The 144,179-nt window shown below is 42.3% G+C and overlaps 2 protein-coding genes across 2 annotated transcripts; both read left to right on the forward strand.

Annotated features, from left to right (window-relative positions):
• The first annotated feature begins 17,148 nt into the window (after positions 1 to 17,148).
• Positions 17,149 to 100,528, forward strand: LOC126252465 (transcription factor SOX-8-like). The gene is made up of 5 exons (XM_049953361.1): positions 17,149 to 17,270; positions 54,688 to 54,775; positions 69,868 to 70,016; positions 76,257 to 76,367; positions 100,135 to 100,528. The coding sequence occupies exons 1-5, from the start codon at positions 17,164 to 17,166 to the stop codon at positions 100,526 to 100,528; spliced, it is 849 nt and encodes a 282-aa protein (XP_049809318.1). The 5' UTR covers positions 17,149 to 17,163.
• Positions 100,529 to 126,677: 26,149 nt separating this feature from the next.
• Positions 126,678 to 127,639, forward strand: LOC126252466 (piggyBac transposable element-derived protein 2-like). Its single transcript, XM_049953362.1, has 2 exons — positions 126,678 to 126,694; positions 126,868 to 127,639. Exons 1-2 carry the CDS (start codon positions 126,678 to 126,680, stop codon positions 127,637 to 127,639), a joined length of 789 nt encoding a protein of 262 aa, XP_049809319.1.
• The last annotated feature ends 16,540 nt before the right edge of the window (positions 127,640 to 144,179 follow it).

Here is a 144,179-nt window from a genome sequence, read left to right on the forward strand (position 1 = left end):
TCATCGACAATTTGCTTAATTGCATGTTGGTCCACATTTGGAACGTAATTCAGCAGCGATTGTGTTCATTATGGATTCAACAAGTCATTGGAAGGTTTCCTGGCACCAGATGTCTAGGAACAGGTTACACAAGTCTCGAGAATTACTGGGCGGTGTTTTCTGGACTTCAACGTGAGTTCAACATCACGCTCCTGCAAGCAATACTGTTGCTCTTGCGACAAGGAAAGTTATCCTGATAGATAACAAGCATGAAGACACACAAATGGTCAACAATAATATGGATGTAGTCCAAAAGTGTTCGGTGTCTTCGATTACTACCACGGGCACAGCTGAACGTAACCTTAGCATAAAACTGACTCCACAGGCTTGCGTCCGTGGTGCGGTACATATTTCAAGAAGCCTTTCAAACGGTTCAAATGGCTCTGAGAACTATGGGACTTAACTTCTGAGGTCATCAGTCACCTAGAACTTAGAACTACTTAAACCTAAATAACCTAAGGACATCACACACACCCATGCCCGAGGCAGGATTCGAACCTGCGACCGTAGCGGTCGCGCGGTTCCAGACTGTAGCGCCTAGAACCGCTCGGCCACCCCGGCCGGCAGAAGCCGTTCGCCTGGACGCGAACGATAATCGATTTGGGGTAACAATAAACGCGATTCATCCGACCAGACTTGCTCCACGGTCTAATCTAGGTGATTTCGAAACTACTGCAGTCATAACTGATGATTTCGTTGGCTCAATATGAGACAACACGTAGGGGTCATCTACTGTGCAGCCTTGTGATCAATAATATGCACTGCCGGCCGGGTTGGCCGAGCGGTTCTAGGCGCTACAGTCTGGAACCGCGCGATCGCTACGGTCGCAGGTTCGAATCCTGCCTAGGGCATGGATGTGTGTGATGTCCTTAGGTTGGTTAGGTTTAAGTAGTTCTAAGTTCTAGGGGACTGATGACCTCAGCAGTTAAGTCCCACAGCGCTCAGAGCCATTTGAACCGTTTTTGAACATTGTGCACTGAACGATGCACTCCAAAACACTTGGGCCTGCACCAACATTGTCACATATGGCCGCCTACCCTGCTTTACAGACCGGGCAAGACTGCCTCGTTCTGTGCTGAGGCATGGTGTGGTTTCACCGTCTTTCAACCAATTTCGACAGATGCTCACAACAGCAGCACGGGAAGAGCCCATCAACTTCGCCGTTTCCGAGACGCTCGTGCCAATGTGCTGGGGCATAACATTCAGTCCTTGTCACAGACGTCTGCGGTAGTGGATTTCCTAATTTTCATCCCTTATCGTCTCTATAACGATTCCCCTACCCGTTTCTTCTTCGCTTATATAGGTTTTTCCTCGAGAGATGCTCAATATCAGGGATACGATAGGAATGCTCATTTGAAGCAAAAAAACGTCACATGCATATACTACGCATATTCCGAGTGCTTTCCGAGACAGATCACGTTTAATGTACATTTGTTTTTGGGCTACTGGCTTGCGCGTTGTGTATTACCCTCACAACTTCTTTGACGTTTTGTTCTAGCCCAACCAACCTCTGCTTTCAACCTCTTTGCTCGATATGTTGAACGCGCAGTTGTCTGTTCTGTATTATGAGTGCTGTAGTGCAAGGGATTGAGAGCCTTCTAAGAGAAAGATCGGTTAACTCTGTTTGTACACGTTCTGGCTAAAATGTCATACATCTACACTAATGAAGAATATGCAGATATCGTGCGTATTTGCGGTTTCTACGATGGTAGCGCTCCTTCTGCTGTCGAAGAATACCGTCTGCGCTTTCCGACACGTCGAATTCCTACTACAATTTTCAGTACGTTCTTTAGAATGTATAGTTCAACAACCTGGGTAGGAACGACACATTGTTTAAATCATGCCACGTAGTTCTACTACCAGCGCAAGGGAACTTTCTACACGTATCGATGTCCCACGAACAAGTAAATGGAGAAAATAAAAATACATATTTTAAAATTGATACTTTGTAAAATGCATGTTGTAATGTTTACTAACTGTTGTATATGTGTAAACGTGACAGTGTACTGAATAACACAGGACACAAATAACAACGTACATTAAATGTGTTACATCCTGGAAACCATTCGGAATAAGGCATATGATCATAAAAAGCTTTTTGCTTCAAATGAGTGTCTCTGCCATACCCCTGAATATTGGCTGTTCCTCCTGGGACATAACATATACTTTCGCTAAAAGCGTCACGTACTCTCAACGACACCAGACGAGGAGTACTCAGAAAATAGCCCATAAACCATCGAAATTTTGTCTGTGGAGTGTCGGTGCACCCTGTGGAAGAAGGAAGTCAAGGACGTCGGAAGGTAGACGAATGCCAAGAGCTCAAGCACTGTGCCAAATTTTTAAGACTGGAAATTTCTGCTTCAAAATGGTTCAAATGGCTCTGTGCACTATGGGACTTACCATCTGAGGTCATCAGTCCCCTATAACTACTTAAACCTAACTAACCTAAGGTCATCACACACATCCACGCCCGAGGCAAGATTCGAACCTGCGATCGTAGCGGTCGCGCGGTTCCAGACTGAAGCGCCTAGAACCGCTCGTCCACTTCGTCCGGCCAAATTTCTGGTAAAATAAGGTTCTGTTGTTGAAAGAGAAGAAAGCGAGGAAATGAGATCGTATCGAATCATACACAGATCCTCAACTGGTCATTTAGTTTCTGAGGAATTAAAATTAAGATACTGAAGTATTTTCTGATATACATGTCATTCGGTCACAATATGAACCAAAGAAAAAGTCAAATAAACGGCGCACATTCTATGAAGGAGAGTATTGAGTAAAGCAGTATTCAGAAAGCTTTTTCGGGCAAATACACAATGGTAATAGAGCATCCAGTAAACGATCCAGAAAAATCATGCAACACAGAATTACGCCAATGCAGCACATGCAAGCACCAGTCTCACCAAAAATCCTAAACTATGTAGCCTGAAAATATCCATCTCATAATCACATTTACGTTCACAGCTACAGATGGAAATTCAGAGCAGCGAAGTGAACAGAATAAATGTTCGGCCAACAATGCGGCCCAACCGAACTCTAAGCCTTGACGCCAAGCAAAATGATTGGCCATCTAGATTCGACGTTCAAAACGCTGACTGAAGACGTACCTTATCAGTTAGCTGAGGATAAGGTTGGACAATTACACGAAAACATTGACTAGAGAGACGATAGAAATGCTTTCCATCTCTCTTACTAATGTATAACATAAAAGTCCTTTACGATAGACGGCTTTCCATTCATAAGTTTTTATGTTACTTCTCAATATAATTTCTATTGAGCTTAATACATTTTACTATCAAGACTGCAAGGCTTTTATTCTCCCAAGAAATACATTTATTTATGATTATCTATATTACTGAAAGTACCAACAACCTTCACATCGACAAAAAATATTCTCACTAGCACATTATTCGAGTTATCAAAAGACCAGATCTAAAGGATAGTTAGACGGCCAGCTAATGCACTTTTGCCTCTGCAGCAGCCTACTCGAGAGCAGACAACGTGCTGGGCAGGAACATTGCTATGCAAGCTAGTCATGATCACTCTGTGGTCATCGTATAACACTATTTGTTTATGGTACATCTATATTTTTTAATAATTTTTTGCTTTAAAATTTTCGCTTATTGGTACTATATTTTCTGTATATGTAAAGTAAAGTGTGCTAGACTGGAGGCTGAAGTTCTTTGTATTGTATATGAGTAATGTATGTAAAATACTATGTAAATTGTTTATTACGTTAAATAATTTTCTGATGACATATGTATTTCAAAATATTTGTGTGTATAAACTATTCATGTTGATGTAAATTTGACAACTGTAAAAAATGGTCACGCTTAGGGACAATGTAAGAAGTAGGTGTTATGTAAAAGCCGATGTGCTTTTGTTTGAAACGAAAGTGCCTCTGAGGAGTGGAAAAGGTGGGTGGCAAGGGCGAATTGGCGAGCTACCTAGAGCAAGAGCGGAAAACAAGTCACACAATCTGTAGGCAGCAGTGATTGAGGCTACTACACCCTTGTGGAGCAGGAGAAGCGTTTTCTGCAAATTTGCACAAAAATGCCTCAGATGAACGGCTTACGGTATAGCTGCGAGTTGTCGGGTTACTGTATGTGATATTGGACGACGCCAAGAAGAGAAATTGAGTCCATACAGCAAGATACTTGCAGACCGTACTGTGGGAGTATAGCCGCTATAATTGTTCGCCACTCTCGAGCCTACAGCCACTAGATAAGACTTATATTCTATTTTTGTACAGCGTGAACCATTAACTTTAACTGTGAGTAACCATTCTTGAACTTTAACAAAACTGGTTCACCCTGTTATATCATCCTAATCATACATTTATATAGGGTTCCTCCGTGGTGTTTGATTAATCCGGGTATCCTGTTTTACAGACTTATGAAATGCCGCGTTAACATAAAGAGGCACCATTCAAATCGTTTTTTGAGTAAATAATGAGATAGTTTTCTTAACTATTGCGAAGTATTATAGTAAAAGTTTGCGTACAGAAAATTCAATTAGAGTGAAGCAAAGTTACTAGAATCTATTAATGAATATACAGAGTTAGTTCAAAGAATAATGGGTTCTGAAAATAAATTACAGTAAGAAAGATGTTTTCTTGAAGTGAAATGTTCAGTATAAAAAGTGTGTGCTTTAGTATCTAAGTATTTTAGCATTTAAGTTTGTTGATTATGGAAAGTGCTTTTCTAAAGGTCCCCCATGGCAAAATTGTTTTAGCTTCCTTGAAGTCATCTACTGGGCTTTTTCTCTTTTAAAAACGTAATGTATAAGGATGTAGTAGTCAAAAATAAATTCCAGTGTCTGCACCAATATTGTTTACGTGGAGTAATATTTATTTGAAGAAGCAACTTAAAGAGTAGCAAGAAAGTAGGCAAAATTCGTACTTCTGCTTTTCCAATACTTCGCTGTTTCATTGCCTTCATAGGCTGGCGATCGTCAGTACATAAACCACTAAATGAACTTAGAACTGAGTTGTCCTAGCTTCAATATAAACTATTCATACTGTGTTTCTTTCTAACAGCTGGGTAAGATCTTAGGAAAAGAATTCAATAGTATGATTTACTTATCCATTAGACATAACACACCGTCAAATCCTGTAAAAAGGGTAAATCTATGGATTAGCCTTCACTATTAACAGGACTATCCTCCCATAGTGTATATTATTTGGAAAATAAACTATATTTAGTAAGAGGGTTATATTTGGCAACATAGAGACAGGGGTATCTGTTATTTAGGTAAAAGCATACTAAATTACAATAGTAGTGGTAGGGTTATAGGTGCAGCCAATTATCTGTCCGTGGCTCTCTTCATACCGGCCTCTCTCCGAAGGGATGAAATCCTCTGACCTGCCTGCAAAGAGAACACTGCTCATTAACACAAGGGCTTCCTTCTTCGCTGGGAAGATGCTCCAATCTGTGATTCCTATGGCAAATGACTCACTGTAAGCCACGTTTTGATGAAGTCCTTGTGTTAGGACGAGAGGACAGCGATGTTATAACTGGAGACCTGAGCTCTGTTTTAGCTAAAGATAAGATAAATGTTACAAAGCATTTAAAATTTCGTGCATTAAAGGCTGTGGTCGGAGGTTTTAGTGTGCTGCAGAGTGGCTGGTCATCCCTTCTTGTTAGTGATCAACTAGTCACGTACACCTAATATAGTATCCCAATCACTTCTTCATTGGATATGTCAAGCTAAACGTCTAAGAACTGACGTAGGGACACTTTTTTATTTAGTTTGTGTGTGTGTGTGTGTGTATGTGTGTGTGTATGTGTGTGTGAGTAGATGAGTAGATCTCAACAAAAGAACTTTAAAGAAATTATGTTTGATTTCAGTATAGTTTAATTTATACTGAGTCTAACGACACTGGTCTCCATATATTTCAGTGTGGCTACTAAAGATCTCGAGGTATGCGCCCAAACAATCCTGCTGTCGTCATCGTCGTCGTCGCGTCCGCAGCTCGTGTCCCGTGGTTAACATAGCTGCCTCTAGATCTTGCGGTCCTCAGTTCGATTCCGGACACAGTCGGAGGTTTTCTCCGCTCCGCACTGGATGATTGTGTTGTTCTTATTTCATCTTATCTTCATCGACGTGCAAGTCGCCGAAGTGGTCTCAAATAGAAAGACTTGCAACGTACGGTCGAACAACCGCACACTGTGTCTCCCGGTCAACAATACCATACGATCATTTCATTTCATCATCTTTACCATTTGCTTCAACTCAGTATGACAATGCAACAACAACATTGCATAATAAAGTCCAGTCATTGTTTTATGTTTTCCTAATAGCCAAAGACAACGACATCGAGAAAGTAAAATGGAGAAGAAGATGGAGAAAAAGTTAGTGTTATGCATTGCTAATACCAAGATGACTTAAATATCACATCTTCTATTGCAGTTGCGAAATAAAAATAGCTATTTGCTATGCAAAGAGGTGTACTGAACATCAGTAGCCGAAAAGCCGGTTAAGAAAACAGAGCGCGTGATATAGCTTCGCCCACTATATCACACATATCGCAACTGAGCCCATAAAGTATTGATGTTATCGAACATTTCATTGTTACACACACATATTACTTAAGTATTCGCTGCCTCTGCTGAGTTAAACTAATTGTTAATGGAAGATATCCGGCAAGGCTAATGACTGCGTTTATTTTAGGTGAAAATATGTTCGTAAGTTTTCGAATTGCGTGAAGACAAGAGAGTGATTTCCTGCAACCTGTCATAGCTTCTTCTTCGAAGTTTAGTTGTTCGTCCCATGTTATGTAGAGATCATTTAACATTTTTTGATAGGGTAACTGGATATCATCATGGTATATGAGAAAGAACTATTTTACAATAACTTTCGCTGATCAGTTTTCGGATGCGATATGAGGGTTGCCTTATTATTGGTTACGTGAATTTAATCGTGATCGTACAAACATCGTTCTGGGAGTTCAGTTAAAGAGTCCTTTGATGAAATGACCAATAAAATTGGCAGTCTTCTTAAAATTCACGTGATTTTTGAGATGAAAGGCAGCTCAAATGGAAGTGTAATCTTGAATAGAGTTCTGCGTACGAGAATGGAATTCTGCATATACACTCCTGGAAATTGAAATAAGAACACCGTGAATTCATTGTCCCAGGAAGGGGAAACTTTATTGACACATTCCTGGGGTCAGATACATCACATGATCACACTGACAGAACCACAGGCACATAGACACAGGCAACAGAGCATGCACAATGTCGGCACTAGTACAGTGTATATCCACCTTTCGCAGCAATGCAGGCTGCTATTCTCCCATGGAGACGATCGTAGAGATGCTGGATGTAGTCCTGTGGAACGGCTTGCCATGCCATTTCCACCTGGCGCCTCAGTTGGACCAGCGTTCGTGCTGGACGTGCAGACCGCGTGAGACGACGCTTCATCCAGTCCCAAACATGCTCAATGGGGGACAGATCCGGAGATCTTGCTGGTCAGGGTAGTTGACTTACACCTTCTAGAGCACGTTGGGTGGCACGGGATGCATGCGGACGTGCATTGTCCTGTTGGAACAGCAAGTTCCCTTGCCGGTCTAGGAATGGTAGAACGATGGGTTCGATGACGGTTTGGATGTACCGTGCACTATTCAGTGTCCCCTCGACGATCACCAGTGGTGTACGGCCAGTGTAGGAGATCGCTCCCCACACCATGATGCCGGGTGTTGGCCCTGTGTGCCTCGGTCGTATGCAGTCCTGATTGTGGCGCTCACCTGCACGGCGCCAAACACGCATACGACCATCATTGGTACCAAGGCAGAAGCGACTCTCATCGCTGAAGACGACACGTCTCCATTCGTCCCTCCATTCACGCCTGTCGCGACACCACTGGAGGCGGGCTGCACGATGTTGGGGCGTGAGCGGAAGACGGCCTAACGGTGTGCGGGACCGTAGCCCAGCTTCATGGAGACGGTTGCGAATGGTCCTCGCCGATACCCCAGGAGCAACAGTGTCCCTAATTTGCTGGGAAGTGGCGGTGCGGTCCCCTACGGCACTGCGTAGGATCCTACGGTCTTGGCGTGCATCCGTGCGTCGCTGCGGTCCGGTCCCAGGTCGACGGGCACGTGCACCTTCCGCCGACCACTGGCGACAACATCGATGTACTGTGGAGACCTCACGCCCCACGTGTTGAGCAATTCGGCGGTACGTCCACCTGGCCTCCCGCATGCCCACTATACGCCCTCGCTCAAAGTCCGTCAACTGCACATACAGTTCACGTCCACGCTGTCGCGGCATGCTACCAGTGTTAAAGACTGCGATGGAGCTCCGTATGCCACGGCAAACTGGCTGACACTGACGGCGGCGGTGCACAAATGCTGCGCAGCTAGCGCCATTCGACGGCCAACACCGCGGTTCCTGGTGTGTCCGCTGTGCCGTGCGTGTGATCATTGCTTGTACAGCCCTCTCGCAGTGTTCGGAGCAAGTATGGTGGGTCTGACACACCGGTGTCAATGTGTTCTTTTTTCCATTTCCAGGAGTGTAGAAAGGCTGATTGCGAAATTCCTGGCGCCTTTGTTGCCAGGAGGTCAGAAACACTCGTAGGAGGGTACTTTAAATAGTGTTTCGAAAATCTGAAGCGTAATACTGAAGGCACTAAAAAGAGCAGATTGTCGAAGATAAAAATGCATTAGTTTTTCTCCTATCCGAAAATCCATAATACTGCAAACTTTCTCAACTGGAGAGAGATCCAGCGACTTTGCTGACCAAGGTAGGGTTTGGCTAGCACGAAGGTAAGCAGTAGAAACTTTCGCCGTGTGCAGGCGGACATTATCTTACTGGAATGTAAGCCCAGGATGACTTGACATCAAGGGCAATAAAGCGGGGCGTAGAGTATAGGCGACGTACCGCTGAGCTGTAAGAGTGTCGCGGATGATAAACTAAGAGATCCTGCTATGTAAAGAGATGGCACCACAGGCAAGCAATCCTGGTTGTCGGGCCGTATGGCAGGGACAGTCAGTTTGGTATCCCACCGGTTTCTGGGGCGTCTCCTGACACATCTTCGAACTGGAATCTCACTGACTGGAGTAGAATTGTCTTCAGTGAAGGTTCTCGCTTCGAACTGAGCCACGATGACCAGTGAAGGCGTGTCTGGAGTGTATTACAAGCGTATACACAGCTATACAGTATTCTATAAATTTTCCGCCGAACTTACGGAGGAAGAAATGGAGTTTGATACCTAACCGTAAAAAGTGCTGGTCATGATGTGCTGGAATAGCGAATCACATCTGCAAAATTTCATGCCGTAAGATTATTTTGTGCTAACAATGCATGACTCCTTTCATTGGAAGTATCAGTTAATTGTCCTTATGTTCACAGTACGGGATAGACTTTGGCTCATAGGTAGGCTACAGGGAAACGGTTGCTACGCTATTCAAGTAACCAAGTCGATTGTAAATCATACCAAGCAAGCCAACACAGAATGTAAAATGTATGCAAAGACGAGCAATAACGTCTATTTGTGAAGAATAAATATTGCAGGTATGCTGAGCAATTCATCAAAAAGAGATTCTGTTCAATTTCCACAAACATTTTTAAAAAACTGTGAGAAATATTTCAAAATTTATAACAATAACTTAGGATACAGGACCATAAGGTTAGTAAAACTTCTTCCGGCATGAAGGTCTAGTTTCCGATTCATGAATGAAATGGGACGAAATTTTAAAAAGGAAAAATAGCTTTCACTGCGTACTTTCTAAAGCCTTACAGATACAGTTATGGACGTAACCTTGTCGATTTGTTGATCAAACATCGTCGGATGCAACATCTGTCGTCAGTCTTCAGTTAAACAGAGGAAATCGTGAGTGAAATATTTTGGCGTTGCATTTTTTTTTTTTTTTTTAGTATAGCTTACAATGCGCATTCGAAGTGGCGGATAGGAATAAGCAGAGTATTCATTCCAAGATCCTATTTTAAGCGACTCGAAGCCCTTGAATCCGATGAATCCTCTTCTTTTCATTGTGCTCCGTTATTAGAACGGAACACCATCGTAATTTTCAAATTATTCGTAGCAACACATTTTTGTAATGTGCAAGCACATTCATTAAGCAGAAATGATCGTGTTTTAAATAACTGTTTTTCTTGTTTTTTGAAGAGTAGTAAAATAGAATTTGAATTGTCTTTTTTACGCCGGCCGTGGTGGCCAAGCGGTTAAAGGCGCTACAGTCTGGAACCGCGCGACCGCTACGGTCGCAGGTTCGAATCCTGCCTCGGGCATGGATGTGTGTGATGTCCTTAGGTTAGTTAGGTTTAAGTAGTTCTAAGTTCTAGGGGACTGATGACCTTAGAAGTTAAGTCCCATAGTGCTCAGAGCCATTTGAACCATTTTGTCTTTTTTACAAATTATTTCAGAAGAACGTATTTCCCAGAACTGTTCGGCTTACTGCACTCAATTTTCAAGATTATGTCTCCTTGTTCGAAAGATACTTATGTCCCGTCGTCGTACGTCCATCGTAGATTTTCAGTTGGTGCAGACAGGCACGATTCTGAATTAGGTTCAGTTATTTAATTTGTTGTTGTAGGTCTTCGATGTGTCCCTGAGAAACTTAAGATAAGTTAGCTCTTGTCCTTTCTTTCTATCCATAGTGCAGGAAAATGTTTATTCAGATGACATCTGAACGCCACCAGCAATGAAGTGTTACCAGAAAAGATACTTAAGCAGCAAAGAAAACCTTGTAATTAAATCCAGTCTTAATATTAAGTTTTCCTCCTCCTACAACGTTAAAGCGAAACTTCTCAACTTAGCTACTGTTCTGCTAAAATATTTTGTTGACGGTCAGAGGATACTTCCAATAATATAACTGAAAAGGGAGTAACTTATCGAATCTTTCCAGATCAAGACGTATTCGGTTCGAGAGTTCTTCTTTCAACGATCCTCATTTAGCATCGCACTTCCATCCGAAAGTCTGATGTTTCCATTTTCCATGCAATGCGAAATTCTGCGCTCGATTCGCCCTCAATGTTCTCCACAAGACACATTATACTTGAGAAAAGTCTGTCTTGCCGTTTTTGAGAAAAATTCCAGTCGCGGTACATTAGAGGCACCCAGTATATTCCCTGGCAAATAGATCTTTTCTCTTCCAGTTCACTACACTTACAATTGTCCAATACCTGTTCACTTTTAGTAACAATGATAGGACGCCATGTTTTTGCTGGTGTTTTGAATGGTACCATATCTTTCTCAGCATCTAACTCAGAACATGTACCTAGCCACCATTGTTTGAATAATTAGCCTGAGCCCACATTCCCTCGAGCCGTGCCAAGTTCTTGACTTTTTCCTCTTTCTCTTGCTATTTCCTGCTTACTTGTTTCCTATTTGTCCCTTGTCTCCGTTATGCTCGAGCATTATTAGTTAGCCACACGGCCGTATTTCGATTCGAATTCTTTGGCATTCGCTGCCACTGCTCCGATTTATACGTCTCGCCTAAAGGCGTTCTTCTATCTCGAAATTAATGTTTATTCGGAGAAATAACTGGCCTGTCTACGAGGGAAAGAAAGCCGGTCTTCTTAAGCTCTAATGCATCAAGTTCAGAAGAGATAGTCCATTGTTAAAGCGTTGTGAACTCTCGTTGTACGCTCCATTGCCTTCGCTACAACCAAGAGCATTGTATCGGATGATACACTCGCCCTGAGTACCGTGAAGTGTTGGTTTGACGCGCTACTCCTTACCACTAACAATCCCGAAACCAATTAGTGTACATAGTGTCACGCCATCTTCTGCTCATTTGTTGTTTAATTCCTTAGATCATTCGTATTTGACACCGTATACTGTAGCCCCGAGTAGGCTACAACAATTACGCTGGCGCAATTTAATGTTGCCTCATGTTCCAGTGGCGGATAAGCTGCAGCTTCCATGACGAGGAAGGTACATTGTGCTTCTAGAATAGTCTATTCTTGTCTAACTAACTAAAACGTTGAAGCACGTATTAACGGTTAACTATAAGTGCGTTCTATACCATTTACTCTAAATATACTACTCTCCGAAAATTCAGTGAATCTGGTAGCATATTTAGAGCTGCAGTTTACCAGACTCCAGTGAACACTTCCTTTATAGCCCTTATTTTAAAATTTCTTTAAAATAAATCATTATTGGTCAGTATCAGGTGACTTGTTTGTTTTTCCTTTTGACTTTTTTCATAACTCTGAATGCTTTTACAACTTTACATTCTCCTGGTATCGTATTGCAACGACTTGTAACAAGAAGTCCACGGAATTTTTACCGGGAATATGAAATGTGGGCTCTCAGTCGCGGGCAAACGTATTGCGACTCTTTGTCACTGCGTGTGTGCTATTCTGCAAGTTGTGTTTTTCTGCGATAGGTGGCAACATCGATCTACATCATGACTTGCCTAATCATGGTCATTTCGTTATATATAACAATAAGTAGGGTGAAGTATTTAATTTTGAATATTCAAACTCACCTTAGGACATTCGCTTTCTCGAACCTCACATAACCTTCTCATTTATCTACACTTCTCACAATGTCTGCCTATCATACTCAGCTATGCCATTCATTTTCAATTCATTTTAAATCGATTATTGTTTCATCGTACATTTACGTTCTGTATAAGTATGGATAATCTTATTTCATTTATATTATAAATCTATAAGTTATTTATATTTATAACATGTAGGTAATTGCTATGTTACAAAATTCAGTTCTTATGTAATTGAATTTTAGCTCATAGCCTAACTTTTCTCACCCTGTGACACCTACTCACTCCGATTGCTTACGTTTATTTGAAATTAGTTCCTCTGTTTTCCACTATGCCACGATTTCACTGACAAATATAGTCTTTACTATGTGAGGTTTACAACTCACTTTACATACAAATAGTTTTCACACAGGAACTGCCGTTGATAATCAGATATTGTCTTATTGTCGTCTTGTACGTCCAAACTCTATCGTTTATTACTGAATTATTGACATTCAATTTAGTTCGTGGAAACAAATATTTGACAGGAATGGAGGGAGGGGCCCTGGTCTGGTTTCTAATTCCTTTTCGTTTAGACTGTTGCCCTTTTTCATAGAGTTTCATATTGTAGACCTACATAATCCAATCTTATAGTAGAATGCCTTGTAAAATGGGAAGCATCAAGAAATCAAAGAAATCAAGATTTTGGTGAAAGAAGGATATATTTTTTTTTTTTTTGAATTTTGAGAATTTAGCTGTAATGAAAGTCGTTAACAGGTGATAGAATTAGAACAGGTGATGTATTTTATAGAACAGAAGATATACAAAGTTTCAAATATCGTGATAAATTCGATTTGATTTAGTTTTCTGTAATACAACCTTTACAAATTCCTTAAAATCGAAGTTAACCTCAGTTCTAAGAAATGAGACTATAGTTCCGATATTATGAGGTACCTCTAGATCTGCTTCAAAACATTCCCATACTGTATAATATGAAAATTTTAGGAACTGAAGCAAAGGCAATGGCTGTCAGCTGAAATAAAATCTTTCAAGAGTAAAAGTTGCAATCAATAATAAAATAGTGGAACAAGCAAAAAGATTTACACATTTTAATAACTACATTTTGCAATTTCTAAACCAAATTGCCACAGACAAATAATTAACAAAGTATAAATAATTGGATGAAACATTAAACGGAATCTTTGGTTAAAAAGTGAGAAAAGAAACACAAATAACAGTTCACAATGTCATTTTAGAATATACTCTCCTCTATGGAATTTAATGTTGGAATCTTCAACGAAATGATAAAGCCAAACTGAATAACGCACGAAAGAGATTTTTGGTGTTCCCTGAGTGGTGTAACTTTGAGGGACAGAGTTCGAAATAAAAATAAAAGAAAAGAAAGACCCGCAGAAGAAAAGGTACGTAATTTACAGATAGACTGATCTAATTTTACTTGGATGCCATAGAGAAGTTTCCACATAAAGTGTTCCAATATAAACACGAAGGAAGAAGAGTCTTAAAAAGACTGTATTGTTGGTACAGCATAATCATAGAAAGTTGGATACCGAATACTCCTAAACTCTACTGATTTTAGAAACGAGTAAATTATCAGTATGGTTGTATAATGCATATAATATAAATAGTGTGGACACTAGTGACAAAAAAGGAAATAGAAGAAAGATTCGACCAATTAACAAAGAGGTCACTGCGGGAGAGTAATGACTCATTTTTTCTTCTCGTTCCTATTATTTCTCTCCAAGACTGGCAATGGCGGATCGTGTCACGGTTACTGAATGTACCTGCCTGAGAAGGTATTATTTTCCTCACAGTGCATTATGGCGTCTACATCTATACTCAAAATTTGGAACATTCAGATATAGTTTTTAGTTTCTGTTAATGCTTTATGTCTAGCTTTGATATTATTCTAATACTGAGAAGAAATGAATATACTACGATGATTTTTCAAGATTAAGGGGAAATCCGTTTACACAGAATCATTCATATATACACACATCAAAAAAACGTTTTGCATCACCCCAATTCCCAGAGCTCTTGAAGATAGACGTTGACTGTGGATAATGTATCACAGACACAGTCTCTTTGACTGTTCAGAGATGTCACTAAACCCTCCCAAAAATGTAAACAACCATGCATGAGCAGCGCCTATTAGACACAGGGACTCCGACAGCCGATCAGTTCCAGTCATTCCAGCGGGAAGGAGGTACACGTCCTGTGTTGTCTGTAGTTCAACCATGCCTAGCGGTCAATACCGCCGTTCCATCGAGTCCGCATTGTTACTTTGTGCCAGGAAGGGCTCTCAACAAAGGAAGTGTCCAGGCGTATCATAGTGAACCAAAGCGATGTTGTTCGGGCATGGAGGATATACAGAGAGACAGGAACTGTCGATGACGTGCCTCACTCAGGTCGGCCAAGGGCTACTACTGCAGTGGATGACCGTACCTACGGATTATGGTTCGGAGGAACCCTGACAGCAACGCCACCATGTTGAATAATGCTTTTCGTGCAGCCACAGGACGTCTAGTTGGGACTCAAACTGTGCGCAATAGGCTGCATGATGTGCAACTTCACTCCCTACGTCCATGACGAGGTCCATCTTTGCAACCACAACACCATGCATCGCGGTACAGATGGGCGCAGCAACATGCCGAATGGATCGCTCAGGATTGGCATCACGTTCTCTTCACTGATGAGTGACGCATATGATGCCTTCAACCAGACAATCGCCAGTGGCGTGTTTGGAGGCAATCCGGTCAGGCTGAACGCCTTAGACACAATGTCCAGGGAATACAGCAAGGTGGAAGTTCCCTGCTGTTTTGGGGTGGCACTATGTGGGGCCGACGTGACACCGCTGGCGGTCATGGAAGGCACCGTAACGGCTGTACGATACGTGACTGCCATCCTCCGACCGATAGTGCAACCATATCGGCAGCATATTGGCGAGGCACTCGTCTTCATAGACGACAATTCGCGCCTGCATCGTGCACATCTTGTGAACGACTTCCTTTATGATAACAACGCTCGACTAGAGTGGACAGAATGTTCTCCAGACATGAGCGCTATCGAATATGCCTGGGATAGTTTGAAAAGGGCTGTTTATGGACGACGTGACCCACCAACCTCTCTGAGGGATCTACGCCGAGTGGCCATTGAGGGTGGGACAATCTGAACCAATAGTGCCTTGATGGACTTGTGGATAGTACTCGTGTGCCACGACGAATACAGCCAAGCATCAATGCAAGAGGACATGCTACTGGGTATTAGAGGTACCGGTGTGTACAGCAATCTGGACCACCACCACTGAACATCTCGCTGTATGGTGGTACAACATGCAAAGTGTGGTTCTTATCAGCAGTAAAAAGGGCGGAAATGATGTTTATGTTTATCTGTATTCCAATCTTCTGTACAGGTGCCGGAACTCTCGGAACCGGGGTGATTCAAAACTTTTTTTTTTATGTGTGTGTTATTTCTCAAGCCAACATCCCTTTTCCTCAACAGATACTAATCGTATGGGGGTGAGTGAGGTATCGTAACGAAGGTTTTTAAACAGGTTTCTGACATCGCAAACTGATTTTGCGCTTTTACTTCCCATTTGTCTAACGTAAAGGAGACTTAACTGTCATAAGCAAAAGAGCATTATAGATGCCCAGCTTCACACCTATATTTTACAAAGCCAAGTTATTAATCTCGAGTAAGAGACTCTCTTTTCATATTATCTTATTACACACACTATTTTGTTTTAAAGTACTTATTAACCGGATTATTTTATACAACATTGTCATAGATTATACCGTGATCGCTGCTCTAGTTCTTATCTGTGCCTAACGTACAAGTTGACTTTTCTAAATAAATATTCTTTCCAAAACGATAAACATCCAGTAGAATTCTTACACTCATCAGACCTGTCGAGACTACCGCCACATAAACTTATACTTAAAGAACATACTATTGTCAATGTAGGTTAGTTCTTACAGAGAAGAAAACAGCAACCAGCCACGTTAATACTGCTATTTATTTAGGTAAATAGCGTCGTTACCGGTTTCGAACTGGAATGTTCATCATCAGACTGCTGTTCACATGATTTTCAAGATACACTTTACATTATCGTCCGTTTTCGATTTTTATTATTCCACTGTGGCGAAGCATTTTTGGTGTGTTGTTGCCGTCGTAAATTCCGCGCTATTTTGTTGCGAAGCTGCAGGATGTTCTCTCTTCAGTTCCACAACTTCCCTTTTCTGAACGACTCCACTTATTCCAAGTACTGTCGTTATTTAAGACTATAAAAGTATGCGAGTCTCGCGTGGGTCACCTGGTCAGTTCATAATTTTTTGAATAATGTTATCGAGAGTGGCTTTGTGATTGTATGTCTAAGAGACCCAATAAACTGTTATAATATCTAGATAATCTCCAAAAAGTATTTAAATTCTATGCAGAATCCTAATTTGAAAGCTACTAAGATAAGTGTAAAAGTGTCATCAACAGACCCAAAACTGAACTGTGTGGGATACTAATTGGCTCCCTTTCCTGACTTTTTTGAATAAGAAATTGTTTTTCGAGGAAATCGAGGTAACTGAGGGTGTGTTTGCTCAGGGTACGACTGGACACTACTACCCGTGACGCAGAAGTCGTCGGCGAAGAGAAAGCAGCACATCAAGCGGCCGATGAACGCGTTCATGGTGTGGGCGCAGGCCGCGAGGCGCAAGCTCGCCGACCAGTACCCGCAGCTGCACAACGCCGAGCTCAGCAAGACGCTGGGGAAGCTCTGGAGGTGGGTCCTCAGTTTCCTTCCCCTATATTCACATACATACGCCTAGTAGACGTAACGTAAGTAAAATTAGTTCCGTAGCGCAAAAGAAAGGTAAAGCCCACGAAGGGTCATCAGAACAGAACGACATTCATGTTACTTGTGATTATTACTGATACAAATTCCAACGAAAACCTATTTTTGTTAAGATGACTGACTTTAGAAAGTATGGAAGATAGAGACAATCCAATAGCTGATTATTCTTTCCCTATACATATTTTTTCGGCGATATGTCAAATCAAAAGGTATGTCCGGAAAGGCTCGGAATGAACTGTGCCTTGAAGGAGGTCTCGACTTTGTTGGAGACATCCACATCTATGCTCGCGTATCATGTCATTTCTGGAAGCCCTGAATCTACTCTGTAGGAATCAACATGGATTCCGGAAACAGCGATCGTGTGAGACCCAACTCGCTTTAATTGTTCATGAGACCCTGAAAATATTAGATACAGGCTCCCAGGTAGATGCCATTTTCATTGACTTCCGGAAGGCGTTCGATACAGTTCCGCACTGTCGCCTGATAAACAAAGTAAGAGCCTACGGAAAATCAGACCAGCTGTGTGACTGGATTGAAGAGTTTTTAGCAAACAGAACATAGCATGTTGTTCTCAATGGAGAGACGTCTACAGACGTTAAAGTAACCTCTGGCGCGCCACAGGGTAGTGTTATGGGACCATTGCTTTTCACAATATATATAAATGACCTAGTAGATAGTGTCGGAAGTTCCATGCGGCTTTTCGCGGATGATGCTGTAGTATACAGAGAAGTTGCAGCATTAGAAAATTGCAGCGAAATGCAGGAAGATCTGCAGCTGATAGGCACTTGGTGCAGGGAGTGGCAACTGACCCTTAACATAGACAAATGTAATGTATTGCGAATACATAGAAAGAAGGATCCTTTATTGTATGATTATATGATAGCGGAACAAACACTGGTAGCAGTTACTTCTGTAAAATATCTGGGAGTATGCGTGCGGAACGATTTGAAGTAGAATGATCATATAAAATCAATTGTTGGTAAGGCGGGTGCCAGGTTCAGATTCATTGGGAGAGTCCTTAGAAAATGTAGTCCATCAACAAAGGAGGTGGCTGCAAAACACTCGTTCGACCTATACTTGAGTATTGCTCATCAGTGTGGGATCCGTACCAAATCAGGTTGACAGAGGAGATAGAGAAGATCCAAAGAAGAGCGACCCGTTTCGTCACAGGGTTTTTTGGTAAGCGTGATAGCGTTACGGAGATGTTTAGCAAACTCAAGTGGCAGACTCTGCAAGAGAGGCGCTCTGCATCGCGGTGTAGCTTGATGTCCAGGTTTCGAGAGAGTGCGTTTCTGGATGAGGTATCGAATATATTGCTTCCCCCTACTTATATCTCATTAGGAGTTTACGAATGCAAAATTAGAGAGATTCGAGCGCGCACGGAGGCTTTCCGGCAGTCGTTCTTCCTGCGAACCATACGCAACTGGAACAGGAAAGGGAGGTAATGACAGTGGCACGTAAAGTGCCCTCCACCACACACCGTTGGGTGGCTTACGGAGTATAAATGTAGATGTAGATCCCTAATAAATATGCAAACTGTTGGTCAAAGTCCATGACAGGGAGCTAATTTTATTGTACGATATGTGACGGATATTTGTAGTTCCATTCGCATTTGAAATTTTTGAAGAATTATTCCGCATATATGTGTACAATCTCTTATTACCGTTATATTATCCTTACGATGCGTGTGGCAACGCGAATAACCGAGATGGTTCCTTGGGAATGAACACAGTAAATCTACTTCCCCCTCTCCTTCCTACTCATAGGTGTCTGAAGATTATGCGTAGTTGCCATCCATAAAATACGTTCTTGACATTTTCTGAGTATGTTTCGCCGGTTTCTTTCTTTGATCGTTTGTCAAACAGGAGTTATCAGCATTTTTAATACTCTCTCCTCAGATCAACAAGCCTGCGACCAATCGCGCCTCCATTCTTTACACGGGCTCGACGTTTGTTATTAGTTTGACCTGATACAGAGAACCCACATACTTAACAGCATACCCATTAAAAACATGCAGTAAACAATGTATTTTGAAGGCAAACTGCAGTTTCTCCGTATTCCTGGAAATTAATTTAAGCCTGTCGTACGCTTCGCCAAGTCCTAACCATACGAGATCAGTCCTAATCTTCACACAAAAATGGTTCAAATGGCTCTGAGCACTATGGGACTCAACTTCTGTGGTTATTAGTCCCCTAGAACTTAGAACTACTTAAACCTAACTAACCTAAGGACATCACACACATCCATGCCCGAGGCAGGATTCGAACCTGCGACCGTAGCAGTCGCACGGTTCCGGACTGCGCGCCTAGAACCGCGAGACCACCGCGGCCGGCAATCTTCACACAACTACCCCCAAGTAATTGTATATTAATTACAACCTTGAACTGTGTTTTCCAAAGTGTATTCATGAACGTGTTTCGGACTTCTTTTATATGATGAGGGTAATTGTCCCAATGCAGTCAATGTTTCCGTCATTTACGATTGCGACTCGAAGGTGGATGTATTCATCCGAGCGTAGTTTCTTCTGATTCAGTCTTATGTAAAGCATATGTTCTTCTTATACTTTTGCATACATATCTACCAGGAATAGTTGCAATAAACGGTGAGTGTTGAGAATGTGACAGCATGTTTCATTGTCTCTGATCATTAAACGGTAATCATAGAACTCCTTGGAATTGACTTTTTTGTTTGTTTCTATGCCCGATTCAAAAGTGGATTTGTTTTACATTAGAATGATATCCGTCCTCTCCGCGCAGAATATTAATGGATATTGGAGGTCATCATATAAACGGTGCGTCTCTGCAATGCGTTGTTATATGGCGACTTCGCCTATCTGAGGTGCATTAAATCGGCGTTCGTGTTCTCCATGTGTTCTTTTGTAGGCTCTAAATATAACTTTATAATCCTCAGAAATAATTCGATCATGTGCTGCTTTGAATATGTGAATCAGTTGATTGTAATTCGTGCAAGATCCTCTATACGTCTCGGTCTACTTCTCGTCTCAGTCCAACGATATTTGTACATCGTTGATCAGTTTCTGTTTTTCCATTTCTGATGAAATATACTTCCACAAATTTATAGTCTTCGTTGGATAGTGCTAGTAATGCGCCCATGTTGTGATAGATTTATCCTAGGATGGAATAAACATAATCGATTTCATCTCCGTTGGTGCTGATGGAAGTGATACCGAAAGAAGTCATTTGGAAGCCGGCGTTGTACGCTTTTATACTTTGAAAAAAGTATTTTGATTCTCCCAATCATGCAATGTAAAAATTCCTGTGGGAGTGCTTCCAGTGATGGTAATCGAATTTTTCCACTCATGCAACAGAATCCTGGTGTTTCTCTACTGAATTTTATCGCATTGCAAAACTGGCAGATGTTATCCATTTTTCCGATTACGACATGTTTATGTTTGTTGTATTCTTTCGTCGGGTTGTAATGGAATGCTTCATTTGTTAGGTTGTACTGTTTTACTTGTCCTCGTCCGTGCTTCTCGTAGGCTGATATTTTCATGGCTGGCTTGACTTCGCAGTCTTCTGTTATAAAACTGTGTCGCAATTCTTGATTCTTCGGTTTCTCTGATTCTGTTTGTGCTTATTGTAGTTCGCTGAGAACTTAAAATGTTTCGCGCTTTACGTCTTTTTCGTTTTCTCGTTGTTCTTTTTGTTTTCGCCGTTTTGCTTCAGAACTGTTAAGATCTCCTCCTCTTTTACTTTTGGGTATTGTCTGAAATATAAACCGAATCAACTTTTTACTAAAAAATACATTAAGTACACTTTACACACTTTTCACGCTTTATTTTCGATTTATATTCAATCACTTATCACTTTGACTACTCACACTTCCCTGTTTTTACTCACTCACCGCAATACTTTTTCGGTTTCTCTCTTCCTCACGCCGGCCGCCGTGGACGAGCGGTTCTAAGAGCTTCAGTCAAGAACCGCGCTGCTGCTACGGCCGCAGGTTCGAATCCTGCCCCGGGCATGGATGTGTGTGATGTCCTTAGGTTAGTCAGGTTTAACTAGTTCTGAGTCTAGGGGACTGATGACCTCAGATATTAAGTCCCATAGTGGTTAGAGCCATTTGAACCATTTGAACCCTTAGTCACTGATAAGAAACTGACGTTCGAACCCACGACGTATCTTGCTTTATATACCCCTATCAATGGGTAGCCCCGTCAGTTGCGAATTCCAGAATGTACCAAAAAGGCTTCGAATGGTCCACAATGTTCCAGATCATTCCACAACATTCGAGAGTCTTCTAGAATTTTCCACTGTGATCTGGGATGTTCCCGAACATTCTGGAATGTTGTGGAATGCTCTCGAATGTTCTAGAAATTTCTTCCCAACCCTCATATTTTCAAAAGCACGCCCTTTAGGTAAAAATGGGAACCTTCATCAAGGATGTAGGGCAGAGGGTTACCACAACATATAACTCGCTTGATGACACTGGGACTTGTTTCTGAGTTTAAGCGGCATGCACCTTGCACACTTACTTCAATAATATATATATTATTTACAGAGCTTTCTAGAAGTAAAAGTCTGGAAAGTGTTCCAACATGTTCCTACATGAAAGAATAGCTGACGAAAAAACCCCGTATAAAATTTAAATTCTCTGATTTTATCCTCGTGGTCATATGGGTATCTGTATACGTGGGAGGAATTAATATGTAGCGCCACTCTTCTTCGTACATATGCTGTCGGAATTTCAACGGTATATCTCTGTCTGTTAGCCAACGGCATTGTCGCAGTGGCAACACCGATTCCCGTCTGCTATCGAAGTTAAGCTCTGTCGAGCTTGGCTAGCACTTGGATGGGCCATCGTCCTGGTCTGCCGAATGCTGTTGCAAAGCGTGCTGCGCTCATTCCTTGTGAGGGCAATTGAGGAGCTACTTGACTGAGAAGTAGCGGCACCGATCACGCAAACTGACAACGCCTGGGAGAGCGGTGTGCTTTCCACATGCCCTCTGTATCCGCATCCGGTGACGCATAAGGCTGAGGATGACACGGCGGCCAGTCGGTACCTTCGGGCCTTCAAGGCCTGTTCGGACGATGTTGGTTTGTTCGTTTCGTTTATCTCATTGTTGCGAAGCTCCTCTCATCTAGAATTTGCGACTGGAGTTTGCTGACCACTTTTAGACGCTCGGAATTGTTACTTCTACATGTTTTAGAGTTACCAGTCAATGCGAGGAAGAATTACAGGATCTGTTGGATGAAATAAAATCTAATGAGTACAGAATATGGACTGAGAGTAAACCGGAAAAAGACAAAAGTAATAAGAAGCGGAACTGAGAATAGCGAGAAACTTAATATCAAAATTTGTCAACACAAAGTATAAACGAAGTTCAGCAGTTGTCCTACGTTAGAAGCAAAATTACCCATGACGAACCAACCAAGGAAGACATAAAAAGCAGATTAGCACATGCAAGGACAGCATTCCTGGCCAATAGAAGTGAAACATAAGCCATAATCTAAGGAAGAAATTTCTGGGAATGTACTTCTGGAGCACAGCATTCTATAGCAGTGAAACATGGGATGTGACAAAAACGGAACAGAAGAAAACGAAAGCATTTGAAATGTGGTGCTACAGACGAATTTTTAGGAGGTTCTTCGCATAATCGGCGAAGAAAGGAACATAGGGAAAATATTGACAAGAAGTAGGGAGAGGTGTCAGAAAAAGTTTTACGACTACAGGGAGCCGTGGAGCGTAAAAACTATTGTGGAAGACAGAAATTTAAATACGTCCAATAAATAATTGAAGGTGTAATGTGCAAGTGCTGCTCTGAGATGAAAAGGTTAGCACGGGAGGGGGATTCGTGACGGATCCCATCAGACCAGTCAGAAAACATATGACTCGATAAAAAATTATTGTTTCCAGTGATTAACCACTGACATAAAAATATTGAGCAGTACTGGATATCTTCGCCTAATTACGCGCAATACGTAACATTTATTTAGGGTCAGGAGCAGCTGACAGTTCCTCCACCAACAATCGATCCGCCACTGGTCGTCCTGCATTTCGCTACAGACTTCTTCCTATAGAAAACAGCATCGTCCGCGAGCAGCCTCGTGGAACTTTCCAAACTTACATTGTAAACAGTAACGGATCTACAACAGTGCCTTGCCGTATTCCCAGTGGAGTATATTAGGTAAACTTGACGAACACTGCGTGTTACAGCATCTTATTAAAAAAGTTGATCTCTTTAAGATCTACGTTAGCATAATTTATTCAGTGGTTGACGTATCTTGGTAAGCCACTGCAGCCAATGGCTGCATGTATTTATAATTATTTGCCATTCATTAAACTGGGAAATACCGACAGACTCTTAGTTTAATTTCTGTGTTTATATCACAAACAGGTGAGTGAACTACTTGTTACACAATTCGCTTCATATTCCCGCGCTCCCAAGGAGATCTCTCTGACTTTTTATGCAGCTCTTTTTAATTATTGTAGACGATGCCTAAAACGACTAGTGTCTAAATTATAATACTCTTCGACAAGGCAAGCTAAAATCGCAGCTAGTGTTCATAGCTGAAAAGCAGAGGTAGACAGATAGCAGCAGCGTAGACTCAGGTATTCTGCTGTCAAGCGCTACATGTCAGGTGACAAATGTCGATCAGAACTTTGTTTTATACTACTCCTCACGGACTGTCACTTTTAAACCATTTATTAACAGTACGATGTGTACAAAACTACTGGTCGTCTGAATAGCCAGTGGTGGTTTGAATTCTAATGCATTTTCCACCAAAATGTGACCTACTTTGGCAACTAAAATTCACACTTCATCAGTCGCTTAACGTGGTAGCTTCTAACACGGAATCTCAAGATAGAATTAATTATTCTGAGAGTCTCTACGCTAACGTGTAGTTCTGTACGGCAACAGCTGTGAAGTTAACATATCACAAGTATTTCGTAATTGTCTTTGTACTATCACAACAGTGTCTGCGGGCCCCGCAAACTTAAGCTCTTTCTAGATGGGGAAGATAATCGAGTCCTTTCTTTTTTATCTCCTCCATCCTTCCGTAACTGTCACAACACTGGATCAGTGTTAACATTTTGCATGTACCTCCGATTATCTTCGTCTTCAACGGAGTTACTCTTCTGCCCTTTTCATTGCTTTTTTTCCCTTTCGCCGTAAGCCCTCACAGGCTAGACTTTCCAGAACTATCTACCTTCTTACATGTGTTTCATGATCTTTTTCTTCCGAAATAGGAAGTCCATCATTACACTGCCGGCCAGATATCTATTTACCTTACTCTCGCTTGCCCCTTCTTCTGGAGGAGCACAATTTTTAAAAAATAATTCCATTCCTTCTTGGCGTAGTCGTACAGCAGCCTTATTGTTGCTACTGTAAAAAGCAGTCGTACGTTGTACAAAGTTCGTTATTAATTCAAGAACGACACGTTTCTCCCGGTTTGAGCATCATTAGGTTACCTGAAAATATAAGTGTAGGACCACGTTACAATTAATCCAGAGCAGCGCAGAACAAGACCTCGAGCACGAACTCTAAACATAGCCACACGTTAGAATGGCGCCGGAAGCCCGTCCATATTCACATAGTTCACACATGAGGATGATAGGAGTTTAAGAAAATTTAAATAGTAGTGGACAAATTGAGGAATAAATAAAAAATAACAGGGCATATGACAATGCACATAGTGCAGGACGCGCTAGATCGAAAACTGTGTACAGAGATATAGAAAACCCTTATACTCAAATGCAGTGTAAAAGAATAATGGAGTAAAATAAGTGGAGCAATAAAATAGAGATTAGACTACAAATATAAGGTTAAAAGATAACAATGTTAACTCAGTATTCTCTTTGGAATCCTATCATATCGCATCTTCTCCAGATGACTTAATCAATATTTCTTTCTGCAGTTTCATAAACTTAAACATATCTCTTTTAGAAGTCCCCGTAAATTCTTGATAACATTGTATTGTCCAAACATCGTGCTCTCTCAAAGGACAACTCGATTTTCGCAGGACTGAAGACAAGCAACAGCGCCCGTCTGCGAAGACATTTACGTTCATTAATTATATCTTCTTGCATTACAACGTAACAGCGTCTATCACGTTGAGATGAACTGGGCTTTACTAAACCCAGCGCACTCTACTCCTAAGTACGTACATACGGAATACGTAAACAACACTTCTCCTGCCACTTTCGCAAAAGTGCTTAACGATACTGGTGTGCAGCAGGAAACTGTTTACTAGCTGAGAGATGACCGAAACGGAAAGAGCAGCGAAACAGGTGTGTGATTTCAGTGCAGAGTGCGATCCGTCTTAATTAGCTGTCGAGTCCGGTCAGACAGTTTGTTTTAGTCGGCTAACTTATTCCCGGAGCCGCCGCCGATATACCTCCCGTTCAGTTCATCTCCGGGAAATAGTTTCTGGAAAGGAACGTCACAAACAGAGCCTGGGAAAACAAACACGGCCGCTATCGGGGATTTTAGAGCGTTTTATTCGGCGCCGACCGGGGCAGTGGCGTTTAAGAGACAGTTAAGCTGAGGCGGCGCGTGTTGTTTTTACTGGTGCAACATCAAAAGGCGTCGCTGCTGCCGGCGCTGTTTGTTTGGGACGCCACGCGCATGCGCGGGCCGCTCCTGTTTACTCGGAGCCAATTCCAGGGGACGCGGCAGGCGTCGCTCAAACACTGGACGGGCGCGAGCTATACCAGGCGCCACGTGTTGCAGAACGCGTGTAATGCACCAGCCGCCGCTGCATAGCTGTGTGTCTCAATACAATGACAGAGATCAAACAGCACGAGTTCATACATGTTCATTTTTCCAGTTTGCCGGGGCCAGCATCCATATCGCCGCAAATTTTGGATTTTTCTCGTACACGCCCGTCCCAGATGTTCGCCGAAGATATCGAAATCCCGTTCCCTAAAGGGGACTGTCTTTTGTCGACAAAGCTGACGAAGAGATTCATACCGGCGGCGGTGGCCGAGCGGTTCTAGGCGCTACAGTCCGGAACCGCGCGACCGCTACGGTCGCAGGTTTGAATCCTGCCTTGGGCATGTATGTGTGTGATGTCCTTAGGTTAGTTAGGTTTAAGTAGTTCTTAGTTCTAGGGGACTGATGACCTCAGATGTTAAGTCCCAAAGTGCTCAGAGCCATTTGAACCATCTGAACCAAGTAGAGTGATTGGTTTGCCTACGAAACACTTTACTATTAAACCGAGACAGCAGTTTTTGGTGGACGTACTAGCCTTTCAGGTAAGATTCCATGGTCTTTATATTTAGTAGAGAGTAGAGTGGTGTAACGCACGGTAATTCAATTTCGGAAGCAGCGAAAATGTCGCAACTGTGATGTTGTGTTGTTATGCTATGTTATGTTAACCGGGGACGTAGAAACGACGGAGAGGCTCCGTCCCCGCCGCAGCCGCAGTGGTCCGCAACCCCACGACGACTACCGCAGTCCACTTCACCCCTAAAAAAAAACAGTTCAAATGGCTCTGAGCACTATGGGACTTAACTTCTGAGGTCATCACTCCCCTAGAACTTAGAACTACCTAAACCTAACTAACCTAAGGACATCACACATATCCATGCCTGAGGCAGGATTCGAACCTGCGACCATAGCGGTCGCTCGATTCCAGACTGAAGCGCCTAGAACCGCTCGGCCACATCGGACGGCACTTCACCCCTCCGCCGCCCCACACCGAACCCAGGGTTATTGTGCGGTTCGGGCCCCGGTAGAACCCCCAGGGAACGTCTCACACCAGGCGAGTGTAACCCCTATGTATGCGTGGTACAGGAATGGTGGTGTACACTTACGTGGACAACTTGTTTGCGCAGCAGTCGCAGGTATTGTGTAGCTGAGGCGGAATAAGGGAACCAGCCCGCATTTGCCGAGGCAAATGGAAAACCACCTAAAAACCATTCACGGACTGGTTTTCGACCGCACGGTCAGCCGGGGGCTCGCAATTGTGATAGGCAAATCGATACATGTAAAGAAGTTATCTGGACTGGCAGACACAGGTACAACATTTCCGCTGCATCCGAAATTCAATTATTGTACGATACTCGACTCCATCAGTGAGCTACCAATTTATGTTTTGTATCTTCTAACGGTATGCTGCGTTTGAGTGTCGCTGCGATTGCAGCGTGTACCTCGACTCCAGACAAAAAAATAAATTAAATAACTTTACTTTGTTGAGCTTCATGACTACCCTCGTTCACCTGCAGCCCACTTACAATGTGATTCAAAACATTTCCCAATCACAAATTTCTATAGAATGGTGGAAATAAGTTAGAAGAAGGGACTTGTACTTCAGGAATTTTCTTTAAAAACAACTCATGTTATTTGAAATCCCGATAGTTGTAAAGTAGGAAGAAATTTTTCGTAACATAACCATTGAAAATTGTACTTTAACTTTCGTAATAGTATAAATTTCGATAAAACAAGGCAGCTACTAGCTTCAGTGGTGTCTATTCTCGCCGTAAAAGTGTAATTAAACGTTTCTAAATTAGAATTTTTTATTAGTTCACAGGCCAAAATTTTCTGTGCTTTAAACTTTTAAAAAACTAGCCAACAATCTTGGTACCGCGAATACTCTAAAAACAAAGAAACTACCAATTCTTTCTTCAGTCATTATATCCCTAAATCAGTGCATAAACAGCGGCAAACCGTACAAAACGTTTCCTGTCGTTTTTGTTTATATGCAGCGCTCCCTTGACATACTTGATACGTTCTCCTTTCGAAACTGACCATGTGTGGGAAATGTGGAGATGTTGCAGGGTAGCTAGGAGGCAGATATTTTGCCAATCTTACATGAAATATTTTCACGGGGGATGGGGAGAGGGCCGGCCGCTGTGGCCGAGCGCCTCTAGACTCTTCATTCTGGAATCGCGCGACTGTTACGGTCGCAGGTTCGAATCCTGCCTCGGACATGGACGTGTGTGATGTCCTTAGGTTAGTTAGGTTTAAGTAGTTCTAAGTTCTAGGGGACTGATGACCTCAGATGTTAAGTCCCATAGTGCTCATAGCCATTTTATGGGTAGAGATGGTGGGAGGGAGGGGGGGGGGGCCTCACAGTGGGGAGAACGTTGGGAAAACAGAAGAGCCTCTCTCCGGGAACTGCAGAGTACGGAGTAGGGGCTTTTTGATTGAGGAACAAGACGGTAATATCTGTGCCTTTCAGGCACAGCTGGAGGGAGCAAGCAATTGATCAGGATCACAGGAGGTAGACGGGAGGACGGCGATTGGGAACTACCTGTTGGCAGAAAGACTGGCAGAAAGAGAAGATGAACTGATGGTTTCATTATCAACACTAAAAATATGTATCCTCCACAGGCAGAGTAAGAGGAGAAAAGCCTCAGGCAGGACTAGGAGCAGGAAACGTGCAGTAAACTTCAGTTCAGTCGTTCTCGGGGAGCGTAGGATTGTGCTAGGAGTTGGAGAAGAAAGTGCTGCTGCTAGGTAGTAGCCAAGGGGGAGGTGTAGGCCCTCAGTTACAGGAAAGTTTAGGGGCTGCGTACCAGGCCAAATGCAAGGTTAAGTCAAGCGATAGAGGTGTTATGGTCTTTATGTAAGGTTTTCTCAAAAGAGGACCATGTAGCGGTAGTGGGTGGGGCGAGAAACAGTTTGGATAGGGATGGGGCATATGACACAGGTGGTGAGCTGGATAAGGTAACGTCCCTGATTCGCGGCACTAATGTACGCTTTGTTGAGCTGTTCCAGCATCACCATCGGCCACGCTTTAATGCATCTGTGAGGCGGATTAATGTGAGGCTAGAGACGACACTACTGCAGCCGACTTTGCACATGTTATTCCAGTGCCCGTCGTGACTATCAATAGATGGTGTTTCACTAGGCATGGCCTACACCTAAACAGAACTGGTAGGTAAAGATGAGAGTACAGCGGGAGGATCTTGGGCCACATGTGGTCAGATACTGTTGTCATGTGTAGGAGAAGTAGGTTTTTTAGGATGATTCGAAACGACAGGGAAACGACAGGTTCCCCTGACTAAAGAGTATCTCCAGTAGTTTAAAAATTCTGAAACTATCACTCATAAGATTGATTCTAACATCCCAAATAACACACATACTACATTTCATAAATAAAAAGAAACCACTGGGGAAAATATCATGGGACATTTCACAGACTTAACAATCATTCATCAAATCATGCTATCAATAAAAAATAAAACACAACAAACTGAAGTTCAGCTCCAGTTTTTGAACTGCACTGTAGTTTGTGTCACTGAGCACTGGTGTAGAGACGCAGAAATCCAACATGTAGTATTATCACTGCATGACTCTTATTGTAGGACGACTTCAAAGGGCAGAGGATCATGCATTTATATCAGCAAAGGAATGCAGTTCAAATCAAGACGTCACCTTAGCACAATAAGTGAAGAGAAATACTTCGAAATGTCAGCTGTTGCATTGACAGGGTTCGATAACGCCAAGAAATGGGTCATTTTGTGTGTATATCGACCTCTCACTGGTAGTGTGGACAAGATTTTCAACAAATTGACAAAAGTTCTACATAAAATTTCAGATGTGTGGAGACATAAACATAAACAAAATTATCAAAATTATGCTAGTAGGACCCTCATAAATTACATTCAGAGTTTTGGCAAGTCCTAGGTCGATAGTGTCACAAGGGTTACTACAGTGACTGCATCACTAACTGAAAATGTGGCCACAAATATGGAGAGGAAAAATATGTGGTGTAACTGTAGAAGATCTCGGACTACCAGACTATTTCTGCCAAATAATAACAGTGAAATAGAGTATGCAAAATTCACTAAATAGCAAGCTTACAAAAGATATTTATCAGAAAACAAGACACATGATTTCTCAAAAGAACTAGAAAACCAAAGCTGGGCTGAAGTGTATAGAGAAACCAATGTAAATGTGAAATTCTCTAAATTATCAACATAATTTAACTTGAAATTTCAAAAAGTACCCACATCAGTATCAACGCCTTACAAAAACATGTGGATTAGAGCAGATGTTAAGAAGTCCTCGTAAACCGGTAAGTACCACAGTTCCATGAAAGAGAGACACAATGAGCCAGAGTTCTTAAATTTCTATTGTAGGTAAAAAAATTTACAGGAAGGAACTGATAGCTGCAAAAAGTCATTTAAAGACAAAATAATATACAGTGCATATAATAAAAGCAAAGCGGTCTGAAATGTCATAAAAAAAGAACAGGGAAAGACAAATGAATGTATAACAACACACTGATGAGACAGGGGATGAAACAGTAAATGATCCACACAACCAAGCACTATGTGAACTAGCATTTTTCAAGTATTGCAGGGAAGTAACTGCAAAAATTTCCGAAAACAAATATGACACCTGTAAATAATTATGCACTAAGTACAGTGATGTTGCTACCAGTTACAGAGCATGAAGTCAGTAAAACCGTACAAAAACTAAAAAAATAAAAAGTCAGTGGGCTTAGATGAATCACCGATGTGTGTACTGAAACAATGCATAGAAAGCTCCATTAATAACCATAATAAACGTTTCCTTTATATCATGGAAATTTCCAGAGTGTTTAAAACGGGCAAGAGTTGTACCTCAGCTGAAGAAAAGTAATAAAGAAGACATCGAAAATTACCAGCCCATTCACCTGCTGTCCGTTATGAAAGACAGGTTAATGAGTTTCCTGAATAAATAAAACCTTTTACATGAACTATCGATTATTTTCCACACAGTTCGCACTTGGTCCCATCTGATTTTCATCTGTTTTCAAAAATTAAAGAATACTTTCGAGTATAGCGATGAAGCGGTGCAAGCAGAGGTTAGTTTGTGGCTCCGCCAACAAAGTCAAACGCGCTATAGTCACGACACCAACAAACTGGCCCCTCATTGGGAGAAATATGTCCGCCACAGGGGTGATTATGTTGAGAAATTAATATGCAGATGGGAAGAAGAAAGATGTAGAGTGCTAATAAAGTTTGTATTACTCAAAAAGTTTTGAGACTTTTCACATAAAAAATTCGGGGCACTGCTTTTCACCACGCACTCGTAAAATAATTATTATAAATGTGTTGCTGTCGTTATCAGTGTTATAAGTTTACCCAATACTTTCGGCTCGAGATACAAAATGCAACTGACTAGCCGTTGACAAGACTTATACTCCCATCTTCTTTCACTTTTTCTCAAAAGGAAATGTTCGCAATGGAGTGTGATGTGTTTTCCAAGTCCAACGACAGTAAAAGATGGAGCAGACACCAGACTCACATCGGGAGTAGCAGGATTCAGTTTTAGATTTATATCTCCGTCTTCTTCTTAAGTTGCCAATCCTAAGATTGATTTGCAGCAGCTCTCCATTCAGTGCGATTGTCGGCCAGCCTCTTCAATTCCGTGAAACTTCCGCATCCTAGGTCCTGCATTATCTGGCTTATGTACTTTCTTCTAGGTCTGCCTCTTGCCCTTTTGCCCTCCACAAGACCTTCCGTTATAGTGTGGAGAAGACTTTCATGTCTCAGAATGTGTCCCATCCATATATCTCTCCTCTTCTTGACCGTCTTCCAAAGAACTGGAACTTCCTCCGCTCTCTGCAGGACTTCTTCATTTGTCATCCTGGCCGTCCATGGAATTTTTAACATCCTTCGCAGACACCACATTTCGAATCCTTCAATCCTTCTTCTTTCGTCCTCTCCAAGTGTCCAGGTTTCGCTGCCGTAGAGAAGCACACTCCCAACAAAGGTCTTTATTAACCGCTTCCTTAACGACAGACTTATCATATTTGATGTGAGGAGTCCTTTCCTTTTATAGAATGCAGTCTTTGCCTGATTTATTCTACTTATTACATCTTTCCTTCTACGACCATCTGATGTTATTCTGCTTCCCAAGTAGACAAAGTCTTGTATTTCTTTCAGCTTCTCTCCATTCAGCCTTATATTCGTAATTGCTTGATTATTTTGTTTGCTTGCAACTAAGATTTTTGTTTTTGACTTATTAATTTTCATGTTGTACCGTGTAGCAACAGTGTTTTCCATTTCCTCCAACACTACTTGTAATTCTTCCTCATTTTCCGCTAGGACAGCAATGTCATCCGCAAAACGCAGCATATCAACTATTTTTCCCTGGATCCTGATTCCATTAGCTTGTCCTAACTTTTCTCTGACCTCGTCCATTGCTTTCTGTATGTACATATTAAAGAGGACAGGGGAGAGTGCACATCCCTGTCTCACACCCTGTTTAATTTTTGCTTGTTGTTGATGTTCCCCACATCTCACTATTGCCACCTCTTCTTTGTATATGTTCCATATCGTTCTCCTGTCCTTGTACTTAGCTCCAGTTTCCCTCAATGTCTGGAATAGTTTTTTCCATTCAACCTTATCAAAGGCCTTTTCGAGGTCAACAAATGCTATGTAGGTGTCCTTTCCTTTTTCCATTCTTTTTTCTATTATGAGCCTTAGGGCCATAATGGCTTCTCGCGTACCTCTCCCTCTTCTAAAGCCAAACTGGTCTTCTGTGAGCATGCATTCCACGTTCCCTTCAATTCTTCTGAGGAGGATGGTCGTCAAAATTTTTGATGCATGTGATGTTAGGCTGAGGGTTCTGTATTGTGCACACGATTTTGCTGGCATTTTCTTTGGTAATGGAACAATAATACACTTTTTGAAGTCCTCAGGCAGCTCTCCAGTATCATATATTTGGCAGAATAATTTTTACAATTTATCTTTTATTTCTGTTCCAGCTGCTTTGATGATTTCTGCAGGCAATGAGTCAATTCCTGGTGCTTTTCCGTGCTTAAGTGCCTGTATTGCCTGATCAAATTCAGACCTTAGTATGCTGTCTCCTAGTTCATCTTTATCTACTTCGTCCTCACTTTCAATCATGTCATCTTGTACGTTGCCTCCATATAATTTCTCTAGGTATTCCTTCCACGTAAGTGCTATATCTTCATGATTATACACCATCTTATTATCCTCTCTTATTAGGGCATTACATCTAATCCTTTGTCCTCCTGAGAAGAAGCGTTTCACTGTTTTGTATGCTAATTCAAGGTTCCCTTTCTTCAGAAGGTCTTCAACTTCTTTGCGTCTGTCTTCAAGGAATCTTTCTTTTACTTGCTTCAACTTCCTGTTGATTTTGTTCCTAAGCACTCGGTATGCCGTTTTCCCTTCTTCCGTTTCATTATTTTTGAGCTTCCTTCTTTCCTCAAACATAAGTATTATTGCATCAGTTATCCACTCCTTCCTCTTTTCAGGTTTTTGTTTTCCAATTATCTCTTCAGCTGCTTTTATTAGGCCATCTCTCATATTTTCCCAATGTTGTTCTACATTCTCTATAGGATGCTGTTGAATTAGATCCTTAGCCCTTTCTTGGAACTCCTTCTGCGTCTCACGGTTTCCAAGCTTCCCTATATCCAGTTTTCCATTTCCTATTTTCTTCCTTATGCATTTGAACTTGAGTCGGCATTCCGCAACAACCATGTTGTGATCACTCACAATATCTGGGCTTGCGTATGCTCTAGAGTCTTTTAGTTGATTTCTAAATCTATTTTTGACTAGAATGTAATCAATTTGGTATCGTTCTCTATCCCCTGGTGACTTCCAGGTGTATCTTCTACGGGGGTGATGTTGAAACCACGTGTTCGATATTATCAGTTGATTCCTGTTACAAAATTCTATAAGTCGGTCTCCTCTATCATTCCTTTTACCAAGGCCGTAGCGTCCAACAGCTGGCTGTACCTCTTTATCTCCTACTATTGCGTTCCAGTCTCCCATGATTATTAAATTTGTTTCTCCTTTGATTCCTCTCAAGCCTCCATTTAACTCTTCATATACAGCTTCAACTTCCTCATCCTCCTGGTTTGTGGTAGGCATATAGACCTGTATCACAACCGTCTCTGTAGGTTTGGTATCCAGACTGACAAGTATTATCCTTCCTCCATATTGTATATATCCCTTCACTCTCTGCCCCAATTTTCGACTCATAACTACTCCAACCCCACCTGCTCCAGGTCTATCTTCTATCGTTCCTGTGTGAATTATCCTGTACTCATAACTCCAGAAATCTCCGCAGTTAGGCCATCTCATTTCAGACACTCCTAGTATATCCAACTTCATTTTCTTCATTTCTTGCTTAAGGTTTTCGAGCTTCCCCATCTGCAGTAAGGTGCGGACGTTCCATGTTCCAATTCTACTATAGCTCTTTTTATTTCCTTTCTTCCTATGAACTGTTGAAACGAGATCTCTGGTAGTCCCCTCCCGGAGATCCGAATGAGGGGCTATTACTCCGGATTGCATTTTTACTAGAGCTTGTTTCATATTCATATTCATATTATGGCTGCTGATACTTGAGAAATCTAATTAGATCTTTAATGAAGTGGTTTCTCCTTGCCTTCTTCATTCTATGCCGTTGGCCATCATGTGGCTCTTCCGCCTTTAGGGACAGTTTCCCATCCCAAGGACAAGAGAGTGCCCTGCCTCTACCTGCTCATCCGCCCTCCTAGGAGGCCGTTTCGCTTGGTAGAGGGTGTCTCCTTATTCCGGGAGATACTCGGTCGCCATATCCTAGTTAGTGGTAACAGGGTGTACCGTGCAGCAATCCTTGGCTGCAACTCGTGAAGGTGAGGTTGGCATTTGTATGGAGAGGCTGTTTGAGACGCATCACATACCTTACACTCCGTATCTTTACTGAATCACTTCAAATGACGAAAACCGCAACACCTGCGTCAAAATTATAGACTCATCTTCAGGTAACCAATTGTTGTCCCGAAGAAGATATAAAATAGTAATTAGAACCATCTTAAAACAGGAACTACCGAATTAATATAACTTTCATTAGCAAAGGCGGTATATGCACCTTTTAATACACAATGTCCACAAAATCTTCGTAAGGTAAATAACAGAAGTGCCCTATTTTCCTACACGAAACTGGCTCCACGATCGTCATCAATAAAATAGCCACTGGAAGATAGGGGACTTCTGTTATTTATTCTTAGCTCACTTGCCTCACTTACCTCACTTGCTAACCAATACTCGTATTAATTTATTAATTCTAGTTTCTCTTTTAACATCTAATCAAGATTTTTCAATCTTCTTTAGATCAGCAGGTTGTATCTGAAGATTTGATTAGAATTTCGTTAAACAAGTCGTGGTTAATAAATCATTATGAGGCACCTGTTGCGGTTTTCCTCATTTGGAATGTATCATCATAGCTGCGGTTGCCCCTCATACCAAGTGATTTGTAATTTTGTGAGTTAGTTACGGCAAATGCTAGTAGCATTTCTTTAACTGTCCAATCTCGACTTGGCTCTTTTGTGTATAAGACGTTAAGCTGAAGTATTCTAGCCATCAAATCGAGTACTTCTTTACGTCTAGAAATATACAGGAGAAAAGTGTTAACGGATAGAACAGTGATATGAAAAGTGTCCGCGTCTTATTAACTACATATTATTTCTAAGGAGAGAAATGTATAGAGAACAGTAGGAATGAAGGTGACTTTATTGAAACGTACAAACATTAGCTTCAAGCAGTAAAAGGAAGGAAGGAAGAAAGTGAAATGTCGGGCCTTCGTTAGAAACAAGAAAAACGCAAATTTTGCCGTCGTCAGTTCTCAATTTAGGGCAACGAATTATCGTGAAAAAGGTTATTCTCTGTCGTTGTAGACGATGTCAAAATTTACGAATAACATTCACAATGAAAACCGGTACTATGGTGTTTTGTGTAATTATAAAAATTCTGAAAGGCAGAGAACCATCGTTACACTCAATATGAAACACGCCGAGGGCTACGTATCTGTAATCGTTACAGATGAACGAGGGAACGCTGTCATGTAACTTCCTTTAGAGACAGTTAGGTGAATTAATTGAGGTGATAACAGTGATCGGCACAACTGACTCATATTCGACAGGAGCTGGATTCAGATCTCCGTCATATCATTGCAATATCGATTAAAGTGAATTCTGGGTGGTTTCTTTGAAAAGAACGCTGCTGTTCTCTGTTCTCATCCATCTCCTATCTGAGCTTGTGCTTCGTCTTTACCGATCTTGCCTTCGATGGAACTTTAAATTCTGAGTTTCCTTTCTTCATGCTCAGACCGATTTAGGGAAACTGCAGAAAACCCAAGTCTGGCTAGTCAAACGAAGTTTTGAAAGATTCAAAATTTTGGAACAGACAATAACACTGACTGTATGGAGTTTTAGCAGCAAAATATGTTATTTAGTATACTCGTAATATTTGGTTCTACACCGACGAAACTGTGTCTTATGTTGTGTTCCAGTGCCAAAACTCGTAGAAAATTATAAGCGTCAGAGATGTTACAAAGGAAGACGTCTCCACTAAAATACTCGTTTTTTCCGTCTTTCACACCTCAGGTTAATGAACACATAAAAAGTATGATTTCAGGATAACATTACTATCTTATCTAATAAATTTTATGGATTCGAGTTTTGCTTTGGGATAGATGTGGCCTTTACGTGTACATTCACTTTATGGAGAAAAAATTGTGTATCAGATTCACCAAGAGCTGCTGATGAAAGAAATCTTTTTCACGACTGGTTTTGATTATCTGTTAATCAAGAGCCATCATAAAATTATTTTCAGTAGCCTTTTTGGCTAGAGTGTACGTAGTTGCATTAACAATAGCGAATTGTACTTATTTTATTGTTGACTGTACATTGCATTATACCACTGACTGCAGTGAACCATGATCATTTTTATTTTGTTTGACGCCACAGTCAGAACGTCGTCTTACAGGCTGAATGATGATGATCAGATGATCGAAACCGGTAGTTAATGATCTCTCGGCAACTCAGGAACAAGACCCTCTTCTTTTTTTTTTAACCTACGAGCTGTGGGGCATTATCTGCACAATACATATTTATTGTGTGATAAATATACGTATATCAGAATATAATTCTACGTTGGCCTCTAATTTCACCAAAAATATAGAAAAAATGAAAATCAATAAAAAAATATTATAGAAAAAGTGACATTTATTGAAAATATTCTTCTTTATTTCTTGTCCTTTTGTCCCACATCGCCGGCCGGTGTGGCCGAGCGGTTCTAGGCGCTACAGTCTGAACCTGCGCGACCGCTACGGTCGCAGGTTCGAATCCTGCCTCGGGCATGGATGTGTGTGATGTCCTTAGGTTAGTTAGGTTTAAGTAGTTCTAAGTTCTAGGGGACTGATGACCTTTGAAGTTAAGTCCCATAGTGCTCAGAGACATTTGAACCATTTTTGAACCTTTTTTTTGTCCCATATCGGCGCAAGGTCAGCATAGTTATTTAGGGATTTGGCATGGTCTGTCGCCACCCCAGTACCTCAACTGAATATGTGTACCTCAACTGCCTGTGTGCAGTGTTATTCACGTGAAAGTGAGCGAAAGTTTTGTAAATGTTTGCGAATCGTGTCACTGAAGCGGGACTTGGTTCAAAAATGGTTCAAATGGTTCCGAGCACTATGCGACTTAACTTCTGAGGTCATCAGTCGCCTAGAACTTAGAACCAATTAGACCTAACTAACCTAAAGACATCACACACGTCCATGCCCGAGGCAGGATTCGAACCGGCGACCGTAGCGGGACTTGGCTACCAACCTGACATTCATCTGCTGAAATGTGAGAAACCGCCTAACAACCACACCCAGGATGGCCGGTACATCTTCCCTCATCGTTAATCAACTGAGCAGATTCGATTCGGGGCCGGCGCATTTCTGCGTCCCAGAAGCGACGCTTTAACATGCACGGCTATCTAGGAGGGTGAAATGAACAACATTCTTGTTCGGAAATAGAATATGTACGCTTAGTATAAGTAAATACGTTCATCATAGGTGTTGTGCATTTTTGTCAAGGTAATTAAATAAAAAATTGAGATAAAAAATGATGGAAGTACTTGGAGGTTGTGTATGAAAGGGTTTGATATAGTATTCTATAAAATACTTTTTGTGCTGATTTATTTTTATTATTTTTATGTCTGTTTATGTTTTCTTTCTTTACCTCGTATATCCCATATACTGTTAAGTAACCAAGTACTGTACAGCCTTCGACTTGGACTTAGGAACAGTATAATTATAATATTTATGCCTCGGTTCTCCGTAGACAGAGCTCTTACTTATTTACTTTTTTTACCTACCAAGGACACTGGACTCGCATTCGGGAGGACGACGGTTCAATCCCGCGGCCGGCCATCCTAATTTAGGTTTTCCGTGATTTCCCTAAATCGCTCCAGGCAAATGCTGGGATGGTTCCTTTGAAAGGGCACGGCCGACTTCCTTCCCCATCCTTCCCTAATCCGATGAGACCGATGACCTCGCTGTCTGGTCTCCTTCCCCATCCTTCCCTAATCCGATGAGACCGATGACCTCGCTGTCTGGTCTCCTTCCCCAAACAACCCAACCCAACCCAACCTACCAGGTTGGCCACACAAACCGCAGCTTCGCAAGTCAGTCTCCTCCATCTTCTTCGGCCCTTGTACTCTTTGTATTCATATACTCTCTGATCCTGCCGATCCACCTCTGTCATGGTCTTTCCCTCAGCCTCTCGCGAGGCCCACGAGAAACAAAGACTACAGCGCGTATGTCACATCACGTTGACACTACAGATCTTGTGAGTGCCAGCAGCCATCCCTGATGAGGAACAAGTAACTACTTCAGACGAGTTTAATAACTATTAACTGCGCTTTTAAATGCATGTAAGCTCTCGACAGTACACGAAAATGTTAAGACCTTTAGTGGGTAACTTTTCATTGAGATTGACTTCCCGTGGTCCCTGCACAGAGTCGAGGGTTCGTGAAAAATGGCGGACAAAGTTACTAGTGTGACGTAACAAGTTCGTTGCCCTACCCGTGTTTCTCAAGGGCCCCAGTCTGTTGCCTCTGACGTCATCCTCGTCACCTGCCTGGTGATCTGGCGTTCTCGACGTATTGCGTGCCCATACCAGTTCAGTCTCCTCCTTTTAATCACAGCCACAATGTCCAGCAATTTGTACAACTTTTGCAATTTTTCCTTTTCCTCCAGTCGTTTCCACTCTTCACAGGTCCACAAATCAGAACAACATTCTAGAGTGTCAGGAGTTTTCTCTGTGTCTTTTGTGTCAGAGTTCAGGTCTCTGCTCGGTGTAGGACGACAGATTGTATTACTGCCCTGTAAATCCTAGTCTTCATGGATATCAATAGGAGCCGGGACCTCAGCAGCTTTCCGACAGCAAATCTGGATCTTTTCACTGCCAGGATTATCGCCATTATTTCTTGATCTATCTCACTATGTTCTGGGGGTGTAAAATATTGTTCCATTAATAATACACAGAAGACACAAAACTAACTTTTAAATAACCATATGACTCGTTTAGTATCCTTTGAGCATACTATTGTTCCGAGTATGCACTGGGGTACATTTTCTTGGACATAATAACAGTACATACACCAAATTATATTAATATTAATCACGCTACATATAAAGGCAGGTATCAAATTTTTGGAGACCTGATTGCAGAAAGCGTCTTTCTGTTCGTTGTGACGAACTGGAACTAACATCTCCTGTATCGAAGTAGTCAAAGGAAGTCTAGACAGTAATGTCAATCTTTGCACCACTTTATCTTAAGTGGTAAAATCTATTTAATATTATATATCGATAAGAGTTGTTGCACCGTTGGAAACAGAAGAGAAAAACAGCCCCTTCAAGCGGAATCTGTGTAATACTTCTTCATTGCAAATATTTGTTTTAACTCAGCAATACCAATATTTAGCTTCGCACGCAGTTACTTGGTCGTAATTCAACGGCGGGAACAGCTAAGCCGATTAGACGATCTTGGTTTCGTAGGTACTGATGCAGGCTCTTGCTGACGTGACGTTGCTATCACATCAGTTTTCAGTACTGCAGGAAAGCAGCACTAGAACATGCATCTGCTCTCTTAAATTTCAAGAATCTCTGGTAGATGACAGTCGATATAATTTCTTCCTCATTAACAAGCTCAAGAAAGAACGAAGATGGCATAAATCTCTATAAAAATAAATCTTCAGTCCGATGGTGAGCCACATGCCAGTAAGGTGGACAGCTGTTGATTCGAAGAACATTGTCAGCGGGTAGCCTTAAGGATGCCTGATGTAACGTCGATTGTATTAGGTTTGGTCAGATACGCAGCTGATCAACAACAGGAACGCCAAATTACTCTCTTCAAAGCCAACAGACCATGCGTCAGCAATGCTGTAAGCAGGGAGAAAGAGATTTACGAAATCAGTAAACTAGAAACTTTGTAGGAGGGAATCCGCTAGTCTCCCCGCCAAACTAATTATTGTGCTACCCTTACAATCTCGGCAGTAACAAAAAGGGACACAAGAAGAAATACCTCTCGATAGAATGGCTCTCATGTTCCACTGGAGCATGAATGGCATCCGGATTCATGTGAGGTAGCTAAGATTATTTGCACGGGACAAGTCGATATGCTTGTTCGTAGAAGAGCTGCATCAAACAGTCTGACACCCTAGGTTAAAATTTATGACCTTTACAGAAAGACCCATGCCTTCTGAACAAGAGGCAAATAAGCACCAGCTCGTACTCCAGAGACGATCTCCACCACACACCTTTCAATACGTATCCAACTCTCTCCTAAGTGAAAAAGGTTCGACGATTTGCCCTCAGTTAATCACTTCTCTGTTTGGATATACATAGATCATCGAGCTATTCTCTAGAGTAGGCATGGACAACCTTTAGTGCCCTGCGAGCCTGATTTACATCTTGCTTATATTTACTAACAATTAATCTGTAAAACCGTCATCTCTGTCTCTTTGAACAAACTAATCTCCAAAACTACGAAACGAAATTTCATGGGGATTTCATGAGTAACTTGAGGCTTTCTTTCATCAAAATCGGACCAAGGGAAAAAAGATGTCATAATTTAAAGTTTTATTTATACTAATATTTTAAATGCAAAAATATCTCTGTCTGTTACGTTTTTACAATTAAACTGCTGAACTGATGTGGATGAAATATGGTTTGGAGATTGAAGCTTAAGGAAGAAGATAGTCAGAAAGCATACTTGACCTCTTAGCAACAAACAATCCTGGAAAAATAGGGATTAGCGACCACACGGCAGTTGCTGCTAGGCTGAATACCGTAAGACCCACACCGATCAAAAAGAAACGCAAAATACATATATTTAAAATAGCTGATAATAAAGCTCTTAACGCCTTTTTAAGAGACAATCTCCACTCCTGATCTGATCACCTAAGCGTAGAAAATATGTGGAATGATTTCAAGGAGATAGTATCGACAAAAATTGAGAGATACATACCACATAAATTAATGAGTGATGGTACTAATCACACACGATACACAAAACGAGTCAGATCGCTGTTGCAGAAGAAACGAAAAAAGCATGCCAAATTTAAAAGAAAGCAAAATCCCCAACATTGGCAAAGTTTTGCAGAAGTTCGAAATATAGCGCATGCTTCAATGCGACAAGCTTTTAATAACTTCCATAACCAAACTGTCTCGGAATCTGGCAGAAAATCCAAAGATATTCTGATCATACTCGTATACAGGGTGTTACAAAAAGGTACGGCCAAACTTTCAGGAAACATTCCTCACACACAAATAAAGAGAAGATGTTATGTGGACATGTGTACGGAAACGCTTAATTTCCATGTTAGAGCTCATTTTAGTTTCGTCAGTATGTACTGTACTTCCTCGATTCACCGCCATGATTTCATACGGGATACTATACCTGTGCTGCTAGAACATGTGCCTTTACAAGTACGACACAACATGTGGTTCATGCACTATGGAGCTCCTGCACATTTCAGTCGAAGTGTTCGTACGCTTCTCAACAACAGATTCGGTGACCGATGGATTGATAGAGGCGGACCAATCCCATGGCCTCCACGCTCACCTGACCTCAACCCTCTTGACTTTCATTTATGGGGGCATTTGAAAGCTCTTGTCTACGCAACCCCGGTACCAAATGTAGAGACTCTTCGTGCTCGTATTGTGGACGGCTGTGATACAATACGCCATTCTCCAGGGCTCCATCAGCGCATCAGGGATTCCATGCGACGGAGGGTGGATGCATGTATCCTCGCTAGCGGAGGACATTTTGAACATTTCCTGTAACGAAGTGTTTGAAGTCACGCTGGTACGTTCTGTTGCTGTGTGTTTCCATTCCATGATTAATGTGATTTGAAGAGAAGTAATAAAATGAGCTCTAACATGGAAAGTAAGCGTTTCCGGACACATGTCCACGTAACATATTTTCGTTCTTTGTGTGTGAGGAATGTTTCCTGAAAGTTTGGCCGTACCTTTTTGTAACACCCTGTATAAAGCACACCATTGGCAAGACGCAATCAATACCTTCACTGCACGATAACAACGCTGAAGTTACTGGTGACAGTACCACTAAAGCAGAGTTATTAAACACCCTTTTCCGAAGCTCCTTCACCAAAGAAGACGACGTAAATATTCCTGAATCCCTATCAAGAACACCTGCGAAGATGAGAAACATAGAAGTAGATATCATCGGTGTAGCAAAGCAGCTTAAATCACTTAATAAAGGCGAGGTCTCCGATCCACTTTGTATACCAGTCAGGTTCCTTTCAGAGTATGCTGATGCACTAGCTCCATATTTAGCAATTATATACAAACGCTCGCTCATAGAAAGTTCCGTATCTAAAGACTGGAAAATTGCTAAAGTCACACCAATACCCAAAATGGGAAATAGGAGTAATCCGCTGAATTACAGGCCCATATTACAGGCCCGTATCACTGACGTCGAATTGCAGTACGGTTTTGCAACATATACTGTTATAGAACATTATGAATTACCACGAAGAAAACGATTTATTGACACATAGTCAGCACGGATTCAGGAAACATCGTTCTTGTGGATCACAACTAGCTCTTTATACTCATGAGGTAATGAGTGCTATCGATAGGGTATGTTAAATTGATTCTTTTTTTTATTATTTCCAGAAAGCTTTCGACACCGTTCCTCACAAGCGTCTTTTAACCAAACTGCGTGCCAATGGAATATCGCCTCAGTTGTGCGCCTGGATTCGTGATTTCCTGTTAGAAAGGTCACAGTTCTTAGTAATAGACGGAAAGGCATCGAGTAAAACAGAAGTAATATCAGCGCGTTCCCCAAGGAAGTGTTATAGGCCCTCGATTGCTCATGATCTATATTAACGACATAGGAGACAATCTGAGTATCTCTTTTAGATTATTTGCAGATGATGCTGTCATTTACCGTCTTGTAAAGTCATCAGATGACAAAAACGAATTGCAAAATGATTTAGATAAGTTATTGACATGAGTACTAAAAGAAATTCGCAAAATTTCGATTACGAGTTAAGTCACACAAATCTGAAGGCTGTAAATTCAACTAAATACTTAGGGATTACAATTACAAATAACATAAATTGGGGCGATCACAGATAATGTTGTGGGTAGAGCAAATCAAAGATTGCGATTCATTGGCGGAACACTTATAAGGTGCAACAGAACTACTAAAGAGACTGCTTGCACTGCACTTGTCCGCCCTGTTCTGGAGTATTGCTGTGCGGTGTGGGATCCGCATCAGGGGAGACTGACGGATGACATCGAAAGAGTCCAAAGATGGGCGGCTCGTTTTGTATTATCGCGAAATAGGCGAGATAGTGACACAGACATGATACGTGAATTACAGTGGCACTCATTAAAACAAAAGGCGTTTTTCGTAGCAACGGGATCTGCTCATGAAATTGCAATCACCAGTTTTCTCCTCCGATTGCGAAAACATTCTGTTGGCACCCACCGACATAGGGAGAAATGATCATCACGGTAAAATAAGAGAAATCAGGGATCGCACAGAAAAATGTAAGTGCTCGTTTTTCCCGCGCGCCTTTCGCTAGTGGAACGGTAGAGAGACAGCTTGAAGGAGGTTTATTGAACCCTCTGCCAGGCACTTTATTGTGAATAGCAGAGTAATCACGTAGATGTAGAAATCAAAAGAAATCGATCCCTAAGAAGGTGAAGTAGGTAATAGAACATCCTTTTTATATCAGTGAACGTAAACCGTGTTGAAAAGTTATTAAATTTGTTGGATAACACACAAGTTGTACAATAGTTACTTCAGAAGCACAATGTGCGGATGTGGGATCCTGCCCACGCCGTTCTGACTGCTCTGTTCAGTAGCGACGATGCGCGTGCTTCTGTATCGTTTCTTGGGACGGCTTGGTAGGGGGAAGGGTGTGACGCACCTCAAGCTGTGTTTAACCGAACAGATAGACACGTCAGGCAGCTGACATTACTGCACGTACAACAGCGCACTTACTCGCCATCACTCATCATATCAAAACTACTGATATCCGAATACAGCCACGGGCAACAACTAGTACATTCTAAGCCTATGGGCCACTTCATCACATGACTCGACAACAGTGCTCCTAGCGCATAAAGTCAAAACTATATACAAGGTGTTCGGGAATTCCCGTTACAAACTTCTGGGACTTGTAGAGGTGGGTGAGTACATAATATTTTGAATAGAAACCCATTTCTGGAAACGTATCGTTTCCTTTCTATGATGGTTTCAATTCAGATGTGTGACGTGTCCAGGTCTGCTGAGGGAAAGAGAAAATTCTCAGAGCTTCTTGACCTCATATACAGTAGGACAGACAGGATGACTTCTGGAAATGTGGTTTCACTTCTCACGTGCGGTTCGGAGTCATCCCAATAGACGAAATGTTGAAAGATGGGTAGGCCGAGGTGGTCCAACCACATGCTGACGCAGTCAACAGATTTAAATACTATGGATTCTTGTGGGATCACATGCAAAGTTTATTTTACAAGTCTCCTGTAGAGTGAGAGGAAGATCTGCTGGCACGAGTTGTGTCGCTGCACCAGAAATTGAAGACACCAGGTTGGATGGAGAGTGTGTACCAGAACATGCTTCGTAGATAGAATGCCTGTATTACACGTCGGTGGTCGCCACATTAAGCTACTACTGTAATGCATCGCTACTGTTCTGTGCGTACAGTATGCTTGGTTCTTTTTTTGTTTTAGAATAATGTAAAAACCTAATGTTTAAGTGTGGAAGTTTCTTGTATATTTAAACTGCTGTTCGTGAGTGTCAAGTTAGTATCTAAGAAATGCGTAAAACTTTTTTTTTATATATCGCAATATGTAAAGATCAATGCATGACAATACAACTGTGTGGAAATTTATTTTTGAACGGAAATATGTGGAGCTCATGCCACACGGTGCGAAATTCAGGCTAGCCAGTACATCAAACAACTGCAAAACAAAGAACTCAGTTTGAATATTGTTAATCTTTATCTTTAGTCTTGCAAATAATCACTGTACCATAATTGTTGTTATAATTACACAGCAAATGAACATAAAAATAAATGCATCTGACTTTTTGATATAACTGCTTGAAAATTCAAAAGATAGCACTTTACTGAAATCTTTTATCAGTGTTAAGCCTCTGAACTGATACTGATATTATTTTCATAAATAAACTCTGACAATCACTGTGCCCTTCAGTGGACATGAATTCTGATGGCAATTAAATGTATTGGCCCACCTGTGCACACTGTACGCTCATCTGCTCTGCGACTTCTATCAGGAATAATAATGTGACTGTCAAACATCAAATTTCATTTGTTGTACCTGCGATCTGCAACGTAAGACGGTTATCTTACAAATTTTCATAAAAGCTTGTCGTACACGGGGAACTAATCTTAGCTACTGATAAGTGAGAAGAAAGATCTCAAGTTTAACTGTGCTCCATTAAGCCATAATAACAGTGCGCCTTTTCAAAAAGTTCTCACATCTAGACAGGTTGGTAAGATATTTCTTAATAACTCTATGTGTAACTGCCCCCCCCCCCCCACTTGATACTTGTTTCAACTATAAGACAAGACCTTATACTGCATTACAAATTTTCTAAAGCAAACTTCAACCATATACAATGTTCTAACAATGATAAGCTTCACAGTTACAAATGTGAAAAAACACTGGATTATCTTAAAAGTTGGCTTTTATCATTCTTCCATTAATATAATCTCATTTGCTCAATATCTTTCGTCAAAACATATTGCAAAACCTTTTCTAAATAATGCCGTCTCCACTACACAGCAGTCAAGTTCCATCCTTTTTAAATGAAGTACATTCCCAGACTGTCCACCACACTCTGCTATTGCTTATGCTCTTCACGAGTATGTTGCCGGATACGATCGTCTTCACTACACGATATTTCGGCGGTCCATCTGGCCGCCATCTTCAGGTGCGATCAGTGGGTACACCTATGGAATCAGACACACTGCTGTTGCTACTCTCTGACAAAGCAAAGTTAATCTCTTTGACCAACATCTCTGGTCTCGAAGACAGTCGTATAAGGAGTACGATTATATCGAGTTTACAGAGGTTGAGTACATTTATCAAATTCGCGCATATTTATGGCCAAAACATCGTAAAAATTGTCATCGTAAAAAGGGCAGAGCCCTTTCAATTGTTAATACAGATAAATGTGCTTAAGTGATAAATGGATGCTTCGTTATATTTCCTCTCGAATTGTTACCTAATATTGTACCACGTCACATATAATTCAGCTCCTCATGCAGAAATGGATGAATTAATCATCTGAATTGGAACCGTCGTAAAATGAAAATAATATGTTTGAGGACATTGGTTCCTGTTTCAAATATTATGTGCTCACTCTCCTCTACAAGCCCTAGAAGTCTGTAACGGAATTTCCGAACACACAGTATGAAGAACATGGTACAAAACAAAAAAGTATCATATACTGTACATTCACAAAAAAGGGATATTTATGGCACAACGTCCTGATATGAATGACACCTCTTTCACGACACACCGTGCCAACAAATTACGCTTTAAGACACGCGTTTTTGTGAGTACATACATTTCATGTTCACCCCATCTCCAAGTGTTTACACTTATTTACCCGTCGTGACCATTGTTTCTTTAATTTTGATATTTTTCGAGAGCGTGCTGAAAACTAATGCCTCCGATTCTTTTATATGATAACACTTAAAGCTTTGAAAATAAAATAATCCTTATTAACAATCTGCATCTTTATTCTTCATGTTTACATATTTATTTCTCAACATTTTCACCCTGGTGACGAATTCATTTCTCCCAACGAGAGATCAGTTTGATGATACCGTCATTGTAGAACGTTTTGACTCTGTTGACGGAGCTAGACCTTCACCTCTCCATGCATTCCTTCATCACTATCAAAGTGAAGTCCTCGCAGGTGTTCTTTAAGTTTTGGAAACAGATGAAAATCTGACGGGGCCAAGTCGGAATTGTATGATAGATGGTCGATGCCAGTGAACCGAAGAAGTCGTATTGTTACAGATGTCGCAGCGTTCATGTGTGGTTTGGGATTGTCATGCTGAAAGAGAGGGTGCTCCGTGTGAGGACGAACTCTTCGAATTCCGAACTCGATTGCAGCACGCTGCTTTTCACGCACCGACACAGCTTTGTTACACGCGCTATGTAACATCATACAATTCGCAGCCCTCTACTGGCAGGGGGCTGCAAACATGCTGAGATGATGAATAAGAAGTAGAATGTTAATACCGTTTGTTTTATTTAAGATGCTTTAAGAGTTTTCACATAAGAAATTCGGAGGCATTACTTTTCAGCGAGCCCTCAAGCAATAACCGTCTTAAAAACTTCCGCTGCAAAATTCTGCAACGCTGTTAGTAAAGAAACAATGTTAACGAAACTTAAATAAATGTAAACATCTGAAGATGGGAAGCCAAGCATCTTTAAATATTATCATGGAAAAATAAAAGCCTGTAATAACAAATGTTTGCAGACGACTCATTATAAATCACCTGTTCTTCCAACAGTTGCATTGTTATAATAAGTTCACAGCGGACAAGAGTTGTTTACTAATGTTAATACGAGAAGGAATGGAAAAACGAAATATGGCTGTGAGATAGCCAGTTCCAGTCGACAAGTAATTATAAGTACAGTAATTTTGCCATTTTTGGTCACAGGCAGGTCATTCGGGAGTTTGTGGAGACAAACAAAATTTGAAACACTGTTAGCAAGAATTTTTTGAATACTAATCCAAAAATAATTCTGATGAATGATCGCATATGCAGTGGCGGTTTCTGTAGCACTAATGAAGCCATTATGAGTTTAGCATATATCTGCTGCATTATACAGAAGTCAAGCTGCAAAAATGCGAACAACAGAACGGCGAATTGTCAAACCGGTAATGCTCGCCCCCCACGTGCTCGCTACGCATTGGTATGGCTGATAATATTTTGTCTGGCATCAATACTGTTCGTTAATATTTCTAGTATTGACAATTCGATAACGCTGACTCTCAGACGGTCATTTTATTGACGCATTGGCAGTAATATTCAACATGTGAGGGCCCCTTAACTTCCGTGTGACATTTCTACCATACTTCCCTCAGCGGAGCTGTTTCCCCCACTCTCGGTAAGCGCATAAGTACAAGGGCCTTAACTTCACACTCAGACTGGAAACGTCTTTGCGCATGGACGAAGTAAGCAAAACTTTTCATTCGTCTGCGGCGTTGAGTTGTAAACCCGAGGCGAGCCAAACGTCGATGGAAACATCGGAAAAGGCGAACAGGGAGGAGTGCAATGCGCGCTCCTGTCTCTCTTCCACGAATATTTTCCGCGGCCAGTTGGGAAATTTTGTAGTGATAAATAATTGGTTAGACAAATAACTTAATAATGTTACCTCTGTAGAACACTCTGGAACTGATTATGTTGACCTTTATCACAAACACTAGAATCATTTTAATTTAAAAATTTTAATGTGGACATTCCTCCACCTGTTGTGGTCAGGGTCATATCCATATTACTGAACTTATTTGTGGTGGTTTATCTGAGCAACATCTACTGATCCTAAGAAAGCCATCTTCTCAGTAACAGTTATGACATACTTGTTCAAAATGTATTGCTAAACTGCAGGCAGCTGATATCAATGTGTCATGACGACGGCGAACAAATCGTCGCCAATGTGAATGACTGGTGACCAATGCTAAATAGAAACATACAAATCTCTTCTTTGCATATACAGCAGGTTCGTCAGTGAAGTCGATATGGAACTGGCTGCATGGTCTGGGTCTACAACGACTAACATAATTAGAAGTCGTTGGTAAAAAATAATATATTTTACTTAACTGGTGGCACAGGAGTCTTCATGGTCAAGAGGAATATAATTATAAACAGAGAGCTATAGAGGCATCACATAGGCCGTACTTTAACTAAGCGCCTTGTTAGAGGTTGCTTTCTATTAGCTGAAGGTTATTCTGCTTTCATATTTGCCGTCCCGAGCAAGAGTGGCCGAGCGCACGCTAGAGACTTGTAAGCCGCGGAGCGGCGCTAGTCTCAACTCGCAGGTCCAGTGATACTAATACGGACCGCGGTCGATAACTGCAATCCCTAACAAGTGTGGTATCGAACGTTGATACCATACGTTGTATTAATACCCTTAATGCTATCTGCTCATCTTCATCTTAGGTCTGCCTGTCACCTTCTTTACTACATCCTATATTGACTATATTTAGTTACCTGATTTAACTATCTTTTTCTCCAAACGCATTTGCTTTGCTGTCTAAGTTACTGTATTCAGTATACTGGCTACGGTATTGGTTTCGTAACATAATTTTACTCATTAAATATCTCTATAAATATATTGTCAGTGGCTGTTTTTGAGCAATTAGCTACTCTAGTTGAGACGTTTACGGTAGGAATTAAGTTGAATGCCTATGTTACAACATGCAGTAAATTCCTACCGGAATAATTTTTAGAAAAATTTATATCAAAATCACTATCGATCACTACATTAAATGGGTCAATGGAGCCTCAAGGTGATTTACAAACAGATTAAAATTACCTGAGGGTTCTGGGTATACACTTACTACCATAAAGAATTTGTCACCCAATTCTGCTTCTGTCACGCATATTTCCATATGCTGCCACAATCAAAATTTATGAATGCCTTTGTTCTTAAATTTATTACTTTTTCTGGGGCATCTGGCAACGCCTCCTTTCTCCATTTCTGCTCTACAAAACTGGAGAAAGAAGGCGATGCCATATACCTCAGAATAAGTCATAAATTTCTGCTCTATAGAAATATGATGCTAACCTAATTCCTGTAACGTTCAGAGAGGCAGATTATGTCAACTCAGTTTGAATACGCCAGTTCGCGAATGCAAAGCAGTAGTTCGTTAATGCCACTTCGAATATTCCGAATCAATACAGATAACTGGCATTTCTCACTGACTGAGGTATTAGTGGATGGAAATGAAATTCCTAATGATTGCGGAAACATCTGTTTGTAGCGATGCAGTTTCTGGGACATGCTGTTTAGTTTCTTTCCCCAACTGAAGATTTGCTTGAATCCTAACCTCTCTGAATATTTGGTTTCTTTCTGTCCCCATAGCCCAAAAAAAAAAAAAAAAAAAAAAAAAGTAGCTGCTCCGACACCTGTAGCCACTGGGATTTTACCACTTATGACAGGGTCATCATCCCTCCCTTACGTTTTCGCTCCTAGAGCAGTCAGTTTACCCTTCCCCTTCCCGATGAACTGAAGTATAGCACTGTGCGGCTGGTCCCGGCGGAGGTTCGAGCTCTCCCTCGGGCATGGGTGTGTGTGTTTGTCCTTAGGATAATTTAGGTTAAGTAGTGCGTAAGTTTAGGGACTGATGACCTTAGCAGTTAAGTCCCATAAGATTTCACACACATTTGAACATTTTTGAAGTATAGCCCCATTTACCGACAGAACTGACAGGAATCGCACCAGCATGTGACCCTTCGCTGACATTCTGACAGAAGAGTTCAAATGAGGTCACTAATGTTGGTTCAGAACAGACACAAATTCAACAACTGTATGTCTCAAATGCTGATACTATCTTTAACAGGTCACCCTCTTATATTGTACGCATGATCTCTGTCAGTAGTACTGCTCGCGCCATCCGTTGTAACCACGGTGTCTTCTTTGGCGAAATGTTTACACAGTTTAAATTCTCTATCGCCTGTCCTAGAGCAGAACTAGGTTTAAAAGTATTGGTGACCTGATATTCTGATCCTAGTTCATCCTCTAAATGCTGGCCAACTCCTCTAGCGTGAGAATTGCCTAACAACAAAACTTTCTTTCTCTTTTCTGCCTTCCTTATATCCTTCTTTGTGTCCTCTCTACACCCAAACCACCTTTAGACTCATTCGTCTCTGACAGAAGCAGCAGATCAAATGTACTTTCTCACGTTGCCTGCAAAGCTGCCAGAGGAAATCCTATAACTATTCCTTCTATTATTTGTTCCCACTTCTCATTTCTTTCTTTGCCCTTCTCCTTCTTCAACTAGTCCAGACCTTTCAGAGTCTTTTCTAACGCGTCCTGAATGGCAGAAATTTTTCCCCCTTTTCCACTATCTTCCTGTCTCCAGTATTTATCTTGTAAAGCCACTGAAGACCTTCATTAACTTTCCCAGTTCCCACGATGCAACAGTCACTCAGATGGAAGAAAATGCTATAGAATTTATCACGCCATACGCTGGAACTCCTGCGCCAACTTAGGCACTTTTGATTCATGGTAATACAATTATTCGGTAAGAAGAAGTTGAATAAATTACCAAGAAACAATAAAAAAGGATGATAAAAATCTGGACTATATGCAACTGTATGTAAACAAACCACTTGAGCAAGTAGTCTGAACCAGAGTAATTGAAATTTACACTATTTTCCGGAAAAGTGAACTAAGTAACGAAGGGGTATACTTTAATTAAATTGCTGCAAATAACAAAAAAAGACAAGTAAGCGAGACTGTCTATATTTATTGCACCGAAACAAACAAAAATAAGACTACAAGGTATCAAAAAAAAATTTCAAATGTGTGTGAAATATTATGGGACTTAACTGCTAAGGTCATCAGTCCCTAAGCTTACACACCACTTAACCTAAATTATCCTAAGGACACACACAACCATGCCCGAGGGAGGACTCGAACCTCCGCCGGGACCACCCGCACAGTCCATGACTGCAGCGCCCTAGACCGCTCCGCTAATCCCGCGCGGCTACAAGGTAATATTATGATCTTTTCGTCCTTTCTGGAATAATATGTAAATAAAAGTGAAACCTTTAATAGGGCTCTTAATACATCCACTAATACACACAGCTAGATGTGTTCCGTTGACTGACTCCAGTTGTGACTCACTGATATTATGTCCCAGGATACAACGTTTTTTCGTTTAGTGAGTTGCAATTCCACATTTCTGAAAATTTAAAACAAGTTTCCAGTCTTTTCACCGCTTTGAAGTCTTACCAAATTCTGATTGAATATTTTTGCAGTATCTGCAGTATTACAGGAAATTACATCATCTGCAAAAGGTGTGAGGTCACTGTTAATGTTTTCTGCAAGGTCATTAATATACAACATGAACAACTATACCCAGATGTCAGCCATTTAATAACATTATTGTTTCAATGAAACAGTTTCTATATTTCCTGTATAAGAATGATCCAATCTAATGCAATAGGCTCGCCTAGAGCACAGGATATACGACTGTACAGCTGAGAGACACTGCGCCAACTGTGGTAGTGGTAAGTTCCCATGGGACCAAACTGCTGAGGTCATCGGTCCCTAGGCTTACACATTACTTAATCTAACTTAATCTAAATTACGCTAAGGACAACAACACACCGATTCCCGAGCGAGGACTCGAATATCCGACGGGGGAAGGCGTGCGAACCGTGGCAAGGCGCCTAAGACCGCGTGGCTACCCCGCGCGGCTGCGCCAACTGTGAGATACCTTACTGTATGGCACCGCCTCAGAGCTAGTAAAATTCAAAGAGTGCTCGGTAAACCCTTGGTAATTAACTGGCCTTCACAGCCAGAGCTCATTGTATCCCATGATCCGTACGACTTTAACATTTAATGACAATTTGTAGCATGTGTTGTAATAAACTGGTGACACCTATAATCATACGATATTCGTTGTTTGGTGTTGCAAGACCTCTGTCCTCGATAAAACTCTTACAAGACTAGAATCAGACGCCACATAATAGCAACAAGGTTCTAGAACTAATAATATGCTAATTATTTAATAATTTTCCTCGAAATTACCAGTGTTATGCTACAATGCAACAAAATTGGAAACCTCGCTACTGAAGCAGCCCTTGACGATGTACAGGATGCCGCATGTTCTACACATCACACTACCGGTGACCAAACCCACGCATTCACACTGTCCAGTTACATTAATGTGACCAACTGTCAAGTCTGAGTAACCACCTCTTCAGCATGGACTTCTGCGAGACGTGCAAGAAGAGACTCATGTGGTTCTGGAAAATATTAAGAGGGATGTGGAGCCATGCCGACTCCAGTGAGCATCCTCCAGTCGAGGAGTTACGGCACGAGCAGCCCGGTCGAGGTGGTCCCATAGAGTCCTGATTAGGTTTTAATCCGGGGAGTTTGATGGCCAAGGGAGTAGAGTAAACTCATCTTGGTGCTATTCTAACCACGCATGTGATCTGCAATACGTTGCGTTGTCCTCCTGGTAGATGCCAGTGTGACGAGGAAAAACAAACTTCATGCAGGGGTGGATATGGCATACTTGTGTTGATCAATTGTGCCTTCCAGAAAGACGAGATCGCCCAGGGAATGCCACTAAAACATTTCCCAGACCATAACGGGCTTGGACCCTTCCGACGATTGTTACAGGGTGTTTGCTTTCAGGAGTTTCACGCCGATGTAACATCTGACCGATGGAACTTAAAACTTGATTCATCAGAAAAGGCCACCTGATGCCATTCGGACTTCCTGTTGAGGTGCTGGCGTGCGAATTCCAGCCTTCGTCGCCTACGAGCAGCAGTCAGCTGGAGAGACGCATACGCTGCAACGATAGTTGCAAGGGTTGAGGATACACTATTAGTAGCCCCGTGGTTCATGTGGGCGGTCTGTTACTCAACAGTTGCACGTCTATTCGCCCGACTCATCTCTGCAGTCATCGTCCATCCCTGACATCTGTGGCCAGTGATGCACCATAGTTGCCTTTGTGCCGGTTTAGGATAGCGTTGTTCTGCCATGCGTGGTATACTTTAACAAGGCGAAAACGCGAATACTTTACAAGCTTAGCCATTCGGAAACGCTACCACCCTTGGCCCGAGAGTCAATGACCATGCTCTTTTGGGCATCGGGTAAATATATCCGTTTCTGCATCACGACAACAAGTGCATCGCTTTCCACGTCCCCCCGACACGCTTTATAGACCCTCCACTGCATGTGTTGCCATATGCCGTCTGATTATCGCACGTTGACGTCGAACACAGGCCGTGATCACCCTTGATGTGATTGGACCGTGTAATACCTAAGGGATGGTTATGAATATGTACAGTGTGCTTGTCTTTGTGTGTAGTTAACCGTGTTCCTCCTGTGCCGCAGGATTCTGAGTGAGGAGGAGAAACAGCCGTTCATCGAGGAGGCAGAGAGGCTCCGAAACGCCCACAAGAAGGACCACCCCGAGTACAAGGTGAGCGCCAGCAGCTACTCACTCTTCTGTGAGTCGCGTCCATCATTAGTCCTTATCTCTTCATACTAGCTAAGTGTCGTCCGAAGTGAAAGTTGTGGTTGGCTGCAGTATGGAAAGTAGTGGAGGAAGTGAGGTGAGTGTTTCCGACGCCCTCAGAGGCTGCAGTCCTTAGGCCCTAGCATGCAGGATAACGCTAAAGCGGCGAAGCTCAGCTCTTTGTGGTTAATCATCCGCTGTAAAAGGAATGGATGCCGTATCGTGTCCATCGATTAAAAGAAAAATTAAGAAAGTCTTTTTTTCATAGTGAATAACATGAACAGCGTTCCAAAGGATTGGAAAAGGGCACAGGTCATCCCCGTTTTCAAGAAGGGACGTCGAACAGATGTGTACAACTATCGACCTATATCTCTAACGTCGATCAGTTGTAGAATTTTGGAACACGTACTATGTTGGAGTATAATGACTTTTCTGGAGACTAGAAATCTACTCTGTAGGAACCAGCGTGGGTTTCGAAAAAGACGGTCGTGTGAAACCTAGCTCGCGCTATTCGTCCACGAGACTCAGAGGGCCATAGACATGGGTTCACAGGTAGATGCCGTGTTTCTTGACTTCCGCAAGGCTTTAGATACAGTTCCCCACAGTCTTTTAATGAACAAAGTAAGAGCATATGGACTATCAGACCAATTGTGTGATTGGATTGAAGAGTTCCTAGATAACAGAACGCAGCATGTCATTCTCAATGGAGAGAAGTCTTCCGAAGTAAGAGTGATTTCAGGTGTGCCGCAGGGGAGTGTCATAGGACCGTTGCTATTCACAATATACATAAATGACCTTGTGGATGACGTCGGAAGTTCACTGAGGCTTTTTGCAGGTGATACTGTGTGTATCGAGAGGTTGTAACAATGGAAAATTGTACTGAAATGCAGGAGGATCTGCAGCGAATTGACGCATGGTGCAGGGAATGGCAATTGAATCTCAATGTAGACAAGTGTAATTTGCTGCGAATACATAGAAACATAGATCCCTTATCATTTAGCTACAAAATAGCAGGTCAGCAACTGGAAGCAGTTAATTCCATAAATTATCTGGGAGTACGTATTAGGAGTGATTTAAAATTGAGTGATCATATAAAGTTGATCGTCGGTAAAGCAGATGCCAGACTGAGATTCATTGGAAGAATCCTAAGGAAATGCAATCCGACAACAAAGGAAGTAGGTTACAGTACGCTTGTTCGCCCACTGCTTGAATACTGCTCAGCAGTGTGGGATCCGTACCAGACAGGGTTGATAGAAGAGATAGAGAAGATCCAACGTAGAGCAGCGCGCTTCGTTACAAGATCATTTAGTAATCGCGAAAGCGTTACGGAGATGATAGATAAACTCCAATGGAAGACTCTGCAGGAGAGACGCTCAGTAGCTCGGTACGGGCTTTTGTTAAAGTTTCGAGAACATACCTTCACCGAAGAGTCAAGCAGTATATTGCTCCCTCCTACGTATATCTCGCGAAGAGACCATGAGGATAAAATCAGAGAGATTAGAACCCACACAAAAGCATACCGACAATCCTTCTTTCCACGAACAGTACAAGACTGGAATAGAAGGGAGAACTGATAGAGGTACTCAAGGTATCCTCCGCCACACACCGTCAGGTGGCTTGCGGAGTATGGATGTAGATGTAGATGTAGAACATTCTTAAACCCGACGATTGCTGTCTTTGTAACAAAGGTCAATAACGACTAGTGTGTTACCAAATTTGCTTAGTAGTTGCTACAAGAGATATTAGAAACATCAACGTGTGAAGTCCCACAATTTGTACGAATACGCGTCTTCTACTTTCGCTACTTGAGCCATTGTAAACGGAAAGCTATTTATCGTACGGGGACCAAACTTTAAAGGACTGTGTGCTGTAGGATTTGCGTTGTTAGTAGAGCTAAGTGTTCTGGCTTGGTGACGGGCGCCGGTACTGGTACGGTGGGGTATAGTTGAAGCACAAGTGTCATTGTGCAATGCAGTTACAGACGGTCGGCCTGGATCTGGACAAGTTGAGCGGGGCCTTAAATATGTAAAGCTTTTTTATCAAATGACTCTGAGCACTACGGGACTTAACATCTGAGGTCATCAGTCCCCTAGAACTTAGAACTACTTAAACCGAACTAACCTAAGGACGTCACACACATCCATGCCCGAGGCCGGATTCGAACCTGCCACCGTAGCGGTCGCGCGGTTTCAGACTGAAGCGCCTAGAACCACTCGGCCACACCGGCCGGCGCTGTTTTATCAAAACAACGGCAATAGTTCTACTGTTCTTCGCGGGCATCGAAGATTTAAAGAAATACTGAGAGATCTCTTTCTACACTGGGGTTGAAGAACATGATTCGAAAATTCGAAATATCTGTAGTTTTGGAAATGTCTCCTGCGAGAAGTCAACGGCCAACTGTGCCACAGATAGTTGAAGAAGTTACTGTTGCCACGGATGAGAAAGCTGGACGCAATGTGCGATCATCAAGCAGTGCACGAACTGTGTCACGTCTGATGAACATTCAATCGTCCACCGTTCGAAAACTGCTGCAACCAACAACTGTGAAATGATATCAGTAGTGCTGTTCCAGACTGTCGTGCAGATGGTCGTTACATTGAGCAACGTTTGTAACCTGGAACGTAAACATGGGACGCAATTAAGAAATGTTGTCCTCTCATATGAAAATTAAAATGTTTCTTTTCGTGGTTTACTCGTTGTTTTTCTTCCGCATGTCCTTAAAAAGTTTTCCATAAAATTTCATTGTCACTCTATCACTCATTTTCATGGGGCCCTCTCCTGCAGCTAAAGATTAATTATAAAAACCCTGTAGAAGCAAAGGGAAAAGGATGATGAAAAATGAAAACTCCTAAAATATGTGTAGAGCTCTATGACAGGAGAGTAACCGCGATGATTCAAACCACCGAGCCGTGTACTAGTTTAAACAACGTAATGAGCGTAAAAATAGTGGTTCAGTAATAATCCATACGACTTTCTGTAAGAGCGATCTTGGATTTCAGGAGTCGTACTCAGACAGTACATTCTAGACGTTGCAGAACAGAGTCGACGAACGTAAGTCGCATATCGACTATTTTTATACAAGGAACCGTTATGAACTTGCAGGGGATTGGAGGCTCCTTCCAAAGAATTGCCAGGCTCGTTGTAGGTGATGTGTAGCTGTTCATCAGGGTTGGAGTCGGTCCTCCATGGAAAATACACATGCTCATCGAACGTGTTCTAAATGGCAGCAGCATTCACCGCTTACCAGGAAGGGTTAACAGAACAGATGGAGTAACAAGATCCAGCGAAGAGCGGCACTGATTTAATTATGTAGGCTTCAGCAGCTTCTTTCAGTCTCATAAAATTCTCATGTGAGCACTGTCACGTCATCATATAAAATACTAAAAACGCTAAAAAACATTTTATAAGATGACACGGCAGTATACCCAAAAGAATTTTATCGTCACGAGAGCGCGTCCTCAGCTCGTGATCTAGTAGCTAGCGTTGCTGCCTCTGGATCACGGGGTCCCGGGTTCGCTTTCCGACAGTGTTGGGAATTTTCTGTGTTCGGGGACTGGGTATTTGTACTCGTCATTTCATCATAATCATCATCATTTTTGACTGTGGCTGGATTGGACTGTGTAAAAAAATTGGAGTGTATAAAAATTGGGACTTTGTACGTGTACTGATGACCGCGCAGTTGAGCACCCCACAAACCAAACAACATCATCATCATCGTCGCGGGAGCGCATAGCAGCGCGAGAGCGTTACGGAGTTGCGCAGTAAAGCCACTGACAGGCACTACAAAAGAAGTGTGCCATATCATATAGAGATGTTGTTGTTGTGGTCTTCAGTCCTGAGACTGGTTTGATGCAGCTCTCCATGCTACTCTATCCTGTGCAAGCTTCTTCATCTCCCAGTACCTACTGCAACCTACATCCTTCTGAATCGGTTTAGTGTAGTCATCTCTTGGTCTCCCTCTACCATTTTTACCCTCCAGGCTGCCCTCCAATACTAAATTGGTGATCCCTTGATGCCTCAGAATGTGTCCTACCAACTGATCCCTTCTTCTAGTCACGTTGAGCCACAAACTCCTCTTCTCCCCAATCCTATTCAATACCTCCTCATTAGTTATGTGATCTACCCATCTAATCTTCAGCATTCTTCTGTAGCACCATATTTCGAAAGCTTCTATTCTCTTCTTGTCCAAACTATTTATCGTCCGTGTTTCACGTCCATACATGGCTACACCTCAAACAAATACTTTCAGAAACGACTTCCTGACACTTAAATCTATACCCGATGTTAACAAATTTCTCTTCTTCAGAAACGTTTCCTTGCCATTGCCAGTCTACATTTTATATCCTCTCTACCACGACTATCATCAGCTATTGTGCTCCCCAATAGCAAAACTCCTTTACTACTTTAAGTGTCTCATTTCCTAATCTAATTCCCTCAGCATTACCCGACTTAATTCGACTACATTCCATTATCCTCGTTTTGCTTTTGTTGATGTTCGTCCTATATCCTCCTTTCAAGACACTATCCATTCCGTTCAACTGCTCTTCCAAGTCCTTTGCTGTCTCTGGCAGAATTACAATGTCATCGGCGAACCTCACCGTTTTTATTTCTTCTCCCTGGATTTTAATACCTACTCTGAATTTTTCTTTTGTTTCCTTCACTGCTTGCTCAATATACAGATTGAATAACATCGGGGAGGGGCTACAACCCTGTCTCACTTTCTTCCGAACCACTGCTTCTCTTTCATGTCCTTCCACTCTTATAAGTGCCATCTGGTTTCTGTACAAATTGTAAATAGCCTTTCGCTCCTGCTACCTTCAGCATTTGAAAGAGAGTATTCCAGTCAACATTGTCAAAAGCTTTCTCTAAGTCTACAAATGCTAGAAACGTAAGTTTGCCTTTCCTTAGTCTAGCTTCTAAGATAAGTCGTAGGGTCAGTACTGCCTCACGTGTTCCAATATTTCTACGGAATCCAAACTGATCTTCCCCGAGGTCGGCTTCTACCAGTTTTTCCATTCGTCTGTAAATAATTGGCGTTAGTATTTTACAGCTGTGACTTATTAAACTGATAGTTCGGTAATTTTCACATCTGTCAACACCTGCTTTCTTTGGGATTGGAATTATTATATTCTTATTGAAGTCTGAGGGTATTTCGCCTGTCTCATACATCTTGCTCACCAGATAGTAGAGTTTTGTCAGGACTGGCTCTCACAAGGCTGTCAGTAGTTCTAATGGAATAGAGATGTACAGTTGAAAATTCGTTAGCGTAAGTTCCAAGAAGAGTCGCGCTACATATCACGTCATCGCAAGTACGTTTCACAAAATGAACTCGATGATAAAATAAGAGACACTGGGACGCATATGGACAGTCGTTCTTCGCACTCGCGATTTGGAAATGGAACAGAGGAGAGGAGGAAATGAGTGTGGTAAGCGAAGCACCCACCATCACACGTCGTAAGATGGCTTGAGGAGTATATATGTAAACACAGATTCATGACTGGATTGCTTCATAAGCAGGCATTGCTGACTGCATTGCGAAGGGCTACAATTTTTACACGTTGAGTGTCAGGTTGAGTTACCAGGAAAGGTTTCCTAGAAAATGGTGTACGAAAAAGGATGCCATCGGCACACATTCACTTGAAAATCATTCGTCTGCAGCCCGCCCCGAAGTTGTAAGCAAAAGAAATTACTGGAATGATACGTAGCGTTTTCTTGTGATGAGAGAACATCTGCCTTATTATCATTTATTGTTGTTTGCGAGTGCAGTGTCAAAAAGGAGAGCGGAAGCTATTGTAGTGTGCGAAGCAAAGACGTGCGAGAGCAACAGAGGATATCTCGTGTGTCACATCATAGCCTGTTATGACCATACACTCCTTGCACATCGTCCTAACCATCTATTTGCGTTCCTGCTATGCCAGGAAGATATAGTGTTCCAAGTGTGCCGGCATGACAACACTTGTGTCCAATCCTCTCTCGTTACCCAGCACGTTCTCATTCTGGCCAACACTTTCACCAGACCTGCCTCCCGTTGAGCACGTGTGAGATAAGATGGAAGAGCTTATCTTCCAGTCTTCATTAACGGCAATATCTCTTGGCCCGTTTGTGACAATAGATGAGTAACGTGGAATCCCAAGATGACATCGGTCGCCTTTAGGGCCGTCTAAATGTAGGAATGCATAAGGACACTGGGCAAATAATTAATCATCCCTAGGAGATATCACGCCAATAGCTTGCAAAGCCGCCTCTAGCCATGGTAATGGTCTCATTTCGGCGAAGAAGTAATACCATAATTTTCTACAGGTAAGCCACATCCAGGTGCAACGCCCCGTTGGTAATTAAACACCGTAGAGTTACCGAACTGCAGTGATGTTGTTTGCTACGTTTCATCCACTGTCCCAGAGAGTCCCAGAAAATTTCTATGGCTTTAAGAGGTTCCTCAAATCAGGAACGCATGCATGCAGCCCCGTGAAGACGGTTGTTGTCATATTGAAAGACGAGGGTAGAAGAAAGGGCGACACCTGGTTACCGAGAATGATGAAATAAGCATCCTGGTTCATGTTCATAATAACCTGAATGAGTCCGACCAAGTCATGGTGCGAATTACAGCACCAGACACCAAAGAACCGCCTCCAGCTTGAAATACACGCTCCACGCACTGCAGTTTATATGCCTCACTGGGTCGTTAGTGAATTCGACGCCTTGCGTCATTCGGAAAAACTGGGAGAATCGCGACTCATCGGACCATACTAGATGCCTTCTATCACCTGCAGTCCACTTTCTGTGCTGTTTGGCTCTTGTAGGACGGTGATTAATACTTTGATGGGTTTAGTAGTTAGTTAAGGCTATAATCAATAAGAACATTTTCCCATAGGTGAACGAGGCTGTTTTTATGACCATATAAAGAGTGACACATGAAGAATCAAGCTCACGTTAGTCTGTTGTTGTTGTGGTCTGCAGTCCTGAGAATGGTTTGATGCAGCTCTCCATGCTAATCTACCCTGTGCAAGCTCCTTCATCTCCCAGTACCTACTGCAAACGACATCCTTCTGAATCTGCTTAGTGTATTCATCTCTTGGTCTCCCTCTACGATTTTTACCCTCCGCGCTGCCCTCCAATACTAAATTGGTGGTCCCTTGATGCCTCAGAATGTGTCCTACCAACTGATCCCTTCTTCTAGTCACGTTGCGCCACAAACTCCTCTTCTCCCCAATCCTATTCAATACCTCCTCATTAGTTATGTGATCTACCCACCTAATCTTCAACATTTTTCTGTAGCACCACATTTCGAAAGCTTCTATTCTCTTCTTGTCCAAACTATTTATTGTCCATGTTTCACTTCCATACATGGCTACACTCCATACAAATACTTTCAGAAACGACTTCCTGACACTTAAATCTATACCCGATGTTAACAAATTTCTCTTCTTCAGAAACGCTTTCCTTGCCATTGCCAGTCTACATTTTATATCCTCTCTACTTTGACCATCAACAGTTATTTTGCTCCCCAAATAGCAAAACTCCTTTACTACTTGAAGTGTCTCATTTCATAATCTAATTCCCTCAGCATCACCCGACTTAATTCGACTACATTCCATTATCCTCGTTTTACTTTTGTTGATGTTCATCTTATATCCTCCTTTCAAGACACTGTCCATTCCGTTCAACTGCTCTTCCAAGTCCTTTGCTGTCTCTGACAGAATTACAATGTCATCGGCGAACCTCAAAGTTTTTATTTCTTCTCCCTGGATTTTAATACCTACTCTGAATTTTTCTTTTGTTTCCTTTACTGCTTGCCCAATATACAGATTGAATAACATCGGGGAGAGGCTACAACCCTGTCTCACTCCATTCCGAACCACTGCTTCCCTTTCATGCCCCTCGACTCTTATAACTGCCATCTGGTTTCTGTAGAAATTGTAAATAGCCTTTCGCTCCCTGTATTTTACCCGGCCACCTTTAGAATTTGAAAGAGAGTATTCCAGTCAACTTTGTGAAAAGCTTTCTCTAAGTCTACAAATGCTAGAAACGTACGTTTGCCCTTCCCTAATCTTTCTTCTAAGATAAGTCGTAAGATCAGTATTGCCTCACGTGTTCCAACATTTCTACGGAATCCAAACTGGTCTTCCCCGAGGTCGGCTTCTACCAGTTTTTCAATTCGTCTGTAAATAATTCGCGTTAGTATTTTGCAGCTGTGACTTATTAAACTGATAGTTCGGTAATTTTCACATCTGTCAACACCTGCTTTCTTTGGGATTGGAATTATTATATTCTTCTTGATGTCTGAGGGTATTTCGCCTGTCTCGTACATCTTGCTCACCAGATGGTAGAGTTTGTCAGGACTGGCTCTCCCAAGGCTGTCAGTAGTTCTAATGGAATGTTGTCTACTCCCGGGCCTTGTTTCAACTCAGGTCTTTCAGTGCTCTGTCAAACTCTTCACGCAGTATCGTATCTCCCATTTCATCTACATCCTCTTCCATTTCCATAATGTTGTCCTCAAGTACATCGCCCTTGTATAGACCCTCTATATACTCCTTCCACCTTTCTGCTTTCCCCTCTTTGCTTAGAACTGGGTTGCCATCTGAGCTCTTGATATTCATACAAGTGGCTCTCAGTTTTCCAAAGGTCTCTTTAATTTTCCTGTAGGCTGTATCTATCTTAGCCCTAGTGAGACAAGCCTCTACATCCTTACATTTGTCCTCTAGCCATGCCTGCTTAGCCATTTTGCACTTCCTGTCGATCTCATTTTTGAGACGTTTGAATTCCTTTTTGCCTGCTTCATTTACTGCACTTTTATATTTTCTCCTTTCATCAATTAAATTCAATATTTCTTCTGTTATCCAAGGATTTCTACTAGCCCTCGTCATTTTTCCTACTTGATCCTCTGCTGCCTTCACTACTTCATCCCTCAGAGCTACCCATTCGTCTTCTACTGTATTTCTTTCCCCCATTCCTGTCAATTGTTCCCTTACGCTGTCCATGAAACTCTGTACAACCTCTGGTTTAGTCAGTTTATCCAGGTCCCACGTCCTTAAATTCCCACCTTTTTGCAATTTCTTCAGTTTTAATCTACAGTTCATAAGTCAGGTCAGAGTCCACATCTGCCCCTGGAACCTGGTTCCTAAATCTCTGTCTTACCATTATATAATCTATCTGATACCTTTTAGTATCTCCAGGATTCTTCCATGTATACAACCTTCTTTTATGATTCTTGAACCAAGTGTTAGCTATGATTAAGTTATGCTCTGTGTAAAACTCTACCAGACGGCTTCCTCTTTCATTTCTTAGCCCCAATCCATATTCACCTACTATGTTTCCTTCTCTCCCTTTTCCTACTGTCGAATTCCAGTCACCCATGACTATTAAATTTTCGTCTCCCTTCACTACCTGAATTATTTCTTTTATCTCATCATACATTTCTTCAATTTCTTCGTCACCTGCAGAGCTAGTTGGCATATAAACTTGTACTACTGTAGTAGACATGGGCTTCGTGTCTATCTTGGCCACTATAATTCGTTCACTATGCTGTTTGTAGTAGCTTACCCGCACTCCTATTTTTTTATTCATTATTAAACCTACTCCTGCATTACCCCTATTTGACTTTGTATTTATAACCCTGTATTCGCCTGACCAAAAGTCTTGTTCCTCCTGCCACCGAACTTCACTAATCCCACTATATCTAACTTTAACCTAACCATTTCCCTTTTTAAATTTTCTAACGTACCTGCCCGATTAAGGGATCTGACATTCCACACTCCGATCCGTAGAATGCCAGTTTTCTTTCTCCTGATAACGACGTCCTCTTGAGTAGTCCCCGCCCGGAGATCCGAATGGGGGACTATTTTACCTCCGGAATATTTTACCCAAGAGGACGCCATCATCATTTAACCATACAGTAAAGCTGCATGCCCTCGCGAAAAATTACGGCTGTAGTTTCCCCTTGCTTTCAGCCGTTCGCAGTACCACAACAGCAAGGCCGTTTTGGTTAGTGTTATAAGGCCAGATGAGTCAATCATCCAGACTGTTGCCCCTACAACTACTGAAAAGGCTGCTGCCCCTCTTCAGGAACCACACGTTTGTCTGGCCTCTCTACAGATACCCCTCCGTTGTGGTTGCATCTACTGTACGGCTACCTGTATCGTTGAGGCACGCAAGCCTCCCCACCAGCGGCAAGGTCCATGGTTCATGGAGGGAGACACGTTAGTCTACAACTGGTAAATCCGGGGTAGATAGATAGATACCAGTCACTTTCGTTCTCTGCAAAACTCCGTACGAGGAACAATATTATACAAGAGCTATGTAGCACCACATGGGACTCATCGGTATCTACTTTACGAAGAAAGCCTGGGAAGTTACTGCGACTGCGGATCTCGAGAAATTCCGATTTATGTCTAAAAAACCGACTGGCTTTGACCTCCTAATAAAATCCTAGGTAATTCTAAATCTAATTAGAACCCACGATTGCAAATGAGGGTATTCCATATTCGAATGAAAACCAAACACATCTCCAAAGTGCGACTGTGGAGAAGAAAGGCAAACAATCCAACAATTAGTGCAGATATGTCAATTAAGAACCAACACGGGACAATTCGAAGACTTCCTGAATACGACTGATAGCTCAGTAAACTGTGTTTGTAAAGTAGATGTTTTGTTATGAATGTTATTCTAAGTTTATGTTAGTTAATGTGGTGTGTAATGCTGCTATACGATGACTACACTGGTGTGCCAAACTTAAGTACGAAAGTAACTTTCGCGTGAAATGTCACAGCCAGAGAACATGGTTAGATCAAACTTTGACGACACATACCAAGAATTGCTACGGTATAGTACAGAAAATAACTGAATAATTAGCAAGAACCGAACATAAATTACACTCTTATCCAAAGACAATAATTACACTAAAGTCACCGCGATTCATGATGGCCCTTCCACATTACAAACGATGGGACATGGTCGTGTGTGCCTCGGGCATGGATGTGCGTGATGTCCTTAGGTTAGTTAGTTTTCAGTAGTTCTAAGTTCTAGGGGGCTGATGACCTCAGAAGTTAAGTCCCATAGTGCTCAGAGTCATTTGAGCCATTTTGACACGGTTGTTAATAGGGTGTGTAATCACGATGGACGGCAGTGCATGCTCTGCCATGTGCTCCCATGCTGGACACTTGATGGTAGGCGGTTCCATTTCTCCACCACGTCCGTTGACAACCTGCTGGATGGTCTTTGGTGCATGTGGACGTGCTGCATATCCCACACGTGCAGAATTTAAGTCAGGGGGACTGGCAGCACATTCCCCAAATATCCACTCATTCCAAGACCTTCTCCATCTGTGCTGTTCGATGCTGTTGCGCATTGTCATCCATAAAAATAATGATGACGTTGACCGGTGATGTAGCATGTTCAATGATTTGGAAGTCAGTACGCCCATGCAACGTTATGCCACCTAACACCATAAGATCTGGGCCCCAAAAACGATCGTGTTCGACAGTGTTCCTGGGTGCATTACATGTCCCCACCTCATACCATATGAAGGTACGTCAAGCACTGTGGACATATCCGCTTTGGTGGTTCAGGTGTGGGGACGCATAATGTCGCTTAGACGCACTGACCTCCAAGTCTTCATTCTTCTGCCCCTTGTGCGTCTTTTCTGGGGTGTATTCCACCATAACTTCATTTTCAGGGTTCGATGGCTTTGTTGTCGCTCTTCTGTCTATCTGTCTGTTAATAGAGCCTTTCTTAGCAATCATATACAACCGCGCACTTGACGAAAGGTCTGTTCCTAAAGACTGAGAAGTAGCATAGGTCGCACTAATATTCAAGAAAGGAAACAGGAGTAACCCATTGAATTACAGACCATATCACTGACCTCAATTTGCAGTAGGATTTTGGAGCATATACACTGTACTCGGACATTATGAATCGCCTTGAAGAAAATGACTTATTGATACATAACCAACACGGATTAAGAAAATATCGTTCTTTATTCCCATGAAGTAATGAGTGCTGTTGATAAGCGATCTCAGATCGATTCCATATTCCTAGATTTCCAGAAGGCTTTTGATACCGTTCCTCACAAGCGACTATTAATGAAATTGCGTGCATATGGAGTATCGTCTCAGTTGTGTGACTGGATTCGTGATTTCCTCTCAGAGAGGTCACAGTTCGTAATGATAGACGGTAAATCATCGAGTAGACCAGAAGTGATATCTGGCGTTCCGCAAGGTAGTGTCGTAGGCCCTGTGCTGTTCTGATTTACGTAAATGATCTAGGTGATAATCTGAGCAGCCTCCTTAGATGGTTTGCAGATGAAGCTGTAATTTACCGTCTAGTAAAATCATCAGACGATCAATTCCAATTAAAAAATGATCTAGAGAGAATTTCTATATGGTTCGAAAAGTAGCAATTGGCACTGAACAAAGAAAAGTGCGAGGTCATCCACATGGCTACTAAAAAAATCCGATAAATTTTGGGTATACGATAAATCGCACAAATCTAAGGGCTGTCACTTCGACTAAATACCTAGGAATTACAATTACGAGAAACTTAAACTGGACAAACCACGTAGATGCGGTCTAAGGCTCTGCAGTCATGGACTGTGCGGCTGGTCCCGACGGAGGTTCGAGTCCTCCCTCGGGCATGGGTGTGTGTGTTTGTCCTTAGGATAATTTAGGTTAAGTAGTGTGTAAGCTTAGGGACTGATGACCTTAGCAGTTAAGTCCCATAAGATTTCACACACATTTGAACATTTGAACACCACATAGATAATATTGTGGGGAAGGCGAAACAAAGACTTTGCTTCGTTGGCAGAACACTTAGAAGATGAGACAAACCCACTAAAGAGACCCTACATTACACTTGTCCGTCCTCTGCTGGAATATTGTTGTGCGGTGTGGGATCCTAACCAGGTAGGATTAACGGAGGACATCGAAAAAGTGCAAAGAAGCGCAGCTCGTTTCGTGTTATCGCGCAATAGGGGTGAGAGTGTCGTTGATATGCTGATATTACACGCGAGCTTGGGGGGCAGTCACTGAAACAAAGGTGGTTTCTTTGCGGCGAGATCTATTTACGAAATTTCAATCACCAACTTTCTCTTACGAATTTGAAAATATTTTGTTGACACCCACCTACGTAGGGAGAAATGATCATCATAATAAAATAAGAGAAATCAGAGCTCGAACGGAAAGATTTAGGTGTTCCTTTTTCCCGCGCGCCATTCGAGAGTAGAATGGTAGGGGGGTAGTATGCAAATGGTTCGATGAACCCTCTGCTAGGGAGTTAGTGTGAATTGCAGAGTAACCACGTAGATGTAGATGTAGATGTAGATGTAAGAACCCTTTTCCCCAGGAACGACTAGACATATCAAGTACCCATTAATGTCACCTTTTAAGGTCTATAGTCCCTTAGCTGTGTAACAGTTTTAAGCTCCTAAGTTAACGCATCCAAAAGATATGCCCATTTATGTCACATATTTTGATCCTTCGAAACGCACTTATCAAAACCTACAGCGTACTCGTTGACTTAGAATCATGAAATTTGACAAGAAGCAAGGCTTCACAGTACAAGTAAAGGAAAAAATCCCGAAAATATTTAATTTCTAATGTTATAACAAGAAAAAATATTTGTTTTCAAATCTCAGATTACAACATTCTCAAAGTCTTGGAATCCCTGGGATCGACATCTTACCAATATAAACTTCGATAACAGGGAAAAATCGTCAATATGCTGGATTCCTAGAAATTGGAAATTGGTGATAAGTTTGTATGGGACCAAACTGCTGAAGTCATCGGTCGCTAGGCACTACTTACTACTTAATCTAACTAACTTAGACCGTGGACAACACACCTATGCCTGAGGGAGGACTCGAACCTCCGACGGCGTGTGGATTCCTGGAGTGAACGAACTGTCTGTATACACAATTAAGTTTGTACGGGAACCTCAGGGCGCGAATCCTCCTCGCACGTTGCCAGTTATTATGGGCGACAATGCACAACTGCATTGAATAGAGCAGGTAAAGAATATCTTGGGACGGGAGGATATTCGTCTAATGGACTGATGTGCCCTATCCATCGACTTAAATCCCGTCAAGTATGTGTGGTATGCATTGGGGAGACGTACTGAAGTAAGTATATATGCACCATCCACCGTCCGGCAGTTGTCATCTGCGCTGGTGGAGGAATAGAACAACCTACCACGGGAACTCCTTACCAACCCAACCCTGATGCCAGGCCGGCCGGTGTGGCCGTGCGGTTCTAGGCGCTTCAGTCTGGAACCGCGTGACCGCTACGGTCGCAGGTTCGAATCCTGCCTCGGGCATGGATGTGTGTGATGTCCTTAGGTTGGTTATGTTTAAGTAGTTCTAAGTTCTAGGGGACTGATGACCTCAAATGTTTAGTCCCATAGTGCTCAGAGCCATTTTTTGAACCTGAGGCGCCGGCCGCGGTGGTCTCGCGGTTCTAGGCGCTCAGTCCGGAACCGCGCGACTGCTACGGTCGCAGGTTCGAATCCTGCCTCGGGCATGGATGTGTGTGATGTCCTTAGGTTAGTTAGGTTTAAGTAGTTCTAAGTTCTAGGGGACTGATGACTACAGATGTTAAGTCCCATAGTGCTCAGAGCCATTTGAACCATTTTGAACCTGAGGCCAGTGTGGCAACCCCTTGAAGAGCAGGCACTGCCTTCCGTCGTGATCACACACAACTATAAACAGTCACATCTCACCGTTTGTAATGTTCACGGGATAAGTATGAATTGCGGTGACTTCAGTTTAATTATTGCTGTTCATTAGAAGTGTCATTTCTGTTCGTGTCATCTGCGTCTTTCTTTCAGTTACCTTCTATACTATAATGTAGCTGTTCTTTCTTTGCATAGTCCAATTTTCATCGAGCTGTGTTACTTGGCAGTGATACACCATGCAGAAGTTACTTTCGTCCTTACGTTTTTCACACGAGTGTAAATCTGCAAATGCCAAGAGAATGAAGTAGTGTCAAACTCATTTTTAGCTAGCCGTAATTATTAGTGCGTAGTTGTACAGTCAGCAACAGGAGATGAGTGAGTGACTGTGTGCGCAGTACCAGCCGCGCCGCCGCAAGCCGCCCAAGACGTCGGCCGCGATGGGGGTGGGCGTGGGCGTGGCGGCCGTGTCCCCAGGCAGCGACGCCGATCTGCCCTCCACCTCCGGCGTCAGCTCCACCTCTCCGGACATCGGACGCTGCCACAGGTACGCAGTGTCTGCATCTTGATAACAGTTGAGTTGCTGGTAGCCAAATAGCGAACGTTATTCATATTTTTAAAATCCTTTTTCTCTTTCGTTTTGGACAACCAGGGACCACTTAGCTCTTTCAGTTTCTTCGCGTTTTAATATGTTTTTCATTTCGGATGACACAGCCACAAATTTACTGAATAAAAATTCCATTTTCCTTCCCTGTTGTTATAACATCACTGTTACAGCGGATGGAGAAACACATGTAAACAAAAAATACGAGTGCAGCACACTACCATTCCTAATGCGGTGCAGCAAAGCCGTTAGTGTTCAAACTAGCTTCCAGTCACCTCGTAATGGATAAATAAGGTGATGTATTGTTTTCCAGGGAATCTTCTACCATTCTTCCAGCAAAATAGTGGCAGATCCGCATATCGTTGATGGAGGTGGATAGCGATCACGGACCCTCTATCCAAAGTAGGCCACAAAGGCTAATTAACACTGATATCTGCTGGCTGTGCCGGCCGGTGTGGCCTAGCGGTTCCAGGCGCTTCAGTCTGGAACCGCGCGACCGCTGCGGTCGCAGGTTCGAATCCTGCACCGAGCATGGGTGTGTGTGATGTCCTTAGGTTAGTTAGGTTTAAGTAGTTCTAAGTTCTAGGGGACTGATGACCTCAGATGTTGAGTCCCATAGTGCTCAGAGCCATTTGAACCATCTGCTGGCTGTGGTGCCCAGGGAAGATGCGACTATGTGTCATCGTGTTTCGAAACTAGTCCTGGACGATACGAGTTGTGTGAACAGGGGCCCTGCCGTCTTGGAACACAGTCTCACCATAAGGGAACAAACATTGTACTACGGGATGGACTTGATCAGTCAAAACTGTCACATGAAACTTGGCAGTAATGCGACCTAGGAGAGTAACTATGGCACGCCTGCATAGATCATCATCTAACCCCCGCCACGCTTCACTCTTGTGAGACAAACTCGGCCAGAAGTTGGAAACAACGTGAAACAAGACTCATTCGACCAAATGACTTTCTTCCATTGCTCCATTGTCCAACTTTGTGGCTTTGGCACCCCATTTTCCTGTTACGGGAATCTGTATCACTGTATAAGGTTTTGGAGTCCAGCTAGCACTGCAATTCCCTGCCTATACAGCTCCCTTCGTGTCACTTTGATGCCGACATGATTCGCGAGTGCGACGTTCAGATTTGCAGTGACTTTTGAAGCTGTCGCCCTCTTGTTTTTCGTCAATGTCCTCTTCAATAACCGTCCGTCAAGGTCACTCTTTCTTTCGTCACCTTTGTGGTTTAGCGGATGACGTTTTCTCGCTCTCCCTATATGCGATATAAATCTTCGATCGATATCTCTTGAAACATCACACATTTCCGCTACCTTTGGTTCGATAGCATCCACGATACGAGCACAAACAATTTGCTCACGTTCGAATTCACTTAGCTCCGACATAATGCACTTACAATCACACAGAACTGTTTTCTGGCCACGCCTGATACTTGCACGGTCAGACAGAACAGCACAACCTGCAGCCGTGTCTTGCATATTTTTGTGTAACCTCTGTATTTACACCACCGTCAGCTAATTTCAGCTCTTAACTCTTGCAAATGACTAACAGCCAAAATCAGCTTATCGTGGTGTAAGCAACAGTGATATTTACAGGCAGGGTTTAAAATGGAATTGTTCTTTCTTGTCATTTGCTCTTTATTTATCGTCCAATGTTCTTTAATCTTTACACCACATCTCTTTCTTCGTTCGTCAAACGACTTTATACATGTTCTCTTACTCCTTCTGCATTGGAATAATCTGATATTTAACGTTTTCCTCAAAACGCTATTTCTTTTTGCTAATTCCTCTGATTTTATGTTGTTTATTTCTAAATCTTATTAACTTCTCGGCTTCAGCTTCCTGTTAATTTGTTTTCCCAGCTATACTTGAAAAGTTGTAACCTATTGTCATTCATCCTGTATAAATGTTCAACAGGAACATCATTCTTCTTTTACTTAGTGTTTCCGCTGTTATTTCTATATTCTTGTATATATCACCATTGCTTCTTAGTCACTTCCAGGCTTGTACCCTTCATATTGGACCTAAAATTTTCCTCATGATTCTTTATCTTGTTTAAATTGTAACTGAGTGCTACAGACTCACTGCCGTAGACGGCGTTCTGGTTTCCTTACAGTATGGAAATTAACAATTCTAGCATTTCTTGACATTATATTTTTTATTTGCAATTTTCTTGCCATCCCATATGCCTTTTCATTTTGTGAAACCTTTAATTCAAGGCAAGTTTTTCTAACCTATGTTCTCAAATTATCTCTCCTAGATACCTGCACTTCTTGATCTTTTCTGTTTGACCAATGACTGTAAAAATTTTGGTGGATTTTTCATGTTAGCGATAAGTTTGCTTTTTCTTCGCAGATTCTTAAACCTTCTCCAGTGATTGTCTGTGCCAACTTTGATACTTGTGTCAGTGATATATTTTGCAGAATACGCCGTACACAAAAAGTATTGCAGGAAAGTAAAAAAAGTCATTATTTGTTGCAGAGCACTAATACGTAGCCTTCATTTGATCACTATCAGGATTCTCTCGTTGCGCCGACTTCAATTTTTTTTTTTGAAGTATTTAATTTTGCTGAGTCTGTTGTTACGCGCTTTAGACTATACCTTACTAGCAAACCTGACAATACTTCGAAAATGATAACTGGAACTGGAAATACATCCGAAATTCCTTCCTCACCCCTCCTTGCCCATCTCCGCATCCCCCTCCGCCCTCTCTGCCCTCCTCTTCTGCCCTCCCCCCCCCCTCCTCTGACCTTGAGCCTTGTTTATTGTTGTTGCAAACGAAAACTTGACTGGGAATTGAAGTCGCGTGGAATGAATGGAGAAATCGGTTGGGATCATTAGTATACAGGGTAAAGGAGACACCTATCCAACTGGTGGATTTCCAATGACAGTATTTCGTAGAGCTATTGAGGGAAGGAATCGGCGGGGACCACCACAGATATCATATATGTAACAGATCGTGAATGACGTTGGATGAAACACATACGTGGAAATGAAGAGGAAGGCAGACAGAAGAGAGAAATGGAGCTCTGCTGCAAACCAACCTCAGGGTTGAACACTAAAAGAAAGGAAGAAGCATTTCGCATAGATGTAATCTGCGTATGTGGAGGATTATAAAATTTTGGACAATTCAGATTTCGTAGTAGTATTTTAATCATAACCCGATAAGCCATTAACAAAACTTTCCTGTTTTCTGTAAAGACGATGGCGAGGAAGAAAACAAAGGGCAAATTGTTGTGTGTACAATTTTTCTTTAAAATTATATACAAGGAGTAACAGGTATAAGTGCACACATTTTTATGTGTGGTACCTTAATGTGTACACGCCTCAGTGTGTTAGTCTTATCTGCATCGTTCGGTCTTCCCACAAACATGTCACAAACTTTACTACCTGGGTCAGGGATTTTCTCTGCCTCGTGATGGCTGGGTGTTGTGTGCTGTCCTTAGGTTAGTTAGGTTTAAGTAGTTCTAAGTTCTAGGGGACTTATGACCACAGCAGTTGAGTCCCATAGTGCTCAGAGCCATTTGAACCATTTTTTACTACCTGGTATTTTCTACACAGTTGTAACTGCACCTGTAAATGGTATACACCTGTCAGTTAGACTAACCCGTTTTGCATCCACGCGTCCACACTACCCGACGAAAGTAAGCATTAATGGCTTGCTTGTGCCAGTCATATATGGAAGTACTAACCAACCTAAAAATATACTAGTATCTATGGCTAACTCCTACCAATAGAAATGTCTGCACTTACTCCCATTACACCCTGTATAAGGAGAAAGAATAAATATGGGAGAAATAATTTGTCTAATAGTTTACATTCCCTGCCCCCGCAATTAAAACTGACTGCGACAAGTAAAACAGAACTGTACATTTTTACAGCACAGCACTGTATTTTCGTTCTATTCAGTTTTAAAGGAAAATCTGTACTTTGTCATTTAAAAAAATATAGAGCCTATGTCTGCCTGAATGTTTATTAGTGTACTGTGTAAAAATTTTAAGTGAATTGTTCAAGATCTTTCCGGTATTTTTACCAACAACATTTCCCCTTTGCATGTTACTTATATTAAAAATATAGAGCCTATGTCCATCCGAATGTTTATTAGATCATGCAAATCGGTCAAGAACTTTGCGAGATTTTTGGTAACAACGCTAAACAACGACCTGTCTTTATATACTAGTGTAGTTATATGTGCTCTGAGAAATGATCTATATACAATTAAGTGCACTTCTTCCTAATACACTGTCAGACTCCAGCACCTTATTAAACTATCAGCAAAAGTTTGTACTTTTTCCCCCAGCCTCATAACTACGACACATTCCATGCAATTGGTTCATATACCATTCTGATTATTTCAATTCGGAGTAACTGAGATGATTGAATTCTCAGTTGGGAGAGCGACTGCATCGAACTCCTCCTCAAGAGAGACCACTTACATTCATTAGAGAATGATACATGTAAGTTCCTTACCTAACTAATTTCTTTGGCCAATATAACTGATATTTGTATAGACAATTAATCTCGCCTAAAACGCATGTGGGCAAATCGTTTCATCTGGGCAAATCATTTTCAGCCTAATCACACACTTCAAAAATATGTTATAAAATTACACATACTTTTGTAAAGAGCTGTGCTTGACGTAAATGGAGTTTACTCAACTAGGTCGCAACATGTTTTGGAGGCTATATTGAGCTCGTCTACAGTCTTACAATAGGCAGTACAGTTCCACAATTTCGTAGGTGGACGAAATCTGTCAAGTAAGTCAGCAGATATTCGTAAAAATTAAGAGCTACTGCAGAGTGAGTAAGGTGGAAATTATGTTATCTGGTGAGAAAGAGCTGTGAAATTATAATGATGGACTTAGTATGGTGTTTCCCACAGCTTTTTGAGGAAGGTGAAGCGATGAAGGAGAGAACAGGATAGATACGAGAATTGGCCACTGCATAAAAAATTAAACGGGATCAAGCCTAAACTGCACAAGCGAAGTAAATATTTGGATCGGATCTGATGATACTTTGGTTTTTGTAGAACGATGATCTTTTTACTATAAGTGATCCTTCAGTAGCCTGAAACTTTAATAGAAGTTAATTCGATATTAAACAATTATTACCTGATAAATAACGGGCAGACCTGGAACTTACACAGGTAATTTCTTTATACTTTAAAATTGTGATAACTTTACTTTTTCTCTGTTTTTGTTGTTGTTGTTGTTGTTGTATTCAGGTTTGTTTGATGCAGCACTCCATTCTCTGTAATCTATCATTTGAGCTTCTCTTTATTTCTGCATAGTCACTGCAAGCTACATTCGTTTGGCCGTGCTTACTCCTGTCAAGCCTTAGTCTGAACTTTGAATCGTCCGTGTTTCACTTCGGTACAACACTGAGGACACGTATCTTCAGAACAGCCTTCCTAACACTTAAATTTATCTTAGATTATAATAAATTATCTTTCTTCGGAAATTCTTTTTCGTGCTATTGCCAGTATGCATTTTACATGCTCTTACTTCGGCCATAATGTTATTTTGCTGATCAAATAATTAAACCCATCTACTACATTTAATGTCTGATATCCTAATTCAAGTCCTCCAGAATTGCCTGATTTAATCTGACTACATTCCTTTACTGTTGTTTTACTTTTGTTATTTATCTTATAACCTAATTTGAAGATATAATCCATTCCTTTTCACTGGTCTTTCATGTAATTATCCGTCTCAGACAGAATTACGATGTTTTCGGCAAAGCTCAGAGTTTTTATTTATTTTCTCTAACCCTTAATTCCCTATCCAAATTTTTCCTTGATTTATTTTACTGCTTGCTATTATTATTATTATTTTATTGTGAACTGCTAGAGTTTCTTAGCTCGGATATAAAAGCAGGACACATTTGCGTTTGTGGAGATATATAATTTTCCTTCTGTCTCGTTGATCACTAAGATTTTAAACCAAATATTCCACTAATAATAACGTCACATCGCATGTCGACTAGAGAGATGATTGCAGCTGGTGCAGTGACGACAGAGGTTCTTTTTATTTTTGGTACTGGTAGCGAACTCGTTGCAGCCGTGAGTGGCTTGTGTGTCTGGTACTAGCAGAAGCGCTGTTACGGACCTTCGGCCTCCCCCGTTTTTCTTGAGAGAGAACAGTGCAGTTGCTGACTATCCGTACCACGTTGTTGCAGCCGTATGAAGGCGGAACCAGACTGCAGCTTCGCCAAGCTGTTCGAGCGGGACCTGGATGGGCCTCGCCCAGTGGAGGACCTGCCGCTGGCGCACAAGCCTGCCTACTCCTGGTGAGTCCTGCACACAATCTACACTGCTGCCCATTAAACTTGCTACACCACTAAGATGACGTGCTACAGACGCGAAATTTAACCGACAGGAAGAAGATGCTGTGATATGCAAATGATTAGCTTTTCAGAGCATTCACACAAGGTTGGCGCCGGTGGTGACCCCTACAACGTGCTGACATGAGGAAAGTGTCCAACCGATTTCTCATGCACAAACAGCAGTAGACCGGTGTTGCCTGGTGAAACGTTGTTGGGATGCCTCGTGTAAGGAGGAGAAATGAGTACCAACACGTTTCCGATTTTGATAAAAGTCGAATTGTAGCCTATCGCGATTGCGGTTTATCGTATCGCGACATTGTTGCTCGCGTTGGTCGACATCCAGTGACTGTTAGCAGAAAATGGATTCGGTGGGTTCAGGACGGTAATACGGAACGCCGTGCTGGATCCCAACGGCCTCGTATCACTAGCAGTCGAGATGACGGGCATCTTATCCCCATGGCTGTAACGGATCGTGCAGCCACGTTTCTATCCCTGAGTCAACAGATGGGGGCGTTTGCAAGACAACAACCATCTGCACGAACAGTTCGACGACTTTTGCAGCAGCATGGACTATCAGCTCGGCGGCGATGGCTGCGGTTACCCTTGACGCTGCATCACAGACAGGAGCGCCTGCGATGGTGTACTCAACGACGAACCTGGGTGCGCGAATGGCGAATCGTCATTTTTTCGGATGAATCCAGGTTCTGTTTACAGCATCATGATGGTCGCATCCGTGTTTGGCGACATCGCGGTGAACGCACATTGGAAGCGTGTATTCGTCATCGCTATACTGGCGTATCACCCGGCGTGATGGTACGGGGTTCCATTGGTTACACGTCTCGGTCACCTCTTGTTCGCATTGACGGCACTTTGAACAGTGGACGTTACATTTCAGATGTGTTACGACCCGTGGCTCTACCCTTCATTCGATCCCTGCGAAACCCTACATTTCAGCAGGGTAATGAACGACCGCATGTTGCAGGTCCTGTACGGGCCTTTCTGGATACAGAAAATGTTCGACTGCTGCACTGGTCAGCACATTCTCCAGATCTCTCACCAACTGAAAACGTCTGGTCAATGGTGGCCGAGCAACCGGCTCGTCACAATACGCCAGTCACTACTCTTGATGAACTGTGGTATCTTGTTGAAGGCACTGCATGGGCAGTTGTACCTGTACACGCCATCCAAGCTCTGTTTGACTCAATGTCCAGGCGTATCAAGGCCGTTATTACGGCCAGAGGTGGTTGTTCTGGGTACTGATTTCTCAGGATCTATGCACCCAAATTGCGTGAAAATGTAATCACATGTCAGTTCTAGTATAGTATATTTGTCCAATGAATACCCGTTTATCATCTGCATTTCTTCTTGGTGTAGCAATTTTAATGGCCAGTAGTGTAAGAGCGCGCGCGCTCACGCCCCCCCCCCCCCCCCCCCCCACACACACACACACACACACACACACACACACACACACACATACTGCTTGCCTGGATCTCTCCGGGACACTTTTGGCTCACTTGTGTCCTGCAGTAACAGAGGTTTTCACCACTGAATAAATTTCACAGCTCTACAGTGATAATCCAAAACATCATGGCCACCTGTGTAATAGCAGACCCAAATCATCATGGCCACCTGCTTATCTGCGTGCTGGAACGCAGTGCATTAGCCATTTTGTTTGGCATCAGTTTAAGTCCTCAGTAGTTTTCCTGAGGTATGTTCCACCAGATGTCTTCGCGCAAGTCACGCAGTTACCGTAAATTATCTGGTGGTCTGTGAGCGTGAAGCTGGCACCCGATAGCGTCCCAGAGGTGTTCCATCGAATATAGACCAGGCGAATTTCATGACCGGGACATTAAGGTATATTCAGAAAGCCTCAGACTTGTGGAACAGGAAATGTACAGTGATGGGTGTACAGATAACAAAGGATCAATGCACGTACACCTTCGAGTGAAACAACAAGTTTACTGTTATTAGTCACTGTTTATTTATATGCGGACACGTTTCAAAGGTTTAAACTTCCATCATCAGGTGCATTTATATTTATTAATACGACTTGTATGTGCTGTGGGACGACTTTGGAATAACTTATGGCACTGCCTAGTGGAAAAACAAAACACTGTTTCATAATATGGTTCTGTGGAGGTTTCTGATTAAAAAATACATCCGAATGTGAGAATGAAACCACTAAAATAGAATACCTTCAGTGTTCAAAGGCACAGTGGTCTCTGTCGCAATACATGACATATAAACTGTAGCACTTTGTAAACAAAGATGGTGTCTGGAAACTATTCTGTGGAAAGAACATTTAGTATCAAACGCAGAAACACTATTTCATAGTGCAAAGAATATATAGCAAAACAACACCGTTGTTTCAGAGAAAGTCTTAAAGCATTGCGGAGGTCTTTCGTTGAGTTGATGAATAGATATGTTAGAGTAAATATTTCAGGTGGTATACAAATCCTTTTGTGTCAAGTTTATGTCCGCAGCTCGTGGTCGTGCGGTAGCGTTCTCGCTTCCCACGCCCGGGTTCCCGGGTTCGATTCCCGGCGGGGTCGGGGATTTTCTCTGCCTCGTGATGACTGGGTGTCGTGTGCTGTCCTTAGGTTAGTTAGGTTTAAGTAGTTCTAAGTTCTAGGGGACTGATGACCATAGATGTTAAGTCCCATAGTGCTCAGAGCCATTTGTCAAGTTTATACAGCTTAAATATTGTACTCGTTTAAGTATCAGATGACATGTTGAAAACATTGAGTATAATAATTATGTTGCAAACAATGGCAAAATTATGCATAAATAACAATTACATATAAATAACAATTTTAGCTGAGATTCAGAGATGTAGGATGAAAGGAGTACGAGAAGGAGAGCAAAGTTTTGGATACGCTAGAGCTGCAAGTTTCTTAAACTTACATCTGCTACATAAATGTTGAAGACACTGACACCGAATTAAAGATATGTAGCTAAATATACTATTATTAATATAAACAAATATATGTAATATCTGGCTGATATGGGGTGAACTGTTGGTTTTATTGGTGTGGATCTATTAAGTTTTGTGAGTTAGGCAAGTCAATTGTTCATTTGCAAAATATGAAAGGCAACATGCAAATCAACTAAAGTAATTCATGGTAAACATTAAGGGAAGGATGGAAACGAGAGCACGCACGCACACACACACACATACACACACACAGAGAGAGAGAGAGAGAGAGAGAGAGAGAGAGAGAGTATGGAAGGACTGAAAGAGAGTAAATGTTTTTCCAGCTGTGCATTGTTAAAATTATATCTGTTACATGTTACACCTTAGTAAATGTTGGAGTAATACATTTATTATGCTTTAAAATAATACACACATAGATATATCAGGGCGCAAATTGTTGGTATGTTGTTATATTTGTGAATAAGGCCGTTCTGTTGTTCATATGGGAAATGTAATGATATCATATCTAATTATTTATGGTAAATATGAAAGGGAGGATCGAAGTTGTGTGTGTGTGCGTGTGTGTGTGTGTGTGTGTGTGTGTGTGTGTGTGCGTGCATAGCAAATTTAATAACGTAGACTGGCGCTAAAAATAGAGATGACACTACTGTACCGTAAATGTTGTAACTGTTATCATTTAAAATGGACTCAGGTCGTTTTCTTTGGTGTTTGTATATTTGGAGTGTTTTAAGGATGTCTAGTTTTTTGCGTTTCGGTTGGATATGTAGGATGCTGAGACTTGTGTTGTTTAGTTTCGTACAGGTGGATGGCTATTGCTGATGTGTGGTATTTTTGTTTGTTTTTTCAGTGCTGCCATGTATTTTTTGAATCTAATCTCAAATGATATACCTGTCTGTGCACCTTGGCCCTCGCAAATGATCAGGTGGCTAGTATAGAGAATATCCGCTTCATGCTAACAAAATTATTAGATGAATATGATAAGTGGGGATTGAAAATAAATTTTCAAAAGACTGAATACGTTTACAGTAGTGAAAATGTGGGAAGCGTAATAATAGATGACCAGCCCATCAAGGCAAGTAAAAAATTTAAATATTTGGATAGCATCCCAACGGCAGACGGAACAAGTTATTGGAAAATGCAGCAATGAGTTGGGAAACAGCAATCCAGAAGTTAAACCTTGTGTTATGGTCTTCTAAGACAAGTTGGAAAATAAAGAAAATGTTCTATAAAAGACTTCCAGAGACTATAATAACTTACGGATACGAGTGCTGGGAACTAGCTGGAAAAAATAAAACAAATTGAGATTTGTTCAAGTGGACTACCTCAGAATATATCAGCGAGTCCACGTAAGAAATACAACGAACAGAATAATGATCCAAATTCAAGAAAGCATCACTCATCAAATAGAAGAGTGGCAGCTCGCCTTGTATGGACATATAATGCGAATGACAGAAGGCAGATGACCAAACAAAAGACCTAGATGTAGCGTCCTTGGAAAAGAAAGAGAAGATTAAAGCAGCAGTCTGCCCGATTATATTGGTAAAGGAAGCCATGAAAACAAAGAGAGGGTTAAGTGGAAACAGTGAAGCTGTGCGGCTCGTCCCGGCGGAGGTTTGAGTCCTCCCTCGGGCATGGGTGTGTGTGTGTTTATCCTTAGGATAATTTAGGTTAAGTAGTGTGTAAGCTTAGGGATTGATGACCTTTGCAGTTAAGTCCCATAAGATTTCACACACATTTGAACATTTTTTTGCAACAGTTAAAGACAGAAACCGAAGGCGATATATAGAATGCGGCGAAAGCTGTAGGTATCCCACAGGGGGAGAGAGACGTCAATGTGAGTTCAGTGACATGTTTCACTGTAGGATTATTCTGTCCTTGTGACACGAACGTTTATCCTACTGGAAGATGCCATCATGTCGGGGAAGACATCAAGCATGACGGGGTACACTTGATCGTCAAAAATATTCACATAGTCCCCACTTGTCATGGTGTTTTTGATTACTGCCACGCGTGCCATGGAATCCCAAGGGAATATCTTCCATTGCGTAATACTGCTTCCGCCAGCCTGAGGCTATGGCGTGATGTATGTTACGAGGAGACGATTGGATGAAAACTTATCTGTATACGACTATCGACCTGACATAACAACAGAAGAGATTCATTCGACGGAGCGACAAATTTCCACTTATCCACGGTCCAATCTCAGTAATCTTTACCCATTTCAATCGCAACTGACGATGCTGTTGTATCAAAATTGGAACACTTTGGAGTCGTCAGCAGTGGAGCCCCTATGTGCGCTGAACATTGTGCTCTAAATTAGTTGTGTATGCAGCAACGATGTAATCTGCCATCAGAGCTGCCATAGATCGCCACGAACCCTGGTTCATACAGAGGGCAAGCCTCAGAACTCGGCGTTCTGTAATGAGGTGCGGACGTCAAACACCTCGTCACCTACTCGTGGTTTCAGCATTCTTTTTACGGATGTTTACTACAGTAGCACGAGAGCAACCAACCAGCTACGGTAAAGTCCTCCTGGTGCTCATCGAACCATGCATGTACACTGCGAGCTGTTTGACACACTGCATTGTTTTCTTGGTAGATTCCATCGCGCGAAGGAAAACCAATCTCCATGTAGATGTGAACATAGTGCCCGAGGATGGATGCATATATGTGTTGATCCATTTTGCTTTCTAGAATAACAAGATTACCCAGGCAATGCCACGGAAACATTCCCCAGACCATAATGTTCCATCCTCCGGCCGGCACCTTTCCGATGATTGTTGGAGGATCTTAAAAGCCAAGAGCCATCTGTCATCTGCATCTACATGGCTACTCTGCAAATCACACATAAGTCCCTGGCAGACGGTTCATCGAACCACCTTCACACTAATTCTCTATTAATCCTCGTTGATCCATTATGGATCGTGGGACGACGGCTGGCATGAACTTCTTGATGCAATAATTTACCAACAGCCGTATATATTTTAGAAATTTATTTTATTTTATGAACTTCTATGTGCTACCAGTTTCGGCATTACATTGATGCCATCTTCAGGCCCCACTCGTCATAGTCGTAAAATCGCTATACACGGAAGGAGCCATATAACTGGATCTGTGAATCAAATCGTCCTGCAACAGTTCTTGGTGGTCAGGTGACACAGACTGAGCCACCAAGAGCTGTTACAGGACGATTTGATTCACAGATCCAGTTATATGGCTCCTTCCGTGTATAGCGATTTTACGACTATGACGAGTGGGGCCTGAAGATGGCATCAATGTAATGCCGAAACTGGTAGCACATAGAAGTTCATAAAATAAAATAAATTTCTAAAATATATACGGCTGTTGGTAAATTATTGCATCAAGAAATTCTCTATTATTCCACTCTCGAACAGGGCGTGGAGAAAACGAACACCTGTATCTTTCCGTGCGATCTCTCATTCCCCTTATTTTATTACGATGATCGTTTCTCCCTACGCAGGTCGGCGTCAATAAGATATTTTCTCATTCGGAGGAGAAAGCTGGTGACTGAAATTTCTCGAGAAGATTCCGCCGCAACGAAAAACGCCATTGTTTTAATGACTTTCACCCCAAATGAGTATAAAAGGTGATACATCTGAAAAAGCCACTGGTCACCACTCAGTGGAAATACAGTTGCAGTACTGGCGAACAAACTCCACCCTTCGTCGCCGATGAACAGCAGTCAGCATGGGTGCACGAACCAGGCGCCTGCTGTTGAGACCCACACGCAGCCCCGTTCGCTGAACGGTCGTTGAGGAGGCACTGTTGGTAGCTCCTTGCTTCATATGGGTGGTCAGCTGTCCATTCTCTCCGCACATCTCCGCAGTGTCGTTCACTCCTGTCATCTATGGCCTGTGTTGCACCAGCGTTGCCTCGGCGCCGGTTTTGGATAGCGCCATTTTGCCATGCACGGCATTTTCTGCCTCCCCTCCTTCCCGCCACCACCCCTCCACCCGCCATGCTTTACATTCCCTCTGCCGGCCGCGGTGGTCTAGCGGTTCTAGGCGCTCAGTCCGGAACCGCGCGACTGCTACGGTCGCAGATTCGAATCCTGCCTCTGGCATGGATGTGTGTGATGTCCTTAGGTTAGTTAGGTTTAAGTAGTTCTAAGTTCTAGGGGACTGATGACCACAGATGTTAAGTCCCATAGTGCTCAGAGCCATTTGAACCATTTTTACGTTCCCTCTAATGCTAGTGCTGCCACCAGCTGTCTGTGAATTATTGCACGTTGACGTCGAACGTAGGTGGTGGTCATATTAACGTGATTGGACCGTGTATGAAGGCTTAATAGACTAAGAAGGAAGATTAGAGGAAAAATGTCGTTGACTACTAGATCGTTAAAACATATCTGCTAAAAACATGTTCAGCTCTTCATGTCTACATAATTGTTTCTCAACATAGTCACCCTGATGACAAACACACTTCTCCCAACGAGAGACCAATTGGCTAATACCGTCACTAGAACGTTTGGCATTGTTGACGGAGCCACAATCTCACCTGTGTTTGCACCGCTTCATCAGTGTCAAGTCCGCCCCGATAGCTGAATGGTCAGCGTGACGGACTGCCGTCCTAAGGGGCCAGGGTTCGATTGCCAGCTGGGTCGGGAATTTTCTCCGCTCAGGGATTGGGTGTTGTGTCGTCTTCATCATCATTTCATCGCCATCCGGCGCGCAGGTCGCCCAATGTGGAGTCAAATCTAATAAGACCTGCACCAAGGCGGCCGGTCCTGCCCCGTAAGGGGCCTCCCGGCCAATGACGCCAAACGCTGATTTCCATTAGTATCAAAGTCCTCGAAGGTTTTCTTTAAGTTTTGGAAACAGATGACAATCGTATGGGGTCAACTCGGGAGCACCATTGTGGACAATCTCTTCGAAATCGAAACTAGATTACAGAAAGCTGTTTCTTACGACCGACATAGGTACGTTACACATCGCCATGCTGCGCGCTACATTTCGGAGCCCTCTAGCGACAGAGGGCTGCAGATATGTAGACATGAAGAATAAAGATTCAGAAATATTGTTAACGTTTGTTTACGAGTTTACACTTCAAAATTCCGAGGAATTACTTTTCAGCACGGCCTCGTACCTCACAATAATTATCATTTGTCAATGATATCTGTGTGTAACATGATCAAAAAAAAATATAGGGCTATTGTAAATGATTAATTCGTTTTCAGCATTCTATATTTTTCAAAAAATAACGTGTACAAATATGACTGATGCATAAATGGACCCGTAATCTCAACGAAATTTTGCGACGGCAGCTACATTTCAAACCATACTATCTGCAGCTCTTGCAACAATTAAAACCTGAAGATTTCAGCCATTGCCTTCATTTTTGTATAATAATGTAGGACATTTGAGGATGAACATTTCACCTCCAAGCTGATGATCAGCAAGGAAGCAACCTTCCATTTATCTGGAAAGGTTAATCGCCACAATCTGAGAGTGTGGTGCACAGAAAATCCTCATTAAATTGTTTTTCTTGATGCAATAATTTACCAACAGCCGTATGATTTGTGGAAGTTTATTTTATTTTATGAACTTCTATGTGCTGCTACCAGTTTCGGCATTACATTGATGCCATCTTCAGGCCCCACTCGTCATAGCCATAAAATCGCTATACACGGAAGGAGCCATATAACTGGATCCGTGAATCAATCGTCCTGCAACAGCTCTTGGTGGCCAGGCGACATTATTGCATCAAGAAGTTCATGCCAGCCGTCGTCCCACGATCCATAATGGATCAACGAAGATCATTAAATTGTAGTGCGTGAGTGATATTCGCCTAAGGTGCACGGACGAAGCTGTGTGGGCCGTTTTCTTCTGTGAGAAGTGTGACGTGTACATGTAACCTTGATATGTTGCAGTTTTGGTTGTTTCCGGAAGTGGCTGCTGATTCTGAGAATTTCATCTCCCTGCAAGGCGGGCCACCCCTTCACTGGAGCATTGCTGGATTGTGCGTAGTAGTGAAGATGAGGTGGCTGTGTTCCCTTGGTTCTCCAGGTCGGCTGACCTAAGGCCTGGTGACTCTTTTCTTTGCGGGTACATTAAAGATCGTGTTTACATATTTCCACTGCCGAAAATACTTGAATAGCTCAAAGAACGTATCAGTACTGCTGTGAAGCTAGAACGAACTTCACTACCACGTGGACGTGTGACCTGACGAATACTCATAGGACATTTGTAAAGTGGAAAACGCAAACAGTGATTTTACGGTTCTATTCATGCAACAACCATATCTGCACATGTAATAGTTTGAAAAATATTGAAAACGAATGAATCGTTTGTACGAGGGTTACACAGAAAGTAATGCACCGCATTTTTTTCTTCAACCATTCTTTATTAAACATCAAGCGAATTACACATACAAAAGAATGGTGTTTTATCTACACACCCCATTTTTCCACATAATCTCCATCCTGTTCTATGGCCTTCTTCCAGCGTGAAACAAGGGAGTGTATGTCCTATCGGTACCAATTCCTCTCATGGTGGCGGAGCAAGTGCTTCACTGTGTGAATCACTTCCTCATCGTCCTCAAAATGTCTGCCACGAATAGCATCCTTTCATGGAGAATGACAACATCATCTCGTTGCAACATGTTAGGTGTGACAGTCGTGCATGGTCTCCCCGACCACTGCAAATCGTGGAGCTCCGCCAAACCACCTTCTGATGACCTCACCCTCCGTGCCCAGTGACTAACTGTACTTCTGTCGACAGCAGATGCTCCATAGACTTTGCACAAGCGTTTGTGAATATTCCCCACAGTTTCTTTCTCTGCAGTGAGAAATTCAATGACGGGGCATTGCTTGTAACGTACATCACCTACGGACGCCACTTTGAAACTGTTCTGCAGCTACGCTATCTGCCGGAAGTGACGGAAACTTGGCGTGCTCACTCAGGAGACTTCAAATAATACACACGTAACGATTCGCATTCGTAGTATTGTTTTCAGCTGAGAAAAAAAATGCGGTGCATTACTTTCTAGACAACCCTTGTAGTAGCCCTGTAGTATGAAAATGGCTTTAAGGTCAGACAGAGAGTGTTAAATTGCCACCAGTTTTCACGGAAGTGATAATAGAAAATGTATGTTACCAACTACTTGGCCACATTGTTCCGAGCTGATTACAAAGGGAAGATAGCTTTCGTTACACTTCGAACAGATATGCGACGTGAGTATTTGCTCTGTATAAACATGACTCATAATTAACACGATCTGCAAGAAACGAAAGTGAAACACGTGAAATGCACATGTTAAGCCAAAAGCATGCAGCGCCCTCAACCAAGCATATGAAACAGCATGCTGAAACTGCAAATCTGAGTGTCCGAACGCTGGGGCCAGAGCATCCACAACACGCAAACTCCAGGCCAAGAATAACTTCCTGTATGGCGATATTGTCTCATATCGTAATTTTCGTGCGGAGCGTCTTATTGGCTCCCAAGTCCAAAATCCTTGAAGATAAAGGACAATCGCCGAAGTTGGAGAGATAAACATAGGTTAAAAGAGTACATTGAAGGCTTGTGTAGGAGGAGGAGTTCTCTCATGAGGCGAATCAGAATTTAAAGCAACTTTGGACGACTTAACATCAAAGAAGGTTCTGACGTTGCGGTAGATAATGGAAGCAAGACTGAAAAAAAAATCAAGAGACGTTCATAGGATCTGTCAAACTGGAAAAAGCGTTCTACGATGTAAAATGGTGCAAGATGTTCGTAATTCTGAGAAAAATAGAGACAAGCTATAGGGAAAGATCTGTAGCACACAATACACTATGTTATCGACAGTATACGGACACCCCAGGAAACAAGTTTTTCATATTAGGTGCATTGTGCTACCACCTACTCCCAGATACTCCATATCAGCGACCTCAGTAGTCATTATACATCGTGAAAGAGCAGAATGGGGCGCTCCGCGAAACTCACGAACTCCCAACGTGGTCAGGTGATTGAGTGCCACTCATGCCATATGTCTGTACGCGAGATTTCCACACTCCTAAACATCCCTAGGTTCACTGTTTCCAATGTGATAGCGAAGTGGAAACGTGAAGGGACACGTACAGCACAAAATCGTACAGGCCGACCTCGTCTGCTGACTGACAGAGAACGCTACAGTTGAAGAGGGTCGTAATGTGTAATAGGCAGACACCTATCCAGACCATCACACATGAATTCCAAACTGCATCAGGATCCACTGCAAGTAGTATGACAGTTAGGCGGGAGGTGAGAAAACTTTGATTTCATGGTCGAGCGGCTGCTCATGAGCCACACATCACGCCGGTAAATGCCAAATGACGCCTCGCTTTGTGTAAGGACCGTAAACATTAGACGACTGAACAGTAGAAAGCATTGTGTGGAGTGAAGAATCACGGTACACAATGTAGCGACCTGATAGCAGGGTGTGGATTTGGTGAATGCCCGGTGAACAGCATCTGACAGCGTGTGTAGTACCAACAGTAAAATTCGGAGGCGGTGGTGTTATGGTGTGGTCGTGTTTTCCATGCAGGGGGCTTGCACCCCTTGTTGATTTGGGTGGCTCTATCACAGCACAGGTCTACATTGAGATTTTAAGAACCTTCTTGCTTCCCACTTTTGAAGAGCAATTCGGTGTCGGCGATTACATCTTTCACCACGATCGAGCACCTGTTCATAAAGCACAGCCTGTGGCGGAGTGGTTACACGACAGTAATATCCCTGTAATGGACTTGCCTGCACAGAATCCTGACCTGAATCCTACAGAACACCTTCGAGATGTTTTGGAACGCCGACTTCGTGCCTAGCCTCACCGATCGACATCGATACCTCTCCTCAGTGCAACACTCCGTGAATAATGGGCTGTCATTCCTCAAGAAACCATTCTGCACCTGATTGAACGTATGCCTGCGAGAGTGGAAGCTGTCATCAAGGGTAAGGGTGTGCCATCACCATACTGAATTCTAGCATTACCGATGGAGGGCACCACGAACTTGTAAGTCATTTTCAGGCAGGTGTCCGGGTACTTTTGATCACATAGTGTATGTACAAGAACCAAGAGGGAATAAATAATAATACTGGAAGACCAATAACATAGTGCTCGTATTAAAATCGCCCCAACTATTAAATTTATACATCGAAGAAGGAACGACTGAAATAAAAGAACGGTTCAAGAGTGGGATTAAAATTCAAGGTGAAAGGACATCACCGATGAGATTCTATGATGACAGTGCTATCCTGAGTGAAAGTGAAGGAGAATTAGAGGATCTGTTGAATGGAATGAACAGTCTAAAGAGTGCAGAATATGGATTGAGAGTAAATGGAAGAAGGACGAAAGTGATGAGAAGTAGCAGAAATTAGAACAGCGAGAAATTTAACTTCGGAATGGAGGGGGGGGGGCACGAAATAGACGACGGAATTCTATGATCTAGGCAACAAAATAACCCTCTATGGACAGAGCAAGGAGGACATAAAAGGCAAATTAGTCCTGGCAAAAAGGGCATTAATTGCCAAGAGAAGTCTAGTATCAAACATAGGCCTTGATTTGAGGAACAAATTTCTAAGAATATACGTTTGGAGCACATAATTATACTGTTGTCAAAGATGGATTATGGGGAAATCGTAACAGAAGAGAATCGAAACATTTGATTTGTGGTGCTACAGAAGAATGCTGAAAATTTATTGGACTGCTGAGGTAAGGAATGAGGAGGTTCTTCATAGAATCGTCGGGAAAAGAAGTATATGGGAAACACTGATAAGAAGAAGGTACATGTGGTAACAGATGTTTTAAGACATCAGCGAATAACTTCCATAGTAGTGGAGAGAGATGCAGAGGGAAAAAACTGTAGAAGAAGACAGAGATTGAAATACATACAGCAAATAATTGAGCACGTATGTTGCAAATGCTCCTCTGAGATGAAAATTTTGGTACAGGAGAGGAATTCGTGGCGGGCCGCATCAGAACAGTCAGAAGACTGATTACTCTGTTCAGAAACCCAGGAGGGGATATTTCTTAAATATACTGCACCCAGTGTTGACTTAACTGAGTGTAAGCCGTTTCTGTACCCTGCACACATATTCATTTTCCACTTGTAATATATTCTCATGTCATATCCGCTGAAAAACAATACCAATTCCATCCCACTGCATGAGAGCTCCAAAGCTTCGTTCTCTTCCTCTCCTTTATCTCCTCTACCTGCTGATAATTCAAACCACCTCTGGCACTCCATCTCCTCCAGTCTAGTGATGAATCGCCCTATATTCCAGAAATCCCAACGATCCCTCCAGCTCTGTCACAGTCAGTTTGCCGCCTGGTGTAACCAGCGGCTCCTCAAGACGAACCGCTGCAAAACCCCTGCAATAATTATAAGATGAACCATCCGTACCCTTCGCCTCCATGACTTCCACCCTATTATTAATGGACGGTATATCCATTTAACGAATGCACTAAAGTATCTTGGACTGTCCATTGATAGGGAACTAACATGGAAACGTCACTTAGTAACCTTCGAACAGAAAGACCACAACGGACTGAAACAAAAACTACTAACTGGCCGAAGTTGGGGACTGCACCTCTCCACGTTCTCCACATCTCAATAATTTGATCGACCCAACCTATCCTCTGCAAATATTGCATGGATATGAGCCCCAACTGAGTTTTGTAAGCTCCTCGAGGTCCTTCAATGTAACGTACTCCGCCTCGCTTTACGCATCCGTTTATCTTCTCTCACTTGGAGTCTTTACCATCATTCTCCTCATTCACACTGAGCACTTTCGAACAATCTACAACATCCGCAACTCGACTCCAGTAATCCCACGGTTTCCCCTCTAATTTCCAGTCCTAGCACACTGCTGCACTTCTACCGAAACGTCCCCCAACCCTACACTTGCGCACCCTCCAATCGTCTCCCAACGGAATTTCCACATACTTCTTCTCCACCCCGACATTTACCCATCATACCAATTACAAAATCTACGACACCCATTCCACCTCCTCAGGACTCCCTTTTCCTTCCCTCCCCGTATTTCCCTACTCCGTTTCCCCTTCTTTCCTTACCCACTAATTTCCATCCAAATTATGCTGTTACCGATAGCCCAACCTACTTCTCTCTTCTAGCCTCCCTAAGTCCATTTCTACTCCATAGATACTACGCTGATCCTACCCTCCTACCCTCCTCAACCCCCAACTTTTTTTCACGATGACCTTTCTCAGGGTAGGTCCTTACAGTATTAGTTTCAATGAAGTACTTCCTAAGATCAGTGTTTTAAATCGCGTTTTTAATTTTTTGAAATGTAAACTTATTGTTTTTCGTTGAATCCTTTTATTATTTCTGTTTTAAATTTAAAATGAAGAAAACCACAAATAAAACCTTCCATTAATTTCACCTCTAAAAGTTTTTAACTCACTTTTAAGTAAAACATCCTTATGTTAGTGTTTTTTCGCCTTAGCTAATTTTATTCGTTCCCCAGCTGAAGAGCGGTTTGAATGTACCGTTGATAGTCCACCCTAAGCCCGTATGGGGTGAGAAGGATGAAATAACATAAAGAAAAAAAACAGCAGAAAAAGCATACCATTAACAATTATCAGTTGCAGTGATTAAAATAGCTTGCTCTGGGCTAGTAAATCAGCTGGTAAATTGCTGACCCTCGAGGTGAAAAGTGCATGGCTTGTTGCATGCTTTACGAGTTGATGTGGTTCCTAGGGATGTCAATGTTGACATAACGTTGTTAAGGTAAGGCGAACAATTCAGTTTGTTGATTGGTGTCCTGTATGTTTCAATGTTGAACTAAATTGTCAGTTTAAAGTTTCAGAGAGCTGTGTACATGTTGTCAAACACGACAGCTATTGCTGAGCTTAGACCCGACATGACCACAAGTTTGATGTCACGCATGCAAAATGTGCGTTTGTCCACTTGCTTGTTGGCGAGTTGTGTGGAAGGAGAGTTCTCAGAGGCCAGAGATGGTATGGCTGCCCCACAAAATAATATGAGGAGCTGAAAATGGATTCGGTTGAGAGAGCAGTGGTGGAATAGTTGTATTATTCTCTGGCGGCTAAGTGGAACGAAAATCTGTCGACCGATCCAGCTGGTCATCCCTTGAGGTGGACCAGGGTGGGGAGGATGCTGGAGAATGAGAGGAGACACTCATGTCATCTTTTGTAAACCCTTGTCGCCAGTTTTGTAAAGGCCTCGTCACTACTGCTGTGGAGGCCGAGTTTCCACGGTGTTATTACGGCAGGCCGAGTTTGTGAGTTCGTGAAACGGCTTCTGGTGCACTACACCGCTAAAACTATTGCTCCCCGCTACTATTACACAGCTATGCCCTAGGGTCAGGTAACAAGATAGGAGAACAAAAGTTCTACAACACTCCAACAAATCAGTAACGAAGTCACACAAATGAGTTAAAAGGTTTACTTATCTTTGTGACTTGTTGAAAAATAAAGTCTGCAACACTGCATGTAATATAACACAAAATAGGCCCACAATGGCTAAGAGCAAATAACCGTAGGTGAACTACACAGTACATAGCAAATGCAATTTACAACAACTGTCTGTTCACTTCTAAGCGCTCACTAAACGACGTTCCCTGTCTAAGTCAGCTCTGGACCATGATGTATAACCAAATGGGCGAGAACTGCTCTTCTGTCTTCCGAGTAAGCTTCTGTCCTTTGTCGTCCGGTGATTGGTGGATTTTACTCGGCCGGCAATTGACCAAGGTGAAGTCGATATCTTCAGCCTCAGCGCCGCCCGTGGAGCTGGTGGAACTCGCGCAAGTGGCGAGTCTATATAGCACTGGCACCAGCTTGCATCTTTGCGCCTGTGGTACTTTTGCCCTGGCTGTGTCTTTTTCGGACGACACAGCAACATCTCTTCCCACTTTCTGATAATGAGTAGACGGCGCTGCCATATGCAGCAAGTGTGTGTGATGTCACTCTGTGATGGATGCCGTGAAATAAAGTTGTGTGTGCTGAAGCTTACAGTTTTTCAGTTCTCTAAATTAGTTGTAAGTAGGAACAAAGCTATCTGCTCTTACCTCACAAGGCTTAGTGCTGCATATCTGCTGTCCCTGAGCAACAAAACATGACAAAAAGGCAACACAAAGACAAAAAAGCTCACCTTACAAAAAACACACACTTTGAAAATTTATACTGTTAACTGTGCGACACTCACCAAACTCTGGTATTATGTAGGAATAAAAAGTATTCTTAATTTCAAACAGCAGCTGCTGAGTAGCTAATGATGTTTGCTACTTTGTACTATCACTTGTGTACTGCACCAATCATCCAATTCTGTTTAATTCCATCGCCTATGTAGACCAATCCTTTTCCGCCCATATCATTGCCACTGATCTAAATAGCCACAAGCTACAAACGCTCTCGAGCTTGTATCAACTGACGGCGTCAGTTTACCATCTTCCTTTCTGATGATACCGTCCCTCTTTCTCGTTACACCTGTTCTGGAAGCAACTCCACTCCTGTTGTCATGAAGGCATGTAGAAACCTTCTTGGACTCATGCATGCAGAGGTCCTAGGTGCAGTTGGAAACGACCATGACAATCTCCTACTGCCAATCGATCCCATGCCCACACCACCAAATACGACTCCACAGTACCCTACCCAAATTAATTCAAGATTACAACTATACCGAGTGGAATGTCTAACGGGAGTATATTCACACCCACTTCGGAAGCCACCTCGTTAACTTTACACACATATCGTTGGCCTCCCCCCCACCCCCCCACCCCCTTCCTCGTATTTTCTTGAGGTAGAGGCGTCATCTCTAACACTCTTTCTAACTTAACCACGTGCGGAATTCATTCAAACATCACTGGCAGTTTCAGAAGGGTGTCCACAATTTTAAGACTGCCAAAATACAGTAATGGTGATAGACATGCACTAAGATAAGCATACAGCTGTTTAACTCCAGCAAGTGTTAGATAGATTTCCACCGACCCAAGGCCACAACCTGCTCCACACTACCTACTCACCCACAAAAATCAACCTCTCTCTGGCGCAGTGGTTAGCACACTGGACTCGCATTCGGGAGGACGACGGTTCAATCCCGCGTCCGGCCATCCTGCTTTAGGTTTTCCGCGATTTCCCTAAATCGCTTCAGGCAAATGCCGGGATGGTTCCTTAAAGGGCACGGACGATTTCCTTCCCCATCCTTCCCTAATCCGAGCTTGTGCTCCGTCTCTAATGACCTCGGTGTCGACGGGACGTTAAACAATAATCTGTTATCTCATTAACCTCTGATCATCAAATGTTTTCATAGCCAGGTCTGTTATTTAATTATTTTAATTGTGTTAATCAAAATCTAAAGGGTACTAATATGTTCTCTGCCAGCCCCGCCCCCTCTCTGAGAAGGAAAAAAAAACTTTTGCTTCGTTTGTAACTTCAGGACCACCAGAAGCTCCTGATAACACCCAGAGAAATACTCCCTTGTGCGACGAAAAACATAGTAAAATGTCGTCGACAAGTGGGCACGTTTCCTTTTCATTGTGAGCCACATCTCTTTTTCTCTGAAACGTCATACAATTCACATCAAAAGCAAGACGGCACATTTTCCACATGAAGCCGCGCCATCTGCAAGGGTGAATCAAATATAAACTAGACGTCTTTTGTTTTTTTAGTTGACAATATAAATTATAAATGCAGGTGTGTATGTTAATTTTCTACGTATCTCCCCTCACCCCTTCCTCCCTCCACTTTCGGAACACTTATTTCCCAGCAAATAGGTAACTTTGCTACCCCTTCTCGTAGAACGAAGTCGCTCGTGCCTGTAGCCAGTTGCGCACATAGGCTTCAACCTCACCGTCGCCATTGAACCATGGACATCCCGGAAATTCTTTAAGTGGACAAAAGACATGAAAGTCTTAGGGAAATAGGTCTGGGCTATACGGAGAGCGTTTAAGTGTCTCCCGGTTGAGTTACTCCAATATTTGTTTGTTCAGGGGTCTTGTACGGGACCACGCGTTGTCTTACAGAAGAACCACTTCTCTCATCAATAAGTCACGTCATTTGAGCGATATGCCTCTCTAACCTCGCTAAAAACCGCGTATTAATATGAACCATTCACTGTCCGACTTACGTGCAAAAAGTCGATATGGAAAAAGCCTCGCCGGTCTCAGAAAGTAGATATCATGACCTTGCTGGATGACAACAGTGATTTAAGTTTCACCGCTCGGCCCCTCCCGGTTCCCTCCCCCCCTCCTCCCCCCCCCCACACACACACTGTTGTTTCTCCACTCCCTGCTTGCTTCTTTTGATTTCGGGGGTGTATTGATGCACTCACATCTCATTATAGGCGATAATGTGAGTCCGAATCGACTCTCGGTCCTCCTGAAATTTAGTCATTCACTCATCTGCGAACGATTCAATTTTTTATTAGTTGTCGAAAGGTGATTAATCCATCTTTCTTAAATCCTAGCTTGTCTGTGAAGGCGGGAAGAGTACTGCCATAACATACCCCGACTTTATCTGCAATGTCAGCGACCGTCAACGCTCGGCAAACACCTGACACCCTCAAAACGTTATTGAACACGGCGAATGTTGTTTGTAGTTCTGTTACTGGGTCGGCGATCGTAGCCCTCATCCTCAACGAGTACACGACCCACCACAAATTGCTTGTGCCAAGCAAACACTCAAGATCCCGGAGGTGTCTCTCTTCCTTGAATTATTCAGTGCATCCCCGGATGATTTCGCCTGGTTTCACACCTTCCCGAGCGACAAACTTGACAGCACTGCGTTACACAACGGAGACACGTGCCTCTTGCACAGACGTCTTGATGATGAAAAAATATTCAAATGTGTGTGAATTCCTAAGGGACCAAACTGCTTAGGTCATCGGTCCCAAGACTTAAGCACTACTTAAACTAACTTATGCTAAGAACAGCACACACACCCATGCCCGAGTGAGGACTCGAACATCCGGCGGGAGGGGCCGCGCAGTCCGTGACATGACGCCTCAAACCGCGCGTCCTCTCCGCGCGGCGTGATGATGACTAATGACGGAAGCGAGCGACTTCTCTCAACTGCCTCCCCCACTCCTCACATCCCCGCCCAACACTGGCAGGAGCGGGATACAGCATACGCCAATAGTGCTCTCGGGTGGTCAAGAGTCTCGTTTATATTTGATTCACTCTCGTATACAACTGAAATTCTGAAAATTTTTAGAGTGCCGTGCTTTTAAAAGCAAATGATCTTTTTAAATAGTTGACAGCTACTTCCTAGTGTTTTGCAAGTTCGTTGCCAGCTGATCTGTTCGATTTGCTCTAACAGTTTGTTGATTGTATTTATTTTCAGATGTTGTGTGCACCGTAAGATGAATTTGACTAGAGAATATTCCCGGGCTATGATTTCGTAAGATTTTAAATCGTCATTAACGCCTGAACAAGGTGAAAATCGTCTTAGAAATGCATTTGGCAATGAAGCCCCATGCAAACCAACCATTTATAACTGGCACAGCGAATGCAAAGAGATCGGCATTTTACTTTTTAGTGATGAATTTCGTGAAGGACGCCCAAAATACGAGTGTTACTTATGAAAATATTCCTGCTGTTCTGGCAATACGAGTACTTGAAAAAGATCGGCAGACATCTTGTGAAACTATTGGGACGACAACGGATATCAGCATGAGTCAGATCCAAAACATTTTACGTTAATACACTCCTGGAAATGGAAAAAAGAACACATTGACACCGGTGTGTCAGACACACCATACTTGCTCCGGACACTGCGAGAGGGCTGTACAAGCAATGATCACACGCACGGCACAGCGGACACACCAGGAACCGCGGTGTTGGCCGTCGAATGGCGCTAGCTGCGCAGCATTTGTGCACCGCCGCCGTCAGTGTCAGCCAGTTTGCCGTGGCATACGGAGCTCCATCGCAGTCTTTAACACTGGTAGCATGCCGCGACAGCGTGGACGTGAACCGTATGTGCAGTTGACGGACTTTGAGCGAGGGCGTATAGTGGGCATGCGGGAGGCCGGGTGGACGTACCGCCGAATTGCTCAACACGTGGGGCGTGAGGTCTCCACAGTACATCGATGTTGTCGCCAGTGGTCGGCGGAAGGTGCACGTGCCCGTCGACCTGGGACCGGACCGCAGCGACGCACGGATGCACGCCAAGACCGTAGGATCCTACGCAGTGCCGTAGGGGACCGCACCGCCACTTCCCAGCAAATTAGGGACACTGTTGCTCCTGGGGTATCGGCGAGGACCATTCGCAACCGTCTCCATGAAGCTGGGCTACGGTCCCGCACACCGTTAGGCCGTCTTCCGCACACGCCCCAACATCGTGCAGCCCGCCTCCAGTGGTGTCGCGACAGGCGTGAATGGAGGGACGAATGGAGACGTGTCGTCTTCAGCGATGAGAGTCGCTTCTGCCTTGGTGCCAATGATGGTCGTATGCGTGTTTGGCGCCGTGCAGGTGAGCGCCACAATCAGGACTGCATACGACCGAGGCACACAGGGCCAACACCCGGCATCATGGTGTGGGGAGCGATCTCCTACACTGGCCGTACACCACTGGTGATCGTCGAGGGGACACTGAATAGTGCACGGTACATCCAAACCGTCATCGAACCCATCGTTCTACCATTCCTAGACCGGCAAGGGAACTTGCTGTTCCAACAGGACAATGCACGTCCGCATGTATCCCGTGCCACCCAACGTGCTCTAGAAGGTGTAAGTCAACTACCCTGGCCAGCAAGATCTCCGGATCTGTCCCCCATTGAGCATGTTTGGGACTGGATGAAGCGTCGTCTCACGCGGTCTGCACGTCCAGCACGAACGCTGGTCCAACTGAGGCGCCAGGTGGAAATGGCATGGCAAGCCGTTCCACAGGACTACATCCAGCATCTCTACGATCGTCTCCATGGGAGAATAGCAGCCTGCATTGCTGCGAAAGGTGGATATACACTGTACTAGAGCCGACATTGTGCATGCTCTGTTGCCTGTGTCTATGTGCCTGTGGTTCTGTCAGTGTGATCATGTGATGTATCTGACCCCAGGAATGTGTCAATAAAGTTTCCCCTTCCTGGGACAATGAATTCACGGTGTTCTTATTTCAATTTCCAGGAGTGTAGTTAGAAAGAGAAAACTTTTTTGTCGATGGATTCCACATAAACTGACTCCAGATCAAAAATAATGCTTTGATTGGCGCAAAAAAAAAAAAAAAAACGTGAAAAATTCCAAGGCGCCATTTCAAATTTGGTTTGGAGTATCGTTACTGGTGACGAATCTTGGATTCATTGTTAAGAACCTGAAGAAAAGTCCGTGCGCTCAATGGGTCTTTCGAACAGAACGTAAGCCTACAAAAGTCGCGAATTCGTAGTGCTGGTAAGAAGACAGCTGCCAACTTTTTTAAATTTTTTAACGAGGCATATTGCTACTACAGCATCAAAATATACGAGGTGTGACAATAAAGTAATGAGACTGATTAAAAAAGATGTTGCTTACCGTTTTAGTCAAGTTTATTGTTATCTCCTTCAAAGTAGTTCCCTTCTTCCAGCGCTTCTGCCATTGGTGGTAACATTTCTGGAACCCATCTTCTGTAATATCCTCCAAGACCCTCGTCACAGCTTTTTGGACATCTTGTGTTGTTTGAAAATGGTGTCCCTTGACCGCCGTTTTGACTCTTGGAAATAAAAAAAGTCGCACGGAACGATATCTGGTGAATAAGGTGGCTGTGGTAGTACTGAAATATGTTTTGAGGTTAAAAATTGCTGTACTGACAGAGCAGTATGGGATGGCGCATTATCATGATGCAGAATCCAATTATCAGTAATGTTGGCGTGGACACGAAGAACTCTTTTACGAAGTATTTCTAAAATTTCTTTGTAGTAATATTGATTAACTGTTTGTCTGGGAGGCACCCACTCTTTATGAACAATTCCCTTGGAATCAAAGAAGCACACAAGCATGCGTGGTCGTCCACTGCGGTCTTTATCTTCAACATTCGTTCTGCCTTCACTAAACTTTTAATCCAACGAAAAACTTGAGGTCTTGACATAACCTCCTCTCCAAAAGCCTTCTGAAGCTTACCGTAAGTTGTCGTCGCGTTTTCACCCAATTTAATGCAAAAAGAAATGGCATATCATTGCGCAATATTATGCTGTTCCATTTCCGTGACGAGAGACACAAACACTTCTTAACTTGTTACAGCACAACTCACGACTGAGCAGTTGCATCGATGTGCTGCTTGCACTAGAAGCAGCTTATAGACCAAGGTCAAAGATATTGTTCCTATGCAAGCCTGCAGGGTTGCCACATCTTGCAAAGAAAATCAGTGTCATTACTTTATTGTCGCTCCTCGCAGAATTGCAGTTACCGACAACTGATACACCAACATCTGCTTACCGTAAATTTTTGAAAAACTTTGTGAAAATAAATTTCCATCACGACAACGCATCAGAGCATACAGCAAAACTAACAACTGAGTGTCTGGATGCCTAAAAGTCAGCACCATGAACCCTCCACCATACACTCCTCACCTAACACTTTGTGATTTTTTTTCTGTTCAAAATTTAAAGATAAAATGCCTAGAATCACTTTTCTCTCACCAGATGAAGCAGTAGAACATTATGAAAACCTAATTTCTGAAGTGCCTCAGAAAGAGCGGCGGCATCATTGTATTTAAGACTGGTTCCGTCGAATGCAAAAATGTATTGAGGTTAAGGGGAACATTTTAAAAAATAAAATCATTTACCAAATGAAACTATATGGCTCCAGACACCTTTTCAAGTCCCAAAAATCTATGACGTATATGTGAAGACTGAAGAGACGAAAGGAAATTTGTACCAGTGCTGAGATTTGAACCTGGATCTCCTGCTACACTAGGACACATCCCTCCTCAATCAAATTCCCATTCTGTGCAGTTGTGCACTTTGCCAGGGTGGTATAGTACGAGGGTGAGTCAAATGAAAACCTTAAATATTTTTTAAATATTATTTATTGTGCAGAAGTGGTACAAAGCAGTATCTCTTTTCAACATAATCTCCCCCACGCTCAATGCAAGTCCTCCAGAGCTTACAAAGTGCATAAATTCCTTTAGAAAAAAATTCTTTTGGTAGACCGCACAACCACTCATGCACCGCGTGGCGTACCTCTTCATCTTCATTCTTCATGCTGCAATGTCATTCAGTGTCACTCGGCGGTTTTCCTTCACTTTAGCTTCAACTGCTTCAATGTTCTGTGGAGTCACAACTCGTTGTGCCTGACCTGGACGAGGAGCACCTTCCCCTGAAGTCACACCATTTGCGAACTTCCAACTCCATTCGTAGACTTGCTGCTGTGATAAACATGCATCACCGTACTGAACCTTCATTCGCCGATGAATTTCAATAGGCTTCACATCTTCACTACGCAAAAAGCGAATAACAGAACACTGTTGTTCCCTGGTGCAAGTCGCAAGTGAGGCGGACATTTTTATATTGATACTGCGACGTATGTGAGCATCTGCACTATGCTGCCACCTACAGACCATTCTGCACACTGTTTGTAGCACGCTTACCAACTTACAGGATAACGGCGGGAAATTTCGATTTGTTATTACAAATTAAGGTTTTCATTTGACTCACCCTCGTAGTTAGTGCATTTACCTAGTGAGAAGAAGACATGGGTTCGAATCCTGCTCTTGATACAAATGTTCATTCGTCTCTTCAGTCTGCAAGTATAAAATCATTTATATTTTTTTTAAATTAATCCTTTCTTAATTATCTATAAATTATCAGCGTCACCTTAGTTCATATTTTTGCTACAGAGTGCACAAGGGTAATATCGCGATGGTACTGTCTGCTTGCAGTGCGCACGCGCAGTACTCGTTGGAGGCCAGTGAGCATCACCACCTGCACCACCACCCGCACCAAGGCTTTCGGCCTGCCGCCGGAGCGACGGGCTTCATGTACGGGTCGCCGCTGGAGGCGACGGCAGTGGGCGGCCGCGGCGGGCCGTTGCCGCCGGGGGCAGCGCACGGGGGCGGCGGCAACGCGGGCGGGGGCGGAGCCGGGCCCGCGGGGCCCGCCGCGTACGGTGCGGCGACGGACTTCCTGCACCCTCATCTGGCTGCGGGCGCGCCTCCACCCCCCGTCTCTGCGCCGGCGCCGCCTCCCGCCTTCCCCACCGCGTCCCACGCGCACCACCAGTCCTTCTACGCGTACGGTCCTCCTCAGGGGCCATATTACATGGCACCTAGATAACCGCGCGGCAGTGTTCCACTGGCTGCTCTGTCATCGACTACAGGACCGCTAATACTCACAGAAGCCACGGGGGCTTCCATCCGGACTCGTTCCGCAGACATCCGTCCTGCCACCTTTTAGCGAAGACTGAATCACATCAGTGGTCCAGACTTCCTTGCAACTATTACCGTCCCAGTGATTTTGTCTTTTACACCTGATATGCTATCCGAGACTCATGAGTAACCCAGTCGTGACAAGAAAGTACAGCAACATTCAGTCGTGGAAATGGGACAACAGAAGAGCTCTTAAACCATTGCGTTCCATTAAAACTGTATGGTGTACTGGAAGTGGAACCCTGATCTCAAAATTCTGCCAGCATTCAGTTTAGGTTTCAGAATACGCTTTACAGATCGACTCCAACCTAGAACCTAGGACGACAACAGATGTACCAGAACTCCACAAAAAATACCCTTCTTGTTGTTCTTCTTCTTATTGTTCTTCTCCTTGTCCTCCTTATTCCTCCCCTTTTCCCCGTTCTCTACAGGATTGGCATTGTTACATGGGTTTTGGCAATTTCAGTGACAGTGGTGGCCGGGTGCCCTTCTTGATGCTACTGCTCTCCTGGGATTGGAATTGTTTGCGTACCTTCTGCATCTAGAATACATTGCATGTTCAAGTATCAGAATGTTTTCTGAGTGTTTAAGTAGCATGTATCTGAGGTAGAACATGGGTGCCAGCCCCAAAATCCCTGCAAAACCACATTCAGGATGGCTGGCGAACCTGCCCAAGTTCTTAATCCGCAAGGCGGATTTCACCCAGGGCAAGCTCATCTGCCTGAAGCCCAGAAGCGGCGCAATAGCGCGCTCTGACGTCTGGGTGCGTCAAAAAAAAGTTCGGATGCCGTTCAGGATACCTTCTGAGTACTTCAGTGCAAGGGACCTGTAGTCTCTCGTGGCTCAGTACAGAGTAATAACTAGACTTGTAGAATTACCGTAGGCTGTGGCAGGCTATGGTACGTAAGCATAGACTAAGGTAGTTCATCTAATAGCTTTGGCCATTTAAGGTCGCAACGGCATTACCTGTATGTTAGGGTTGTTGCATACCTATCAGGCGTTAGATCGTTTACATACTGTGCCAAGCTATTGACCCGTAGTTTTGGTAGAACACGACTGTAATAATCAGGTCGTTATGATTCATTCGATTTGTAACACCATTTATTATCTTTGTTCCTGTGAAAATACCCACACAACAATGAAAAAATCAGTAATACACAACCACCAAAACTTACAACACAGAGTAATGCAATAACCCCAGAGGCAAAGGTACCGTGATGCCGTCTCCGTCGCTGTGGGAACATCTCAGCAGAACGTCGTTGTGTCTCTCTTCCAATGCACTCAGTGAACTCGTAAGTGAGTTATACATCTGTCAACTCCTCATCAGTGGAACTGTCTATGACGCTGCCAACGTACAGTTAACACTGCCGAAAAACAAACACGAGACAGAAGCAAGCAGTACCGAATACAAGCTTCAGAACGAAGGGTAAAGTAGGCATTACTGTTTCCAACAGCAAATACCGTGAGAGAACGGGTCAAGTTCGTTTGCAAGCAAGACACACAATGAATAGTGTCGATATTTGCACTGTTGCGCTGCTGTTTTCGGTGCAGTACCGATGCTAAGATGAATAGCGCTAAGGAATGGGTTACTCTGTAACGAGCCACCGGAGACCACTGGTCCTCGATACCAGAATACTCAGAAAATGTACTTGAATAAACTCCGAAATTTTCTCGGTGGATACTGTAGAGTTCATGGCGGTGGTGCTTGCAGCATTGCTAGCTGCTTCCCGTCCTAGTCCAGTCGCTTTTGCACCGAATAGACACAACTGCCTATATGTTCCTGTACAGATTCTGATCTATTTTACATTATTCTGACTACCCGTATGTGAGATGCCGACGGAGACTGTTGGCTGCTGCATAGTCCACCTCGCATAACAGTTCTATAAATTTACTCAACAGGATTTTTCGCAAACAAAGCTGTCCATCAAAGATGATCATTTAACTTCCCTGAGCAATCTACTGCTCTTCCAAAATCCGATACTCTTTACCTCTGTAGCCCAACTAGTGGTTAAACCACTCCGCATCTTACGTAATACAGATTTTAATCAGAAGATTAGTTTGAACCCGCCACTGGGGTGTAAAGCACTCTAGTATTGCAGGTATGTCCTCAACCTCTTGAATGTTGTGGCCCGACTCACTTGACCTATACGAGGAGGGTCTACATTTTTATATGTACTTCTAGCCAAGGACAGACAGGGCACTGCCGCAAAAAATTTGTTGAGCACCATAAAAAGAGCTGAGACCACCGGCGGATTTAACCCGAAGTACAGTATTCGTAATCTGATGTTTATTCAAGTATCCATGCTGCCCTCTCTTCGTTATATTTTATCATTAATTCTGCATCAGTAGCTGGTCAGCCTTTCCTGACTATGTAACTAAGGACATAAGTATGGTGTCATTTTGTACCTCTGAGTCAGTACATAGGACTCCAACTGGGAGAGTATGAGGACGGCAGAGATCTGAGTTATGGACGCAATCAAGTACACAGTTTTAATCTGTAGAAATATCAGCTCAGAGAAACAAAATTCTTTCTGTCAACGTTCTGTGGCCGAAATTGAGGCCACATCTGAGCCAAACGGACTGCACTGTTTCTGAAACAAAGACCCGCCACTCGATTGTAAGGACAACGCCATATTAAGACACAAGGTGAATTAATGTTTTCGTTTTGTGTGACATCTGTAACCATTCGACATTTTCCCCAATGGATGATTTTATACTGGAAGACTACTGCTTTTTTAGCTTTATCGCTGATAAGCTGAGAGCGTCCCATCACTCGTCAGTTCTGTAGAAGAAAATTGGGTCAGCCAACACAGGAGTCGTTCTCAAATTGGACAGAGAGTGCGGGAGCGATATAAACCTTGTGTGACGGACTTAAAATCAATGGTTTCCTAATTTATAAACTATTTCTCGTTTTTGTTACAGTTTGATGCATTGTATGTTTGAAGACTTAAGTAAACAATTAAAATCACATTTGGGTTTTGTTAATGATCCAGTTTCAAACATGTAGCATCGCCTGAAGAAATTCCTTGAAGGTATTTTGATAGTCACTTCATTGTCTTTATTTCTTCCTCAGAAGCAAACCAACTGAAGAAAAGAGCTTTTTTGTTTAGTGACAAACCAGGTGAGTGTGATGGACATAGAATAACCTCATAGTAAACACTGTGTAGGTATATGCTGTTCTTGTTAGTGACCCGAGAATTTGCATTATCGTAAATCACTAAATCTTTAGTCTTTTCTAATTCTGTTGATAGTTAAGGCTGATTATTTTGAGCAGGATGTATAGCTCAGCAATCGTTGTTTCTCCCGTTTTTAACTCGAATATTAGCAGCATACCGCACAAACATCGTCCAAGGAAGACAGCAGCGGTCTCCTCAAGCAGTCACTCTCAGGGAAAGTGGAAGTATTCATCTAACTGGCTGACAAACCTGATATTGCCTGGGTATTTATTTCGCCAATTTTCTATTAGAAACAAAATCTTATATGTACTCCTACAGTACACTCGGTGTGAGATGATCCCGGACAGTTGCTGTTCGCTGGACGCAGCTCCTTCGCGTGTCTGCAACGCCATTTTGTAAACGTCTTTACGGCAACTCTTCTTCATAGCTCTATAGACGACTATTGATTTCGCGTATAGCTGTTGGCGCTTCGCAGTTGGAATCTGTCAAAAGCTCTGCCGGGTATCAGGGATTTCCTTAGTTGGTTCGACTGAACGAGTGTCTTAATAGTATGGAATACACTGAGGTGACAAAATCATGTTTGCGGCGCCTATTGTTTACATATCACAGAAGAGTATCTTGATGGATAGTGCAATTTTCACGGAATGGTTTATTGAACTTTTTCTACCCTCAGTAAAACCTCATCAGTTAAAGAACAGTGAAAGGGAGAACGCATTACTGCTCATTGACAACCCACCGACGCATCCATCATGTGATATCTTAAAAGAAAAGGACGAGTTCGTAAAATTACGCTTCTTCCACCTAACGTAACCTCAATGGAGCACGGCGTTATTGAGAGTTTCAGATAGTATTACAGAAAATAATTTTTACGTAAGTTATTGTTAAAAAGAGAACAGGAGAGAGAACAAAATCTGTCAAGAAACCATAAAAATATTGACTTTAAAGATGCGGCCTATGTGATCGGAGCAACGTGGGATAGTATAAATGAACAGAATCTGAAAAAGAAATCCTGGAATAATTTTTTGTGTACTCAAAGTCTAATTGAAAATGACGAATGGAATAATATGTACGAAACGCTGAATATGCTAAAAGAACTCAATTGCCATGAATATGATGAAAAAGACCTTCAAGAATGGATGGATTACGACCATACAAGTCCAGCACACCAAATCCTGTAGGATAGCGAAATTGCAGAGCTTGTCACCGATAGAGACGACGCCGCCGCCACCACATCAACAAGTGGTCCATAAAATGAAGATGAAAGCATATCGGGTGCTTCTGAAGCATTTACATGTTTAAATACTGCCTTGAGATGGTATGAAGCTACCGATGAAAGAAACCAGTATCAAATATCTGTCCTGAAAAAAGTGCGTGATGTAGCTGCTCGTAAGCGGACAGGCTTGCTTATGCACACTAAAATTAAGGATTTCTTTAAGAGTTAATTCCATACGTGTGAACTGTATATGGAAAATGCATATGATTCACATACTTTTCTTTACTAGTCTGCACGACATACATTACTTCTGTACTTGCCCTTGTAATAATAGAAGAGATTCATGTTATCATAAATACAAGCAATTTTATTGGTAAATAAAACTATGCGATTTCACGACCCGTGTCCCCCAATTAGTTATAATAATCGACGCTTTAATGGAATAATAAAAAAAGACAGAAAAACAAAAAATAAGATCGTCCACCCCGGCAGCGACATCTGCTTCGGTGATCCGTGGCCAGGATTCACAATAGGAGAAAGGTGCAGTCGATCCACAATCGTAACAAACCAATCAGAAGACGTATCAGAGGCGACAAAAAATCAGACATAGTAGCTGCACTGAATCTCGACACAAATTTTTCTACACGAATAATACCATGGAGTACAGTGTGACCAGAAGTACCGTCTATAGGATGAAAATTGTTACCAACCATATCACACCCATGTTCATCGGGTATGTATCTACAGATACGAATCGCATTATGCACCTGTTCTGTAAACCAAAATCTGGAATTCACGACTACCGTACTGTCGACTGATGAACCTACTTTTAGATCTGATGATGAGATAAATATCCGTACTGTTTATTACTGGTGAGAAGAACGCTATCAAGCCAAACAGCGTTCGTAGTGCATAAATACATGCTGTGGGCTCATCCACAATAAAGATACCGGACTTTATTTTATAATGAACAGTTAAATAGTGATAGTTTCTCTAATTTTCCCCACCATGCACTTGCGAAGCTGTGTGTAGATGCTCCACTAGCACCCTGGTTGTTAACGGGGATGCACCAAGATAGGTGTCGAATGCATTTGTCTTTGATGTCCAGGAGTAATTTAAATTACATCTATCCTCTTCAGTGGATTGTTAGAAGAAGACCAGTAACTTGGTCACCACGTTCGCCAGATTTAACTCTCTTTGATTATTTCTTTTGGGGACGCATGAAGGACATTGTGTATCAACAGTGTCCTACAACGTGAAATGATGTGAGAGATTGAATTCGCGAAACATGTCGGTCATCCCAGATGCAGAAATACTTTGGGGTACTCAACGGGCAAAAAGGTGGACAGCATTTTTAACAAGTATCTCCGTAAACCGACACAAAACTTGTGACTTTCCTAATAAATTTTGTAACAATTTAATATAAGAGTTAAAACTCCAAATAAAGTTTATTCAAAAAATGTAAGAAATATGCAAATGATTAGCTTTTCAGAGCATTCACACAAGGTTGGCGCCGGTGGTGACACCTACAACGTGCTGACACGAGGAAAGTTTCCAAACGATTTCTCATACACAAACAGCAGTTGACCGGCGTTGCCTGGTGAAACGTTGTTGTGATGCCTCGTGTAAGGAGGAGAAATGGGTACCATCACGTTTCCGACTTTGATAAAGGTCGAATTGTAGCCTATCGCGATTGCGGTTTATCGTATCGCGACATTACTGCTCGCGTTGGTCGAGATCCAATGGCTGTTAGCAGAATATGGAATCGGTGGGTCAGGAGGGTAATACGGAACGCCGTTCTGGATCCCAACGGCCTCGTATCACTAGCAGTCGAGATGACAGGCATCTTATCCGCATGGCTGTAACGGATCGTGCAGCCACGTTTCGATCCCTCAGTCAACAGCTGGGGACGTCTGCAAGACAACAACCATCTGCACGAACAGTTCGACGACGTTTGCAGCAGCATTATCAGCTCGGAGACCATGGCTGCGGTTACCCTTGACGCTGCATCACAACAGGAGTGCCTGCGATGGTGTACTCAACGACGAACCTGGGTGCACGAATGGCAAAACGTCATTTTTTCGGATGAATCCAGGTTCTGTTTACAGCATCATGATGGTCGCATCCGTGTTTGGAGACATCGCGGTGAACGCACGTTGGAGGCGTGTATTCGTCATCACCTTACTGGCGTATCACCCGGCGTGATGGTATGGGGTGCCATTGGTTACACGTCTCGGTCACCTCTTGTTCGCATTGACGGCACTTTGAACAGTCGACGTTACATTTCAGATGTGTTACGACCCGTGGCTCTACCCTTCATTCGATCCCTGCGAAACCCTACATTTCAGCAGAATAATGCACGACCGCATGTTGTAGGTCCTGTACGGACCTTTCTGGATACAGAAAATGTTCGACTGCTGCCCTAACCAGCACATTCTCCAGATCTCTGGTGAATGGTGGCCGAGCAACTGGCTCGTCACAATACGCCAGTCACTACTCTTGATGAACTGTGGTATATTGTTGAAGCTGCATGGGCAGCTGTACCTGTACACGCCATCCAATCTCTGTTTGGCTCAATGCTCAGGCGTATCAAGGTCGTTATTACGGCCAGAGGTGGTTGTTCTGGGTACTGATTTCTCAGGATCTATGCACCCAAATTGCGTGAAAATGTAATCACATGTCAGTTGTAGTATAATATATTGTCCAATGGATACCCGTTTATCATCTGCATTTCTTCTTGGTGTAGCAATTTTAATGGCCAGTAGTGTAGTATGGATATACTGCTACTACTGCTTACTAAGTTGGCCACAATTCGATTCATTGTCCCACTCTCCAATCTCTTCCATTGGTCTCCGTCGCTGGCCATGCATCCGGGGTTCCCAGATTCTTCAGGTTCTTCGTGACGCCATCCCACCTCAGTTATGGCCTATCGACTGATCTCATCCCTTGCAGCTTCCCTTCTCCATTCTTTCTTCTCTTTTTAGTGCATGTCCCAGTAATTCAATTCCCCTGCTTTTATTACAGCTGTCACATGTCGTTTATTAAACAGCGCGTGAATTTCTGTGTTTTCTTTCATCTAAAACTTCCATTTTCTTACTCAGGTCCAAGGATTTTTCTTAACACCATCTTTTCGAATATTATAATTTTTTCTATCTTCTGACTCAGTGTCCATGTTTTGGCTCATAAGTTAATGCCGATCACACAGTTGTCTTGTATGTACAGAGTTTTGTTGTTCTTGTTAGTAGTTTTCCACTGAATAGTTCGCCAATTGCGAATATACAACTTTATGCAGATTTTATCCGGTTCATTACGTCCACTTCCATGTGGTTGTTTGCAATGGCAGTACTTCCTAGATAGCTGAAGGACCTAATCTTCTTAAATTCCATATCTTCTTTTGCCAATGATCATTCTGATTTCTCTTCATTGTTTCTTGTTATAATCGTACTCCTTGTTTTATCCTGATGATCCTTAGACCCAAATTTTGTGTCTCCTCTATTAGCTCTTTAGCTGTTCTTGTCAGTTCATCTTCATCCACTATACCGACTGTATCATCGGCAAACGCTCAATTGTCACTTGATGATCTACATTTACACCTCTTCAGTTTGATGACGCTATTTTTGTGACCTTTTCCAATATCAAATCTTAGGTTGAAGGAGATGCATTCTCCATGTTTGACATGTGTCTCCACTGCAAAACCTTCAGACTCCCTTCCTTCAACTTTCATTTTATCTTTAGTTTTCTCAATGCACATTTCGAAGTTATCTCTGCTTCTTCCATTATCCTCCACTTGCTTTTTCTGTGGACACTATTGTAGGCTTTCTTGAAATCTATTAAAAGGCAACAAACATTTTTATCAAACTACTGCAATTACTCGCCTGAGTTTGAGTATTTGCTCTGTGGTTGGCAAGTTTCTTTGAAATCAGCTTTGTTCTCTTCAAGGTTTTCCTCTATATACGGTAAAAAACCTTACTTAGAGAATGCACCAAAGGTCTTGTAGGATCCATGCGCTACATAATAATGATATGTCCCCGTAATTCTCACACCTGCTTGTTTTTCACATCTCATGTATTGGGCATATTACTGGTCGTTGCCATTCATTGGGTACCTGTGGCGTAGCGTAGGGGCAGGGGCCCAGTGGAGAGCGAGGGGGCATGGCTTCGAGCGGTACAGACGTGGGGAGCGGCAGGTAGTGGCCAAAAATACATTGTGCCGCTGCCGTTGGCGGTTGGACTTCCAAGGATATAAGGATAAGGGTTCAAGTTTCTCTTTATGTGTTAACTTCTATGGGACAGTAGGCTCTTAGTTCCGTTTGACCTTCATTCCCTTTATTTATTGTGGAACCTCTTTTACTGCGCGAGGGTTAGTGGCGATGTCTTCAACGTATATCAGGCCCCACTGCATCGATTTTGTCTACTAACTTTTCCGTCTTCGATCTGTTTAGTCGGTTGTGCATGGTTTGTATTGTTGTGCACTTTCGGGCTTCACGTATTAGGTGGAGACATGTATTTTGGATTATTGTAGTTTCTTCTACATCTACATATATAATCCGCTAGCCACCAAGTAGTGTGCGGCGGAGGGCACAATTCGCGCCAAAGTCATATTCCTCCTCCCCCCCCCCCCCCGCACCCCACCCCCTCTGTTTCACTCGCGGATCGCGCGACGGAAAAACGACTGTCTGAACGCCTCAGTACGAGCTCTTATTTCCCTTCTCTTTGAATGGTGAGCATTGCGCGATTTGAAAGTTGGTGGTAACAATATATGCTCAACATCGTCGGTGAAGATCGGATTTCGGAAGTTAGTGAGCAGCCCCTTCTGTTTAGCGTGCCGTCTATCTGCAAGTGTGTCCCACTTCAAACTTTCTATGAGATTTGTAACGTTCTCGCGATGGCTAAATGTACCAGTCACGAATCTTACCGCTCTTCTTTGGACCTTCTCAATCTCGTGGGTCAGACCCAACTGGTAAGGGTCCCATACAGACGAACAATACTCCAAGGCTCGACGAACTAACGTATTGTAAGCAATTTCCTTTGTTGACGGACTGCGTCACTTCAGGATTCTACCAATAAACCGCAATCTAGAGTTCGCCTTACCCGTTACTTGTGTAATCTGATCATTCCATTTGAGATCATTTCCAATTGTCGCACCCAGATACTTGACGGACGTTACCGCTTCCAAAGACTGGTCATTTATTTTGTTATCGTACATTAATGGTGATTTTCGCCTTTTTATACGAAGTAGGTTACACTTACTAATATTGAGACATATCTGCCAGTCATTACACCACGCATTTATTTTCTGCAAATCCTCATTGATTTGTTCACAACTTTCGTGTGATACTACTTTCCTGTAGACTACAGCATCATCGGCAAACAGTCTAAGGCCGCTGTCAATACATCAACCAGATCGTTTATGTAAATCGTAAAAACCAGAGGACCTATTACGCTATCCTGGGGCACACCTGAAGATACGCTTGTTTCTGTTGAAGTCACCCCGTTCAGGACGACATACTGCTCCTTGTCTGTTAGAAAACTTTCTATCCAACGGCATATGTCATCGGATAGACCGTAAGCGCGCACTTTATGTAGCAAGCGGCAGTGCGGAACTGAGTCGAACGCCTTTCGAAAGTCGAGAAATATGGCATCAACCTGGGAGCCGGTATCTACAGCCTGTTGTATATCATGCACAAAGAGGGCCAGCCGTGTCTCGCATGACCGCTGTTTCCTAAAACCGTGCTGGTTTCTGCAGATGAGTTTCTCAGAGTCTTGTGGTTGGATTTACTGGCTGTGCCCAGGAGGAACTGCCATACAGCATCACAGGTATAATAGTCACTTGACAGATCCTGAGTTTGATCTTGATACGCATATCAGTGCTGCTAAGCACGGGACACAGCCCATCAATTGTTTTCATTACCTTTTCTCATTTAGTTTTCTGTCTAGTACTGGTCGTCGGCGAGTGAAGAGGATAACATTTGTTTTCAGGGGGTTAGTCGTGGTACTGTTATCAGCTGCCCAGAGTTGAAGAATGTCCAGTTGATGCTGAAGTCTTTTTACGGCAGTACTCGGTTGTCTGCTGCTAGACATGAGCGTTGTGTCATCTGCAAACTGCGCCAGTAGTACGTTCCGCAGTTTTGGGAGATCATTCGTACTTATCGTAAGCGGAATGGGCGAAAGTGTCGAGCCTTACAGAATTCCTTCAGTTTACATTTTCCGATCTTTTTCCATGAATTTGATAGTGTTTCAGTTTTGTGCCTCGTCGGAGATCCGAGTCCTCCCTCGGGCATGGGTGTGTGTTTTGTCCGTAGCGTAAGTTAGATTAAGTTAGGTTGAGTAGTATGTAAGCTTAGGGACCGATGACCTCAGCAGTTTGGTCCCATAGAACTTAGCACAAATTTCCAATTTTCAGTTTTGTGAGTACTTTATCTCTCCACACTATATCGATCGCTTTTTCTACATCAAGGAATATAGCAGCTGTGTACTTTGAAATAATCCTAGTTGTTGTTGTTGTTGTGGTCTTCTGTCCTGAAACTGGTTTGATGCAGTTCTCCATGCCAATCTATCCTGTGCAAGCTCCTTCATCTCCCAGTACCTACTGCAACCTACATCCTTCTGAATCTGCTTAGTGTATTCATCTCTTGGTCTCCCTCTACGGTTTTTACCCTCCACGCTGCCCTCCAATGCTAAATTTGTGATTCCTTGATGCCTCAGGACATGTCCTACCAACCGATCCCTTCTTCTAGTCAATTTGTGCCACAAACTTCTCTTCTCCCCAATCCTGTTCAATACCTCCTCATCAGTTACGTGATCTACCCACCTAATCTTCAACATTCTTCTGTAACACCACATTTCGAAAACTTCTATCCTTTTCTTGTCCAAACTATTTATTGTCCATGTTTCACTTCCATATCTGGCTACACTCCATACAAATACTTTCAGAAACGACTTCCTGACACTTAAATCTATACTCGATGTTAACAAATTTCTCTTCTTCAGAAACGCTTTCCTTGCCATTGCCAGTCTACATTTTATATCCTCTCTACTTCGACCATCAACAGTTATTTTGCTCCCCAAATAGCAAAACTCCTTTACCACTTTAAGTGTCTCATTTCCTAATCTAATTCCCTCAGCATCACCCAACTTAATTCGACTACATTCCATTATCCTTGTTTTGCTTTTGTTGATGTTCATCTTATATCCTCCTTTCATGACACTGTCCATTCCGTTCAACTGCTCTTCCAAGTCCTTTGCTGTCTCTGACAGAATTACAATGTCATCGGCGAACCTCAAAGTTTTTATTTCTTCTCCATGGATTTTAATAACTACTCTGAACTTTTCTTTTGTTTCCTTTACTGCTTGCTCAATATACAGATTGAATAACATCGGGGATAGGCTACAACCCTGCCTCACTCCCTTCCCAACCACTGCTTCCCTTGCATGCCACTCGACTCTTATAACTACCATCAGGTTTCTCTACAAATTGTAAATAGCCTTTCGCTTCCTGTATTTTACCCCTGCCACCTTTAGAATTTGAAAGAGAGTATTCCAGTCAACATTGTCAAAAGCTTTCTCTAAGTCTACAAATGCTAGAAATGTAGGTTTGCCTTTCCTTAATCTTTCTTCTAAGATAAGTCTTAAGGTCTGTGTTGCCTCACGTGTTCCAACATTTCTACGGAATCCAAACTGATCTTCCCCGAGGTCGGCTTCTACCAGTTTTTCCATTCGTCTGTAAATAATTCGCGTTAGTATTTTGCAGCTGTGACTTATTAAACTGATAGTTCGGTAATTTTCACATCTGTTAACACCTGCTTTCTTTGGGATTGGAATTATTAGATTCTTCTTGAAGTCTGAGGGTATTTCGCCTGTCTCGTACATCTTGCTCACCAGATGATAGAGTTTTGTCAGGACTGTCTCTCCCAAGGCCGTCAGTAGTTCTAATGGAATGTTGTCTACTTCCGGGGCCTTGTTTCGACTCAGGTCTTTCAGTGAACTGTCAAACTCTTCACGCAGTATCGTATCTCCCATTTCATCTTCGTCTACATCCTCTTCCATTTCCACAATATTGTCCTCAAGTACATCGCCCTTGTATAGACCCTCTATATACTCCTTCCACCTTTCTGCTTTTCCTTCTTTGCTTAGAACTGGGTTTCCATCTGAGCTCTTGATATTCATACAAATGGCTCTCTTTTCTCGAAAGGTCTCTTTAATTTTCCTGTGGGCTGTATCTATCTTACCCCTAGTGAGATAAGCCTCTACATCCTTACATTTGTCCTCTAGCCATGCCTGCTTAGCCATTTTGCACTTCCTGTCGATCTCATTTTTTAGACGTTTGTATTCCTTTTGCCTGCTTCATTTACTACATTTTTATATTTTCTCCTTTCATCAATTAAAGTCAATATTTCTTATGTTACCCAAGAATTTTTACTAGCCCTCGTTTTTTTTACCTACTTGATCCTCTGCTGCCTTCAGTACTTCATCCCTCAGAGCTACCCAGTCTTCTTCTACTGTATTTCTTTCCCCCATTCCTGTCAATTGCTCCCTTATGCTGTCCCTGAAACTCTGTACAACCTCTGGTTTATTCAGTTTATCCCATCTCCTTAAATTCCCACCTTTTTGCAATTTCTTCAATAATCATAGTACAGGCAAGGTATTCCGATATGCGGAGGAGCTGCATCTCTGCTGAAAGTTGCTGTTGATACGCGAATTGTTCGGGGCATATGATATTGTTGTCCAAAAAGCAGGTGGTATGATTCTTGCCAGTAATATTTTCTCAAGGACTCTTCCCAATATTGATAACAGGCTTGTGGGCATATAGCTCCTTGGATCTTTGAGATCTTTGTCTGGCTTGAGAATTGCCACAACATTTGCCGTTTACCATTTGGGAGTGGTTTCATATTCATTGACTGAACAGCTATTGTAAATTCTAGTTGTAAATACTAGCGGCTTTCGTGGCAGATGTTTGACATAGTCATTAGTTATGTCTTCAGGTCCGGATGCTAAGTTGATATTGAGGTTCTTGATTATTCGTTTCAGCTCATGGTGTGTGTTTCCGGCTGTTCTCTGCTTCTGGCTTTGCGTATTATGTTGGCTGATTGTACTGCTCCATTGTCCTTAAACTGGTGATTTTGGAAATTGTTTAGATTAATAATGCGTTGTTCTTCGAACGTTGTGGCGTATAATTCTGCCTTTTTCAGGGGATCAAACGTCAGTCTACTGTTGCCCAGCAGAGCCCTTTCTCGGTTGTCGTAGGTTTCAGATGGTGCGGATAAGTTGCTATTCATGCCGCTGTCGTAGTTGCAGAGTTGTCATTCATGTGTCCACAGGTCAGAGAGCCATTCCTTGGTTCTTCTAGTCAGTTCTGAAGACAACTGCTTCGTTTCTTGTCTGTAAGCTGGGTTAAGCGTCCGATGCCTTTGTTTCCTGGCTCTTTAAATTTTCTAAGGTATTGTAGTGCAGGAAAAAATGTTTCGTAGGATGGATCCTGAAAAGTTGTTATTGCTGAAGCTTGCCTGGCTGCTCTTTTAATTTTCGAGGACGGTGTCCCAATTGTTTGGTCAGTATGTTCCGTTGTGGTGACATTTTCTGCTGGTCTAATACTCTAATTTCCCCACCATTGTAATTTACTCCAATCCAAGGCTTTTTTTGTTATTGGCATTGGTGCATCAATTGCTCGTGAAATACGACCGAGAATTGGATTGTTATTTGATGTCAAATCATTGATGGTTCTTAAGATGAGGTATGGGATGACGCTTTTTACGATTACTGTATCCAATATATCTGATCTGTGATTCGTATGGTTGGTATAAGTGTCTGTTCTTCTGGTTCAGTGGACTGGACGCGTTCTTCAAGGTCTTAAAGTTTCCTTTCTGTTGCGTTCTCTTGGCGTGAATTCCATGGTATATACTTCACATTTAGATCTCCGCAAAGCAAGATTTTGTCGAATTTCCATTCCTTTTCCGTCTTATAACGTCATTGAGTTTTCTTCGGTGTTGGATTCTGTCCTGGACTGAACTGTCGTTGCGATTTCCAGTGGATGTTCGTAGTGGTGGGAAGATTTCTGTTAGGAACCGGGATGTTGTTCCTGTGGTTCTTACTTCTTCGTTGTTTATGGTGGTACGATCTGATTGCTTGCTGATACTCCTTGCATCCTCTCGAGGAAGCTGGATGTCCTGAGTAATTGGAGTTTGCATATTTAAGTGTCCCGTTGCGAGGATTTGTGCAGAATGGTAGTTGTCTGCAGATCTGACACATCTAGTCGGTATTGTACAATAATTAGCTCTTTGAAAGAACTCTTGACAGCGCTTGCATTGGGCAGGGCCGTCCTTTGTTTTGTAATTTTCTACTTCTATTCTTGTATGAAACATATATTTTATATCATATACTGCGTCATTTTGAGGTTCTTTGGGAATGACCTTCCTTGTGTGCATATCTCGTCTCTTGAATTAATGCACAGACGTGACACTGAATTTAAGTCTCTTCAGTTCTCTTCCACAATTTCCACATGTATCCATTTGATAACAACTTGTCTTTCTCTATCTGTTGCCAGTTGGTGGGCATATAATAGAATCTTAATCTCTTGAAAGAACTTAAGTGCAGCTCTTCCATCATCTAGGGCGTCAAAGTGGTATTAAATTTGATTAGTTTTGTATATTGCTTTCACAGGTCCAATTATTCTCTGTTTGAGAGCAGAGTTAAGTTCAATGTATTTTCCTGTATAGTTGATGGTTCAAAAATGGTTCAAATGGCTCTGAGCACTATGGGACTTAACTTCTGAGGTCATCAGTCCCCTAGAACTTAGAACTACTTAAACCTAACTAACCTAAGGACATCACACACATCCATGCCCGAGGCAGGATTCGAACCTGCGATCGTAGCGATCGCGCGGTTCCGGACTGAAGTAGTTGATGGTTATGGGTGTTTTGGCTTTTGTCAAAACTGGGTAGTGGCTGATGAGGATGGCCTGGTTGAGTTTCTGCAGCGTTCGTATCTGCGGTTTGAAGAGATTCATATTTAACTGCTGTTTGCATTTGTGTGGTTCTCGTGCTGGTAGATGGCATTTTGAAGAATTACTTTCATTTTCTGTTGCTTTTCTTGTGACGAACAAATTGAAATGGCTGCTCGGACCTTGGTTATCCGTCTTGTACGCCATGGTTTGGGACTGCTCTGTGTCTGCGTTGTTCGTTTGGCTTTGGTCTTTGTCTGAAGAGAATTCCGGATGTGATGTAGGGAGACTTTTTGAAGTCTTTTTTATGATCGCTGCTTCTTGCCCTTTGATGTCCCTACTTGATTGAGTTGCATGATTCTCTCCTTGAATCAATCTGGAACACAATTCTTCTGTCACGTTATGTTTGCAGTAATCTGTGCAGTGGTCGTTAAACTGCAGCCCGCAGGCTGTATGAGCCCGTGTGAAGTATTCACGTGGCCCTCGGTTCTCAGCCGCATTTTACAACAGGACTAGCGACCCGCCCCCGGCTTCACACGTTCACACTAAGCATTTACCGGCAGATGTCTTGTCAGCCATTACGGTAATTTTTTGCTGGGCATTGCGTGGCATTATGATTACAAATCGGAGAGGAACGTTAGATAAATTAATATCGTCACTTTCATAAAAATTAAACGATTTAAGCAGCACACGTCACCTACCGGCGTACTGCAGTCCACATGATTCGAAACGTCTGCGGCTACGAAATTTGGCCGCTTGCCAGCCGCATCGCCCATAGCGAGATAGAAATCGCCCAGCGGCGCCGTGGGAACTAGGGTGCACCACTATTTTCTGCTGAGCTCCGTCCATCAATGACCTTTGCCGCAATGCCAAATATAAATTTAGAAGTCCTTCTTATAGCTTTTTCCCTACATTTATTTCTGCTTTTATTTAAAATAAAATTCATTCGCCCGTTGTGAAACGTACTTTAGCAGTTTTTTAAACGTATTTAAAACAACGCTAAAGTATGTGATTTGTTATGTTACGTTATTATTGCTGTTTTCGTTTTTTACGTTGACCGTTCATCTGAAATATTTAATTCGCATCTTGAAGTTCGAACGCTGTTTTTATTCAATATACACTGATGAGCTAAACCATTATGACCACCGTCTTGGGGACGAAATAGATCCCTGATTCTGCGTATCAGGGATCCGATAGTTTATTGCTAGGTTTGTGGAGGTATGTGGCATTATACGTCTACGCACAGGTCATGTAATTCGCGTAAATAACGGGCCACTGATCTGCGTACGCGGTGATAGCGCCCGATAGCGACCCAGATGGGTCCCGTAGGATTTATATCAGGCAAATTTGGTCGACGAGACATCAACGTGAGTTCACTATATGGTCCTCAGACCATTGTAGCACGGTTCTGGCTCCGAGACACGGACAATTATACCGCTCAAAGATGACATCGCCGTTAGGGAAGCAATCAAGCCTGAACGGATCCAGCTGGTTCGCAGCTGCCAGCGTGTGTCCCATTACTACCAGAAGTCCCATGGAAGCGCAGGAGAACGTCTCCCGTTGCATAATATTGCTCCCACCAGCGAGCGTCCGTGGCACGCTGCACGTTTCTAGCCGCCGATCACCTCGATGACGGCGTTTGTGGAGACGTAATCGACGTAGAGTAGCAAAAATGTAATGTACCCGAAGAGCCGACACGTTCCCATTGATCGACAGTCGAATCCCGATGGTCCCATGCCCACTGCAACAGTAATAGACGATGTCGTTGGGTCAACATGTGAACACGCAGAGGTAGTCTGCTGCGGAGCTCCATGTTCTACATCTACATCTACATCTACGTGATTACTCTGCTATTCACAATTAAGTGCCTGGCAGAGGGTTCAATAAACCACCTTCAAACTGTCTCTCTACTGTTCCACTCTCGAACGGCACGCGGGAAAAACGAGCACTTAAATTTTTCTGTGCGATCCCTGATTTCTCTTATTTTATCGTGATGATTATTCTCCCTATGTAGGTGGGTGCCAACAGAATGTTTTCGCAATCGGAGGAGAAAACTGGTGACTGAAATTTCATGAGAAGATTCCCTCGCAACGAAAAACGCCTTTGTTTTAATGATTGCCACTCCAATTCACGTATCATGTCTGTGACACTATCTCCCCTATTTCGCGATAATACAAAAAGAGCTGCCCTTCTTTGTACTTTTTAGATGTCATTGGTCAGTCCCACCTGATGCGGATCCCACATCGCACAGCAACACTCCAGAATAGGGCGGACAAGCGTGGTGTAAGCAGTCTCTTTAGTAGACCTGTTGCACCTTCTAAGTGTTCTGCCTTTGAATCACAGTCTTTGGTTTGGTCTACCCACAATTATCTATGTGATCGTTCGAATTTAGGTTATTTGTAATTGTAATCTCTAAGTATTTAGTTGAATTTACAGCCTTAAGATTTGTGTGACTTATCGCGTAATCGAAATTTTGCGGATTTCTTTTAGTGCTCATGTGAATAACTTCACAGTTTCCTTTATTCAGGGGCAATTGCCACTTTTCTCACCACACGGATATATAAATCATTTTGCAATTCGTTTTGGTCATCTGATGACTTTACAAGACGGTAAATGACAGCACCATCTGCAAATAATCTAAGAGTGCTACTCAAATCGTCTCCCATGTCGTTAATATAGATCTGAAACAATAGAGGGCCTAGAACACTTCCTTGGGGAACGCCGGATATTACCTCTGTTTTACTCGATGCCTTTCCGTCTATTACTACGAACTGTGACCTTTCTGACAGGAAATCACGAATCCAGTCGCACAACTGGGCCGATACTCTGTAGGCACGCAGTTTGGTTAGAAGACGCTTGTGAGGAACGGTGTCGAAAGCCTTCTGGTAATCTAAAAATATGGAATCAATTTGACATCCCCTGTCGATAGCAGTTATTACTTCATGAGTATAAAGAGCTAGTTGTGTTTCACAAGAACGATATTTTCTGAAACCGTGCTGACTATGTGTCAATAAACCGTACGATAAACGATGTGCTCCGAAACTCTTGTGCATGCACCAGCACTGTGCGCTCTCCGGAGAGATGCCTCAAATCACGATCTATCCTACTTCACAGAGAAAACCTGTCTCCGAACCCAAAGTTCTGCGGAGAGTCGTCGACGATCAAGAATTAAGAGTCTAGTGGTAATTTCACTGCCCTTCTACCAGTTTTGGTAGACGTTCACGATATTTCCGAAAAACTCGTTCACTGGCTCTGCGTAATAATAATCTTCCCTTTGTCAAATTCGCTTATATCAATGAATTTCCCCATTTGTGGCCGATACCTTCGCTAGAGTGATCCCTCGTCTGTACCTGATCCGCTTAGTTTTGTTACCGTGTCACGTGCCCGCAACGCCACCAGGTGGCATCCAACGCTGCGGCGGGCAGTGGTCACAATGCTTTGGCGTATCAGTGTGTAATTGTTACTCAGAACCTACCATATGTAAATGTATTTGTAACCGATGGTCGTGTGATTGTCTTTATTGGAATAAATAATGTCTGGCGTACCATCAAAAATAGTGATTAAGAGAAAGGTAAGTGAAGAGAACAGCAATTTCAAAGAAATATGGGCAGAAGAATTTGGTTAAGAGAAAGAGTTGTCTAATTTTCCAACTATTGCTATGCTCCGATCGGACTTAACTATTGCCGACAGTGTTTACCAATAGATGGTGCACTATTTGAAAGAATATTTGGAAGAAATAAAAACAGATTTGCAGACGTTAGAAATATACGAGGTTTTATCATTCTCGTAGGCAATCCTTTTGCATTTTGGCCATGATGATTGCAAGTTATTCTGCCAATTTTGGTTTTATAAAATTTGTTTGAGAAATGAAATAAAAGAAATCAACGCGACACACAGCTTAAAGCTCTTTTTATAGAAATTCGTGAAACGCAGGAGTACATCGAGTTTTTGAGATGTGTGCCTAGCAATTGCACGCACTCCAAATGACACAAATATAGACGAGATAGCCAAAGAGGTACAACATCACAGGTCACATTAATTAAGTTTTATTTTTTTACTTAAGTTCTTTTTGCAGTTACAATGAATAAAAATCCAGATTCAAGAACAAACATGTCGCTTTCTTCTATAGCGTTTATCATGTGAACGGTATCAGAAGTGAAGGGGCTCGTCGGCGTTTTGCCATTTTGAAAGTTGAGATTAATGGCATTATAATTAAGCTTATATGTCCATTTGAATAATGCAATATAATTTTTTAATGTCACGACTGGCTGATCTTGCATAAAAATACTCTGAAATCGACTAAAGGAGCAAAATACATTGATCCCAGACTCGCTTTTAATAGGGACTCAAAATTATCGAATTACTAATGTGTCCCTTCCTTTTCTGCACCCTTCATATGCACATGTCAAGCGACATGAACATTAAGATTATACAAGTCAGGTGAATATTATTTTCACACGGATAAGTTAGACTGGACTCAATTACATCGGCGCGCTGTATTCCTTCTTTTAGGTTCTTGAAAACTGATCATCAGCGCTTTATGTTATTTTCTTCACTCACAAACATGATGGTGGTCTTTCTGTGAAGTTCTGTCAATGGCAAATCCCTTCACTGGCTCATGCTACAACGACGATTATTCCAGCCAGCGCCAACACTCGACTCCAATGTACACACGCTAAAAATGTAATTATGTCAAAATGGCACATGCCAACTGTTGACGCCCATGAATACATCACCCCAAAATGTAATTGTTGTCAAACCGGCGCACGGCAATTTAAAATTATTATTTCCTGTATTGTAGAACTCGGGCGTCATGGACATGGCTAATCATTGCGAGAAACTGCACAATAATTTTATTCGACGAAACGACGAAAGAGTCAGGTACAACCGACACCTGTGTACGGTAAGTATTTTTCTTTGTCGGTTTCGAAAATAAATTTCCGTTTATTACAGACATTAACTTACAGTGCCTTCAAAAGAAGGATAATTGATTTATACCCGAATCCTGTAAACAATAAATACTCCCCATTTTTACCTGTTGACTGTACCTGACTCCTTCATCGAATCAAAAATATGCTGGAGGAATTGTAGTAGGCGCGCGATACGTTGGGCGATCTCCCCAACGGACGAAGCTTGCTACAGAGGCAGTATAAATTTCAAAAGGAAGTAATATGGATTCGTGAATGCGTATTACAAAGACGGTCAGGTTCAAATGGGGTACATATTTGTAGTAAAAAAAATATGAAATATAAGTACAGCTACTGTCATTAATCAATTAATCATCCGCTCAGAAAAACAACATCACAACACTGAGTCACAATTTTGCAGTCGATGAGGGAGGCATCAATCTAAAACAGACAACAGGCAACACGAAGTGTTCCGAATGGTGTCGACTTTTAACGATCAGTACTTGGAGGTCATCGGCAGATCCAGCGCTCCCTTACTATAGCTAGTCTACGGGAGGCTCATAATATAGTAGTAATTTATGTGGGTTACCTATTAATAACAAGATCGTTACATAGGCGGTTCGAGGTGCCGCCCCACCATGTCATTATTGATTCTTGAGCAAAAATGTTTGACGACCACTGACTCGATGATTGAGCCGTATCCTGAGTAGTCTTGCTCACGTTCCTGGCTCTAGCTTGATGCTCTGGCCTGTCCTTGAGGAGTGAGGATTGGCCACCCGCGGTTGGGGACTTGGTTCCTCATCGTCCCCTGAGCTACCCACCCTATCTGTGCCTCGCGTGCTCTATGTCGGTCCTTTCAGACGAAAATTCTGCTTCTACTGGTGTTAAGAAACACCAATGAATTGCACAGGACGTAAATCGTTCTCAAAAATACGTAGCGATCCGTGTAAAGCACCTCGCGCACAGTTCTGAATGGTTCATGCTGGTCACGCAAGCTCCCAGGTCGGAGGTCAATGACCAAGCTGGATAACCCAGTCTGCACGGTCATTAGATCAGATAACTGTATTGTCAGCGGGTCTACATAGATACTTCAGCATAATTTCAAGCCAACTGTACAAGGGGAAGTGGTTCAAATGGCGAGTTGTAAGATTTGACCTAAGCAGATCTACTGTAAACTATAATTGCTTGAAACCTAAGGACTATCTTTAGCCCAAAACGGAAAAATGTTTCGGTCTGTCGTCGGAAGCAACAGTTACTGACGAGAGTGTTAGTAGTATGATTTTCCGATAGGTAGCAACAATGTCTTTAGATCGTATGTATTTGTTAGTTCATATACTGATCACCAGAGGCTCACTTCTGGCTTGTTTGTTACAGTGAAAATTTTTTTCGTTTAGTCCTCAGCTTTCACCTATACAGGCACCATAAAAGAATAGATTACTGGTAACTGATTTTTTTTTCATTTTCACATCTTTTACAATTGTATCCATAGTAAGTTTAATATTTTTATAAAGTAAGCCATATAAACACGTCGATTTAAAAACTTGTCATATGATTTGGGTTCAAGTGAACCCGAATCACATTTCTAACCTTCAAAAGCAATATTACTGTGGACTCAAGTTGCGCATAAAATACATTCACTTGCAAACTAGATAGTTGTTCGCAGAATGTAGAAGCTCAAAGTCGCCAACCGTAAATCAAGTGCTAGACTCAGCCAAAAGTTTAGCAAATGGAAGGAAATGCAAGCAAGTCTTCAAAAAGGACAGACTATTGATAAAAAAGAGCAATAAGTAATGGTAAAAGAAATAAAAAAGGTATGTAATTCTAATCAGAATATCTGATATAGTAAGATTCCTGGCAAAACAAAATTTTGGCGTTACTTGGCCACAGGGAAGATGACACCAGTGCCAACAGAGACAACTTTTTAGAACTGGTGAAGCAAAAAACAAAACTGTCGAAGGTGTTAGTGAAATGATATTAACTCAGCAAGACGCTGAACGACATGACGTTATGAATTGTAGAGGGGAAGACTGCCATAGTGCTACTCCAATGGCTGGAAGACAAGACAGGTGTGCAGCAACGAATAAAATATATCAATCCTAATGTAGAATTTGTGGCCCGCTCAAACCACCCGTTGAACTTAGTCTGCTTGCGTGAGGCTTCGGTGGAGGTGATTTCAGTATCTTATTTCGGCACGCTGGAACGTTGTTATGCTTTGTTTTCTACACTCCTGGAAATGGAAAAAAGAACACATTGACACCGGTGTGTCAGACCCACCATACTTGCTCCGGACACTGCGAGAGGGCTGTACAAGCAATGATCACACGCACGGCACAGCGGACACACCAGGAACCGCGGTGTTGGCCGTCGAATGGCGCTAGCTGCGCAGCATTTGTGCACCGCCGCCGTCAGTGTCAGCCAGTTTGCCGTGGCATACGGAGCTCCATCGCAGTCTTTAACACTGGTAGCATGCCGCGACAGCGTGGACGTGAACCGTATGTGCAGTTGACGGACTTTGAGCGAGGGCGTATAGTGGGCATGCGGGAGGCCGGGTGGACGTACCGCCGAATTGCTCAACACGTGGGGCGTGAGGTCTCCACAGTACATCGATGTTGTCGCCAGTGGTCGGCGGAAGGTGCACGTGCCCGTCGACCTGGGACCGGACCGCAGCGACGCACGGATGCACGCCAAGACCGTAGGATCCTACGCAGTGCCGTAGGGGACCGCACCGCCACTTCCCAGCAAATTAGGGACACTGTTGCTCCTGGGGTATCGGCGAGGACCATTCGCAACCGTCTCCATGAAGCTGGGCTACGGTCCCGCACCCCGTTAGGCCGTCTTCCGCTCACGCCCCAACATCGTGCAGCCCGCCTCCAGTGGTGTCGCGACAGGCGTGAATGGAGGGACGAATGGAGACGTGTCGTCTTCAGCGATGAGAGTCGCTTCTGCCTTGGTGCCAATGATGGTCGTATGCGTGTTTGGCGCCGTGCAGGTGAGCGCCACAATCAGGACTGCATACGACCGAGGCACACAGGGCCAACACCCGGCATCATGGTGTGGGGAGCGATCTCCTACACTGGCCGTACACCACTGGTGATCGTCGAGGGGACACTGAATAGTGCACGGTACATCCAAACCGTCATCGAACCCATCGTTCTACCATTCCTAGACCGGCAAGGGAACTTGCTGTTCCAACAGGACAATGCACGTCCGCATGTATCCCGTGCCACCCAACGTGCTCTAGAAGGTGTAAGTCAACTACCCTGGCCAGCAAGATCTCCGGATCTGTCCCTCATTGAGCATGTTTGGGACTGGATGAAGCGTTGTCTCACGCGGTCTGCACGTCCAGCACGAACGCTGGTCCAACTGAGGCGCCAGGTGGAAATGGCATGGCAAGCCGTTCCACAGGACTACATCCAGCATCTCTACGATCGTCTCCATGGGAGAATAGCAGCCTGCATTGCTGCGAAAGGTGGATATACACTGTACTAGTGCCGACATTGTGCATGCTCTGTTGCCTGTGTCTATGTGCCTGTGGTTCTGTCAGTGTGATCATGTGATGTATCTGACCCCAGGAATGTGTCAATAAAGTTTCCCCTTCCTGGGACAATGAATTCACGGTGTTCTTATTTCAATTTCCAGGAGTGTATGTCCACACACCGATGGGAGGTTCCGATTGCTGCGACAGGCAAGAGTTTGAAGATGATTTTCGACACATGTTGGAGCGCAGAAGGCGATGCAGTAAATATTACACGAAATGATTAAAAAAGAATTCTGACAACGGTAGAGAACAGACGAAAACTGGAACTCACGAACCGGACTCAGGAATTTCTCTGTCATATCCGTTTCAAGTTTCTTGGCAAGTGATTGATGCCCAAAATTATTTGCAAACAGAAGGACTTATCGTACATCAGTGAGCTCAGAAAATAAGCGCCTTACGGGCGGTATTGCAAGCGGAACGAAAGGAATTCGTAGCCGAGGTTTTAAGCTAGGAGCTTGTGCGAAGAGCTTGACGTATCTATTAAGGCTCAATGACAAACGAGGAGGAGGCACATTTCTGGCGATGGAAGTAGAGATGCCGGCTTTTAGCATGAGGACGTTTTAAACGAAAAATGTTTTCTGCATTGGATGAGTAACTGCTGAAACTTGAGAAAGGTTCCACGAACTATAGAATTTGGCCGAAAAACAACGTATTCCTATGGTCTGCAAACGCTGGGCGACGATAATTAGAAATGCAACACCGACCAAGCTCCTTAGGATACTGTCAGAGAAGAGTTTAGGCTTGAGTTTGTGCATCTACGGGATTTCGTAGTTACAACAGATTGTAAGGAAGTTATTGGGTTTATTAAGGTTTATTCGTGAGGCCAAACATGAAGATTTATCTAATATGGTTATAATGCTGAGAATATTCCTCGCAGTTGTGAGAGAAGAATCTCTAAATTGAAATCGATTAGAAGTTATTTAAGATTTGCAGTGTTCACTAAGATTAACAAATGTAGCTATTGTGGCAGTCGAACAAGGTGTACAAATTGACATTAACGAGTGTATTAACCCTTTCCAGCCCAGGGATGCCATATGGCATCATCATATTTAACTTTTTCCCAAGGACAAACTATTTTTCCAAAGATTATAAACAAGTGTGCAGGGCTTTCTAAAGTTCATTGTTCTTAGGTTGGCTACTGTGAATTCGCTCAAACAGAGAGCACCAGGCTACAATGCCTTGGCAAAAGTATTGTTGCATGGTGTCTACGGTACAGTCACCCAGCTGGACTTTCAAAATAGTATATCAAGGTAAAGGAAGAAAACTAATATAAAAGTTGCACTAATAAATTCTTGTTGAAAGTGTAAATTAACTAGTGAACACTTTGAAAATAATGCTAGTTACGGTAATTTTCTGCTTGGAAGTCACAAACATGTGTGATTCCATTTGGCATCATTGGGCATTTGTTATGTTACCAAATGTAGTACATGCAATAACTTCGACTAAAGTTTACCATAATGTGTAACTCTAATATTTTCAAGTTTCTTTTGAAGCTTTATTATACTAACTAATATTAATATGTTAAAATTTTTATTGATATAATTTACCAGTTTTTTTGCTGCTTTAGTAAAAAATTCCTGGTTTGTTTGCCAGACGATTCGCAATTATAAATCATTATCAGAAGAAGAAATATTGCTGCTTCTCGAAGGTGATTTATCTGATTTGGACCTTGATACGTCTGATGTGGAGGAAGAGATTGAAAATGCTTGGCAGCAGGACCCTACTACACTAGATATACAGTTTCTTCAAGGAATGGACCTTGATATGGTTGAAATTCTGGACCCTCAAGCCAATGATGAAGATGATGTTCCCTTAGCTTCAAGATTACTTGCTGAGACAAACCTTGCACCAAGTCAATCAGCTCAGAAAATTCAGTGTGATACACACTGGGATCTTTGGTGGAGAATGAAGGACATTGAAGAAGTGGACACATCATGTAACGCAGTTTTTTCTGACCCTCCAGGAGATGAACTGACACCTTTGCAGTATTTCAAAACAATGTGTAGTGATGACATTATCCAGAATCTAGTCGAGCAATCTAATCTATACTGCACACAGAAAACAGGTGAATCTTTAGATACAAATGTTCGTGAAATACAAAAGTATATAGGAATAAACATCGTAGCAGGTGTTGTGAAAATGCCTAGTTACAGAATGTACTGGGCAGAGGCTACAAGATTTTCTCCAATAGCTGACTAAATGCCTAGAAATAGGTTTGTTTGATAAGCTAAGAAATTATTTGCATGTGAATGACAACACTAAAATGAAAGAAAGAGAGGACCCTGATTATGACAAGCTGTTCAAGGTGAGACCATTTGTTGACAAAATCTAACAAGGTTTTTCAATTATTGAACCTGAGGAATATCATTCAGTGGATGAATTAATCATTCCTTTCAAAGGTCATTCATCCCTGAAACAATATGTAAAAAGCAAACCACACAAGTGTGATATAAAAGTTTTTGCCCGTGCTGGTTCTAGTGGAATTGTGTACGATTTTGAAATATACCGAGGGAAAGGAACTGTACATAATGATACCGGTCTTGGTATAAGTGGTGATATTGTGATAGGGCTTGTGGAAGGACTGCCAAAATATAAAAATTTTAAAGTGTTTACAGACAATTGGTTCACCTCTTACAATCTTATTTCTGCCCTGAAAAACTATGGCATTTTGGCTGTTGGAACTGTTAGACCCACAAGACTTCGAGACTGCAATCTAAAGGCAGACAGTAAGCTGAAAAAGCAGGGACGAGGATCATACGATTATCGAACTGAAACAGAAAGGAACATCATAGCGCTGAAGTGGTACGATAACAAGTCTGTCGTTCTTGCATCATCATACAAAGGAGTAAGTCCAGTAGAACCAGTGAAACGTTGGCCAGTGGGAGAACGAAAATATATTGATGTTCCAAGGCCAGACATTGTTAGAGAATATAACCGTTCGATGGGAGCAGTTGATCTGCACGACATGCTGGTTGCTTTGTATAGGAGTAATATTGGTGTGAAAAGATTTTATCTAAGGATCGTATTCCACCTCCTTGACATGTGCGTTGTGAATGCGTGGGTCCTATACCGCCGACATTTAAGACAAAGAGGAATTACCAAACACATGTCTCTGCCGATTTTTCGGTCTGATGTAGCTCATGGACCACTAAAAGTAGGAGACATTTTGGTAAGAAGACCAGGACGCCCATCAGATGACATCGCCTACAGTTGTGAAGAAACGAGTCCCATTGGTTCCCAGCCCAGTTGATGATGTAAGGTATGACAACATTGGACACTGGCCACAGCATGTAGAAAACAAACACAGATGTTAATTGTGCATTACAGCATATTCTCAAACGAAGTGCATCAAATGTAATAAACCTCTTTGCTTTACCAAAGACAGGAACTGTTTCTTAAATTTTCATGTAAAGTAACAATCATGCTGTAAAAAACATAAAATTGACCCGAAATGCAAGTTGCATTATTGTGTGTACTAATTTTTCCTTAATAAACTGCATCAAATATTCATTCAAGTTCCATTACCAAGCACTGTGACATCCCAACTACCTGACTGAAGGAAACAAATCCTGCCCAATGATGCCATATGGAGTCATCCCAAATTTCCCTCTAAAAACAAAAAAATAACAAAATTTCTCATAAATATATATTATTCCAATCATTATGTATGGAAATACGCGAAAAAATATTTTTTCCCACAAGTAAATAAAAGCTGGGCTGGAAAGGATTAAACAGTTTGTGTAGCAAAAAACAGGCACAATAAAATTTTAATATAAAGAAGTTGTTTTATTTGAGATCCATTAGATAAAGCGATAGAGTAACAGATTTCTTATATCAAATTTTACCTGCATTTACAGCCAGTATAAGGTAAGTTAGTGTTTCCGTGAACGTCGAGACTTCTCGCTAATGTATTCTGTAAGATAGCCTACAATTCCCTATCAAAGCGTTCCGAAACAAGTTTACGAAATTTCATTCCCTTTTAAAATTCTGAACATGGCTGTCAACAACAATTGTAAAGCAATCGTTTTGGAAAGGGTGAAAGAATCAGCCAACCAGCTGTATAACATAAGCTTGTTAGAACCTTTGGCCAAGGTTTCGATAATTAAGGAAATTATCTTCTTCAGAAGGAGACTGAAAAATCTAGAAATTACACATTGGTTACAGAAAGTTTAAGTAAAACATAAAAAGCAAAAGCAGGATAAACTACTAGAATGCAAGAGTACGCACACAATTCTTACGTGAAATGTTGAAAAGGTACAACAGAATAAAGACGTTTGGCTCTTGTCAAGTAAAAGTTCATATCAGAAACAATAAAATAACAAGTCGTAGCCATCAAATAAAAACAGCGTGAACTACACGGATAAAACTTATCAACTGACTAACGTACTAGGCTGATAAGTTAAGGTAACTTCTGAACAAAGGGCACTACGTGTATACTGCGCAAGCATTGCGCAAATAAGCATGCTGAATGCCTTGCATAATATGAACTGACAAAAACTGCGCGGTACTGGGCGCGAATAATCGTGGCCAGTACCATCCATCTAAAATTTTACGAAACTAGTATGTGACTAACAATTATAAGCATACCTTTAACAGTGCAATCTGGTACACGAAATATTTTACATATTAATTTATGCAAAGAAACTTATTTAAAAACGCTTGTCGTAAACTACATCATAACAGAAAAGTCTATAAAAACATAACTTCATTATAACAATATCAGGCGTAATGGAATAAGTCTTCCTTCTCTAGAAACCAAAACTGTTGCTTCAAGTAGATGAAATGTAGTAGCTAAAAAATTGATTGATTTAGATTGTACATAAAAATCTCTGGCGCTTTAAAGCAGAACATGGAATTTTAAAATAGTTATCAGTATTGGATGGCTTTTACTGCGATATAACAACTGGAATCAGTAGATAATACGCTAAACACGTATTGCTGGGTAAGTAACATAAGGAAGTGTGTTTGAGGAAAATGACATCCTCGACACTACGATCAGTCGGTAAACAACCGTTAAGCAGCACTTCCGTACTTGCTATCGCTTCCTGGATAACTACTCGCTACTATTCGTTATTATTTTCATTCTAATGTTACGATAAGTTTCTAAGACAAAATAAGACCTTGTGAGTGGTGTGATTCTCCTAGTTTTATGAATGTGTGGTGTCTGCTCTTCGCCGGCCAGAGTGGCAGAGCGGTTCTAGGCGCTACAGTCTGGAACCGGGCGACCGCTGCGGTCGCAGGTTCGAATCCTACCTCGGCCATGGGTGTTTGTGATGTCCTTAGGATAGTTAGGTTTAAGTAGATCTAAGTTCTAGGGGACTGATGACCATAGAAGTAAGTCCCATAGTGCTCAGAGCCATTTGAACCACTTTTGTCTGCTCTTTCGGACATGTCTGAAAGAACAGCCACCACGCGGAATCTGCAGCTGTGATAACATATATATACTGAAGGTGGAGGCGGCAGACTGGAAAGGAAAGGGAAGGGACCATTGATGTCAGCGGTATCGGGTGGGAGTGCGGATCGGCTGGGAGGTGTGGCGAGGATATTTGAACACTTGTGATGATCGCTGTGTCCGGGTGGCGCTGTGGTTGATGTTACTGCCTAGTAAGCAGGACGTCCCCGTACTCCGCATATTTTCACTCGTAACTGCTGGTTCCGCAGAAAGCCCTGATGTAGAAAGCCCTGATGTAGTCGGCATCAGTGGTCCCTTACCTTTCTTTTCCTTTCTCACCTTTCCATTTTCAATTTTCATAATTTGTATCACAGCTGCAGGTTCCGCTTGGGGTGTGTGTTCTTTTGACCATGTCCGAAAGAGCAAAATAATGGCTCTCAGCACTATGGGACTTAACATCTGAGGTCATCAGTCCCCACCGAAAGAACAGATACCACGCATTCATATAACTGATTTGCCTCGATGGGCAATGAATCCATCACTTTCAGTGCAGCTGCACAATTATGTCCGACCTCCTCCAGGAATTTCAAAGTAGCAAGCGTAGACGACACGGACTAAGACTGCAAATAAGTGGCAACCCATGGGAGTGTGGGTCAGCTGGAAGGCATGCTGAGATTGTCTGCATAATTGCGATAATCACTGTGTCTGGGTGGCGCAGGGGTTAACGCAAATACCTACTAAGCAAGAGATGACGGGTTCGAATCCTGGTTAGGCACACTGTATCACTTGTCGCCGCTGATTCTGCACAATCTCCCGACGCAGCTGATATCAATGGTCCCTTTCCTTTCCTTGGGCCTCATGTAATGGGCAATGGAAATACCTACTGAGGTCCTATTGACAAGAGATTATTAGCCGGCTGTTGTGGCCGAGCGGTTCTAGGCCATTCAGTCTGGAATCGCACTACTGCTACGGTCGCAGGTTTGAATCCTGCCTCTGGCATGGATGTGTGTGATGTGCTTAGGTTAGGTAGGTGTAAGTAGTTCTAAGTCTAGGGGACTGATGACCTCAGATGCTAAGTCACATAGTGCTTAGAGCCATTTGAACCATTTGAAGAGATTATTATAGACTTAATATACATAAATGGACTCCCCTAACTTAAATAACAAAAGCGTAATTTATTGCTATGAAAGCCCATTCCGTGAAGATTCAGACGTTACACATTACTCTCAATGCATCAGCGTATGTATGTATTTTCTGTGTTGACACTGTCTTAAATAAATGATGTTTATCTTCGCTCTTATGGAAAATTCACACAGATATGTCGTATAAATAATCTTCCGAAACGATTTGTTCAACATAACGAAAAGCATAGCAGACGCTGAAAAAAAATATGTAGGGAAAATAAATTGAAACGTCCTTATCTTCTTTTGATAAGCATTAATCTAATATTGGTGTGCATTGACAAAGGTGGCTATTAATTTTTACTTAGTTGCGAAAACAAGATGGAGAGGGAGCAAATTCAGGTCTCTGGCCGGCCGGAGTGGCCGCGCGGTTAAGGGCGCTACAGTCTGGAACCGCATGACTGCTACGGTCGCAGGTTCGAATCCTGCCTCGGGCATGGGTGTGTGTGATGTCCTTAGGTTAGTTAGGTTTAAGTAGTTCTAAGATCTAGGGGACTTATGACCACAGCAGTTGAGTCCCATAGTGCTCAGAGCCATTTGAACCATTTCAGGTCTCTGACAGGTGGTAGATACCTACACTATGTCACTATTGGGCACCTTATCATTTCTCTAAAACGGCACATTCGCTCTACACAGTGACTGTTCTCCATTTGCTTTAGAACTTCATACATTTCTCATATTGTAGGGTCTTCCACTTTTTGTTGTGGCCCATCATAGGTATTAGTTTCCTCAGTCACTTATTTTCATACAGGGACATTCAACAATTCTACAGAATAGTCCTTCCATAAGTTCATGCCCTCTTCTTGACCGCCCACCAGCTCACCACCTTTTTTTTTTTTTTTTGCCATTGCTGCAATTTTTGGTTTGTACATCGCTTGAGATATCTTGTATAACTACAGAATTTTTTAAAGTTATTCTTGTTGCAATCTTCAGCCTTTTCTAATTGCTGTTAGTGAATTGCCTCTTTTCTCTTTCTGTTACTTCCCTTGTTTCTCTCGCTGTCTCTGTGTATTCCCCTGTAGACTGAGGGGTGTCGTTATCTAGCATCCTCTGCTTGTACTCCTTCCTCTTCGCCTCTTTGCACTCCTCATTGAACCATATTATGTCCCTCCTTTCCCTTTCTTGCATCTTTAAGTGTTCCTTTGCAGTCTCAACCACCATCGATCCAAATGTTTTCCAGCTTTCTTCGTCCAGTGCCTCTTTTCCTTCTTCTTGGCCTTCCAATTCTTCTAGCATTTGAAATCCAGTCTGTAGCTTCAGCTGGTATACAGTACTTATTTTCTCACTTCCCAGTAGACTAATAACTATTTTGCCTTTTAGCATGCTGGCTATTTTCACAATTTATCATGACATTCTTTACTTTAATATGATTATCACTTCCTACTATTGCTTTGAATCCTTGATTCAACTTACACATCTTAAGGACTATAATATGTTGCCATTGTGGCTGATATACCTCCTTCCTGAAGCATCCTATGTTGCTGTGTGTGTCTTCTTATGTGGGAACATTATGCTGATGATCTTCATGTGTTTTGGAGTTGCAAACATTATGAGCCTTATCGTACTATTATTAGACTCTTTTGAAGCGTGTAGTGTCCACTCACAGATCTACATTTAAAAAACTGTTAATTTATTCCAGTATGTCCTTAACAAGTGTCAGTTAGTGCATGATACATTCTATCCAACAAAATCATCTTTTCATTCTACTTCTTATTCTTTATCTCCTGTGGATGAAAATTTTGGATAACATGAGGGGAAGAGGGAGGGGGACTGAATTAATAATATCAAACAGGATCCTATTAGGGTTTGGTAGACAGAATCACAAGTTGAGGTGAAATGCATGGCATTCGCAGATTTGGAGGGTGTGGTAAAATTTTGGTGGATCATAAATCCAAATGACATTGGCATAAGAAGGGATAGATTATGTTAAGGTTTTTAAGATATGGAGCATAGTAAAAATCTATGTCCAAACAGGCCACAAAGCCCAATGGACCGACCCTTCGCCATGTTATTCTCAGCTCACATGCGTTACTGAATGCAGTTGTGGAGGGGCATGTGGTCAGCACACCACTCTCCCGGCCATATCTAAGTTTATGAGACCAGAGCTGCTACTTCTCAGTCAAGTAGCTCCTCAGTTTGCCTCACAAGGGCTGAGTGCACCCCACTTGCCAACAGTGTTCGGCGGACCAGTGTGGAGTATAGTATAGCTATGCAAACTTTGTATTTGGCTGGTTAGTGGTTTTAGTAATGTTCAGTTACTGTGAGCTTGTATAGTTAGTAGGTGCACTTACCATATTAGTTTACAGTCGTGGTTAGTCCAAAGGCCAATTGCCTGGCTGAGATGCCAGTCACCGTAACCACTCCAGAGACAGATTTGTGGATTCATGCCAAATCCCTTTTTGCTCAATCATCGACCAACTCTTGGAGACTTCTGCCCTGTCTAATAAAGTTCGTGCAATCAAGGGGACTACCACCATGTAGTGATCTTCCCTCCACCTTTCTCAGCAGGAATCTACCACCCTCTTCCATCTTCATATTGGCCATACTAGGTTGATCTATGGTATTTTACTCCACAATCAGCTGCCCCATTTAATATGCTGCCCCCCCCCCCCAAAGTGATTTTGCTAGAATACCCTTGCATTTTGGCCCATAGCACTAAATATGCCCTCCCACCTTCCTTGTTCCAGGTGTTAGCTGATGAGCCTCAGATGTTACATCAGTCCTTGATTTCCTTCATGGAACTGATTGTCCTGGAGACCCTCAGTTAGCATTGCCGTGTTCTCCTCCCCATTTTTTGTCCCTATTTTTGTCTGGTTTTATGTGCCATTTTGTTACCCCCTCTTCTTGTGTCTTCTTCCCCTACTGTTGTCCCCACTGTGTCATGACCACAGTACAGTGTGTGTAGCATTCATGAGGCAGCCCTTCTCTTGCCATCACCCCCCCCCCCCCCCCACCAAGTCTGTTCCTTACTCTTCCTGCTGCCCCAACATTTACCTCTATGTTTGCCCATTTTCCATTCCTCTTGACTGGACTGTGTTATTTGTGTTCTTCCTCCCTTGGTTTCTGCCACCTTAGATCATGTGACCAGTGACCTTGCTGTTTGGTCACCTCCCTCAATGAACCAACCAAATATTACAATCTGAACACCCACTGCTACTGGTTAGCTCACTTTACTGAAAGTCCAGAAATTTCCTATGTGGTATTTGTAACAGTAAATCTTTATGTTCTCCCTCCTTATAATATTCTTTTGGTGATTAAAAATAAATTAGATTAAGACCTATTATGTATTAGTGTAAAACATAGAATAACATTTATTAAAATTATGAGAATGGAACAAAACAAATCTTATTTAAGTGACCTGGAGCAACAATAAAGGAAATACGGTCCAATAGATGATCAAGTTGGAGAAAGACCTGTACACAGTTTGCTACCAGCTGATGACAGTTTTTCTTACAAACGGTAGAGCAGATGCAGAACACATGGCTCAGAAATGTGTGGAACATTATTTCATTTAGAAAAATTAAATGATATGTTCGAGTACTATGAAGTAACTAATATGAAATACAAAAAAGATGAAAAAAAAACATTCTTGAAGAGATGACATAGGAAAGATCATACTGAAATAGCTAATCCAGTTATGTACAACACTAAGATTTGAGACCCAGTTCAGATTCATATATTTGTTATTTGCTTGATATGTGGCGACTTACAGATCATACTGAAATTCAGTGAAAACGAAAAATAAAAAAAAAAGAAGTAGGAGCTAGCCTTTTTGGAGACCACGAAAAGGTGTGTGCTCTATAAGAAAAATGAAAGTGGATGAGTGAACACGTAGCCTGGGCATAAAGGTGGTTTTTGTCCTCAGTAGCCAATGAAAGTTATCATCGTATGGTCACGTGAGACCTGAAGAAATATTTTTACAAAATTTGTAGTACAAAATCCCTGTAAGAAGATCTATGAATTGATGAGTAGAAACAACAAAACAGACTATAGCAATAAGATGCTTTCAACAATAATTTTAGGAAGAATGGGATGTTGGATATCATAAACTGCTTATAAAACTGTGAAGTCATAAGATGTAAAGTAAGTTGGAAAGTTACAACTCTGAAAAAAGGAGAAAAAAGGCAGATTTCCCAAATGTGCTAATTATTCCTTATTTACTACTGCTTGTTTCATAGTAACACATGTACAATGACAAATGTGTTAAGAATAACAATTACATTCATGCTACACTGAAGCACCAAAGAAACTGGTATAGGCATGTGTATTCAAATGCACATATATGTAAACAGGCAGAATACCGTACTATGGTTGTCAATATCTATATAAGACAACAAGTGTCTGTTGCATTTGTTAGATCGGTTACTGGTGCTACAACAGTAGCTTATCAGGATTTAAGTGAGTTTGAAGGTGGTGTTGTAGTCAGTGCACAATTGATGGGACACAGCATCTCCGAGGTAGTGATGAAGTGGGTATTTTCCAATATGACCTTTCCATGAGTGTACTGTGAATATCAGGAATCCAGTAAAACATCAAATCTCCTACATCGCTGCAGCCAGAAAAAGATCCTGCAAGAACAGGACCAATGACAATTGAAGAGAATCATCCAGCGTGACAGAAATTCAACCCTTCTGTAAATTGCTGCAGACTTCAATGCTGGGCCATCAACAAGTGTCAGCATGCAAACCTTTCAACAAAACATCACTGATATGGGCAAAGGCCCACTTGTGTTGCATCGATGACTGCACAACACGAAGCTTTACGCCTTGCCTGGGCACATCAAGATCGACATTGGACTGTTGATGACTGGAAACACGTTGCCTGGTCAGACGAGTCTTATTTCAAATTTTATCAAGCTTGCAGACATGTACGGGTATGGAGACAACCTCATGAATCCATCGACCCTGTACATCAGCAAGGGACTATTCATGCTGTAGAGGCTCTGTAATGGTGTGGGGTGTGTGCAGTTTGAGTGAAATGGGACCCCTAATATTTCTCAATACAACTCTGACAGGTGACATGTATGTAAGCATCCTGTCTGATTATATGCATCCATTCATGTTCATTGTGTGTTCTGACAGATGTAGGCAATTCCATCAGGACGATACAACACCCCACACATCCAGAATTGCTACAGAGTGGCTCCAGAAACACTCTTCTGAGTTCAAACACTTCCACTGACCACCAGACTCCCCAGACATGAACATTAATGAGCATATTTGGGTTGCCTTGCAACATGCTGTTCAGAACAGATCTCCATCCCCTCATACTATTACAAATTTATGGACAGCCCTGCAAGATTCATTGTGTCTATTCACTACTTCAGACATTAGTTGATACTTGTCATGCTGCAACAGGAGATTTCACAGTTTTGAATCTATATAATGACATAAATTATAGAAGTAGATTTCTAAGTACATTTTAATTTACCAAATGCAGGCATGCCCTTCCAGGGTCACAGTGGCCATTGTAAACAATAATCATATAGACAGTCACAAGTCGCACACATTTTGATATTATAATTGGTTTCATTCATCAGGTGTAAGCATCATCAAATAATCTTTGCCCTGATGCAGTACATTAGGGAGTTAAAAGTACTATTTGGTATTGTAGTCGAACATAAAGACTTTATGTTATGAGCTGCTCTGTTAAGTTTTATTCTATGTGGTTTAAATTTATAAGAAGGGAAGTTGCCACTCACCATATAGTGGAGATCCTGAGATACAGATAGGCACAACAAAAAGACTCTCACAATTAAAGCTTTCTGCCATTAAGGCCTTCATCAACAATAGACACACAAACACTCATACAAACAACTCACACACATGACTGCAGTCACAGGCAACGGTGTGAGAGAGAAAGAGAGAGAGAGAGAGAGAGAGAGAGAGAGAGTGTGTGTTTGTATTGTTGATGAAGGCCTTAATGGCCAAAAGCTTTAATTGTGAGAGTCTTTTTGTTGTGTCTATCTGCAACTCAAATCTCCATTATATGGTGAGTAGCAACTTTTCTTCTGATTATATTGTTACATTCCATGCTGGATTTTCCATTGTTTGAATCTAAATGGTTTGAATTTTACCCAATGAGCTGTTAATTTCTATTACAAATGATATGAATTTTTCTATAAAAATGTAAGTTGGAATACACATACGGTATATAGAGACTTAAGTGTAAGTTATTAGTTCTAGATATTAAAATTCCTGGCATAAAGCAGCATACTGTATTATGTCTTGCAAGCTTATACTGTTCAGTCAGATGCACTGCATAGAAATCTTGTCTCACTTCTGACAGGTGAAATCAGTTATAAAATGAAACAGTGTGGAACTTGTCACTATTTTATGTGTCTATTAGATTTTTAGTTATGTTTTACATTTATCAGGATTTCCAGTCTCAGTTGAATTATATATAATTTCAAATACATTGACATTGTTTCTCAGAGTATTTCACAGTTAATGAGCGACTTCTCTAAGTGCTATCAGAAGCAACAATTGTGTTTTGAAAAGCATAGAGGAAATAAAATTTGAATGGTATTGACCAGTAACCTTCTGTCATGTCAACACAAAAGAAGCATCAACATGAGAATATAAGTGCTGAAATAATGTGAGAATACTTTTCCGACATTTACTCCTTCACATATACTACATGTGTGTACACAATACTCACTCCTATGTGGAAATGGCAAAACAAGGCATACACATCCTTGCTTTTATATTTCAGTACATTAATTTCAACAAACAGTTCACTTTCATTAACATTTCAATGAATATCGATTCAGTGTATCTCAGTATCTCACTGTCCCGTGGGGATATATATATATATATATATATATATATATATATATATATATATATATATATATATATAACAGAGGGAAACATTCCACGTGGAAAAAATATATCTAAAAAGAAAGATGATGAGACTTACCAAACAAAAGCGCTGGCAGGTCGATAGGCACACAAACAAACACAAATATACACACAAAATTCAAGCTTTCGCAACAAACTGTTGCCTCATCAGGAAAGAGGGAAGGAGAGGGAAAGACGAAAGGATGTGGGTTTTAAGGGAGAGGGTAAGGAGTCATTCCAATCCCGGGAGCGGAAAGACTTACCTTAGGGGGAAAAAAGGACAGGTATACACTCGCACACACACACATATCCATCCACACATACAGACACAAGCAGACATATTATATGTCTGCTTGTGTCTGTATGTGTGGATGGATATGTGTGTGTGTGCGAGTGTATACCTGTCCTTTTTTCCCCCTAAGGTAAGTCTTTCCGCTCCCGGGATTGGAATGACTCCTTACCCTCTCCCTTAAAACCCACATCCTTTCGTCTTTCCCTCTCCTTCCCTCTTTCCTGATGAGGCAACAGTTTGTTGCGAAAGCTTGAATTTTGTGTGTATATTTGTGTTTGTTTGTGTGCCTATCGACCTGCCAGCGCTTTTGTTTGGTAAGTCTCATCATCTTTCTTTTTAGATATATATATATATATATATATATATATATATATATATATATATATATATATATATATATATATATAAACAAAGATGATGTGACTTACCAAATGAAAGTGCTGGCAGGTCGACAGACACACAAACAAACACAAACATACACACAAAATTCTAGCTTTCGCAACCAACGGTTGCTTCGTCAGGAAAGAGGGTAGGAGAGGGAAAGACGAAAGGATGTGGGTTTTAAGGGAGAGGGTAAGGAGTCATTCCAATCCCGGGAGCGGAAAGACTTACCTTGGGGGGAAAAAAGGACGGGTATACACTCGCACATATACAGACACAAGCAGACATATTCAAAGACCAATATTTTTTTTGAATATGTCTGCTTGTGTCTGTATATGTGTGTATCCACACATATACAGACACAAGCAGACATATTCAAAGACCAATATTTTTTTTGAATATGTCTGCTTGTGTCTGTATATGTGTGGATGGATGTGTGTGTGTGTGCGAGTGTATACCTGTCCTTTCTCCCCCTAAGGTAAGTCTTTCCACTCCTGGGATTGGAATGACTCCTTACCCTCTCCCTTAAAACCCACATCCTTTCGTCTTTCCCTCTCCTTTCCTCTTTGCCGGTGAAGCAACAGTTTGTTGCGAAAGCCTGAATTTCATGTGTATGTTTGTGTTTGTTTGTGTGTCTGTCGACCTGCCAGCGCTTTCGTTCGGTAAGTCACATCATCTTTGTTTTTAGATCTATTTTTCCCACGTGGAATGTTTCCCTCTATTATATTCCTATATATATATATATATATATATATATATATATATATATATATATATATATATATATATATATAAGAGAGAGAGAGAGAGAGAGAGAGAGAGAGAGAGAGAGAGGGAAACATTTATCTAAAAACAAAGATTCTGTAACTTACCAAACGAAAGCATTGGTATGTTGATAGAGACAATAAACCTTTCGTCTTTTCCTCTCCTTCTCTCTTTCCTTATGAAGCAACCTTGGGTTGCGAAAGCTTGAAATTTGTGTGTGTGTTTGTGTGTGTTTTTATTGTCTCTATCAACATACCAACACTTTCGTTTTTTTACCCATTATGGATGTAGAACACTGTGTCTGTGATGAATAAAGGATTAATCACTAAAAACTATGCACCAGCTGACAAACTATATGAACCATAACAAAACCTGACTGGTTGCAGTTATTTCTCTTAACTTTTATTCACCAGATTGTAGTGCTAGAAACCAATATTGGTTTAAAGTTTTACAAGACCTTCAAGTTAAAGGGTCAGAGATATCTTACATGAAATGTGTACCAATACTAACGATCACAAGTGTGAGATAGAGAATTACACAAATGCTTAAGTGTAAAAGTCTATTACAACATTAGCTTCCAGTCTCCTCAGTCACTACTGCAATCTTCACATATACACCAGTTAAGAGAGTATGTCCAGTGAAAAGAATTAAATGCGCTCTCTGTGGCCACCACCCATATCCAGCAACCAAGTTCAGACTTAACTGACTTGCAAAAGAGTACAAGTATATTTGATACTGGATATGATCTCACATCAAGTTGTGTAACAACAAAATAGAAGTTGAATCAGTCAGTGTCAGAAATGATGCAAAGAATGAGAGGCACCTTTGACCAGACTGCTAGGTGTATGTGGATTTACTGAAATTCACAAGAATTTTGACTCAAAGGGTAAGAGACAATTTGCTTGAATGGTATTCCTACAGGGTGCAGTCTCCTATAGATGCAATTGTCATCTCTAAACTACTTCCACAGGACAGAATGCAATAAAATGTACTCACATTCTCCTGGATTTAGCATTTTCTTAAGCACAATACGGGGGCCAAGTCCTAGTCATGAAAAATGCCCCATACTGTAATACTCACCTCCTCCATACTCCACTGCTGGCATTGATGGCAGTAATGTTCTCCTGGAATTCACCAACCCAAAACCCTTCCATTGGATTGCCACAGGGCACAGCATGATTTGTCATTCCATATCACTTGTTTCCAGTCATCCATTGTCCAGTGGCATAACTCAAGTGTCACTTAGTGCTGACTACAAAAATGTGTGTCTTATAAGGAGCTGCTCTACTATTGTACCCCATTATTTTGAATTCTGTATGCCCAGTCATTGTGCTAGCTGGTTTGTAAGTAACACTTTGGAACTCATGGGTGATTCCTTGCACTGATTTCAAACAATTTTTCCAGCCAACCTCCACAATTCTCTGTCCACATTACCCATCCTAATCACTTGAATCTCCCAGTCTATTTCTGGAAAGTAAAGATCTCCATCTAAAACTATAGCACAAGCATGAAATTCACAAAAAATATTTTCCAAGTACCCCTAAACTGTTCCACCACAACTGCTGCTGAGGAGGGGGATCTGCAAATCCATCTGATGGCCATGTTTGATCTACCTTTAACATTTCTCTTCTCCCAAATTAGTCCAAATTCTGAATCTGTAGTAACCTCACTAGATATTATCATATTTTTGTTTCTGTAAACATTCCTCCACCACAGGCATTCAACCTATCCTAGTGATAAAAATTCCAGTTGGATTATCCTCTAGTTTCAACCAGTTTTCTGTCCGTAGTACTACATGGAAACTGTTACCATTTATAAGTGAGATTAGTTCTGGGACCTTTCCATAGGTGCTCTGGCAGTTAACTAGTAGTTTATAAACATTTTCTTTCTCCAATCTGCTATGGTGCATGTTACTTTTTCTTGACTCAGAAGGTATCTAATCAAGCTTACTGAGGGAATACGCTGTCCTAAAACCCCACATGTACACCTGACATGTACTCTGCCACCCTAGTAACTACTTTCTGCGTGTAGTGCACATCTGACCTATTAAGTGAGGTTCTACATTTCTCTTCCTGATAGCAGAGGTTGAGAAATCCACATCTGAGGTCATCACAGAGTCATCTCAGTCTCTGATTTAAGCCTTCTACTCAGTTCCAAACCAGAGGACTGCAATTGGTTCTGGGAACAATCCTACAAAACAATAGCTCTGTTTCCACTCCTTGACTGAATCTACCTGTCTGCACCAAGTCAGCCAGCCATGTATAAGAATGGAAGATGACTTCTGAAGCCAAGAAGAAGGTGTCATTTGAGCTGACACAAATCATGATTTGCAGCTAGGTGCACCCAGTGTGCTCAGTTACTGCTTGCAAGGACTCCTTCATATCTCCAATGAGACGCTGCCCCACTCCTGGTGAGCAAACAGAGAGGACATTGGTCTTCTTTCCCAACATGTCCATTATTTGTTTTGTAGGGCGGGCAACCACAGCCAAACTTTGACATTTTTCAAAGAAAATTCCGCACTGGCTGTATCAATGTTTTTTCTTAAATCTGCGACCAGTTTTGCACCACTTATCGGTGCAGCCTCAGGCAATATACACTATTTATAACATGGTAACATTGAACATTGCCCTGTAGCCACTCCCCATCATTCACGTCCAATATACCGTCATCTGGGGAAAGCGGTAGTCAGAATTAAATTTTTTTTTTTAAATGATGGGAGCGGCAATGACCTTGCAAGCTGAGAGGAGCCGCGCGGCAGCGACCCAGGCTCAAAATGGGTTGTAGGTGTGCATTTGTGGGAAACAGGTCACCATATCACCGGTATCCAGAACAACATGCAGGTGTTACACTTGGAAAATAAGGGCAACACCGTTAATGTTTTGGAAGAGGTTGAAATCTTCAGAGTTCTGAAGAAATCCCCTTGCTCCTCACTTAATGCCCTGGCTGATCTGAGGCACAAGAGTCTTTTAGAAAATTTTGATGACTCAAGCAGGTAGCCTTACCCCTACAGCTTACTTCTTAGTAGGTTCTGTTCTATATATTTTTATACGTACTGCGGGCCCTACGCTTTCAGAACCACCATATTTATTATTCTTATGGTTTTAACTAACTGCCATGTTTTATATTGGCCACCTAGTGTGGTATTAGACTTTTTAAAAAATAGACATAAGAAATTGTTTATCAAATGTTCAGCAGCCCCCTCTCTTCACACCTTGTAGACATCATCCGGCCTCTGGCGATCCTCGCATCACTGCATGAGCGCTTTCCGGGTTTTGGCCAGTCAGTCAGGCCATGTCCACTGCCACATGGCTCCTCTCAGATTGCAAGGTCACTGCCACTCCCATCATTTAAAAAAATTTTTTTTTAATATTTTTAAATTTTGACTACAACTTTTACCAGATGATGGTATATTGGACGTGAATGGTGGGGAGTGGCTACAGGGCAATGTTCAACGTTACCATGTTATAAATAGCATATATTGCCTGAGGATGCATTGATAAGTGGTGTGAAACCGGTCGCAGATTTAATAAAAAACATTGATACAGCCAGTGCGGAATTCTTTTTGAAAAATGTCCTTTATTTCCTCAAGGGGCTCCATAAACCACCTAACATTGGAGCTCCCAATGGCAAGCAATTCCACCCTCTGTACTTGTCCAGACCTCTCAGGAAAATGTTGCTGAAGGTGATACTAATAATCAGTGTCACAAAATGAGACACTCAAGCTGCTGTATGACCACTAGGTCACTGAACTCAAGTGCACACCACACAGACAGACAATGAACTGGCTGCTCTACAAATAACTGACTCTGTTTAACATAAAGATTAAAGTATATGTATTGGTATATTAACATGTAAGTTAAGAGTTATCAAGACCTTGAAGAGCCTAGAGAACTGATCTACATTGGAACTATGCCTAGAGTTGTGTGCCTGAATGTACATTACTGACTTTTGTTTCAAGCTTATAAGTAGGCTATGCATCTATAAAGGAGAATGGCTAAATAAAATGGTGTGTTTTCAGTAGGACAGGTATATTAAATTGTATAAAGTGAATACAAATCATACTGAAAAAGAAACATGACCATCATTTTACCAGTGGCTGAGTGCTCTCAATACAACACCTACAAGTACTGGGCAAAGGTACCTCTTATTTTGTCTACTATCTCCATCAGTGACTGTTTCAATTCACATATTTTGTCATTACACATCTTGTGGTCAGACCAAATAGAATATCAATATTATGAAAAAGAAAGTTGCCACTCACCATATAGCAGATATGCTGAGTCACAGATATGCACAACAGAAACACTGTCACAAATAAGCTTTTAGCCAGCAAGGCCTTCATCAAAAACAGATCTCTCTCTCTCTCTCACACACACACACACACACACACACACACACACACACACACACACACTCATGCAAACACAACTCACACACGTATGACTGAAGTCTTTGGAAACTGAAGCCACACTCTTCAGTTACCAGAGACTGCAGTCATGGGTGTGTGAGTTGTGTTTGTGTTTGTGTGTGTGTGTGTGTGTGTGTGTGTGTGTGTGTGTGTGTGTGTGTGTGTGTGTGTGTGGGTGTGGATGTATGTGTTAATGTGTGTGTGTGTGTGTGTGTGTGTGTGTGTGTGTGTGTGTGTGTGTGTGGTCTATTTTTGATGATGGCCTTGCTGGCTGAAAGCTTATTTGTAACAGTCTTTTTGTTGTGCCTGTCTGTGACTCAGTATCTCTGCTATATGGCAAATGGCAACTTTCCTTTTCATAATATTGTTACATTCCATGCCAAATACAATATCAAAATTTCTTGTACCCCATTACAAGTTAATTCAGTTACTTGCTGTTGATAGATGTTGTGGAGGGTGCATCCAATACTTCAGCCAGGAGATATTCTCTTACCTGTTGTCCATGTGAAGATTGCAGTAGTGGCTGTGT

This window comes from Schistocerca nitens, chromosome 4, assembly GCF_023898315.1.
Source record: "Schistocerca nitens isolate TAMUIC-IGC-003100 chromosome 4, iqSchNite1.1, whole genome shotgun sequence".
Classification (NCBI taxonomy): Eukaryota; Metazoa; Arthropoda; class Insecta; order Orthoptera; family Acrididae; genus Schistocerca; species Schistocerca nitens.

Coding starts and splice junctions, on each gene's coding strand:
- LOC126252465 (XM_049953361.1), top strand. CDS start 17,164: ATGAACGCGTTCATGGTGTGGGCGCAGGCCGCGAGGCGCAAGCTCGCC. Junction 17,271..54,687: donor ACGCTGGGGAAGCTCTGGAG/GTGGGTCCTCAG, acceptor CCTGTGCCGCAG/GATTCTGAGTGAGGAGGAGA. Junction 70,017..76,256: donor GACATCGGACGCTGCCACAG/GTACGCAGTGTC, acceptor ACGTTGTTGCAG/CCGTATGAAGGCGGAACCAG.